The sequence below is a fragment of the Megascapheus bottae genome, chromosome 28, assembly GCF_031878675.1.
Source record: "Megascapheus bottae isolate mThoBot1 chromosome 28, mThoBot2.hap1, whole genome shotgun sequence".
Taxonomy (NCBI): Eukaryota; Metazoa; Chordata; class Mammalia; order Rodentia; family Geomyidae; genus Megascapheus; species Megascapheus bottae.
This window is the reverse complement of record NC_143536.1, coordinates 10,010,721-10,112,349: the sequence shown is the minus strand read 5'-3', so window position 1 is coordinate 10,112,349 and position 101,629 is coordinate 10,010,721. Positions and strand designations below refer to the sequence as shown.

General features: G+C 58.0%; 4 protein-coding genes across 4 annotated transcripts; all 4 read right to left on the bottom strand.

Annotated features, from left to right (window-relative positions):
• Nucleotides 1-2,662: 2,662 nt before the first annotated feature.
• On the bottom strand, nt 2,663-9,508 carry Crybb2 (crystallin beta B2). The gene is made up of 5 exons (XM_090319999.1): nt 9,455-9,508; nt 6,759-6,877; nt 4,539-4,671; nt 3,313-3,455; nt 2,663-2,831 (listed from the first exon to the last, which is right to left on the bottom strand). The coding sequence occupies exons 1-5, from the start codon at nt 9,506-9,508 to the stop codon at nt 2,663-2,665; spliced, it is 618 nt and encodes a 205-aa protein (XP_090176125.1).
• A 7,112-nt stretch (nt 9,509-16,620) lies between these two features.
• Nucleotides 16,621-20,017, bottom strand: Crybb3 (crystallin beta B3). The gene is made up of 6 exons (XM_090319998.1): nt 19,952-20,017; nt 19,747-19,828; nt 18,905-19,023; nt 18,399-18,531; nt 17,831-17,973; nt 16,621-16,786 (listed from the first exon to the last, which is right to left on the bottom strand). Exons 2-6 carry the CDS (start codon nt 19,807-19,809, stop codon nt 16,621-16,623), a joined length of 624 nt encoding a protein of 207 aa, XP_090176124.1. The 5' UTR covers nt 19,810-19,828; nt 19,952-20,017.
• A 2,936-nt stretch (nt 20,018-22,953) lies between these two features.
• Nucleotides 22,954-47,485, bottom strand: LOC150045154 (uncharacterized protein KIAA1671-like). Its single transcript, XM_090320352.1, has 8 exons — nt 46,759-47,485; nt 33,924-34,033; nt 31,475-31,736; nt 29,915-30,077; nt 28,959-29,083; nt 28,049-28,185; nt 27,382-27,464; nt 22,954-23,890 (listed from the first exon to the last, which is right to left on the bottom strand). The coding sequence occupies exons 1-7, from the start codon at nt 47,041-47,043 to the stop codon at nt 27,386-27,388; spliced, it is 1,161 nt and encodes a 386-aa protein (XP_090176478.1). The 5' UTR covers nt 47,044-47,485; the 3' UTR covers nt 22,954-23,890; nt 27,382-27,385.
• A 12,157-nt stretch (nt 47,486-59,642) lies between these two features.
• LOC150045153 (uncharacterized protein KIAA1671-like) lies at nt 59,643-76,842 on the bottom strand. The gene is made up of 6 exons (XM_090320069.1): nt 76,633-76,842; nt 70,303-71,822; nt 68,993-69,080; nt 64,315-66,912; nt 61,742-61,937; nt 59,643-59,767 (listed from the first exon to the last, which is right to left on the bottom strand). The coding sequence occupies exons 1-6, from the start codon at nt 76,840-76,842 to the stop codon at nt 59,643-59,645; spliced, it is 4,737 nt and encodes a 1,578-aa protein (XP_090176195.1).
• Between the last annotated feature and the right edge of the window lie 24,787 nt (nt 76,843-101,629).

The window sequence follows — 101,629 nt, the reverse complement described above, 5'->3', positions numbered from 1 at the left end:
CTGTGCTTGGAATGAGACAGAGGTAGACGGACAGGTTCTAGGGCTAGACCCAGGCAGGGCCTTCGCTTTGAGATCCTGAAGCGGGGAAGCCAGGGAGGTCAAGATCCATGACCAGGACAGTGAGACACAGGACCTGGATCCAGCCATATCTGCAAGTCTGCAGACAGAACAGGGGATGTGAATGCAGTTCCTGGGTGAGCGGGTGCCACCTGCCCAGCCGTCCAGCCCTCAGCCCATGAACTTGACTCTCTCTGGGCAGGCAGCCGCCATGTCCTTGAACTTTATTCCCATCCAGGCCTGAGCTTTCCTCACCCCAGACCAGCCAAACTCCCCACACCTCCCTGAGCTCTGTTTACACCAGGCCTTTGGAGGGGCCTCTATGCAGGAGAGGTGGCAGGACTTGTCCACAGGACAGTCCTCCCATCACAGCCCAGTCCTGGGCCATCCTGTCCCCCATTCCACCCCACAGTGACCCGCTGTGTGAGGGTAGCCTTTGTGACTCTTTTTCCTGCCACAAAATGAGGTGGCCCTAACATAGGCCAGGGCCTGGGCCTGAGGCCAAATGTGTGTAAAAAGTGGGTCAGTGGTGGAGAGAGCTGCAGGCTGCATTCCCCCCACACCCGAGGTGAGCCACCCCACGGAAGAGGGGGTGCTTCTCCGTGCTGGGGCCAGAGGGCATGGAGCCACAAGCTGGGCTGGAGAGACAGGGGGCCCACAGGTTACTCAGGAGGAAACTGAGGCCGGGCACTTCAGGACAGTTGGGCAAGCCTCCAGACTGGAGGCTTAGGCCATCTGGCAGCTGGATGCCTAGTCTGGTCCAGCCCAAATGGTAGCTTATGGACACAAACACACCTGCCATTTCCTTGGCCAATTTGTCAATGACTTTAAGGGGACGACAAGCAGCCACCAATCATTGCTTCAACTCAGATGGGTTTATGCCACATGGGGGAGAGTAGGTCTTGTTTCAGGCATAGCTGGATCCAGGCGCCACGTGCTGGAGTTGGATTCCCCTCTCTGTGCCGTTCTCTCTCTACAACACAAAGAACGACTGCCAACCAGCCGCTCCATGCTAGGGTGGTTCTAATCTCTCCCTCTCCCTCTTCGCATTCCTGTCTTTTCTGTCTGCCTCTCCCTTCTCTTTTTCTCTTGTCTCTGTCTCTTATACCTCAGATTGTGTGTGACACATACAACCCCCCCCCAAGAAGCCCCAGATTTGGACTGGTTAACTCTAGGTAGATGCTGTAAACATGGATTTTAATTTTCAGGGGGCCTGAGGGTTCTGGTGTGGGAACCTTCTCCCAAGGTCAAGAGTTATAGCACTATTCCTTTTTAGTATTATGAATGTATGTATGTTTATTGTCCTTCCCTCCAAATACCCTGGGGGCAGAGCTTTCCCATCCTTGGGATGGGGTGTGTGTGGGAGGGTCCCCACCTGGGTCTTTTGCAGAAGATGGGGCCCTAAGGTCCCCCCCTCACTCAGCCTCCTCAGTGACTGACAGTGCTCTGCTCCAAGCCGGGAACTTCAAACACAGCGCTTTGCTGACACCTGGTGGTCAAATTGGGAACCAGCCCCTTGAGGTTGAGGGGGAACAGAGGCAGTTTGTGGGGGGAGGGGGGAGCGTCCTCACAGCCCAGCCCCACCTGGCCACACCCTGCACAGCTCCTTTGGAAGCCCCACGCCCTGGCCCTGCTCAAATCACAGACTTGTCAGCAGAATAAATAACAGCCATCTTGTCCTACTAACAGTGGGGGAGGCCGTCACCGAAGTTTGGGGGCCACCACCTTCCCAGCCCTCCCTGCCTGCCAGACCCATTTAGGGACCAGGCCAGGTGGGAGCCCCTCCCTTCTCCGGTGTCTTCAGGGCCTTTCCCCTCGCCTTACACCATTGCCAGGTGGTGTAGGGGTGGCTGTGCCAACAAAAAGCCACACTTATGTTGCTCTGATTGAACTCGGGGCCTTGTCATGGCTAAGCAGGCACTCGGTCACTTGAGCTACGCCCCAGCCCAATTCTGCTCATGGCCCTGGAGGTCAGCCAAGCCATGGAGGCTTCAGAGGCGTGAGGAGTTGGGAGTCTGGTAAAAGAAAATGCAGGGTCAAGCTGGGCCCCGGTGGCTCACACCTGTGATCCTGGCTGCTCACACCTGTGATCCTGGCTGCTCGAGAGCATGAGATCTAGAGGACTGAGAATCAAAGCCGACGCAGGAAACACATGAAACTCCATCTCCAAAAGACACAAAAGAAAAGCCTGGTTGGAGGTGTGTGGCTGACGTGGTACAGCATTGACCAAGGGAGAGTGCCAGGCCCAGAGTTCAAGCCCTGGTACCGCCAGAAAACACAGACGCCCAGGGAGGTGCAGAATGTGGACAGCACCCCACAGCTAAGGAGCGGCAGAGCTGGAGGTTTGCTGGAGGCCCTGATGCCCTACTCTTGCCTGGTTCTCTCTGTCCCTGTCTCTCTCTCTGCGTCTCTGCGTCTCTGTCTCTGTCTCCCTCTGTCTCTGCCTCTTCCCACAACCGCAGTGAATGAAAGATCCAGAGCAGACACATTGCAAGGCACACTTTATTGCTGGCTGGGGTGTGCAGTGGCGGGACGTGGGGAGGAGGAGGAAGGGGGGAGAAGAAGAGAGGAAAGGGAGGAGGAGAAGGGGGCCCCCCCCCCGGCACTAGTTGGAGGGGTGGAAGGCGCCCCGCTGGTGCCACTGCATGTCCCGGATGCGGCGCACAGACTGCACCTGGGGGTGGGGCGCCCCGAAGTCACTGCTGTCCTTGTAGTCGCCCTTCTCCAGCAAGTACTGCAGCCCGCGGTAGCCGGGGAACTGGTAGCCCACCCACCTGTGGGTGGAGAGAAGCGGGGTGGGGTGGGGCCTCCGCCCTGGGCTTGCTTCCTTCTCCTGACAGGGAGGCAGACAGACAGAGACAGACAGACAGACAGACAGACAGACAGGCAGACAGACAGAGACAGACAGGCAGGCAGAGACAGACAGACAGACAGACAGACAGACAGGCAGACAGACAGAGACAGACAGGCAGGCAGAGACAGACAGGCAGGCAGACAGATAGACAGACAGACAGACAGACAGACAGGCAGGCAGGCAGACAGACAGAGACAAACAGGCAGGCAGAGACAGACAGACAGACACACAGGCAGGCAGGCAGGCAGGCAGGCAGACAGAGACAGACAGACAGACAGACAGACAGACAGACAGACAGGCAGGCAGACAGCGAGGGGCAATGCCCGTTAGTGAGAGCCAACTTGGGCTCGGCCAGGGGCAGAGGGGACACCCCCGGGGCCTCAGGGGGTGGGGGCACTCACGTGCCGCTCTGCACGCGCACCGACGACACCTTCTCCTGGTAGCCGTGCGCGTGGAAGCTGGGCACGTCGTCATCCACGATCTCCATCTTCTTCCCGGTGAAATTGGGGTTCTCGTACAGGGTGATCTTGTGCTCCTGGCTGTCCTGGGGGGGAGGGGGACAGGCGGGGAGGGAGGGGCTCCACTCCCTCTTTTCTACCTGGCGGCTGCCCCCCTCCCACCCTCCACTCCCCAGATAAGAGTTCTTCAGTCATTTCTGCCTCTAAGCCATTCTAGAGGAAGAGAAAACCGGGGCTCAGAGAGGTGAAGTGACATGGCCAGGGTCACACAGCTGGGAGCAGCAGAGTCAATACCACAGGATCCCTGCCCTGTGGGTGCCAAGGCCAATGTGTGCCAGCCTTCCACAGGCCTGGAGAGGAGCGAGCAGGGCTGAGAAGGATGCTTGGTAGGAATAACAGGCCTCTGCTGGGTCCTTGCACCAACCCAACCCTTCACACTCTAGTAAGAGTCAGGGCCTGGAATGGAGGGACAAACGCAGCAGTGGTACTCACTAAACAGGGCCGAAAATGAACTGTGCAACTTGTGGGTGGGGGTGGGGGAAAAATCTGGGAGAGAGTAAAGGAAGAGGGAATGTGCAAAAGGAAAGGTACTGTTTGTCTGACGAGGTAACTCTCACCCCTCTGTGCATAGCCTTTATAATAAGCATGCACGTGTTTCTAGTTCAAACACAAAAAGAATCAGGACACAGGAGGTTTTGGAAACTCCTACGTGAATGTTGAATAAGAGAAGAACCTTCTTTTCTTCACCCCTTGACCCAGATTACTGTGTGTGTGTGTGTGTGTGTGTGTGTGTGTGTGTGTGTGTGTGTGTGTGTTGTGGGGCTTCAACTCAGGGCCTGGGCGCTGTCCCTGAGCAATTTTACTCAAAACTAGCACTCTACCACTTGAGCCCCCGCTCTGTCTCCAGCGTTTCAACCGTTAATTAGAGCTAAGAGGCTCAGAGAGTTTCCTGCCGGAGCTGGCTTTGAACCCCGAGCCTCAGATCTCAGTCTCTTGCGTAGCCTCAGCCTATCTTTTGATATTGCTATGGTTGTTGATGGAGCAGCTGCTTTGTGACAGGATTCCCCCATGTCACATCCACTTCTTGTGAGGGGAGGCATAAGGGCACCCCTCCCCAGGCCTGGGTCCCGAGGTGGCACGGCAGGTGGTGGGTGGTGGGGGGAGCTCACCACTTTGATGGGCCTCAGTGAGCTGAGGGAGTCCGTCCTCCGGCTGCTGGTCCACGAGTCCCAGCGTGGGTACTCGCCCTTCTCAAACACGAACTGCTCGCCCTTGCAGTTGGCCTGCTCATAGCCCACCCAGCTGCACAGGGAAACGGGAGAGGGGGTGTGGATGGCACCATTCCCCAGCCTGGGCCCTCTGAGGAGGAACCCCGTTATTATTACCAGAACCCGGGGCCGGATGCCTTCAATCATGTGGAATCATGCAGGAAATAAAGCTGAGGGCCACCAGTGCCCCCCTGTCCCCACCTCTCCGAGCCAGGCTCAGCCCGGGTGCCTGCCAGACTAAGAGCCAGCCTCAGAACACAAGACAAGCAGCCTGAATCCGGTGGATTCGTGGCATTGGCAAGACCAGCCAAGGCTCCCAGCCACACCACAGCCCTCGCTGCCAAGTTCTCGAAACTTTCCATAAAGCCTCACACAGATCTGGATCTGCGGGTTGTTAGTGCTGGTCTCAGGGCTTGAACCCAGGGCCTGGGCACTGTCCCTGAGCTCTCTTGCTCAAGGCTAGTGCTCTATTGCTTGAGTCACAGAGCCAGTATCAGCTTTTTTTTTTTTTTTTTTGACACTTGGAGATAAGAGTGTCGCAGATTTTTCTTCCTCAGACTGGTTTTGAACTGTGATCCTCAGACCTCAGTCTCCTTAGTAGCCAGGACGACAGGTGTGAGCCATCAGCAAAAAGTTGACTTAAAAAAAAAAACTAAATATGTACATAGTGGAAAGTCTAAGTTGATCCCCAAAGCATCACAATGGTTACTTTTGAATGGTAACATTGGAGCTGTGGGGGTGGGGGGGGTGTCTGTCTGTCTGTCTGTCCACTCCAAATCCTTAACTTCAAACATCAATAAACAATGGTTTATCATGAGGCAGGAAGATCACATGTTCGAGGCCACTGTGGGCTACATGTACTTATTAACACTTATCAACAGTGCTTGCCTCACATGCACAAAGCCTTGGGCGATTCCTCAGTACCCACATATACAAAAAAAAGCTGGACGTGGCGCTGTGGCTCACGGGGTAGGGCGGTAGCTTTGAGTATCCAGGTCAGAGCATCCAGGTCAGAGTTGCAGTCCCATGATAGACAAAAAAATAGAAAGAAAGAAAGAAAGAAAGAAAGAAAGAAAGAGAGAGAGAGAGAGAGAGAGAGAGAGAGAGAGAGAGAGAGAGAGAAGGAAGGAAGGAAGGAAGGAAGGAAGGAAGGAAGGAAGGAAGGAAGGAAGGAAGGAAGGAAGGAAGGAAGGGAGGGAGGAAGGAAGGAAGGAAGGAAAAAAAGATAACTAAAGCAGATCGCAGGGTGCTGATAGCTCATTTCTATAGTCCTAGCTTCTCAGAAGGCTGAGATCTAAGGATTGTGGTTCAAAGCCAGCCCAGGCAAGGAAAATCTGCAAGACTCTTATCTCCTATTAACCATCAGAAAATGGGAAGTAGCACTGTGGCTCAAAATGGTGGAGCGCTAGCCTTGAGCTGAAGAGCTCAGGGACAGTGCCCAGGCCCAGAATTCAAGTCCTACAACCAACAAAACAAAAAATGTAACCACCAAAACTCAGATAACAGCATTCCAGTGATGAGAACTTCATTCATCCAGAAAGGTGGGTTCAGAGGTGCCCCCTACAGCTGGGCATTTCCTTTGAGGGGGGATCCCCACACCTCCCAGCTACCCCATGGGAACCTGTACTCAGCAAGTTCCCCTGGGCCTAGAGGTAGCCCCAGCATTCAACTGTTGGGGGTCACAGGCCCCCCCCATTCCCGAGGATCCCACAGAGAAGGGGCAGCGGGGATCCGCCAGGTCAGCCTGGCACCTGCCATCTCATCATACAGAACCGTGCCCAGCCACAAGGCAGGGGAGAGAAGGGGCTTTCTGTCTCTGTCTCTGTCTCTGTCTCTCTCCCTGTCTGTCTCTCTTCTTGCAGACCCCATGGTGGAAGGGAACAGCTTACCCACACCAAAAAAAAAGGACCTCACGACTCCCCTCCTCACAGGGACACTCCACCGCCCCCAAGTGTGGGACCGAGATTCGAACCCGAAGCTCCTTGCTCCCAAGGCATCAATTCTCTCCAAAGGCTGCCAGACCCTCAGGTCCTGACCCCCTAAGTTAGACAGTCTAGGGGCTCAGAGCAGGAAGACCCACCCCCAGCGCCCCAGCCACTGGCACCCCAACCCTATACGCACGGTCCAGCCTGCACCAGTATGGAGCCAGCCTTCTCCACGCCCGTGTCCTTCAGGTTGGGGCAGGGCCCACTGAGCTCGTGGGAATGGCCCTGGAAGTTCTCCTGCTCAAACACGATGATCTGCAATGGGAGGGGGGGCAACAAGGAGGGGAGGGGAGGAGGGAGAGAGAGGAGGAGGGGAAGTGGGGAGGGGAAGATAGGGGGAGATAGAGGGATAGAGGGGGCCAGGGCCCAGGCACCTGCTGGGAGGCCCAGCCTGAACCCCACAAACTCCTGGTTCTAAGGCAGAACACACAAGCTGCCTTGAGGTACATTTGTGGGGGTCCACCAAGCCCTGGGGCCTGGGGAAGACATTTACAGCCATCCTGCAGAGGCCAGTGAGTGGTCAGGGATGGCAGCGGTGCCAGTACAGCACCCAGCAGAGCTGGCCCAGGAGATCCATATGTATCACGCACAGCTGCTCACACCTGCGCACACCTGAGCTTTTCTGGAATATTCCTCCACTGCCTCCCCTCCCTCCTTCCCTCTTTCCTTCCTTCCTTCTCCCTCTCCTCCTCTTCTCCTTCTCTTCTCCTCCTCTTTCTCCTTCTTCCTCCCCTTCTTCTCACAGTACTAGGGACTAAACTTGTAGCAGGCGCTCCCCCTTTAAAGCCACATCTACAGCATTGGATATTTTCTAGCTAGGACTCATTTTATCTCAGGCCCAGGTGGCCTTGGGCTGCGATCCTCCTCCTTGTGCTTCTCATGCTGCTGGGGTGATAGATGCACAGCACCTGGCCAAGCCATTGGTTGAGATGGGGGCAGTGTGTGTGTGTGTGTGTGTGTGTGTGTGTGTGTGTGTGTGTGTGTCCTGGGGCTTAAACTCAGAACCTTGTCCTCTCGCTCGGCTCCTTTGTTCAAGGCTAGCATTCTACCACCACCCCCTTTGTCTCCTCACCATCACCTCTGGCTGAAGAAGTGAGCTCAGGGCTCCAGATGTGTGTGTGTGGGGTGGGGGGGAGCAGGGCACAACACAGAGCCGCTGTGTCAGCAGGGTTCACTGGTGCCCGCCCTCCAGGCGCCCACTGCAAAGCCCCAGATTAGCAGAACAAAAGAAGCAGAGGGAGCAGCCGGCATTCCAGGCTCTCTGTCCAGTGCTCATGCTCACTGACCTGGTGGTGGACAGGGTTAAGGAATGCCCTCCTCCTCCTCCCCCAGCCACTTTCTTCACACACTGTGCAACCCCAGGAAGACCTTGACTATCCGGGCCTCCCTTCTCCCATCTGCAAGGAGGAAAACGCAGCCCACCTTCGAGCACCGGGGAAGGATCTGGAGCAGGCGCCTTGGTGTGTCGCACTCCTGGCCTGGGAGACTGGTGCTGGCCTGGAGGAAGGCCAGCGAGCCTGCCATTTGTCTCTAAGTACCATGGTCACACACTCTCGAACCCCTCACATTGTCTGAGCATTTGGTGTTAGGTTTTGGTGCCACTGAGGCTTGAACTCACGGCCCTCGCATTTGCTCAAGCTTGCTCGTGGTTGATGGTGGGCACTCTACCACCGAGTCCCACCTTCAGTCCAGATTTCAGTGGACTGGTCTATGATCCTCCCATCTCAGCCCCCTGAGTGGCTGGGATTTCAGATGTAAGCCACCGCCCCTGGCCTCGGGGCCGAATCTTCTAAGCTTACACCTTTGAATCCAGCACAGCTGGTGGGCACGTGAAACCAGACCACGTTAAGATGTTCTGTAAGCAGAACATTTGTGTTGTATTTTTTTAGGTATTGTGTGAATTCAACAAAGGATTAGGTGAAAATTCATTTCACCTGTGTTTGTCTGACTTTTTGTTTTGGGTAATGTGACTTCGGGAAAGTTTTTATTTTTAATAGCATGGCTTTAAAGGAGTTTAGAGCATGTTCTCACTGTTCTTCAAATTCACCCATGCTTATTAGCAATCTCAGGGCCTTTGCACATGCTACTTCTCCTTACCCAGATACTCTCACTGATCCCTGCCTCTGATTCCCACATAACGGCTCCCTACTTCACCCAGACAGGTCTCTTTCATCTCCTTTGAGGGGCCTGGGACCCCCCACTCACCCCTACTCCACCCCCTCCTTGTTGGCTCTGGGGAGCCTCTTACCCTGTGAAGATGTCTCTCTCTTAGTATTTGTTTGCTTATTGTCTGTCTGTTCTCTGAGAACCCAGCTCCCAAAATATGCACAGAGCAGGTGGGGAGCTGGACCAGCTTTGCCCAGCCTAGACAGGTACCATGTCAGACACAGTGGGGCCCCAGTGGGACCCCCAGACTCTGGAGCAGAGGACAGGGAGGCAATGGGTGGGGGGCAGCTGACAGAGGCCTGAGGGTCCCTGGGGGTCTCGGCTGGCACTGGGTGATGGGTACCGCAGGTGAGCCAGGTGTAGGCTCAGCCTGATTTCTCTGCCTCTTCACAGCCACCCTGCCTGTCAATATAAGAGGAGGGAACCAGGTCCCAGAGAGGTCAAGTGACTGGCCCCGGACCCCTCAGCAAGAGCAGGTCTTAACAGGACACACGACCTCCCATTCACAACTCCATCTCCAACAAGGCCCTAGAACCAAGCCCAGTGTACACACCAGAGAGACTGAGTCCCCGGGAGGGACGGGGTGGGAGGGGGCACTGGCAGAAGGGAAACTGAGTCTGTAGGAGGATTGCTTGTCCCCCCCACATCCCCTGCCCACCATGGTACCTTGGGGTTGAGGGGCTGCGGCTTGCCTGCCTGGGTCTGGTGGTCTGAAGCCATGGTGGGGTGTCCGTGCAGGCGTCACCTGAAAAACACGAGATGTGAGGGACCCCGGGGAGGCCCCCTCCCAGCTCCAGCCCTCCATGCCCCCTCACTCCCAGCTTATTCTGGGACATGGCGTCTGGAGGTGGCTGCTACAGGCAAACCTTGGCTTCCCTGCTGACTGGCCAGGCCAGTGCCAGGCAGAGGGGAGAGTGGGGTCCCCCAATAATGCAGGGCTCAACTAGTGTGTGAGATCCAGGGACCCTGGCACTCTCCCAAGGTGGGCACTGCCAGAGGAGAGGCAGAGCTACCGAGGCAGGGCCCCGAGGGCCGCTGACCTGCATCCTGGCTGACCCGGCACTGTCGGGGGGGGGCACATCATGCACCCGTGTCATCCCCTGCGCCCCTGCTTCCTGTCCCTCACCTGCTCCTCCCTTGGCACCTTTGCCTGTCTCCTCATACCCAAGACAGGTTGACAGGCCAGCTTGGGCAGGTGGGGGCCCTGGGGACCCCGTGTCTCCCATCAATCCAGAGCTGCCCCCCCCCAGCCCACACCCAGGCCCCCTTCCCCATGACGTAGAAAATCAGTTAGACGGCTGGGGAATCCAATCTTCTGACACCATCACGGGGTGCTGGGCCACACACACTCACACACACACACACGCACACACACACGTGCACACATGGCACACACACTCACATGGCACACTCATGCACACACACGCACTCACACTCACACACACGCACATGCATGTACACTCACACACTCACGCATGCACACTCACACACGCACACACCCAGCACGCACACACACGCATACATGCACTCACACACACCACGCACTCACACACGCACACACACGCATGCATGCATGCACACTCACACACTCACACACATGCATGCATGCACACTCACACACTCACACGCATGCGCACACACACGTGCACACACACTCACATGCACGCACACACACACACACAGACGCACATGCACGCATGCTCGATCTATGGAGCAAGCTGGCAAGTTTGATTATCCAGTGCGGGCACTGATCCAGCCACCATGGGAGGCCACAGGCTCCCTCCCTCCCTCCTCGGGCCTCAGTATCCCCTCTGTAAACCGAGACTGCAGTGGCATCTAAGAAGATGGGTGAGCGGGGCAGAGGGGGCTGGGGCACACTGGAGGCTCGGCGCCTGAGACGTGTGGCAGCGCCCAGCCTGCTCGGTGCTTGGCACTGCTAGGTGGCAGTGGATTGGCACAGAATCACCTGTCATGGGAGCCCCCCACCAACAGCCATACTGTCCCCAAGACTGGCCACTGAGGGGGCATCCAGGGCACCGACAGAGCTGTCCCAGAGCTGACAACGCTGGATGGCAGGCTCACCAGATCTCTTACTTGAATTTGCCAGTGCACCCGCCGCGAGAATATGGTGCTGACCAAATGCTTCCTGTTTATAAAGGATGCTGTCCAGGTGTCCGGGTACCCACAGCCATTGTGTCCCCACAACCGAGGAGGAGTTCAGACAACACACAGAGAGAGTGGTCGCATCAGCCAGCACTGAGGGCAGCAGATGAGGAGGGGAAGAGGACAGAGGGATGCTTACCGCGTACCTGAACACCAGCGCGAGCGTGCCCTGGAGACCCGCGGCAGGAGGTGGCCTTTATACCTTCCCAGCAGTGCCCGTGCCAAGATGGTGATCGCTGGGTGCCTGCCGAGTGCAGGGCGAGAATGCGGGATTAACTCCACATGGAAGCGCGGTCAGCAAATGCCCACGGCCATTGTCTCCACACAATGAGGTCCTTAGCTGTCAGACTGGGTCGCGCCAGGGTGGTCAGGCGGACAGGCAAGGAGATGCCCGCTTTGCATGCATCAGCCTTCCGGCTGCCAGGAGAGGGCCGTGCCAGGTTCACAGGCTGGGTCACCACTCCCCGGGGGCATGAAACACAAAGGGCTCTGGGTAAAAACAACACCTGCCCATGCATGCATGCATATGCTCCCCCATCCATCCACCCCTAACCATCCATCCACCTATCTGTCGACCCACCCATCCATCCATCCATCCATCCACCAACTCATCCATCCATTCACTCCTGTCCACCCAGTTGTCCACCTTTCTGCCCATCTATTCACGTCCACCTATTCACCTGTCCATCCATTCATCACCCACCTGTCCATCCTTAGATCTGTCCATCCATCTATCCACCCACTTATTGCTGTTTCTCCATCCATCCATCCACCTATCCATCCATCTACCCATCTGCCCATCTGCTCACCTGTCCATCTATCCATCCATCCACCCATCCATCCATTCATCCACCATCCATCCATCCGATTGTCTCTCTGTCCATCCACCCACACATTCATCTGTTTGTCTGTCCATCCATCCATCTATCCACCCATCCAATAAACATCTCTTGAACTTCCAGTCCAGGTAGGCTGGACTAGGGTTTGGGGTTAGGCCTGGACAGTAGTTAGCCCATACACATAGCTTGGAGGAAAGTCTGGGATCTGGCTCGATGCATTCAGAGACTCCCCCAAGCAGGTCACATTGCTTAGATGTGCCTGTCATACACAGGCGCAGAGTAGGCAGGGGCCCGGGAATGCAGGCAGGGTCCCAGAGTCCAGCTTTCTCAAGGCCCCTGGGATTCTGGACCTGGAGATCCAGAGAAACTTCTTGGATCCCTTCCCACTGTGAAGCGCTGGTGGTCATTTACGGCTCCCCCAGCCCCACTGCATTGCTGCAAACTTCCTGTCCCCCCATTGCCCCATGCCTATGCCTCTACATACCAGGCCTTGGCTTCACCTTGAGGACAAGGTCAGAGGCTGGGCTGGGGTTTGGAGACTGGGCTTAGGATTGCAGACACCTGCTTTCCATCCACCTCCAGGCCCCCATCCACACAAATGCATGCACACAGCATGCACAGACATACCCGTGTGAGTTCACACTCACGAATGCACCTGTGCTGCTTCTCTCTGGGCCCCTGTCACCCCTCGTTTTCCTTTTTTCCATCAGAAGATGGGTGTTGGGAGGGCGGTGCCTGCTCTACTCTGGGGTCTGCAGATCTAAGTGCCGTGTCCCATTCTGGGCACCCATGACAACACACCACAGGCTGGGGAGAGGTAGGGGCAGGAAAACAACAAATCTGGGGGAAGGAAGGAGGGGGAAAAATATGGCAGCTGCTATGGAGAGCCAGGTTGGTACTCCCCACAACCCACATACAAAAAGACGGCAGGGTGCAGGAACCCTGCCCATGGTGGGGCGTGCACCCCAAAAAACAGAAGGTGTGCATGCCCACATTCAAGGAGCTCCAGTTACAAGAGTAGGCAGGAGGAGGGGGCCTGAATACCCCTTCCGGATGAATGCATACATTCATTTGGAGTGGAATATTACTCAGATGTTAAAAGGGAGGGAGTTCTGAGCCATATGGTCAGCTGGATACACCTCAACAAGGTTTTGTGGGACAATCACGTGAGCACCCGAGAGCAAAGGAAGATGCACTGCCTATTTATGGCAGCTAGAGGAGAAAAGCTCCTAGCCAGGGTGGGGTGTACGGCCACGGGCTGGCACCAGAGAGGACAGAGCTCTAGGGACCAATGGTGGGGATGGCTGCACAGTGTCACAGACACCTGAAAGGACACAGCTTGTATCTCTTTTTACTATGGACTCCCACCTATCCAATCCAGTGTCTCCAGTTTATGCCTCTGCACTACTTTCGGTTTTCTGGTGGTTAATTAAAGCTAAGAGTCTCATGGACTTTAGTGAACCAAGATCCTCAGATCTTAGCCTCCTGAGTAGCTAGGATGACAGGCGTGAGCCACCAGAGCCCGGCCTTCCAGTTTTTTTTTTTTTTTTTTGCCAGTCCTGGGCTTGAGCTCAGAGCCTGAGCACTGTCCTTGGACTTTCTCAAGGCTAGAGCTCTACCACATGAGCCTCACCACCACTTCTGGCTTTTTCCTATATATGTGGTACCGAGGAGTCAAACCCAGGCCTTCGTGCATGCTAGGCAAGCACTCTACCACTAGGCCACACTCCCGGCCTGGCGTTCCAGAACAGAAGTCTGCAGTGGTGGTGAAGCTGAGAGGTCTAGACTTGTCAACACAAAAAGCTTCAGTTTCACTGCAGTCCTTCTCCTCCTGCCTCAGTTTCCTTCCCCTCTCTCCCCACCCTGTCCCCTCTGCTTCACGATCGAAGACTATGCTTCCTTGAACATGGGAGGGTGGAAGTATTTCAGCATGTGCAGATCAGAACTCTCCACAAGAACTTTTTTGAAAACCAGCTGTTTGGGGCCCTGATGCAGGAACTCCAGGAACCCCACCCAGGGAGCTCCAGTGAATTCAAGGCTGGGCTTTTTCAAAGCCTCTTGTCTGTACTTCCTTCCCTCCCTCCCTCCTTCCCCTCTCCTCCTTCCTTCCTTCCTTCCTTCCTTCCTTCCTTCCTTCCTTCCTTCCTCCTTCCTTCTTTCCTTCCTTCCTTCCTGCTTCTTCTTTCTCTCCTCTGTGGGCAGGGCCGCTGCCCTGACTGCCTAGCCAGGCCTTTTCTGCTCACTGTGTTAAGTATGGTGTCACCATACCTGGCTGTAGCCTTTTGCTTTTAGTGTCACCGGAGTGGTGTGCTTATGTAAACAATGAGCTCGGTGAGAACAGAGCAGGGCTCAGGCCCCTCTGTAGCCCAGAGCCTGCCCAGGCTCAGTGCATAGTAGGTGTTAAGATGTGCATTGGTGGGCTGAGTTAACAAATAAAGAAGAGGCAAAACCTATAGTGCCTGCATCTGGGCTCTTCCAGAAGGAAGCTCCCCAGTACTGAAGATGTATTTCGAATTCTGGGAAAGAATGGGGAGTAGAGACAGGAAGACAGTCAGGGAAAGGGAGGCAGCAGATGCAAGCTGGATTGGTAGGTGGGTGAACAAGGGGTTTTTACTTGTACTTTGAATGGTAGGAGGTGTAGGTCCTATGACCCACAGCAGCCAATAAACGTGACTTGCGCAGTTTCCGGGTGACTGAGTTTCATGGTGGAAGGCAGAATCCAGTGTTCTCTATAAAACAGGGTGTCCCCTCCTGCCTGGGTCCTGGGGTGAGAGCGTGGAGAAGGGTGCCTGCTGGCCAGCATTCCACAGCACAGAGGGGACATGAGCCTGTGTTGTTTTAAGCCACCAGCCACAGGGCTGTTTGCTACAGCAGAGCAGAGCTTGGCTGATTTGGAGAGGCCTGGCCATCCCTCTCCCATGACAGAGGAGAATGCGCCTCCGGGTCCTGGTTGGACAAAGGCAATGCGGTCCTGCATGCAAAGGCCTCGCCAGGGGGCTTGGCTGGGGCAAAGTCAGGAGGAAACACTGCCATCCATGGATGCCCAGTGGCAGGCTCACAGCTCCAAGGCACCGCAAGAGAGGTGTCCGGGGAAGAGCTGGGGGAGGGGGAAGTGGCAGCAGGATGGCATCAAGACCCCCTGCCCTAGAAGAATCAGAGTCTGGGTGACCGTAGAGCCATCAGGGGACAGCTCCAGGGATCCTCTCTCTGAATTTGTGGGGGTCCTGCCCATGTCCTGGGCCTTGAGCCCCACATGCCTTGGCATGAATCCTGGGGGACCCAGGAGCAACACACACACACACGCACACAGCCTTGCCCAGTGCACCGAGCCTGCTCAGGACACAGACCATGGCGGCACTGTGCATGCTCCAGCCTTTTCCCCCATGATGTCACCCCCGCTCTGTGGGGTCAGGTGGCACATTAACACCCTGCTCTTTGGGCACCGCTGGCTCTGGGGAGGCACAGGGTCTGCTGGTGTGGGTCAAGGCCTTTGACCCCCCGGGTGGCACCAAGGCCTCTCCCCTCCCCAACGTCGCATTGGCTTTTGGACCCGTTGACTGTGGAACCCCAGCACCCAGGCCCGTGGTTCGCCTCCCCGAGCGAGGGCTGCGGCCCAAGCAGGGTCAGACACCGGAGCCTTGCTGCAGGTGGCCATGGTGGGAGACTGAGGCTTTGAGGTGTAGACACTTGTGCACCACGGGCCACCCGGGGCTGTCCTGGGTTTCGGGGTCCAGCTGAACCCCACCTCTAGAATCAACCCAGCTCCAGCCCTGACCCTGCACCTGGCCCCAGGGGAGGCCACCACCCTGCATCAGAGCCCCCCCCCCCCTCCAACTGCCTGGCCTGGACCATGGTGGTGAGTGGAGATCAGGTCCTCACAGCTGTGAGAACACAGGTTTGGCTGTCTACCAGAAAAAGGCAGAGTCAGGACCCTCACCCCACAAATAACAGCCCACCGTGTGCTAATGACAGGGATGCATGAGAGAAGAGGACAGATGTGGGGGGGGCAGGATTAATGGATGGGGGATGAAAGAGTGGAAAGATGGGAGGGTGGATGAATATGAGAGGATAGATGATGGATGAATGGATGGATGGATGGATGACTGAGTAGATGGATTGGTGGATAGAGAGATGGTAGATTATGGATTGATGTATGGATGGATGGATAAATGGATAGGTGAGAGAGTGAATAGGTGATGGTTAGACAGGTGGGTGGATGGATGATGAATGGATTGCCGGATGGATGGATGAATGGATGGATGGGTAAGTGGATGGATGGTACTTAGATGAGATGGATGGGTGGATGGATAGACAGATGGGTACATGGATGGCTAGTGGATGAATGGGTGGGTGAATGGATGATGGAGGGAGGGAGGGAGGAAAGGAGATATGGACGGATGGATGGATGGATGGATGGATGAGTGGATGGATGGGTGGATAAAAGGATGGAGGAGTGGATGGATGGATAGGTGAGTGGATGGATAGGTGGAGGAATGGAAGGATGGATGAACGGGTGGATGATAGATGATGGACAGATGGATGGATGATGGGCAGACCAGCATGTCAGGATTAGATACGCAGACCCTCAGATGGAAACACTCAATCATAGCAGGAGACACTTGGGCCTTGCTTAGGACTAGTCCAGGACACACATGCAGCCCTCAGCCTTTGTTGGGGAGGGAGGGTCTCAGGACCCCCCAGCCCGGCCCAGGAGAAAAGATAGAGCACCATAGCGGGTGGGGGTGGGACCCCAGGCTTTATTGAGCAGATTTGGGGCAGGGCAGATGGGCCTTGGCCCCCAGTCGGCGGCGGCCCCCCGGGGTAAAAGCCTCAGCTGCTGAGGAAACAGCCCCGCTTGTGCCACTTCTGGTCCCGGATGCGGCGCACAGACTGCAGCTGTGGCTGGCCGGCGTCCCACGCGTTCCAGTGGCCCAGCTCGCCCCGCTCAAACACGTACTGCCGCCCGCGGTAGCCGGGGAACTCGTAGCCAACCCACCTGCCAACGTAATGAGCAAGCAAGGGGGTTAGCTTGCCTTCCCCCGAGACACTGTGCCTCGGAACCCTGGAATTCTAGTCCCTCTGCCAAGGATGCTGGTCCTTCTTGTCTTTTTCTTTCCATCCCTCCTCCCACTCTTTTAATCAGTCCTGGGACTTGAACTCAGGGCTTGAGCCCGGTCTCTGAGATTCTTTTGCTCACGGCTAGCACTCTACCATTTGAGGCACAGCGCTACTTCTGACTTTTTCATTGGAGTCTCATGGACTTTTCTGCCCAGGCTGGCTTCGAACTGTGATCCTCAGATCTCAGCCTCCAGGGTAGCTAGGATGTCAGGCGTGAGACACCAGCGCCTGGCCTTCCCATCCTTTCTAGTGCACTTTCCTTGTCTCTTTCTTCACATGACTCCTCTGCTCTCCCCACTGCCACCCCCAGGCTGAATTGAGCTCCCCTTGGAGGTTCTCAGAACTCTGGGGTATCTGCACAACTACCCTGATCATCATAACCCAGGAATATATCAGCCTTTGTCCCCTTTGTCCCCAACACCAGGCACTCAGGAAAGAGTGGCTGAGTGAATGACCAGGGCCAGAGTCAGCTCCAAGAGGCAGGCTCAGGAACATGGCTAGGAAAGTGATCCTATGGTCACCTCACACCTAGAGGGAGGGAGGTGACAAGCCTGTCCTGTGTCCTGCCCAGGAGATTGACAGCTGTCAATCCCCACAGGACCGTGGGTCGTAGGTCCTGCCAGAATCCCAGGGCCTGCCACATGCAAAGCAAGCGTTCTACCACTGGGTTACAACCCCGAAAAGTTCTCAATATGTCATGTACACTGGCCTGGAACTTGTGATTTTTCCTGCCTCAGATTGCCAAGGGCAGGGATTACAGGCATGCATCACCGTGCTGTCTAAGCTGTGACCCGACATTCTGTTGAATGGACAGTATGGCTGGCTGGAGGCCCGGGCAAAGGCCTGCGTGAGGGAGGGAGGCTGGGGCGGGAGGCTGGGGCAGAAGGCTGGGGGGGGTGCTGTGTGAGGGTGGGGTCCTTACGTCCCCTTGATGACACGGATACTGGCCACTCGGTCCTGGAAGCCGTGTGCCCACAGGCTGGGCACGTCGTCATCCACGATCTCCATCTTGCGGCCACTGAAGGCTGGGTTCTCAAACAGGTGCAGCTTGTGGTCTGGGCTGTCCTGGAGGCGGGATCAGATCACGGGGAAGAATGGCCAGGTCACCCCCAAATCCACTGCAGGAGGAAAAGGGGACCCAGGGATACCCCCAGAGCCGGTGCACTGGGAATCTCAGAGCCATGATGAAGGCCAAGGGGCCTCTAGGCTCTCACTCAACCCCACCATCCAGCAGAAAGGGAAATGGAGGCCCAGAGCTGGTGGCAGAACAAAAATATAGTAGTGATTGGGTTTCCCAGCCTGTCTCACTGCCTTCTAAGAGGTCATGGAAAGAGGGCAGGCGAGGGGCTGGCGGTGTGGCTTCCAGCTCTAATAGGGCGCCTCCAGGCTCTGATGAGGCCCTGGGCTCTGGTCAGCTGCCCACCTGACCTGGGCCATCATGGAAGTAGGAGTCTTTCCATGCTGGATGAGCCCCATGGGATAGTGCTCACAATATTCAGTGGCCGGAGGGACAGCAGGCTGTCGCTGAGGTGGCTGTTGGACCAGGCGTCCCAGCGTGGATAGTCTCCCTTCTCCAGGACAAACTGCTCTCCACGAAAGGCTCTGCGCTCAAACGCCAGCCACCTGCCGGAGGGAGGGGGGAGAGGGGAGCCAGGACTAAGGGGAGACTTCCCAAAGAGCCCCAAGATCTGTGGACTTTTATTATTATTATTTATTATGATGATGATGATGATGCCAGTCTTGAGGCTTGACCTCAGAACCTGCGTGCTATCCCTGAGCCTCCAGCTGTGCTCAAGGCTCATTACCATTTGAGCCACAGGGCCACTTCCGTGAGTAGCTTATTGGAGAGAAGAGTCTCACGAGTTTTGCTGCGCAGGTTGACTTTGAACTGCGATCCTCAGATCTCAGTCTCCTGAGAAGCTAGGGTGACAGGCATGAGCCAGCTGAGCTCATGGATGGGGAAGCTGAGGCAGGGAGGGGGCTGTGAGGAACTCACGGGCCTGACTCCACCTGGATGGAGCCCACCTTCTCCAGCAGCCCGTCGGTCAGGTTGGGGCACTCGGCTGACAGCTCACACCGCCTGCCCTGGAAGTTCTCCAGCTCGTACAGGGTCACCTGAGGAGAAGAGCAGGGGGTTCATCTGGCCCTGGAGGGCACCCCCCCTCCTCCCCCTCCAGCTCCATGCTGCCCTCACACCGCCCCCTGGTGGCCACCGGGCACTAGGCAAGTAATGACCACCAGACTAGAAATTTTTCCCCAGCCACCCAGGCTGCAAGTGAACCAGTCGTGGCCAGGCAGCAAAAGACCCACGGTGGCCAGAGGAGTGGGGAGGAGCCCAGGTGACTGCTGACGTGTCCCCCCCCCTCGGAAAGAAGCTCTGCGTGTGCAGATTCTAGACCGGCTCTGCCACCCCTCAAGGCCCTGGGCTGGCCCAGTATCGCAGGAGAAATCAGGCGCCAGGCTCCCTTCCTCTTCTGTCACCCTGCTCCTGTGACAGCACTCCTGTCCCCACCCCATTCCTTCACCTCACCCCCCTCACAGAACTCCTAGGTGTCACCAGAGATGGCTTGGAGAGAGCCAAGCCACCAAAGGAAACAGAGACTGCAAGAAACTAGACTTGCATCACTCAGGACAGACAGAGCTCGAAGCTACACCTCCTGGAACTTGACGACTCCATTCTTGGTGGAGACAGGCAGGGCATTCCTGGCACACTCCATCCACTCCCCCCCCCCCAGGACACTACCAGGCCACTAAGGATGTGCGTGGCCACAGGCCGGCATGAGGGCTGGCAGGGAACCGCTTCCCTGGCAAGGCTCCTCTCCCAGTGGATGGCTTTACCTTGTAGCTGCCCCCCAGGCCTCCATGGCTCTTGCCAGCTGCCACCTGCTCCTGCTCTGCCATCTCCCCAGGAACTCTCGGCCTTCAAAGTAAAGGGAAACATGTGGGGACACGGGTCCCCCGTGTGTGATTTGCTGGAACTCAGGCAAGACGTAATCTACATTCATTCACTCAGTTATTCAACCAACACCCACAGAGACCCTACCATAGGCCCTGCAGACGAGGGGGCCTGGAGGAAGCAGAGACCCCATTTGATAGAGGAGAACCCTGAAGTCCCACCAAGTGAGGCCATGTCTCTGAGGCACAGGGAGGGCAAGGGAGGAAGGAACCAGAGCTCTGGCTCTCCATACCCCACTGCTCCCCAACACGGAGCCAGGGATTAGGTGGGGAGGGAGGGTCCTCTCCCCCCCACACCAGGGCTGTTCCCTGGACTCCCCCCTCCCCTCCCCTGCCGGTCCTGGGCCAGGGCCCACATCCAGGGATGGGGACAGGAAAGCAGACGGACATGCAGAGAAAGTGCGAGTCAGAGGCTCAGTCCTTGCACACCTGCCCTAGGCCACGTGACTGGTCCTTTGTTCCACAAGCAATTATGGAGTGCTTACTATGTACAGCCACACCCAGACAGACAGATTCCCTTCCCGAGTACTGTGACACGTGAGCCAGGCCCCTGCAGGTGTCATGTGGGGGGACTGGCCTGGTGGGTGCATGCACACACACACATGTACAGGCATGCTCACACACCCACACAGGTACATGCACACACATACACACATACTTACACACCCAGACCCACATCTACACACACACATCCCATCCCATGGATAGTAACATTCCATCCAAGGCATTGGTTTATCTGTCTGTCTATCACACACACACACACACACACACACACACACACACACACACACACACACACACACAGAGTGAAAGACAGGGCTATTGCAGCCATATCTCATTTGCTTCCTCAGCTGTTTGGTCCTTGAGCCCCCTCATCTGTGCCCAGGGGTTCAGACCCCAGCCCCTGCCCTCTGACATACAGGCAGTCCCCCCCATCCCCCAGCCGGTGTGCTGGCCATCTTAGGTCCTCTTTGCCAGCCCCAGCCATGAGTGAAGCCTGGGTCTGGGCCCAGGGCCAGTTTCCACCCCTTGTCCCCGAATGCACCTGTCGCTGGAGCCTCACACAGGACAGACGGAGGGGCCAAGCCACACGCAGGGCGGCCTCCAGCACTCAGCTATTTATGGCTGCATCCTGACAACCCAGCACATCGGGGCCTGCTGAGGCAGCATCCTGTCCGCCCCATTCCTCCCGGGCCATTGCACCCCAATAGCAAGCCCCGGGAGGCCCCAGAGGCTCTCTCCACCAGAGCTGCTGAGGATGTCAGGGGCAGGGGGCTTGGTGGGCTAAAGTCCTCCACTCCCCTTTCCCAGAGCCATCTCTCTTCGGTGCTACTAGGAGAGCTGGAACCCCTAGAAAGGAGTTATGAAATAAAGGGGACCCCAGATCTCCCATCTCCCATATGCCCCATGGCTTGCATTTTAAGTCAGGTCTCCCTAAAACTCACTGTCCAAATTGGGGGTAAATCCACTTCTACATGAGGCAGTAACAGGGAGCAATGCAGAGAACAGAAAGCCTTTCTCGAGACCTACTATGCGCAGGACACCAAGCTCATCTTGTTCACATAGTGTGTGCCTTGCCTTGACAGTTCTCAGGGAGGCATCGTGACCTCCACACTGTCTGTGAAGAAACTGGATGGAGGAGCAGGTGGAGGGAATCTGCTACAGGGTTCACACCCCCTCGCCACCACGAAAGGAACAAAGAACGGTGCTGCAGCTTATCTACGACAAAAATGAGAGCTGGCATTTTAGCATGCAATAAAGGATAGCTTTGCCTCCAGTGGATGCCTTATATGTGCATGTGTGTGCACACGTGTGTGTGTGTGTGTGTGTGTGTGTGTGTACACGGGTGCTGGTCCTAGGGTCTGAGCACTAGTGGTCCTTTAGGTTTTTTGCTCAAGGCTGGTACTCTACCACTTGAGCCACAGCTCCACTTCTGGCTTTTTGGTGATTAGAGTCTTACAGACTTTCTTACCCAGGCTGGCTTCGAACTGTGATCCTCAGATCTCAGAGCCTCCTAAGTAGCTAGGATGAGAGGTCTGAGTCGTTGGCCCCTGGCTTACACCGGGTACTTCACGTGCTTATTTAATTGTGGAGGAAGAAAGTTGTAAATTGCTAAACAACTCGGCTTCCTTCTGTAGGTTTCCTTTGCTCTGAGCTAACACTTGAGCCCCAGCCACTTTGTCCACTAGCAAGTGTCAGGATTCTTTTTGCACAGTTTTGATGGACAGCTGAGAGAAACAACTAGAATGAGGAAGAAATTTCCCCAGGAACGCGGACAGAACACCAGAGCAGGGCCCCAGCCTCCTCCCGCCTGCAATGGTGCAAAGCCAGGCTCCTGCTACCATCTGCTGGGCACACAGGGAGATGGCAGAGGTGGGGACCACGTGACCCCACTGTCAGGTCCCCTGAAGACCCCAGAACTAACATGTGCTTGGTATTATTTTTCCCGGTGGTGGGGCTTGAACTCAGGATCTGGAGTTGTCCCTGAGTTCTTCTGCTCAAAGCTAGTGCTCTACCACTTGAGCCACGGTGATACTTCCGATTTCTGAGTGGTAAACTGGAGATAAGAGTCTCATGGGGATTTTCCTGCCTAGGCTGGCTTCAAACCATGATCCTCAGAGTTCGGCCCCCCTGAGTAACTGGGATTACAGGCGTGAGCCACCAGGCTGTGCCGGGTACTTTGGTGACTGTCTGCAGGAGCCAGTCTGCAACCTGAGCAAAGCACTTCTGGGGGTGTGTATGAGGACAGGGGGCTGCCCAGTCCCACGATGGGCACCCTGGCACCTACCCCGTCCTGTGGTAACCAAGCCTTCCTTGCCTGGGGCTCTGACAGCATAGCCCACACTAAAAGGGGACTGGAGGCCAACACTCCACACAGCCTGGAGGTAACAATGAGGAGTCAAGCCTTGGTGGGGCTTGATCCTGGGATGCCCACTCCAGAATCCTGTGCCAACCAAGCTGGCTCCCTCCTGCTGCCTGGCCGCGGAAGAGCAGAGACAGACGTAGCAGGCAGCGGGCAGGCCCAGCCCAGCACGCTGGCGCACACTGGCTTTACCCAACAAAGTATGTAATGAATCTTTATTTGCAATTTTCAGAGTCAGATCGCAGCATCAAGATACACAGGGACTGAGGGAGGGGAGGCGGGAGCCCATCGCATTCGACTGCTCATCCAGTCAGTGAAGGAACTTCTTTATAGAGATGAAAGAGGAGGAAAAAAACAAACAAAAACCCCAAAGAAAACCTCTTGCACAATCAGTAGTACTCCAGGAGATCCAAGAAGCCACACTGTGGTTTTATTATTTTTTTCCCATTAAAAATATAAAGTTTTGTTTTGTTTTCCTAGAAGAATCGTCAGTGATGCAGGCAGGGTCGGGATAAAGAGTCTGTGGCCTCAGCTGCCTTCCATTCATGACCCCGGAGCATGGGCCACGGGTGGCTCAGAGTCAATGACAGGCGTGATCTTCTTCAGAAGAAATTAGGAAAATATAGACTATATTTATATCTCCTCCCCCACTACCCGGCTTAACAAAGCATGTGAGGCCCTCAGCCACTCAGGAAGCACTGGACTTCCAGGGCTGTGGTGTAAGTTAGGAAAGGACACGGCAACAGCTTCCATCTGTGGCGTGGCCCGTGGCAGTTCCATGGTTCTCTCCAGCAGGGTCTCTAAGGCGACGTGAAATAATACTCATCAACATCACAAGTTCTCCTCGGGGCAAGGGTCTGATTCTTAGGTGACAGGATGTCACCAGTGATTGTCACAGATCAGAGTCACAGAAAACACCACGGCTGGGGCCGGGGATGTCTCCATGCAGAGGTCTCCCAGTGGCTTTCCCAGCTTCAGTAGCTACAAGCAGCAGTGGTGGGAAGGAGCCCTCTGATTTTTAGTCACTCTGGGGATACAGTCTGGGGGCTTCAGAGTGAAAGAGTTCAAAAGCACAGGCTGAGAAGGCGGTGGTGGAGGCTGGCGTGAGAACCCTCCTGGCTCAGGCTGAGGCCTGGGTGTCCTTCCTGCTGTGGGTCTCACTTCCTGGACACATGAAGGAAAAGGCACCTGGTGTGAGCTGAGGGCGCAGCTGGCTCCCCTGAGGAAGTGCTCAGACCGGCTGTCTTCCCTTTGGGATCTACACCACCCCAGCTGTAACATTAGCACCCCACCCCATCCCCAATCCTTCTGGGACCCTGAGGCTCCCTCCCAGGGCTTCTGTGGACACAAACTCTGGGGGTTCATGTGCCAAAGGAGTCCCCCCTCCTCCATCTCTCTGAGCCAGGGATGGTGAAGGTAGCAGGGAGAAGACAGACTTATGGGAAGGGCTGCTATCATACTGGAAGTTGTGCAGAGGGAGGAGCACGGGAGGAGCCTGCAAGAGGAGAAGCCTGCAGAGGGAGCAGAGAGGAGGAGTCTGCAGGGGAAGCAGAGGGGAGGCAATGACATCCAGTCTGCCTTCTGCACCAGGCTCCCTTCAAGGACGACAGACAACTTGAGGAGTCTTACACAGAGGTGGGGTGACTTGATGGATCACAGGTGATTAAGGCATATTAAGGGGAGACAGATTTCCAATGGTGAAGGGAGGAAAACTCAACCCCAAGGAGCTGCCCCACTGAGAGGAGAACTTGACAGTCCACTTGTCTGTGTGCCACAGCTCCACACTGCCTGGGTCTCAGCAGGACCTTCAGATATCACTGTCACCCTGAACAGGGGGACGAAGTCACAGGGGGTCTCAGAGGCCACAAGGACCCTGGCTGGGTTCCAGGCAGATTGACAAAGCCAGTTCCCCTGGAATCAAATGTGTCTGCTGCCTGCTCAGCTGTGTGAGGATCTCCAAGGCCCATCTCACTTCCTGGTGTGTTTTTCCTCACGGCGGGCATACCTGGGACACAAATACGGCTTGCTCGACATGAAGCATCCTGTGGGGCACAGGGGATAATTTCCTGCCCCCCACGGGAAAGGGAGAATGTAGGGTTCAGACACCAGCCATGTGCTCTGAAGGGGACTTGGCTCAGAAAGCCACTCTATCAAAACCATGGCAGAATACAGGATGGAGCTTCAACACAAACAAGGCAACAAACCAATTCCAGCCCCGAGTAGCTACAGGGAATAGATGGGCCTTGAACTCAGGAAAGGAAGAAAATACAAGCTGGCACTGAGCTGGAACATCCCTCCCCTGCAATGCAGATCTGCCAGGCTGGGTGGGTGGCAGGGCCCCTAGGGGCAGCGGGTGGTGTGTGTGTGTGTGTGTGCGCACGCGTGCACTTGCATACATGGGCACATGCACCTGGCATCGCTGTCCTTGGTGCTGAAAACAGGTGTTTGTTGAGCCTGGAGAAAATCAGGATTTGCTATCACTGGCCATTCCATCCAAGTCCCTTTCATCTGGCGTCTCTGCTCAGAGTCCCTGGTCTAAGGAACCCCTTGTTCCCCCCAAAAAAGGCTTTGAGTAAGACAAGGGAATTACAATGTGGGGGCCTGCCATTCGTGAACCCAGATGCTCAGGGGCAAAGACCTCTGCCTAGAAATTAGAGCCCCAGTACAAAGAAGCTGGGGTCAGTAACCACTTTTCAACAGCTCGGAGAGGAGTAAAATAACCTTGACTGGACATCCCCAAACCCAGGGCTCGAACTCCCGTCTCCCCATCATCTAATACAGCTTGCGTCTGTGTCAAGTTTCAAAGAGGATTGGCTGAATTATTGCTTCATCACCCCCAAGCTGGGTACATGGGGCGCCCTGCTTGCTATTTACTGGAAAGAAAAATCTGGGAGGGCATTTTCAATTTTTCAAATGCTAAGAGAAAGGAAGAGCCTGTTAGGGAGATTGAAAAAAAAAAAAAAACCTCTTATCAAAAACCCAATGGCAGTGTCCTGGACCAAGATCCCAGCAGGAAGTGACAGCTCAAACTTCCTTAAAAATGTCTTTGGAAAAGTCCTTCTCCAGGGAGAAGCGATCCATCGTTTTCTGAACACAGATGTTCTCAGAGGAACAGAGGACACGGTCTAGCCTAGGACCATGTCCCCAGGGCCATAGAAGGTATCAAAACAGCATAAAAATGCAAACTTGTCCTTTTGAGATAGGGTCTCCATAGGTAAGCCCTGGTCTGGTTGGCATTGAATTTGAGATCCAGTCCTGCTTCAGTCTCCTGAGTGGCCGGGATGACATGTGTGTACAGCCCTGCTGGGCAGAAACTGCAAACTTCTAGAGGAAAGGTAAAATAAAAGCAAAAAAAAAAAAATCCATCGTCCAGATGCCTCTGGGGGGGGGGGGCAGCTGCTTTCCCTCATAGCCGACAGGAAGTGCTGTGGGCAGGGCTGACCCAGCAGGTGACTGCGGAGGCGGGCCTTCCTGTGGGAGGTGGTCTGCAGGGCCCAGCAGGTGACTGCGGAGGGCGGGCCTTCCTGTCGGGGGCAGTCTGCAGACCACAGGAAGGGCCCAGGCACATGAAGCTTGGCGCAGGAATGAACAGTGGCCAGGGCCTCCTTCGAGGGGTCTGATGGTCACAGTTAAGGCTTCTGTTGATTAGGTGCGGCGGTATCCAACGCCTGGAGATGAAAGAGCAATCAGGGTTCAGCAGGGGGAGCAGTCCCCCTACCCCCACTTCTTCCATCATCAGGCCTCCAATGGGCACATGTGCTGTGTGCAGGAGACCCCGGCCCCCCATTCCCAGCACTGTCATCAAAGTAACTAGGCCAGCGGTCGGCTGCACCTCATACCTGTAACCCCAGCTGCTCGGGAGGCTGAGGTCAAAGCCAGCCTGGGAAAACAAATCCGGGACTTCTAGCTCCAATGAATCCCTGAAAAGCTGGACATGGAGCTTTGGCTCAAGTGGTAGTGCACCTTCCTTGAGTGGGAAGGCCACGTAAGAGCCAGAGGCCCAATACTGACACAAAAGGAGATGCATATACGTATTGTTCTGGATTCTTCCTCCTCAAGAATGGTGTTCCTCACAATTCTCAAGTCAGGAGGAGATCTGGGCTGGGGTCAGGGGTGGAGGAGGATATGGAAGTGGGTAAAGTCTGATTTCAGCGCAAGAACTCTGAAATTGGAGGTTAGGTTGCAGGGGGTGACATTGTGTTCTGGATTTCAAAGCTACCACAAAGCAATATGCCTGGTGGAGGAGAGGGGTTTCCTGGCCGGCCTGGGGTGAGCACCACACTGCAGACCCGAGGGCTGCTCACAACGCTGTTGCACACTGCCTGCGGGTGCCAGAACCTGAACTCAGGGTGCGTGGTGCTCCCTCTTGGCTTTCAGCCAGTGCTCAACCACTCAAGCCACACTGCCAGCCCAAACTTTTGCTGGGGAAGCAGAGATGGGAGTCTCACAGACTGTTGTGCCCTATCTGGGTCTGGACTGCAATCCTCTGCAGCACAGCCTCCTGACAGGCTAAGGATTATCCTTGCCTGCCTGACTAAACTATTTTTTTTTTTACATTTTAATTGCAATTACACCATCTGCACATGAATAGGTCACGTGTGTCAAAACACACATCATTACAGATTCAGCCCCACGTCCCCTCTGCCTTTGCCCACCTGGTCAAGCTTGGTTCTCACACAGGCTCTGCCTCTTCTTGGACTTCAGCTCCCTCAGCCATTGGGGAGATGGCTCTTCAGACCTGCAACCACGAAACCATCAGGGGAAGCCGGGCCCCGAACCTGAAAGGGGTGAGGGCTACAGGGCTGGGGCTCTGGGGTGGCTGTCTCTGCGTCCCTCTACTGTGCCAGGGAGGGGCTGAGCCCAGCGCCCAGGCCCGGAGCACACAGCAGAACACAGTCCTGTGGTGTGGCTGTGAGGCTCCGGAGCCTTGGGTGAGGTGGGGGCCACCCTGAGCTGGGCTCTGCATGGTGGGAACCTGGCAGGGCACCGACAGGTGCCCCCCACAGCTGATTAATTCCCCCCAACTTACCCTGCAATGCCTCCTCCCCTCCCCTGTGCTGAGGGCTCCCGGACTCAATCCAGAGAGGGGGGAGAAGGTAGGGTGCCCCAGTGTCCTCTTAGGACTGCACTGTTCCGTGGTTCCAAGTAACAGAGATGGGTTTGGGGGTTAGGGTGGCAGAAATGGGGGGAAGAGAAGCAGGGCCCCAGAAATACAGCTGTTGTTGTCTGGTGGAAGATCAGCGAGCCCTGGCCAGTGCAGAGACTGACGTGCAGCCACAGGATCCTGAGCAGGGAGGCTCCCCGTCCCCCCAGGCTAATTACCTCTCATCCTTGTCCACGCTGGAGGGCAGCACACGGCCACCCAGCACCCGAGGCTGGAAGGGGGACTTTGGGGTCTTGGGGGTCCAGTTGGGCATCTCACCAGGACTGTCCATCTCTGGCCTTTTATGCAGCCGGGCCTGGGGAGAAGAGAGCTGGGGATGGAGCAGCCTTCTGTATGGAGAAGGTCTCACTCCTGAGGAGAGCAGCCTGGAAGGGCCCCCGGGGAAGGGTGCCCGCCAGGCAGGTCAGCGCAGAGGCCGAGAGGGAGTCCACGCAGAGGTCAGATGGTGAGACCCAAGGAGCACCGGCCAGCACCGAGACGCCTATGGCAGTGTCCTGCCTGGCCATCCATCTTCTCTGCCTTCTAGAGAGCTCCACACGCAGACAGCACGCATGCACTGGCACGCATTCTCACATGCACACACACTGCCCTCCGCTGCCCGCCGGCCTCCTCAGAGAATTGGCAGAGCCCTACTGTGGCCCAGGCACAGCTGTGGTCAGATTCTCAGTCCACACAAGCACAGCTGCAGCCCATGGGTCACAGCAGGAGCGGCTCCCTTGTTCCCCGCCCCGCAGCCAGCTTCTCCCTCCTGGTCCACCCGCTACGCCCAGGCCTCCTGCTCAATAAATAAGAGCAGAAATCAGCCATGTGTGAGGCAGCTGGGTGGAAGGCACAGAGATGGGGAGGGAGGGAGAGAGGGGAGAAGGGAGGGAGAACATAAGGAAGGAAATGAGGAAGGAACAATGAAAGGAAAGCAAGAAGGGAGGAGGAAAGGAAGGAAGGAAGGAAAGAAGGAGAGAGGGAAGGAGGAAGAAAGGAAGGAAAAGAAAAGGCAGGCAGGCACGTCCAGGAAGGGAGGACGGAGGAAGAAGGAGAGGGAGGAGGCCGCGACAGGGGCGAGTCCAGTACCTTAAGCACTGCTGGGTCCATGCCCGGGAAGGCAGGTGCTCTGTGCGGGTGACCAGTCGGTGTCCTCTCCACTCTGGACGGGTTCTCTTCCTCATCTGACTCCTCCTTCCGGGGCGACTTCTCCTCTGTGGCAAAGCAAGAGTGCCAGGTGACTGACGGCTACCATGCCATGCAGGGAGCTCCTGTGGACTGGACTCTCTGTGCCCCCCTCGTCATCATATTCTCTCCCTGGCACCCCGGCTCCTGTGTCTCCCTAACTCTACTTCCTGCCAGCTGACACTAAGAGCTATCAGAGCAGATTCTCTCCTAGGAAAGGACAGATAGACGGGGAGGTCACATCCAGGCCTGCACCTAACGCCTTAGCAGAGCATCGAGGGGCTCCCTGGCCCTGGACCACCTCTCCCTCTGCCAAGATTCCCAGTGCAAAGGAAACTAAGCCACTCCTGCCACACAGAAAGCTCTTCTCGTTCTGCTCCGGGCCACCCAGGGACACTGAGTCCAGTGTCCCTAGATTATTCTTATCCGCTTCTAGATTCGGCTCTGCTCTTAATATGGAATGCAGCAAAGCGGTGCCCAGAGGAACATGGATAGCCCTAAAAATATGTATTAGGGAAGTTAAACAACAACAAACAAACAAATGCAAAACCGAGTTTGTCCACACAAGAACCAAGGAAAAGATCAGCAAACCTACAGAACGAACACAGAAGCGGGGATTTAACAGAGATCCGAGGACAGATACAGACTCGAGTACTAGTTGTGTTTGTGCCCTGATTCATGGGTTATCTCTCGAAACACTTTTCTTATCAGCTCTGTAGAAGAAGAAAATTCCCCAGCCTAAGTCATCCTGTTCTGCTCATCCCCGGCCTCCTGGGCTTGCAAGTTCATCCCCGGGTTTAACCTAAATCCTGCCGGCTGCGCCCGTGGTGGGTGGGTGTGGAGAGGTATGGCCTGCGTACCTGTGGAGTCCTTGAACATCCACATGCTCTGGGCTTCCTCCTCCTCTTCCCCGGGGCCTGAGCGGCTGCGCAGGTTGTGGGAGAGGGTGGGTGCCCGCCGGCGGTTGCGCTTGCTCAGCTGTGCCCGCGTCTTCAGAGCGCTGGAGTCCAAGACTGAGGTTTGCTGTGGGGGTGTGAGGAGGAAAAGGAAGGAACATAAAGCATGGGGCCTTCAGAGGGGACTCAGACAGGGGCTCAGGGCTCCTGGACAGTACTGGGGGGTGAGGGAGGGGGCTGCACACAGGGCTCCACTGTGCGGATCTGGCTATGTCCTCCCCATCCCTTCCTCCCTAATCCTCCCTCCCCTCCCTCCCTTACCTCTCCACCCTCCTTTCCTTCCCCCACCCATCCTTTCCTTCTCTCCCCTCCCTCTTTTCTACCCTCCCCCCTTCTCTCCCCTCTCCTTCTCTCCCCCCCCTTTTTTTTGTTGTTGGTCTTGGGGCTTGAACTCTGGGCCTACCCTACCCGTGTAGCCACAGCCCCACTTCCGGTATTCTGGTGTTAACTGAAGGTAAGAGTCTCATGGACTTTGGTATCTGGGCTGGCTTTGAACCTAGATCCTCAGATCTCAGCCTCCTGAGTAGCTATGATTATAGGTGTGAGCCACCAGCACCTGGCCTCCTTCCCTCCTCTTGTCCTCTCCTTTCTCCTCTTCTCCCGTCCCTCCACTCCCCACCCTCCTCTCCCTCCTCAGACCCTGGGCTCTGCTTCTATTGTGTGGTGGCCCCCGAATGCTGCTGTCATCTTTGTGTGACTCAATTTTCTGCAGGTGTGGGCAGCGGGAGGCTAGGGCCAGCTGGGGGGACAGTGGACCCAGTGTGGGGACAGGAGGCCAGGCATAAAGCTCCTGACAGACTGGAGCTGTGGCCTGGGTGAGCCAAGCGTCCAGGTGGGGAGGGTGACAGTTCTGTCTCAAAGGGGCTGCAGGACAGTAGGACAGTGAGACCCCATGCATGACCACGGTGGGGGGCAGGGGGCCCCTTGTGTTACCAGGGCCAGGGACAGCAGAGCAATGCATGTGGTCAGGGGACAGCTGACTGACAGGGCTCTAGCTGTCTCGGGGAGTCCAAGCCAGAGGGCACCCACTCGTGTCACAGCGCAGGGTGCCGACACTGAGAGCTCCCAGCAGACCCCGAGGCTCTTCACCACCAGAACAAGGAGCCAGTTTGCAGATGGCACTCGGTGCCTGGCTCTGTGGCAGGTGAGGGCCTGGTCACAAGCCCGCAGGAGCTGAGGACCAGAGAGGTGCGGGGAGCTGCATGCGGCTGGCCCAGGAGGCTCTCCGCAGGCTGAACCTCCCAGAGGGACAATTCGGGAGTGGCCTGGCCTACATCTGTCTTTCTAGGTGCCTGGGGGGCTGAGGGTGGGAGGCTCACAGTCTAAGGTTGAAAGCCTCGGAAGGCGTGGCTCAGGTGGTCGAGCGCCCGCCCAGTAAGGACAAAGTGCAGAAGAGGAGGAGGAGGGGAGGGGGAGAGAGGGAGGGAGGAGGGAGGGGCCCTGGGCCTGGCTCCCGGGACTCACATGGATGAAGGGGAAGTGGTCCACTGGGTGGGCGTCTGGTGTGAGAGGCACCCCGGGGCTGTCCGTGGTCTCCATCTCAGAGCCCGAGCGATCGGTACTGGTGCTGCGCTGGCTGGCGGGTCGGCCGTGCTCCTCCATGGTAGGCCCAGGTGGGGAGGTCGGGGAGGACGGGGAGGACGGAGAGGAGAAGCGGCGGCGGCTGGAGGGCTGTCTCCGCCCCGCTGGGGCAGTGCCATCTGGAGACGGGGACTCCGGGGCCACGCTGCAAGAAGGGACAGAGAGGCTCCTGAGAACCGAAGGCAAGGACAGGAGCCGGGCGGGCCGGGCTCCGGGGGCTGTCCACACCGGGAAACCCCGGCGAAGCCTCCTGGCAGCACAGCCTGGTGGGGTGCAGGGCAGAAGGTGCCAGCCTCCATGGCCACTGCCCAGCCTCAGTGCCAGGGGGTCGTCGAGGGCCGGTGGGCTGAGCATAAGCAGACACTGGAGCTTCCACTGTCGGGGAGCAAAAAGGAATACATTCTACCATTTGAGCCACAGCCCCATGTCTGGCTTTTTGCTGGCTCACTGGAGGTAAGAGTCTCACGGGCTTTCTTGCCGAGGCTGGCTTCAAACCACGATTCTCAGATCTCAGCCTCCGGGGTAGCTGGGATTGCAGGCGTGAGCACCACCCTGGGATGAGGGTCAACCCGCAGCCCCCGTGCTGCCAGCCCACTGCTCACACGGCATGGCCACAGAGCCTCCCGGTTACCCTGCAAGGACTACGTCAGACCCCGGAGTCCTACAGTCTGAGGAGGTGAAGCCATTGCTGGCCTGGAGCCACCACTCTCCTCCTCCTACCTCCTACCCTCTCATAGCTGGACCCCCAAGGGCGTACCACCTCCCTCGGGCTGGGTGTTAGCGGGGGGCAGGGTTTCTCTAGAACCTTCTGCCTAGTTCCGATCTGGACTGTGATCCCCGATCTCCGTCTGTCTTCCAGGTAGCTAGGTTTACAGGCATGAGCCGCCATGCTCCGCTCATGAAATGAAACACGAACCTCACTGAAGACGAGGACACAGCGGCATGGAGATGGGATTTCATTTGCCCAAAAGGACAACAGAACTCGGGTGAAGCACAAGCAGCCTGACGGCAGGACTGGAATTTCTGGATCTCCCTCCTACCTCTCAAACCTCTGCCCACCAGAGCACAATCGAATCCCGATTGGGTCATCGGGGACCATGTAGGAAATGCATAAATAAACCATGGCACGACCGCCTCCGTCACAAGCACACGGAGAAGACGTGCGAGCGAGCACAGCGGAGCCTCTAAGGCAGGGCAGGTGAGAGGACCCGGAAACAGAACCATCAATCCTGGCATCGGGTTGTTGGCCATATCTCCGCCACAGCGGGGAGAGGGAGAAAGGAGGGTTGGGATTCCATGACAGGTGGCAGGTTGGTGGAAGGAGGGCAGGACTGAGACAAATGCCCAGGCTGAGAGGCGGCAGGTGGCAGTGCTGTCCACGGTTGTACCCACAGGGTTCCCAAAGTTGTGTGGGGCTGCAGTACCTTTCAGTGACAGCAGGGGCGCCAGTCTCTAGGAAAACCCAGGCCCTCATTCATGGCTGATCATAGCAGTCTGAGCTAAGAGCCAGGGCCCTGGGTCAAGTCTCTTCAGAGATATAAACTCTTTACTGTGTGCCAGCTTCCTCTCCTGCCAGACAGGGTGAGAGAGTGAGTGTTCGCATGTGTAACCAGCCTGAGATGGGCTCTGGTCCTGCGTAGCAAATACCCCGGCTGGTTCCGAAGCATCACTGTCATTCCTGGGGAAGGAAGTTGTCACTGGAACACAGTGACATAGGGCAGGTGATTCCCACCTCTCTGGCTCTGGAATCCAGGAGCACCATAACTCGTAGCCTTTGGCAAATAGCCAGGATATTTTCTCCTAGCCATGCTGGCACCTAAGGTCTTAATACACATGAACCATGGAGACAGTCCAGAAACAGCTTATGAAGAAATGGTGGTAGAGTGCTTGGGTTCAATTCCTCAGTACTGTGGCTCAAGTGGTAGAGTGCTAGACTTGAGAAAGTCCAAGGACAGTGCTCAGACCCAGAGTTCAAGACCCAGGATTGGCAAAAACCAACAAACCAAAAACCTTGTACAGGGTGTAGTTTACCATAGGTGACTGACTTCAGGCTGCCACCACTGATTTGCTACATTATTTTGTCACCCCTGAGGAAATGTGGGGCCCATGAGGCCTTCGCCTCCCCGGCCACATGCCCACCCACCCGGTCCCCCAGAGAGCCCCAATCTGTTCTCTGGGGATGTGTCTCCCTGCCCGATGACACGTTTCATTTGTTCTTTTGCACTTGCAAGAGAACAGCTGCTCTCTTTCCGTTACAGGGAAGTTTGCGAGAGCGCAGTCCTGGCCACACGGTGTCCCCTAAGGCCGGCCACCCCCCTCCATACCACCTTACCTGTCCCCACTGGACCTCGGCTCCACCCATGCGCCGTCCCCATCCTGCACCAGCGTGTCGGTGTCCTTGGCCTCGGGACTCCGCCGGGAGAAGCATTGCTTCAGCTGGTCCTGCGGGGACCATATGTGTTAGCGAGACACTCGGGCGTCCTGGACATGCAAGTCACCAGGCATTACCCGCCACTCACACTCCCAGTGCCTCTGCTCCCTGCCCCCCTCCTGGGTGGGTCCTGGATGCTGGGGATCTGGCGCCTGACTCTGAGGAGGCACTGCAAGGAGTAGGGCGCCTCAGCTGCCAGGTCACCCTGGCCCTCTTCAGTGCCTGCTCATGCCTCAGAGAGCAGCCTGGTTCTCACGTCCGTGTGTCACACACACCCCCACCAGTGTCACCTACAGCCCAGAGCCACTGGACAACGCGCCGGCCACCCTGGGATCCCTCACACAGCCCAAGATGCAAGGTTCACAAAGCGCCCCCCTCATCCATGAGGAGGGCAGCGGACTCACCCCACGCCAGCTCCCCAGCATTCAGGCCTTGCCCGGAGCCCCAAGTTCACACTGGGAACCCCAGGGTATGGCCCGGTGTCTAAGGCTGGGGCCACAGGGCAGAGGCATGGGTGCCATCTTCACAGAACCGGCCATGGGGCTACCACCGGCCTCCCAAGCTCACCCACTCAGCAAAACAAAAGCCCCTGCAGTTTGAAGCCAACCGGTGCAGAAAAGTCCATGAGACTCTGATTCCCAATTAACCAGCAAAGAGTCAAAAGTGGAGCTGTGGCTCCAGTGGTATAGCTCCAGCCTTGAGCAAAAATATCCAAGGATGGCGCCCAGGCCCTGAGTTCAAGCCCCAGGACCAGCACACCAGCATCATGCACATACACCCATGCATGAAGAACCAAGCAGCCTTTGAGAACATGAAGCCGGGCCTGGCCAGCTCGTTCCTGTAAAGGGGGACACGGTGCGTCAGTGCGCTGGGCCTGGTCAGCCACCGAGGTCTCTGTGCCAACCCCCACCTCCTCCACTGTCCACGGGACAGTGAAAACACATGCCCCTGGCTGGGAAGCAATACAAGTTTTTATGCAGCCAGCTGGATGCAGCCCTCGGGGCGGTGTCAGCTGATACCTGGCCTAGACAGCCTGGTCCACGGCCTTCACACTGAAGGCTGTGTAAAGGTAGGGGCAGGCCCACCGCGCCCAAGCCCCACCCTACAGTGCACTGCGTGGCCTCCTGTGGTTGTTGAAAACTGTGTGTGTATTTCTGCAATGTCTTTGCAGGCAGTGGGCAGGTAAGAACTTCTAAACCAAAAAAGGTGATGTGGGAAGGGAGAGGCAGGGAGAGAAAACACTGCACCCCGGAGACACATAGACGCAGGGGGGACCCTGAGTCAGGCAGCGGCCCACAGCCGACCGCGCAGACCCAAGTAACCCAAGATCCTGAGCCCGGCTCCCAGCAACTCTACACCCAGGCGGCTGGCCAGGGCGCTCTGTGGCCCCGGGCATGGCAGGCCAGTGCCGGGGACACCCACCTAGTGTCAGGGTGACAGGGCCTGCAGGGAGAAAAAGAGGGGGCGGAAGCAGATCTCACTTCCTAGGCCACTGTGCTCTCCTGGCTCTGGCCACCACGGAACCGCTTGTCAAATGGGAAACCGGAGGACCACGCAGAAAACAGGTAGATGCTGAATACAAAAGGCCAGTGGGAAAATGTTAACCAAAATGGGTGGAAGGGTGGCAGGGAGGGAGGGAGATAGGAGGAAGGGAGTGGAAAGGAGCAAGTGTGGGGGGGGGTCAAGGAGGGCAGCTGGATAAGAGGGAGTAGATGGATGGGTGAATGGAGAGACAGCCACAGACACTTACTTCCTGGGCCGTGGCCAGGGCCCCGCGTGGCTGTGGTTCACTGTCTTTCTCACAGTGGGCTCTGCCACTGCGCGTTTTGGCAGCTGAGGACCCTGAGCACCGACACAGGGTGACAAGACACAGGGACCATACTTCACCTCACACACTGGGGAAGAATCAAGCGCTGTTATCACCTCCCTTACTCCAGGAGGTGGAGGCGCAGAGAGGGAGGGGCCGACTCCCTCCACGCCTAGAAGGTGAACAAATGGGTGAATGAATGAATGAGCAGTGAGTAATGAGTCAGTGAATCAGTGAATGAACGGATGAGTAATGAATCAGCAAGGGAATCCGTGAGTGAACAAGTGTGCGAGTGGATGAGTGAATGAGTGAATGACCCCACATCTGCTCCTCTGCCTGTTCTCTTAGCATGTGAATGATGCTGTTGAAGATTCACCTACCGGAACCCTTCAACTTACAGCAGGCCTGGCTGCTCCCATAGATATCCTTAAGTGGAATCCCAGTTCAGTCTTAGAACAATAACGCTTCTTTCTATAAAATACTAAGTGCAGAACCCTGACAATCTAAGAACAGCAGAGCCAGCGTGAAATATTTTTTCAAAGGTGCCAAACAGACAAGATGGATCCTCAGGGACGTGGGGAGGGGGGCTCCCCAGACAATCAGGGTCCGTAGCGGGGGAGGAGAGGAGAACACACATCTCTTCCGTGGAAACAGAACCTATTTGGGTATTGAGTCTGAAGTTTTTTTAGTGAGCTCTGCTGTGAAGATCAGCCAACATGCGTGGCACGGGACAGGTGCAGAGACGCCACCCTGTCCCCAGGTTATAAAAAACTTCTTAGGGGACACTGGGCCCCCATTTGCCAGTGGAAGAAATGTAAGCAGACAGGTCGTACAGAGCACAGCAGGGAACAGAAAACTAGGGAGGTGAGGGTGGGCGGAGACAGGGCCGTTGATGGACAGGTCCCTCTCTACCTCCTTTTAATCATGCAGGGCTTGGGGCCTGGAAACCGGAGGTGAAACTTAAGAAGTGTGCAATTTCAGATAAGCCCACCATTGTTTCCTGTTCCAGCACCTCCTCTTTGTGGGACCCTGTAGCCTCTCCCTCTCCTCCTCTGCCCCTTCCCCTCCTCCCCTCCCCCTCCTTCGCCCTTGCCCAGCTACTTTCAAGTCCCCTTGGAGGGTTCTTAAAACAGCCTAGGCCATATTTGACTGCGTTTTGGTTTTTTTTTTGGAAGCCACATGCTGAAATATCTCTGTCCTACTTTATTTCAGGCAAGGGGTCAACTTGTCAGGCAACAGCATGGCAGGGTGTGGGCCCGAGTGTGAGGCAGGGGCCGGCAGCGTGCAGACACAAGTGTGAGGCGGGGCAGGCAGTGTGTGTGTGTGTGTGTACATGTGATGTAGCAGGCAGCACAAGCGTGAAGCGGGGACGGGCAGTGTGCATGGGTAAGTGTGAGGCAGCAGGTGGGCACATGTGTGAGTCAGGGGTGGGTAGTGTGCATGGGTAAGTGTGAGGCAGCCGGTGGCACAAGTGTGAGGTGGGGATGGACAGGAACCTGGGATGCTCTCGCTTACCAAACCCTCCATAGCCCGCTCCCTGGCAGCTGGGCCACTGTCCCTGGGACAGTCCCAGCGCAGTGTGTCCCCTGACGCCCTCTGCTCACTCAGCGTGGCACTAAAGCCAAGGCAGGAAGCTTCAAGGTGGGGGTTGAGCTCTAAGCACAGCGAGCCCTGCTTCTCTTGTCCCTCCCTGGCCATGCGAGCTCCTGGTTGCCCCCCCAAGAAGAGGGGTCAGGCATGGACAGTGTCATGACCAAGAGGTGCCAGCTAGTCAGGCAGGAAGAGCTGGCCGGGGGACAAGTGGGCACTGATGGCACCTCATTGGGCAGTGGGCAGAGGACAGGACACAGCCAGGTCCCGATGGATGGCAGCCCCCGGGGGATCCCACAGGGTGAGGACTGCCCCCCCCCCAGCAGGCTCAGGACCCATCACCCACTGGCATGGTCGCCTCTCAGAGGAGGAGGACAGTTAGGCTATCACTCCATAGCCTGAACCAGAGGCTCTGCTTCCCCTGGTGCCCAGCCTGGGGTCCTGCCCAGGCCCTGGGGCCATGGGGGCTAAGGCAGAGCCTTAGACCTCTGGCCAGCCACTCCGGGGCTCATGTGGGACAGAGGCCCCAGGATGCAGCTCCCAGGGCAGTCTCCACATATAAACAAACATGACAGACAGACAAGACTGCCGACTGGAGCTGGGCGCCCATGGCCCACGCCTGTCATTCTAGGTCCTCAGGAGGCTGAGATTTGAGGATGGCAGTACAAAGCCATTCCTGGGCACAAAAAGTACATGGTTATCTCCGATTAACCACCAGAAACCCGAGTTTACCCAGGGCAGGTGGGCAGGTTGGTCGTGGACCTGTGATGTTCAGGAACACACTGGGGCACGTGGACAGAGCGGAGGCTCGCGTACCCTCAGGCAAGTACGCCTGTATTTCCGGCAGGGCTACAGGTGGCTGTGGGGCCACTGGGTGAAGTGACGTCTTTAACAATCTCCTCACACACACATCAGAACAGGAGAGAGAGAAAACTGGGCTTCCATTTACACACGAGGAAATCGAGGCTCCAAGAAGTCAAGCAGCTCACCCGTGTGCTGCTGGGGTACACACGCGGGGGCACATGTGTGAGGGGGCTTTGTGTGCATGCACACATGTGGGTGCCTGCGTGCATGTGTTCAAATGTGCCCGGTGCATGGACATGCATCCTGCACGCAGATATGCACATTGTGTGTCCACACACACGTACATGTGCATGGCATGTGTGTGTGCAAACACTTGTGTGCATTTGTGCACCAGGGGCATGCTCATGTGTAAAGGCGTGTCTGTGTCTGCATGCACACCCTGTGCCTATGTGTGCCTGTGTTTTCTGTGGTCCCGCCTGACATCAGAGGATTTAGTCACCGCCCAGCCAGCATCCGTGAGCACAACTCAAGCCCAGGCCCCCCACCCACCACGGGCTGGACTAGGGACACACTCCCTGAAGCCAACCCGGCTGATCCCTCAGGCGCCCGAGGAGGAGTGGTCTCTGGCATCTACAGCCCCGTCATTCGTGAGAGACACCAGAAAGGACCTTCCTGTCCCAAACCCGGCGGGGCCCTGCTCACATAAAGAGCGCTGACTGACTCGGGGGCCCAGGCAGCCTCAGAACAGGATCACAGACGCAGCTCAGCTGGTCTGAGATCAGATGGCTCTGAGCCCACAGACCTTCCTCCCCCACCTTCCGCCTAGTCACGATTACACGCGAGCATCACCTGGCCTGGCCAGTGAGGTTGATGGTGCTGAGATCCCTGAGCTTAGAGCCAACCCTGCACCTGCTGGAGTAGCCCGGACCGAGGGGTAGGAACACAGCCCGGCAGAGCAGGGGTGAGAGAAGCTGCAGTGGGCTGAGCAGAGGATGGGGGTGGCCGCAGCCATGGCGGGGAGTAGGGGGGGTGTATGACGCCATGGGAGGATCAGATGACCTGATTTCCAGGTAGGTTCCCCAGCCCTGCTGGAGGAAGTGTGGGGGCTCCAGGGTCCAGTCCGGAGAGGGCAAGATGAAGGATATTGGGAAGTGGGGAGGCCGGGGCACCAGGGGTGAGGCAGGAAAGGGAGAAAGTGACCAGCATCCCCGAAAGTCAGCACCCCATGAAAGTCAGCACCCCATCTTCTCAGCCCTCAATGCTCCCTTTGGAGCCAGGATTTCTAGGAACGAGACAGTCATGGCACCAGCCCGGAAACAAACCTGCAGCAGAAAGTGGGAGGGCAAAAGGGAGCCAAGGTGGGAGGGAGGAGGAGAAAATAGGCCATCTTCTGAGCATCCAGGACTGCAGGCTTCCTGTTGCTAGGCAACAGAGAATGCCCTGCTGAGGTGCAGGTGACCAGGCCTGGCTCCCAGAGCGGTGCCAGTGCCCGGCCCCGCCCCCAGGGTGGGACAAGTGACCAGGACACAGGGAAAGCGGATTCCATAATGTCCCGCGCCAACTTCCTTCCCCCTCTGTGGAGTCAGGATCCTAAACGCCAAATCTGACTCAGAATGGCAAACACGCGTGGGTTCCATCAGCCACAGCCAGGCTGGAAGTGTAGCAGGCCTGGCTGTGTGACCTGGCCAAGTCAACTGATGTCTCAGAGATTTCATTTCTTCGTGGAGAAAACAGGAGGTGGAATTTGGAGGGACGGAGTGTAAGCCAGAGGGGGAGGGGGGGGCATGCAGTCCAGGCCATGCAGTGCCCTCTTTCCCACCCCCTGCATGCCCACAGGAGACCAGTCCCCTTCTTCCACTAACTCTCGCAGGGCCCTTTCCACGGGGGCCTGGGTCAGCTTTGCACTTCTGCTCAGGGGCCCAGGTTCAAGGCCCATGTCAGGTACGGGCCCTGCTGTATGCCCCTGCACAGGTCATCTCTCCCTGAGCCCCTGCCCCACGCCCATCCAGTACAGTGACCACACCGGTCTCATCAGTGGGTATCAGGCCCCAAAGCTGGGCACAGCGCTGGGCCCAGAGCAGGCGCTCGATGTACAGGGCGACAGTGGTTTCTGCCACGCCATCCTTCTGTGGCTGCTGCTCAGCCCTCTCCAGTGAACTGGGGGTGTAGACTGAGGATGCCACCGGAAGAAAGAGCTCGCTGTCATTTTGGGGAGCCAACATCCCCAGACATATGGCTGTGTGGAGGGGAGGCAGAGTCTCCTCCTCCCGTGGGCTGTCACTTTAATGACATGGAAAAGGTCATATTTCTCCAGTTGTAGGCGCTAATTACTCACGTCTGACTTGGATTCTTTAGACTAAAGAGTGGGAAAGAAACCTAGAACGTGTGAGCAGGGGTGACATGGGGAGGGCGGTCACCAGCAAGACAACCCCACTGCTGGACAGATCCCCGGGCTCACAGACTGCATGTGTGCCGCAGCACGATGCCGTCACCCCGCCAGCTGGCGTTCACAGGACGGAATCCCCCAGCCTGCATTTCTCTGAATGTGGATCTGTCAATCAGTGAGGGCCACATGGGTGAGGTGCGCAGGCCAACAGAGGGGCCAGGCTGGGGTGCAGGGGTGGGGGTGGGGGGGAACACACAGCAGGCAGTGCCCGGCTCTGAGCAGAGCCTGGAGCCTGGACACCTGGGATTCAGAGCACCCGGCCCACGCCCATGTGCCAGCCTCAGGCAGCTGACAGCGCACTACCAGCCTCCACACCCCAGCAGGACAGGCGTCTTCCCCGGCAATTTGCCTTCTGGAATCTTCTGTAGGGTTTACTAAAGTGCTCACAGTGTGACACTGCATGTGCCCCCACTCAACTCGTGCTCACGTAACAGCCGGTGCACCAGGATATGCCACAATCCCACGCGGGGACTCAGCACACGCTCAGGCATGTGTGTATTCATTCATTCCCTCATTCAGGATCATGGGACTGTCCATTCGTTCATTCACCATTCACTCATTCATTATCATTCATTCACTCATCCCCTCACTCCTCAAGCATATTTACCAAGTGCGGGCCAGGGAGCCTGAGGCTGGAAGGACCAAAGGAGCTCTGTGGGATGGTGGGAGGGTTCTGGGTCCTCACAGAGGTGACGCCTTCATGAGGCGGACATGGAAGGTCTGTGTGTCCCACTCGCTGAGCCGGGCCCTGGACAGTTCGCTGGTGAAGACCGAACCAGGCCCGCCACCTCTCTGGGCCTCGCTCCTGGCCCGGCGGCACACTTAGCAAGCACCCGGCAGGGCACAGGCGCCATGCTGGGCTCTTGCAAGGGCCACGGAGCTGCCTGGCACTCCAGGAAGACCTGGGAAGAAGATGAAGGTGCACGCCCGTGGCCCAGTCACAGCCGCCACACACCTGGGACAGAACTAGGGGTTCCTGGGGCCGGGAGTCCAGCCTCATGGTAGAGTGCTTGCACAAAGACCCAGGTTCGAAACCTCAGTACCACATACAGGGAGAAGGCAGAACCGGTGCTGTGGCGCAAGCCTTGAGGAAAGAAGCCCATGGACAGTGCTCAGGCCCGGAGTTCAAGTCCCAGGGACTGGCAAAAAAAAAAAAAAGAATTAGAGGTTCCTGCCATCGTTCACTCACCACTTCCCTGGCTATCTGTGATCTGCCAGCTCAGATCCCACGCCCCGCCCGCCCCGGGCGGCCAGCCCACCCCGCCCGTGACTCGTCCTGGAGTCCTCTGGGTGGTGTCTCTGTTTACCCTCCCAGGCAGCTGCTTTTGTCCATGCTTCAAACCCAATGCCAGAAGTTCTAGAACCTTCCAGGCTCTTCCTGCCAAAACGTCCCCGGAGGGTGGAGAAGGCAGCTGCCTGGACATGACCCTCACATCCACCCAGCAGAAGGAAAATGCCAGAAACACAAGAAGAGGCTCTTCACTCACCGACTCGAAGCCACTCGATGAGGGACAGCAGCGTGAGCTGCCGGAGGCTTCCTGGCTTTAGCTCAAGGCAAATATTGGGGCTCCCAAGCCCTGGGGGGGGGGGGGAAGGGCTGGGAATCCGGCGAACCGGGGAAAGCATTTCCAACCGCTGAAACATACTCGCACACCGCACCCCTCCCCAGCCCTCCTCACAGCTGGCGGCCCACCTGCAGTCGGGAGGCTCCAGGGAGCCAGGCCGGGAAGACGGCTCAGGGACTATTCCCATCAACCCTGATCGTCCAGGTCTCAGCCTCCGAGTAGCTGAGATGGCAGGGGAGACACCAGGGCCGGCTATATTGTCCCCATCACCGTCTCAGTGATGGGGAGGCAGGCCTGGAATCCTCTAATGATTGCCCTGGGGAACAGTCCGCTGCAGCTCAGGGCTCGATGGATGAGTTTAATGGGCTAGCGAGCACTGAGGACCCAAGAAATGGATTCCATGCTGTGCAGGGCCATCTTAAGTGGCTCCAAAGCCCCTCAGGTGCTCAGCTCACAGACAGGCGTGGAGCCACAGGGAAGATGGGTGCCAGCCCGCCAGCCCAGGGCAGCCCCTGGGGAGGGGGGTCGACTTCCAGATAAGGCTGCCCTGCCCACCCTCAGATCACTGCCACCCACAGCTGCGTAACCAACAACCCCACAACAAATGATCTCACAAGAGGGCGGAGCTTACGCCCGTCATCCTAGCTCCTAGGGAAGCTGAGAATGGAAGGATCCTGGTTCAAAGCGGCCCCCCCCCCCCCGCCCCTCAGGCAGAAAAGTCTGCAGGATACCATGGGCAGAAATCCAGACCCCATCTCAAAACTAAGCAGTGGAAAACAGAGCCAGCGGCGTGGCTGAAGTGGCAGAGTGCCTGCCTGACAAGTGCAAGGCCATGAGCTCAAATCCCTAGTGCCACACAACTCAACCACAGCCTGGTAACCTGCTCCCACCATGTATCAGACCCCACAGCCCTCTCCCTCCCCAGTGCCAGGGGGCAGGCTGGCCCCAGGGGCAGCTGAGGGACTGTCGTGGAGCCAGATGTGAAGCACACTAACCAGTTACAAGTCTCCAGGGAAATCTAGCAGAGAGGACATAAAGGTAACAAGTAAATTTTCACTTTAGTTCAGGGGTCTCAGCCTCCTGAGTGCTGGGATTACAGAAATGAACTCCCATGCTAGTCCTGGGCTTGAGCTCAGGGCCTGAACACTGTCCTTGGGCTTTCTCAAGGCTAGAGCTCTACCACTTGAGCCTCAGCACCACTTCCAGCTTTTTTCTATGTACGTGGTACCAAGGAATTGAACCCAAATTTTCGTGCATGCTAGGCAAGCACTCTACCACTAGGCTAAACTCCAGGCCCTATTATTATTATTATTTTTTCCCCAGTCCTGAGGCCTGGGCGCTACCCCTGAGTCCTTTTGCTCAAGGTCTAGTGCTCTACACTTGAGCCGGGCACATCTGGCCATCTGAAGGCCAGGAAATCACCCGGCACGTGGCAGGACAGACGGTCACGCCCTCTCCTCTGTGCTTCCCGCTCGCTCGCTGCCCCTGGCCGTGCCCATTATTTTATACGGCCATGATGATTCTTTATAAACATCCAAATGACCCTTGGCAGAAAAACCAAACAAAGCCCTCCCCACCCTGGAGGGGCCAGACTCCACGGAGTCAGAGAACAAGAGACCGTGGTCCTCCCTTCCCCGGCACAGCGACGGCCTCACAAGCTCACCATGCCCAGGCTCCTCTCTGTACGAAATCCTCATGGCCGCTCCAGGCTGCGGACCCCAGCCCCCCACCCTTCTTCATCAAATCCCCACATACAGCTTTCTCCGGGTCCAGCGGCAGCCCACACTTCCTTCCCGTCTTGTCCCATTTCCTGCCCAGGAAGTCCCCCATCTGTCCCAACAAAACATCTGAGGTTTGGAGCCGCTGAAAGAGACAAGTGACACAAGAGCAACAAAGGTCCTGGGGTCACTAAAGGGGAGACGGACCAACATGGCAGAGACCCATACGCAGACCCTGCCCTGGTGGGCTGACCCAAGTCTGGACAGGAAAAGACTGGAATGTCCAAGAGATACGGAACCCACCAACACAGCTCAGCTACACACCACCGGAGACTAAAAAACCATCCTTTTAGGTGTGCTTCTTTTGTGATGCCAGCATTTGAACCCAGGGCCTCACACTCTATTGTGACTGGTACTTTTCCACTTGAGCCATGTCTTTGTTGGCAAACTGGAGACAAGCCATAAGTATCTCACAGGCTGGTTTTGAGCCTCGGGATCTCTGTCTCCTGAGCTTCTAGGTTGTTTTTTTTTTCAAGGATCAAAGGGAGCAGAAGGTGAGCAAGTTTGTTCGGGAGAGGAAGGGAAGGACAGGAAGGAAATCAGCCAGGTGCCAAAAGGCAAGACTTCCCCCACGGAGGAATGGGTGGATTTTGTTTTCTATTTTTCCTGTGTTCTCTAAGGGCAAAATGAACACATGTTACTTTCCCCACTGGGGTTGAGGAGGAGTGGCACTGGTGTTATGTCACATTTGTCTGCCCTGAGTCCTGCCTGGCCTGGGTGGCCCCGGTCTCCTGCAGTGGCACCGGCACTGGGGCCCAGGCCTTGGCCCTCAGGGTCCACAAAGAGCCGTTTGTTCTATGCTGACATCATGCAGAAGGGTGAAAGGAGGCTTGAAATGGGGTGAGGCCAGGCCCCAAAGGAGGCCACCTGCCCAGCCTGCCCTGCACGAGGACACGGTGACATCATGCTGGCATCTGGGACTCCAAGCTAAGTCCAACACCCCAGTTCCACAATCCCAAAGTATGGGCAGAGATCAGGACACCTGGCTGGACCCCAGATGGCTCTGGACGAGCAGCACGGAACTGTAACAGGCAAACCCATCCACGGTGACTTTGCCACTGGCCTCACGGTGTATATAAGGCTGGGCTCCGGCCACAGGGGCCCCGGGTGGAGGGATTACAGGCGTGAGCCGTAGCAGGGTGCTTGTGACCGGAAGGTGAGGTTAGAGTAGAGAATATCTGAGAAGCAAGCTCAGACCCTCTCCTGGGTCCCAGCGGAACTATTTCCATGTGACTGTGTGCTCGTGGGGCAGGCGGAGGGGGCGGGGGACCCGGAAAATCTCAGCCGCGCTCCAGCGGCAGAGGAGCAAAACCACACCAGTAAGGCCCCTCAAACCGAGGGCAAATAGGGAGACTGAGGCTGGTGATTTCACCTAGCCAGGCTCACCCCTCTGAGGGTCTCAGTCTGAATCCAACATTCTCTTTGGGGGACCCAGGGGTTCCCCAGATCCCAGCTTCCTGCTGGGCTCTGATTGGAGCCCGCCCCACCCAGACACCCAGACCTCTTCCTAACTCTCTTCCTTTCCAGCCTCTGGGGGGCTGGCAGGAAAGACATCTGGGGATGCACCTGGGAGGGTGTCCCTGCAGAGATGAATCACAAGTCCAGGGGGGGCCTGAAGCCCCCCCAGTCAATCCCACAGGTGTGGCTACTGTCTATGCTTCAACACTCACCCTGCCACCCCGAAGACAAATACTGAACAGGAAGCTGGGTGCACTCTCTGCTTCCACTGGAAAACTTGGAAGAAATTAGCTGGCTGTCCCAAGAACTGGTGTGCAGAGCTGGGAAATGGAGCACAGGGAGGGCAGGTGTCCGCGGATGGTCACCCAGCCCAGCCAAAGTGGACTGCGGCTCAGGGAGGCCTTGAAGTCCTTTAGCCAGGACGCGTGGCCTGTGCCCCCCCACCTGCGCACATGCCTGAACCCCACAGGCACCCGAGCTGTGTTTGCAGGGCCGAAGGCTTCACAGTACAGCATGGAAAGTCTACATGCTAACTTCATCCACTTGTTTATTGGCGGGGGGGATAATCGGGTGTTCCACAGGGCCGTGAAGCCTGGAGCCCCAGGCTGGGGGCACTCGAGGTCACCTGGGGTGGGAATAGTAGAAGCTGGGGATCACCCACCCCTTGCCGTAGGAACAGAGGACTAGAGAGATGGGCAGAGGCAGAGATAAGAAACTTCCCCCCCAACTCACACCCTCAAACCCATCCACATGGGGCCTTAGAGAAGCATGGACTTGCAAGACCAGCGTCCTGATAGGACCTGGTGCCCCACTGACCTGTGGGTGCTCGGCTTGGCCGTATACCCGCTGGCCTGGCTAGCTGTGCGACACGGGATGAGCAGACCCCACCTCAGCCCACCTCTTTGACAGGCTGACTGCCAAGCCAGGGCCCCCCCACATCCTCCAGTCATCAGCGACAGCAAATGGCGTCTCGGTGGCCCTTGGCCCCGGGCTCCGGGGAGGGAGAGGCCAGCAGGAGCAGGTGTCTGCTAAGCTGCCCTAAAAATAGGGACCGGCGGGGAGTGTGTGGGCCTGGGGCTGGGGGGGGCGCGGAGTGGCTGGGCTTAAACCCAGCGCACAGCCACCTCGTCTCGGCTCTCAGCTGCCCCCCAAGTCTGCGTCTCCCCCAGTTCGGGAGGAGAGGCAGTGACTCACGAGCCTTCCCCAGCCCTGGGCTGGAACTCAGCTCCGCAGCCAGGGCCAAGGGGTGGGGGACCGCGGGGAACTTATGAGAACAGCATCAGCTTACACGGTCCGGGGCCTCTGCATCCGGGTGCCGCCTCCTGAGGGAGGAGAGCCGCTGCTGGCTTCGGGCAGAGAAGCGGCGGAAAGACTCCCGGCCCCGAGAGGCCAAGTGTCGGAAGGACGAGGCGCGTTTGAAGGGGGTGCGTCCGGTGGGCTCCCCGCTTGTCCGCTCGTGGCCCACTGTGGCGGTCACCAGGTTGAGGGCGTCCTGGAAGGACCTGCGCACAGTGCCCACCCACTGAGTCATATGCGACTGGGCCACGGTGAGTCTGTCCCCCAGGTAATCCATGAGGCCAGCCTGGAGGAGGCGGCGTCCAGATGGAGAGCGATGATTGAAATGCCCGTGGCCTGGCTTGGGCAGGGCACTGCCCTGCCGTGAGTTTCGGGGCACAGACAAGAAACCCAGCAATGCTCTTTAGCCAGAGCAAGAGGAGGTGACCATTGCTGAGCTGCAGGGCCGGGGTCCGGGTCTGGAGTCCAGGGAGGGCTGGTCCAAACTGGATGAGCTCAGAGCCAGGGAGCCGTAGCCGCTCACTCCAAGGTATGACAGTCCCCACAAGCTGGGGGCGGGGCAGGGGGCACCCGTGGCAGCGGCTCCTCACTGCTCTCCCCGGCCCGCCTGCCCGGCTGCCCACTGGCCTCTGCTCCGGGCCAGGGTCCACTCACCTGACCCGGGCAGGTTCTCCGTCCTGAGCTGGAGTCTCCAAACCTGGCAGCCAGCAGGCAGCCAGCTCACTCACTTCCGGAGCCAGCCGCCCCCCCCCCCCAGGGCCCCAGGGGCCCCTGGTGGAGCAGCGATGACATCAGCCCCCCCACCCCCGCCCGCTGGGCTGGGCAGGCGGGCGAGGGGCTGACAGCCCTGGAATGCAGGAGGGGCCTGGGAAGGAGGCGCAGGCAGCCACCGGGGAGCCGGGAAGCCGGGAAGCTGGGGAGCCAGAGAGCAGGCGCAGGACCGTCCTTCTGTCCCGTCCACTGGCTTCTCCCCCTTAACCCCCCCCCCCCAAAGTCCCAATCTCTGGATGTCTCTAGGGACCGCTGGGACCTCACATGCTGCCCATCTCCTGCAGCGTCCTGTGTGGGGGAGACAGGGGACCCCAAGAGGCCTGGAAGGGCTGGCAGCCGGCTCCAGGAGGCATCTTGGGATGTGGCATGGCTGTCTGTCTGTCTAGTCTAGTCTGTCTCCCTCTCCCGTCTCTACGGGTGGATGTCTCAGGCTCTCTCCTCCTGCTGGGCTCTGGATTTAAATGTCTCTCTCTCTCTCTCTCTCTCTCTCTCTCTCTCTCTCTCTCTCTCTCTCTCTCTGTCTCCTCCCCCTGTCTCTCCCTGGAAGGCAGCCTAGAGTCAGGAGCCAGGTGAGCCACCCCGGAAGCCCCCCACCCCCACCCCAGGAGGCTCTGGGCCCAGTCTGTGTATTTTGGTATGGGGCAGGGTTGCCATGGCAACTGGGCCCAGCACCAGCCCATCCCGTGCCACGGCCCACCCAGCTCCGCCCTGAGCTTGGGAGGGGAGGAGAGGCGGTGTGGGAAGATTCAGCTTGGTCACGTGAGCTCACTGGGCTTTAACCCTAAAGAAGCTGGAGGACTGCAGTAGGCTCGGGGCTCGGGAATCCACCTCCCCAGCTTCGGAACAAACACTGGCTGGTCAGAGGGGCCTAGCTCGCTGGACAGATGCTCAGAAAGCCACCTCTGGCCGGGGGTGGGACAGAGGGACAGGGACGGGATGCCTCGTGGTGGCCCGTGGGGACAGTGACCTGGTTGACAGTGACCATGGCAAAGCTCTCAAAGGCCCTGCGAGCCCGTTTGATGGAACCCAGAGCACTGCCGTCACCTCCCCGGGCCAAGTGACCCGATAATGGGTCTCCAACCAGGCCCTGAGGACGGACCCTCACCCCCTTCATTTGTGCCCTGGTGTGGGGTGAACCAGGGTGACCGTAGGCCTGACACAGTGAGGCAGGGGGACAGCGAGGGGGGATCTAGATGTCCTTGTCACCGTGTCCTGGGACCAGCTGCCATGCTTCCAGGAAGCTCCAGCTGTGTCCTGCAGACCCACCACAGCTAAGAGGAGGATGGCAGTCCTGGCTGGCAGCCAGCACCATGGTCCTGAGCAAGCCCTGAACCCTGGGTCCCCAGCCACGGTCTCGCGGAAACCTAATCAAAGCCACCCCCACCCCCACCCCAATCACTAACCGGCTCCCAACTTCCTGGCCCACACAAATCACAGGAAACGCTAGCGTCCAGATGCAGCGTGGGCTGTGGCGGGGAGGAAGCTGGGGGTGGAGCTGGGGTGAGGCAGGGTGGGCAGCTCACCACGGGGCCCAGGACAGCCGCCATCTCCAGGGGACAGGACCTGCGTTCCCCCCGCCCCCCATCCCCAGAGAGCAGGAAGGGGTACAGAGGCGGGGGAGGGCCCTGTGTGCTCGCAGCCGTGGTTCTCCCTGAGGACGACTTAACAGTGACAGGGCTCGCCAGGTCACGTGTAAGGACAGGTGAGCCCAAGTGGGGGCCACTGAGCCGGGGTCTGTCATCCACCATGAAAAAAAACACTGCTTCAAAACCCACTGTGCTACAGGTGGCAAGGACCGGGTGAAGCAGAGGGTGGGACCACGCTGGCGGCGTGGAGTGGGCACACCGTGGACACTGGCGTGGGTCTCAGCCCAATATGGGGCACATTTGAAAAATCTGTAAAAGAGGTGGGTGTGCTGCCCTCCCTGAATGACCCAGGTCCAAGCCTGCGGCCTGCACTGGGGCTGGGCGTGGCGGGCATGGGAGGGCACGGACGGCATTATTGGCACTGGTGGGCACAGATGCTTAGATGTGCTGGTCTTTGTCCCAGGAGCCACGGGGCTGGGAGCTATCCATCGGAACCCTAACTGTTGGGAAAAGAGAGACTTTGCTCTTTGGAGCGGGGTCTGCTGGGCAGGGTGCCTGTGGGGTTTTTTTGTAGAATCCATTCTCTCTTCCTCATGCACTTTTGCAATCATTTTATTTATGTATGTGTTTATTTTTCTCATCCTGGGACTTGGACTCTGGGCCCTGCTGCTTACTTTCTGTCTCTGGGCTCCTTTTGCTCAAGGCTAGCACTCTACCACTTCAGCCACGGCGTCACTTTCCGATTTGGGGTGATTAATTGGGGATAAGAGTCTCATGGACTTTTCCTGCCTGGGCTGGCTTTGAACCAGCCTCCTGAGTAGCTAGGATGATAGGCGTGAGCCACCAGCACCCGACCACTTTTATTTTTAAAAACTAGACAGAGTAGGAGTGTGGCCTAGTGGTAGAGTACTTGCCTAGCATGCATGAAGCCCTGGGTTTGATTCCTCAGTACCACATACATAGAGAAAGCCAGAAGTGGTGCTGAGGCTCAAGTGGTAGAGCTCTAGCCTTGAGAAAGTCCAAGGACAGTGCTCAGGCCCTGAGCTCAAGCCCAGGACTGGCAAAAAAATAAATAATTCATTTGGACATGCACACACACACACACACACACACACACACACACACACACACACACCATTATCTGTGTGACCCCAAGCAAATTACTCAACCTCTCTGACTGTTCTCAGTCATGAGCTCAGCGAGCACGCGATATCTGTGCTGACATCACTGGTGATGTCTTGGCAGTGGGGACACCACAAGGACACGGCCCTGAGGGTGAAGGACACAAGCCCCAGGGCATGTCCAGGCCTGGCCTTGCTGGCTGCGCCTGCTTTCCTCCCCGATCTCACAGCCCAGTGCCCCTCGCTCACGTCACCGTCACCGCATGACAGCACTGTACCCGTGACGTTATGCCACACCCTACGATGTCACCGCACCCAAGTGACGTCACCTGGTCACCCAATGCCGCGTGCCCAGTTCTACAGGTGGAGATGGGGAGCCCAGAGAAGTGAAGCCACTCGCCCAGGGCGGCACAGCAGCTGGACGGTGGAGGCCCTCACCCCGTCTCCCGGGCAACAGTGCGCTCCGGCTGAGGCTATAAACAGTGGCTGGCCTGCAAACTGGGGCAGTGCGGGGCCCTGGGGCTTTGACGTGAGCACTGTGCTTCCTAGAAAACTGGAGAGGAGACAGAGAGAATGAAGAAGACTTGAGAGAAATGGGGGGACATCCATCCCCCCCTTATAGGAGCAATGGGGGAACCCAGACTGGCTGGGAGGGCGGCGGAAGTCCAGGAACAGCCACCTGTCCCCACAGCACATGGCAGCAGCACCCCAAATCAGAATGTGTCAGTTGCATAGCCACTCAACAAACACCTGGCCAGCTGTGTGCTGACCTGCACTGACCTTCATCCTGGCCCGGCCCCCCTCAACCTTGTTCCACAGCCCTGAGGCCTGGCTGCCAGACCCCGTGGGGCCCAGACCCACAGCCCACCTCAGCAGGCATCCCGGCTCTCCTTCCCACTTGTGTTTCTGCTTCTCGTGGTTGGGAGGTGGAGGCGCTGGGTCTGAACTCCCCGACATGGCCCGTGGGCCTCTAAGCTTTAGTCATTGCTCAGCTACGGCGTCTTGCATATGTGTCAGCGCTGGGGCTTGAACTCAGGGCCTCACGCTCCTGCTTGGCTTTTCTGTCCAAGGACGGGACCCCACCACCTGAGCCCCACCTCCTCTCCTGAGCCTTGCGTTTTGGTTTTTTGCTCAAGGCGGGCCTCTGGCCTCCATCCTCCAATCTTGGCCTCCAGAGTAGCTAAGAGAGGGCTGTCATAGTGCGGCTGGCTGGCTGAGATGAGGCCTCACTGATGTTCTACCTACGGTGGTCTCCTGACCTCCCGAGGACAGGTGGGAGCGGCCTGGCTCTGCTCCGTCCTGGGCGCTCCTCATTATGCCCCTGGGTGAGACCCCGTCCACTGCAGGCCAACTGGCCAGCTTGCACCTCCTGCAGGCAGAGTGCCTCACCTTCTCATGTTTGCACGACACCACCCCAAGGCTGGACCTGGACACACACCCCCACCCCCGCCACCATCCTACATTCATTTGCTGTGAACAGGCTCACGCCTGTCATCCTAGCAACTCAGAAGGCGGAGATCCCAGGATCATGGTTCAAAACCAGCCCAGACACTAAAGACTGTGAGACCCTTAGCTCCAATTAACCACCAGAAAACCAGAAGTGGCGCGGTAGCTCAAGGTGGAAGAGCGCTAGCCTTGAACGGAAGAGCTCAGGGACTGCGCCCAGCCCAGAGTTCAAGCACCACGACCAACCAAACACAGGGGGTGGGGAGATAGTACCATTCTTTCAGTCCATCACCCCAGCAAATGAGGAAACTGAGGCCCCAAAGGTGGAAGGTCACTAAGTCCACCCAGCCAGGGGCAGTGGATGAAGCCTGGAATCCCAGCAAGTTGGGCAGCAGAGATGGGGGTAGGAGCGGCAGCTCAAGACTAGCCTGGGCTCAGTTCAGGAGTTGGTGTGACCCCATCCCAACCAGTGGCAAGGCGTGGTGGTTGAGTGTCTTATCCCAGCCACCGTGGGAATACAGCAGGAAGGTCATAGCCTAGGCCAAGGTGAGACCCTACCTCAACAATACCCAGCTAAACAATGGGGGGGCTGCAGGCATGGCTCAGGGGGCAGAGCACCGGCCCGGCCTAGCACGCATGAGGCCAAAATAAATAAGTAAAAGTAGTCTGAGTGGAAGGCCTGCCTACAGAAAAACAAGAAGACTGCTGCTGGGCCTGCCCTCTGAGGTGAGGCCCTGGGTCGGGTCAGAGGGCACGAGGTCCCCCAGGGCTTCCCATCCCGTGGGAGATGCACGTGGCTGTGCCAGCCTACCTGCACAGCAAAGGCGGAGCCAGCAGGGGCAACCTAACAAACCAGAATGTTCTGTGCACGTGGGCCCCTGCCCCTCCTCACTGTGACCGGGAGCCATGCAGCCTCCGGGCGGCTGGGCCGGCAGTCGGTGGAGGGGCTCACCTGAGGCTCCCGGGTCTCGGCCCAGCCTCAGGTCAGCTGTGGGAGAGGGGAGAAAGGACAGGGGACAAAGGCCGCTTTCTCTGTGTGTGGGTGCCGCACACAAACACCCAGGGCAGGGCAGGAGAGAGGGGGGAGAGGAAGGGAAGGAGGGGGGCGGGCTGCCCCCTCCCATGTCCCTGGGATGGTCGCCAACCAGGCCAGGCTGGCCCAGGCAAGCTGAGGCAGTGGGGGGGGGGGCCCTCCCCTCCCTTCCCACGGGGGCCCTAACAGGGCGAGGGTGTGGTCCAGGCACAATCAGAGGAAATGCCTGTGAATTCAACAGTGCAAGGTATACACACACACACACACAGGCACGCACGCACATGCACATGCACACATGCAAGCACACGCATGCCCAGCTGGGCTCAGTGGCGCATGCCTGTGATGGGGCATCCATGGGATGCACGCCTAAAGGAGGCAGGGGTGTGGTTCAAGTGGTAGAGCACCTGTCCCGCATGTGTGAGACTCTGAGTTAAGCCCTGGGGTGAGGGCTGGACTGGGGGTGCGGGAAGGACAGGGCACAGGGTCACACTGCAGGGGGCCCCCAGCAGCGGGGACCTGCAATGGCGGCCGGGGACCACAAGGGGGCGCCAAGTACAGACTCCATGTCCACTGGCTGTGGCCGTGTGTCCACAGACACGGGTGGACCTCGGGCCTCTGTGCTCCTAGTGTCCCTCCTGAGGCCTGAACTGCACCCCAAGAAGATGCCTTTGGGCGACAGGACAGAAAGCCACGCAAGTCCACGCTCACACGCCCGGAGGAGGGGCAGCCTGGGAGAGAGAGGAGGGGTGGGTGCTCTGCCCCCCAAACAATCTGAAGACATTGGGCACCCTGCCTTAGCTGACTCTCAGCACAGTCCTGGGCAAAAGCCATAGAAGAGTCAGGAAGAGGCTGAGCAGGGCTGAGCCGGATGCCCTCCTTCCTGCCTGCTGCACAGGATAAACCTCCCTAAAGGCCAGGAGGCCCCGGCCCTGCCCGTGAGCCTCAGTTTCCCCACTGAGCAGCCAGGCATTTGCCCTCCACGAGAGAATGGCAGCGACAGCGCAGAAGACCAGGGCCTGGAGGCAGGTTGGGAGTGGGGGGTCATGTCAGGACCCACCCGTGCCTCAGTTTCCCTGAGTGCACAGTGGTCTTGGGAGGAGAGGAGGGGATGCCGTGGAGAGCGTGGGATCACACTAGGACAGGAGGGGGCTGGCGCCATTGCTATTTTTTACCCAGTTGCCAAGGCAACCACCGCAAGCGGCTGGGGGCCGGCGGGGGCGCAGGCCAGGCTGTCTGCCCACCTTATCTCATCGCCGAGGGGATTAAGTGACTCCCGGGGAAGGGCTGAGGCGGCGGCAACGTCAAGCTAGGGTTACCTATGGATGATCCAGGAACCCCAGCAGCGAGGCAGCCCCCCACGTCAGCTCACAGCCAGGCTCCGACCCCACCGGCTCTGCCTCCACACCTGCCGCACACCCGGAGTGCAGGGTGCGGTGTGAAGCCAGGCCGGAGGCGGAGTCCGCTGGACGCAGCGGCTGTCCAGCACGACCATGGCCCTGAGGTCCTGTTTCAGAATCAGCACAAAGTGAGGGACACAAGGTGGGCCTGGCCTGGGATCCAGCTGTAGGAATTTGGACCAGAGCCGGGAACTGAAGAGCTGCACAGAGCTCCCCCCCCCCCCCCGCCAGCTCACCACCCCCATATGGCTCTGGGGTGCTGGGGCAGGGAAGGAGGGAGATGCTCTCTGGGCTTCTAGGCTTCGGTGTCCCCTAAACCACCAGCAGCCACCCACTTCCTTTCTTTTCTGGATTTGAACTCAGGGCCTCATGCTTCTGGGCAGGGACTCTACCGCTTGAGTCACTCTTCCAGCTCTTTCTCATCCTGGCTCTTTTGGGGACAGGGTCTCATGTCATGGGCTGGGCCGGCCTGGACTACAATTTTCCTATTTGTGTTCCCCTGTGTCACTGGGACACCAGGTGTAGCCCATGCTACCACAGAGTCCCCAGAGGCGGGGGTCACAGGAGCCGGCCCCACGGAACCCAGCCACGGGCGAGATGGAGCCTCAAGAACTTTAAACTGCAGTCCTCCCTCTCCGTCCCCCAAGGAGCTGGGATGGCAGGCTGGAGCCATGATAGCCTTTTGCTATACTTTCTATGATGGCACTGAACAGGATGCACTCTCTCTCCCTCTCTCTCTCTCTCTCTCTCTCTCTCTCTCTCTCTCTCTCTCTCTCTCTCTCTCTCTCTCTCTCTCTCTCTCTCCCTCTGTCTCCCTCTGTCTATCTCTTTCTCTCTCTCTGCTACCTCTGTAACTTTCCCACAAACCAGAGGGAGTCCAGTCCAAGCCATTATAAAAATAGAAATGAGATCCTTGCAAAAACCAAACCTGAAAATAGTCGGGGCAGCCCCTCTGCTGCGGTTTATCTAAAAGCAATGCCATCAATGCTCCACAGCTCGCTGTGGTCCCAGGAGTACAGGTGTGGGGAGACTGAGTGCCAGCCATGTGAAAAAGGAGTAAGGAAACTGGTCCTACAGGTAGGCAGGCAGGCAGACAGACAGACAGACAGCCAGACCAGTGGACGTACAGCCCAGCCTTCAAAGAAGAAGAAAATATCCCTGCTTCCTGGGTAAGGTTGGGTGACATGAGACACCCACACAGGGGGGCCTGGTTCGCAGGCGGAGCCCAGTGCCAGCCTCACAGCCATTGAGGGGCTGAACTTGCATAGCTGGGCCCCCTGGAGTAGGGGCCCAACAGGGGCAGGGCCAGGCCTTCTCCCTAGGTGCCTGGTAAAATCATCTCAGTCATGTGTGTCGAAACCCCACACGCTTACAACACATTCCTTAAAGCTGATTATACAACTTAGGCTTACTGGGCCAGCAGGGGTCCCCTGGACTGGTCAGCAAGTCTCAGGGCCCGGCGACTCTGCAGTGGGGGGTGCAGGCCCCTCAACTCAGGGCTATGAAACCTCTGAGGGCTTCCTTCCAGGGAAACGTGACACCCAGCCTTCCAGGAGCTCCCAGGAGTCAGAGCTAAGCTCACCACTTGGTGCCCTGGTGAGGAGACTTGGGGGGGGGGGCACTGTGCCCCAGCTCTGCACATGGGGAAGCCAAGGTTGAGGGTGAGAGCCAGCTGGGACCACAGGGCTTGGTCACACTGGGCATGCTGCCTGAGGAGCTGGTGCAGCCCAAGCCTCCTGGAAGCTTCTAGATGAACGCTGCAGGGCGCAGAAGAAACAGTGGGTGGTTCACAAAATCAGTGCCAGGCCTGGTGCCTTAGCACCTCGCACCCGCCACCCACAGACACGGGTGACGGCAGAAATCCCTCCACACGTCACACCCAGGAGAGGCCTTCAAAACACACCCCCTCCCTTTGTGGTCCAGATGAGGAAACTGAGGCTAGGGAAGGGAAAGGCCACATGAAGAATGGGGCAGAGGTCTGTCCACCCGTCCCACACCGGAGAGGCTCGGACCAGACCCAGTCCTGCAACCCGCCAAGGGTGGCACTGGCTCCTCTGTGCATACCCAGGCCCTCTGCACATGTATAGAAGTTTTCCAGGATCCATCACCCTCGGGGCACCAAGGCACCTCCTGTCTAACATGCTCCGATTCCTTGTGCCAATCTAAACCTGCCACCGTAAGCACCTCTCCTTTCCTGAGGAGACCCCACGATGAGGGAAGACCCCCACGGTCGGGGACAAGGCCTGTCTTGTTCCCACGATGTGCCGAGCATTTGACCTGGGCTCCACGCTGCCACAGGTCCACAGATTTCAGAACCACCAACCGTGGCACCTCTAGATCCTCCCGTGAGCTCCCTGGGGCTGCTAGCCTATGGGTTGACTGTTCAGGTTTTAACCATCACTGAGGGACCTGGGCCAACACCCAGGGCTGGGAGAGGGGTGGGGGAGGGGGCACTCAGTCCCAGATTTGTACTTTTAGGAATTCCAGAAAGTTCTCTGTGTGTGAAGGCATCTGAAGTATCTGCACATATTCAGAATGGAGTGGGGGGGGAGAGATAATATTTTCCAAGCCTTTCCTTTCTGGGCATTCTCAAGGCAGTAGCAAATGTTCTAGAAAAGTCCTAAACTGAGCTACAACAAAAGCCCCCACTGTAGGTCCGGCCAGGTACCCCCATACAAAGCACTTCTACAGGGGTCCCCCCAGATTCTGGCATTTCAGCAGAGAAAGCAAGTCAGCTCCCCCCCATCCCCATCCTCCCCCTACCCCATCTGCTACAGTGAGGAGAAAACTCAATGTACTAGGAGAGGGGCCTTTTTCACCGGGCTCAGTCAACCTTGGGGACCCCGGTTCCTACACCCACGGCGCCAGTGGGACCCCATTTCAAAGCCACAGAATAATCCCGGAAATCCAGGACACACGGCTCTTGGAAGTGAGCACTGACAATGCGACCCCCCCGCCGGAGTCTATGACCCAGGCCCCCCGTGGGGCGTCTGGGGGGACACGGGTCCCCACTCCTGGATTCACCTCCCTGCAAGTCCTCCCCCACTCCCTGCACCCCAACCCCGGCAGGCACTGCAGGGCCCCACCTCGGGGAGCCTGGCGGGGTGGAGGGGGAGTCGGGGTCCGGGCCGGGGCCCACTCACCCACAGGGCACGCAGCAGCTTCAGCAGGCTGGGGCAGTAGTAATATTCCATGGCCGCCCGCTCCTCCACACCGCCGGCTCTGCGCTGCTCCCAGGCTCCGGGCTGCGCCTCCGCCCGCCCCCCGGCCGCCCCCAGAGTCAAGTTCAACGCATGAATCATTCAGCAGCGGTTAGGCTCCGGGCCAGGCCACAGCCACAGCCACGCGGCCACCAGCCCTGCGGCCACCGCCCCCGCTCACCACCTCCCACCTCCTGCGAGAAGCTGGGCTGCAGCCCCGGGTGGGGTGTCCTCCCGCGCTCAGACCCCAGACCCAGCCAGCAACCCAGCACTTAGTAGGTCTCTGTCACTGGTCCACGCTCCCACTCCTCTCGGTACCAGCCCCTCTGAGGACGCAGTGATCTGGGGGCGATGCCGTGCGTCACAGGAAGGGGTGGGTGCTAGGGTCAGCATGCTGAGTGGTGCAATGGTTTGCTGTGTGGCCCTGGGCTGGTGACTCAACCTCTCTGTGTCCCAGGCCACTGACCAAACCAAGGAGGAGAAGAACAGCAAGAGGAAGACCTAAGTGGATATGAACAGTGCAGGGGGAGAGAGCTAAAACAAGCTGGCAGGCCTCCACCCTCAAAGGGCTTCAGGGAGGGGCAGAGGGGGCCCCCCCAGGCCTCAATCTGTGAGAGCTGGGGGCCCAGGTGTGGAAGGCTGCTCCTTCAAGTCCACAGGGAGAAGCTCTTCAGAATGGGGCCTGGAATGGCTGAGCGCAGAAGAAAAGATGCAATCCCAGGGGGGCTTCTTAGAGGAGGTGGCTTGAAGCAGAGGCTTCAAAGAAAGTTTTAGTCTTTAATATTTCTCTTCCCAAGGGACCCTCCACTCAAGTAGAAGATTCGCTATCTCTGTGAAGCCATAAGTGACATTTCTATTCCCCCGTTGTCCTGGGATACCCATTCCCCCCATAGGCTAAAGACAAGGTCTCTTAGAAAATCACTTCTTCATCACGAAGGTAATAAGTGAGTCGCCAGGGCTGTAGGCACTGCCAAGGTCTTGGGGCCTCTGGGGCTGCCGTGGGCGGAGCCTTGCACACACCGAAATTCATTCCCGAGTCACATGATCAGGGGACCTAAATGGCCCCCTGGAAACGGAGGCCGGTCATGTTCCAAGGAAAAGCTCTGATGTAACACAGAAGGAATTCAAAGCTGATAATAGCCAGGGGGCTGCGGGCTCACGTCTGTAATCCCAGCTACTGGGGAAGCTGCAATCTGAAGACGGGGGGTTCAAAGCCAGCCCTAGCAGCCACCCAGCTAGCCAAGTTAGTGGCAGAACACCAGCCAAGTGAGCAAAACAGGTAACTTGGGAGGCCCTAACTTCTAACTCAGTACCTGCAAAGCAAAACCAAACAATAACAACAACAAAACCTAGTAATAAACACAGAATGCTGGAACGAGGTCTCCTCCCTGCCCCCTGGTGGTCATTTCTGGTCAGTGCACAGGAAATGTGGGGGGCCTGGAAGACACCCGAGAGCTACAAGAGGCTGGCAGCGGTGCACTGAGCCCCATCAGAGGCTGGTGCCCTGGATCAGAGTCCCAGTTGCTTGTCTCCCCCCACCCCCTGTATCCCTAGCATGTCACCTCCCAGATCTGTGAAGCCCCCACCCCCCAGGGCCTGCTGAGCTTCTGACAATGGCTGGGTGGCTCACCTAGGCTGTCCCTCCAGTGTCTGCCTGCTTATTAGTCATCTGTCTCCTGTCTATCTGTCACCTCTCTATTCTATCTACTCTATCACCTGTCTGTTCTATGATCTATCCCATCATCTGTCTACTCTGTTCTATTGTCAATTCTATTCTATCATCTACATTATCTACCTCTTCTATTTTCTATCTATTCTATCATCTATCTATTCTACCCTATCATGTCTGCTCCAACCCATTACCTATCTGTTCTATCATTTGTGTCTTCTAGTCTATCATCTCTCTGTCTTTATTTGCTCCAGCACATAACAATAATAATGTCCCGTTCAAACCCACATCTTCAGTTCTGCTTGGCAAATGGGACCCCTAGGCCCTCACTTTGGACAAGGAATGGAAGTGATGGTGACGTCTTCTTGCCACCCCAGGGCTCCCTTCCTGCCTGCCCTCTCAGGCAGCTCCAGATACAGGGTCTGCACAGTCCCAGGTGATTGGATGCCATTGGACTGGGATTCAGCACAGTGGCCTCTCTCCCTGTGCCCCCCCCAAACCTGAATTCTCCAGTTGAAATATGAGTTGTTTTATGTCTTATTTTATGTCTTATCTCTCATGAACTTTCTTGCCTGGGCTGGCTTTGAACCCTGATCCTGGGATCGCAGCCTGCTAAGTAGCTACAGTTACAGGCACGAGTCACCAGTGCCCAGCTAGCTCAGAAGTTTTGTTGGGAGTTTGGAGTTGGGCTCTGTGTTGGGGACCCCCACCTCCGGCACAGATGACGGTAGGGGGATAAGGAGAGCTGCAGTGGGGCCGGCCCTGGCTGCCTGCAGTTCTGAAATGAGGGGAGAAGGTGGAGCTGACAGAGGGGAACTTTTGCAAACAAGCACACAAAGGAGTCAAGCAAGGGACAGATGGACACGGGGGCATGGATGGGACCATGGATGGGATGCAGACCAGAACCCTAAAGTGGAAAGCACCCTAATCTCCATCAGCCACCCCACGTTCACCTCGGTAAGGTGTTTATGTGGTAGAATATTACTCATCCAGGAACAGGAACAGAGTGTCGGGAGTAGGGCTCAGGGATGGAGCGCTTGCCTAGCAAGAACCAAATGGTCCTGAGTTCAAACCCCAGTGCTGACAATAGGAAGGTGGAGCAGGAGGTGAGCGGAAGCAGGGTTCTTTGGGAGGTGGTAAGAAGTTCTGAAATTGGTGGTGGTGATAGGTTTACAACTCTGAACACCACAAACAGAAAGGGAGGAGGAGAGGGAGGGAGGAAGAGAGGAAGGGAAGGCGGGAAGGTAATGGATGGCAGGTGATGGGTGGACCGTTGAGTGAGTATTCAGAGACAGCTTTGTACATGGCTAACCACAAAGTTCTCCGAACACAAACACCCCAGGCACCACTGGACACCGCTGAGCACCTGCCTCAGGGCCCAGAAGCACCATCTCTTTGGCCTGGCTGGTTTTCATCTAGAGAAGTAAATCTCCAGGCACCAAGCTCTCAGGGATCCCAGCCAGCAGGAGAAATGACGCACACAACTTTCTCTGTATCAGACAACCTGGGCCTATGTTTCCCTATTACACCGAGAGTTGGACATCTAAAAAAAGGGAGAGGAGGAGAGGGGGTAGAGGAACAGGAGGAGAAGAGAAGGAGGAGGAGAGGGGGGAGGAGGAGGAGGAGGGAGGGGGAGGGGAAGCAGATGCACTCAGTGAAGCTGCAGTACTGAGAATACCAGCCACCAGAGACCTCATTCAGCACCCACAAACACTGTCGCCACCGTACAGAAGGAGAAACTGTCTCCGGGAGACCCACTAAGTCCCGTGCTCACCCCGTGGCACAGGTGGGATTCCAGCCTACCTCTTTGAGTCCCTGGAGTGTTAGAGGCTCGGGGAAGGGGACCTCTCATGGCCACCCTCCCCCGCCCCCCAGGACTGCAGGCAGGAGCCCCGAGCTTCCCAGCAGGTTAGGAAGGGGTGGGGCTCTGTGGACCTGGGGGAGGAGCCAAGTCAAATCTCGCCTCCCCAGACCTCTGAGTGTCAGGGGGAGGAGCTTGGGTTGGAGGACTCAGGGAGGCAAGAAGTACTCTCCCCTGCCCCCCCCCCCATCTTCATCTTCAGAGGCTCTAAAGCTCAAGCACTATCAGATAAGGTTGGGCCTGGTGGGGAGGACTGCAGCCTACAGGAGGAGGAAACTGAGGCAGTAGAGCTGGAAGGGAGCAGGATGGAAGGCTCCATCCAACATCACCCAGAGGTCACAGAGGTCACAGAGGCCAGCCTGGCCTCACCTCTGGGACCCTCACTTCTGGGTCCTTCTAGAAGCCAGCCAGCAAGCTCGGCCCAGCCCACAGAGAATGACCCAAAGCCAGGGCCAGGGAGGACCAACCAAGCAATGAGCACAACTTCGGGAGGAGCAGCCCCAGCCCGTGGGTGCCAGGGGCCACCCCGAGCCCACGGGGGTCACACGATGGACACAAGGCCGCCTGAGCCTCCGTGGATAAACTGGGCTCTCTGTGTCCTTTACCACCATGACTGCCGGTGCCAGGGTGTACCGGCCTGTGCCAGGCCCACGGCACAGCCCAAGAACCTGGGAGCCGCGCCCCGGGCCCCAGCGAGAGAAGCCACAGGGTAGAGAAGTTCAGTGCAGTCCAAGATACCGAAACAACCAGGCCAGGGATTCGAACTCAGAACCTTCCGACAGCGGAGCTGCAGCTCCTCACAACCACCACGACGCCTGCGGTTGGGGTGGCGTCCCCCCGAGGGCCTGCCCTCCCTCCACCACTCAGGCCATGCACAGTCCCCACCCTCACCCCAGCCCCAGGAGACCAGGACCACCAAGCCCAGGGCCACGGGCCCGTGGGCACCACTCACCATACACGGCCCGGCCCTCTGGTCCTTGCAGAGGCTCTGCGTCCTCCGGGGTCCGCCAGCCTCGGGCGACAGCGTGCAGATGGGCTTCTCACTGCCCCGGGGGACACCACTGTGGTTCACGTCCCACGGGGGCACCTGAGAACACAGGAAAGGGTACTGTGGGTGCTCGCGAGCGTGGGCAAGCGCTGCCACCCAGTGTTCATCCTAGCAAAGAAGAACTTGTAGCAGTGTGTCCAGGACCCAGGTGGTCTGGGCCCTGTGTGGCCTTGGGGCGGCGTCAGCCACAGAGGAAGCCATTGCCAGCCAGAGGCCGGGAGGGAAGGGCGGGTGGTTCTACTGTCTGTCCACAAGGGGGCAGGTTCTGCTCATCCTGGCCCTGGCCACCCCTGGCACAGTGGGGAGGGGCATCCACAAATGCCAGCCGGCCTCCTGACCAGGAGACTCACCACTGGAAACTGGATGTGGAGCAGTGGCTCATAGGGTAGAGTGCCAGGCTTGCGTGGAAAGGCTACTCACGGGCATGAAGCCCTGAGTTCAAGTCACAGGACTGGGACAGAGAGAGGGAGAGGAGACAGACCGACAGACAGACAGACAGACTACACAGAGGCTTTCTGAGGGCTGAATCCAACACTGTAAAATGTGTCATCATTTGAAAACTTAAAATAAATAAATAAGGGAGGTGGCAAATCTGTGGACTGCAGAGATGTCCAGCTCAGGAATCACACAGGGGCAGATTCCAGCCAGCGGCGCAGGGTGAGGCCTGGCTGGGGGATCCCTCCCACCCCCCCTCGTCTCCCCTTCACCTGCCTCTCAGATCACACCATCTTTGTGGGGAGGAGGGGGATAAAATGGATCCATATCTGCTGTGATGAAAGAAAGAGCCAGGCACCAGTGGCTCACGCCTGTCGTCCTAGCTACTCAGGAGGCGGAGATCTGAGGATCAGGGTTCAAAGCCCGCCCAGGCAGGAAAGCCTGTGAGACTCTTATCTCCCATGAACCACCAGAAATCCAAAGGTGGCGCTGTGGCTCCAAGTGGCAGAGCCCTAACCTTGAGCTGAAGAGCTGAGAGACAGTGCCCAGGCCCAGAGTTCAAGTCCCCTGACTGACAACAAAACATGGCATAAAGAAAGGGAGGGAGGGAATGAGAGGGAGAAAGAGAGAAAAAGGAAAGAAGGAAGGAACAGGGAGGGGGAGGGAGGGGCAGAGCAAAACTGGGAGTGGAGAGGAGTGCAAGAACAGGAAGGGAGGGTATTCGGGAAAGTTTTCTTTCAACCCTTTAAATATTTTTGGAACAATAGGAAAATATTTTCACTTCTAAAATAAATCATTGCAGTAAACGGAAAAAAAAAAAAAACAAACATGCCTGGGATAGAGTTTCAGTAAATGTTTGTTCAGTGAAAAACCAAGAAGGGTGGAGAGGGGAAGGGAGTCACTGGTTATAACGATGTCTTTGGGGGGGGGCACATTAGAACAGACTATGACTTAAGAGACCCTCCCCCAAGAAGAGGGATGATGGGCCGGACACAGCAACTCACACCTGCAAGTCCCAGCAACCCAAGAGGCAGAGAGTGGTAGACTCGCAGTCAGAGCCAGCCTGAAATGCCAGCCGGACCCCTGTTCCATCAGCATGCCAGGCAGGGTGGCTCACGACCTGCACGAGGTCCCCGGGAACACCTCCCGGGGAGCTCAAGGAGGAGGGAGACAGGATGGAATGGCGTCTATTCCAGTCCTATCCTGAACACTCTCGGTCAGATCAGGCCACGCCCCCTCCAGGAGGACCAGGGCGGGGCATTTGGGTTCACTTACATAGGAAGGCACTTAATAATAATAATAATAATAGATTCTGTAGACACAGTAACTGTGCAGGCATTTCCCACTGTGGACGTGACATGGACAGAATCCACCGCTGCCTGTCAGGTGATCCCACCCCACCAGGCCAGCCTTCCATGAGGCTGTTTCACAGGTCGGGCAGGCACACGGGGCCCGTCTGATGGCCTGTTTCCAGGTTCTTGCCCCCTCTCCTGTGCTCCCAGAACAGCAGCCCAGAGCAGGGTGAGACACAGTGCATGAGATCAGAGGCCCGACCTCCTCCCTCAGAGTCAAGAGGGCAGAATCTGGGGTTGCCTGGGAGATGTGGGTTCGAATCCCGAACACCCCTGCAACCCTCTCCCTCCACCTTCAACTTTAGAGGAGCCTCCATCTTGAGCTCACTGCTATGCCCAGCATACTCGGTCTGCAGGGTGCCCCTTTCTGACGCCTGGGACCACGTCCTCCCCATCTCTGCCTCCTGAGTAGCTGGGATTATAGGAATGAGACATTGTGCCCGGCTACTAATCAATGAGCCCCCGCTCTCCCCCACCCCCGCTCAGGGACTCGTAGAAACCTGTAGAGAACTGGCCAGAATGAAGCAGCAGGTTCTACATCAGGTCTAATGGGACCTGAACCCTCCGTCTGCCAACCCCCTGCCCCCACCAGGCCCACGCCACCCACTTTACAGTTTGAGGACACTCACCTGCTGGCTGTGGGCAGTCTGTGGCTCTGCTCGGCAGGCTGCCCCCTTGGCCTGGACCCTCTCCGAGGGATAGCCCGGCCTCCCTCTCAGCTGTTCTTGCTGTCTGTGCATGGCCTGCATGGCCTCCAGGCCCTCACGGATCCGGGAAGGGGGCCCCTTCTCAGAGCAGGCCCTCTTTACATCCAACGGCCTCCTGTGGCCACAAAAGGGGTTGTCCCGTGGGGTGACACTGTCCCCCTGGCTCCACTTAGTGGGAGTCCTTGGGGTGCTCTTTTTCGGCTCAGCAGGGGGTGACTTGGGGGACAAAGGGACCCTGCTGCCAGGATCTTCCTGGCCACAGGGTCTAGTCCCAGCCGGCTGGCTCTGGGTCTTCATCCCCACAGCGCCGTGTCCTTCCTCAGTGATGGCCCAGACTCTCTTCCAGGAGCTGGAGCCCATGGGGGCCTGAGCTGACTGGGGAGGGCCCCACATGGGAGAGCCGGTCTTGGGGGTTGTGGGGGTCCCTGAATCCCCCATCTGCAGCTTGCTCAGGCCAGAGGTGGGGCTGTCCATTGTCTCGGCCACGCTGGCTTGTTTCCAGGGACCCTGGGCTTCGGGAGCCACCGCACTGGGTCGGCCTGGCCTCTCCCGGGGCGAGGTGCCAGCCTCTGTGGTGGGGCTAGACGGCACAGCCTGGGCCTGGCCAACGGCTCCAGTGAACTTGGCCTTGTACTCCTCCATCAGGGCATCGAGGTCAAGGACACTGGACCTGTAGGTGTCTTTCATTTTTCCGGGAAAAGTTTCACTGATCACTTCCGTCTTCCTCCTTTCCAGCTGACCACTGGCTTTCGGGGCTGGAGGAACTTGGGGAGCATTGGGAGTGTTTGGGGTCACCTGACTCCAGCCGTTTTTCTTGGTGTTCTGGGAAGCAGAGTCATCTTGTGAGCTAGGCGGAATCCACAGAGCGCCCACACTCAGTGGCCTGTCACTGGGGCGGTCCCGAACCCTGTCTCCCACCGGACAGGAGTGCTCCGTGGCCTTAGGAGACCTGGACGCTGTCACGATGTGGTCACCTCCACTGCCCCCAGCCCAGGGTTTGGTGCCCGAAGGACCCGATGGCTCTTCCTGTTTCGGAGAAACCAAACCAGATGGTAAAGCACAAGGGGATGGTGCCAGGGCTGTTTTTCTAGAATGTTCCAGCAAGTTCTCAAGCCCCAACTTCACCATGCTCTTTACCTTCTGAATATCAGGAATCTGGCAGGTTACAGCAAAGAATGTGGCCTGGGGCTCCCCGGGTGAGCCCGGGGCCTGCATGGCGCCTGCAGTCACGCCCCGCGTCTCCTGGGGTCTCTGGAAGGCACTGGCTGGAGGAGACAGGGGCCCCGTTCGTTTCTGCTCCCCCTTGTAAGCGTTCTCTGGGGGGACAAAGTGGGAGACATCGAACTTTGTGTGATGGGGCAAAGTCCGCCGCCTCCGCCTGTCCAGTCTGTGGTCCCCAGGGAGGGGTCTCCGCAGCCTGACCCCAGGCTCTGCTCCCCGGGCCATCTGGGGGTCGCCCTCCCTGGCGGCCGGCAGGGGCTCTTTGGCCTCTGGATGTCCTCGAGCGTGGAGGTCACAGGCCTTGTCCTTGACCCGGGACAGAGGTCCTGGGGGAGAGCCCTGGGCTGGTGCCCTGTCGGCTGTGGAAATGCTACCCGCTGGCTTGTGCCCAACCCTGTCAGGGCCCTGGCGCTGGGTCTCCCAAGGGACAGCTTGGACCACCTTGGTGGAGGCGTCTCGGGGAGCACAAGGTTCCTGGCTGCCGGTCACCGCAGCAGAGTGCCAGTGTGTCGTCCCCCTGCCGGTCCACCTGGATGCTGAGCAGCTGTTCTCCGGGGTGTCCCCCGGCTCCGGGGAGCCAAGCTTTGGCCCACTGTTCTCTTGTCCTCGAGCCTCCCAAATCAAACTGGCTCTGTGCACGGCGCCCACCGGTGCTTCAGGCTTGCCCTCGAGGTCAGCAGAGATGACCTCCTGGGTCAGCCACCGGCCCTGTAGCAAGCGCCGGGACCTGGCACTGTGCAGGGTCATCGCCTTGTTCCCCACGACCGTGGGGACGGCCTCACTGTGAGCCCTGTCCCCGACGGCGTGCACGATGTCCAACCGAGGCTCCACCCTCTGCCCCCAGGGGAGCTGGGTCAGGTGCTTGGGGAGGGTGGTCTGGCTGCAATTGTCCCTCATAGCCGGCTTCTCAGGTGCCTGGGCAGGACACTGTCCAGACACACAGTCAGAGGGCACGGCCTGGCCCACCGGCAAGTCCTTGCCCGGCCAAGGGCCCCTCGAGGGCCTGGCTCTGGGCCCCGAGACGCAGGCATCGGCCCCACTCCGAGGGCCCGAGCCTGAGAGATGGGAGCCCTGCTCGGCCACCGAGTGTCTCTCCACGTGGTGCTCAAACATGGTGGCCCACACGGTCTGGAAGCTCCCCTCGCCTTCCGGGGAGGCCCGAGGCACCTGCCCCAGGCTGTCGGGGTCCTGTCTGGAGCTGGCTTGGTGCTCTGTCTGTCCAGACGCCTTCTGGGGGCTCCCATGCTTCCAGGGGCTTTGTGGGCTGGGAACACTGTGCAAGCTGCACCCGTGCTGCTGCTGGAAAACATCACATGGCATAACAGAGTTAGAGGACCAGCACCCAGGAAGCAGCCCAGGGCCGGCCGGGCACCACTGCCTTTCCTGCAAACGTGGGAGACCCTAACACACCGAACGCTCCGTGCATGGGGATAAGTTCAGGTAACAGGCAAGGCCAGGAGACAATGCCACAGGCCTAGAGCGACTTCATTTTACTTATATTTACCTATATAACTTATTTGGTTATTTATTTGGGGGATTTAGTTTTGGGGTTTTTTTGTTTGTTTACTTTCAAGTTTTGCTTTGTGCTGGCCCTGAGGTTTGAACTCAGGGCCTGGACATTGTCCCTGAACTTGACTCAAGGATACCACTTGAACCACAGCACCACTTCTGCTTTTCTGAATAGTTTATTGGAAATTAGAGTCCCAGGGACTTTTCTACCCAAGTTGGCTCTGAACCTCGATCCTCAGATCTCAGCCTCCTGAGTAGCTAGGATTATAGGCACGAGTCACCAGTGCCCAGCAGATCTAGGTTTTGAATTCAGGGCCTTGCATTTGCTAGACAGGTACTCTACCACTTGGGCCATGCCAGCTACTTTCATAGCCACCCTCCTGGCTGGGGCAACTCCCTCTGTATGGCCATAGCCTGGTAGAGCCATGCCCTACCACAAAGCCACGCCCCCACAGAGAAGCCAGGCCCCATGTGCATGGCCACACCCCTGCTGGAGCCACACCCTACAATAAAGCTACACCCCTATAAAGAAGCCATGCTCAGAATGGAGCCACATCCCCCCCAGGTGGAGGAGACCACCCCTATCTCTAGGCCCTGCTCCCTATTAGAAAGCAAAGTCCCTCATCAAAGCCACGCCCCTCCTGGAAAGCCGGGGCCCTTTTCTGCCAAGCCATGCCACCAGTCCTTTTTTTTCCTGCCATATTATTATTATTATTATTATTTTCTCAAATGCCACTCTATGTAGATGCCTGAATCACAATCTGCCTAGTTATTCTTCCCACATCACTCGGGTGACGTGCCAAAAAGCCCAAGCTGTTAGATTGGGATCTCTCATTTATGCTTTACCTGGCCTAGAACTGCAAACCCTCCCAAGCTCCACCTCCCTGGTAGCTAGGATTAAAGGTGTGAGCCATATGCTCCCAGCTAATAAAGCTGTCACACATAGAACAAATGAAAACCACCAAAGCATCAACCACAAACCAGCTATCCCTAGCAGTTATTTTGCAAGTTCTTTCTTATTAAACAGGCAAGAGAAAAATATTTTTAACTTCCTTTTGGATGGCAAACCGAAGTAAGGATTAAGCATGAGAGAACATTCTAAAGCTAAGGTTTAGTGGTTTATAAAGCAGGAGCTCAGCTGGGCGAGGTAGCTGAAGCCTATAATTGCATCTGCTTGGGGGCTGGAGACCAGAGAACCTGGTTTCAAGGCCATCTGGTGGACACCAATTCGAGAGACTTCACCTCAACCAATGACTGAGTGTGGTGGCGCCTGCCTCTGTGCTCAGCTCTGAGGGAAGCACGGTGGCTGGGCCCTAGGGCAAAAGCCTGTCATCCCCAGAGACACAGGGGAATCACAGCCCAGGCTGGCCCAAGGGTAAGGCAGGACTGTACCTTGAAAATAACCAGTGCAAAAGAAAAAAGGGGGGGGGGGTCAGGCTGGGAGTGTGGCCTAATGGTAGAGTGCTTGCCTAGCATGCACGAAGACCTGGGTTCGATTCCTCGGTACCACATGCATAGAAAAAAGCCAGAAGTGGTGCTGTGGCTCAAGTAGTAGAGCTCTAACCTTGCGAAAGTCCAAGGACATTGCTCAGTCCCTGAGCTCAAAAGCCCAGGACTGGCACAAAAAAGGGTGGCGTGGCTCAAATGGGAGAGCACCTGTTTTGAGAGTGTAAGGCCTAGAGTTCAATGGCAAAACAAGAAGAAAGAGAAGGAGAAGAAGAACCAGACCTAACAAGACCACACCCCTCTTCTTTGCACACAGAAAAGAGAAATACATGATGGTTTCATTTGCAAAGAGAATTTGACACCAGGAGGGAGAATGCCTCAACTTTAAAGGAAAAAAAAAGTATCTTCTCATTCATGTTCTTACCTTTTCTCTCCGCTCGCCAGGAAGCTCCCCACCCAGCACCGCACATTTCTCATAAGCGATCTCACTGCTTGAAGCTGAACTCGAAAACCTGAGACAGAAATGAAGCTGTGAGGCTTTGCCATGCGCTCAGGAGTCCAAGGGAGAAAGAAATAAACGTGGACATCCATAAGCCACACTGTCCCCATTTCCTTGTGGAGAAAAAGGACCTGTCCTTGGCGCCCCCCTGGAGAAGGGCCTACCGTAAGCAGAGCATCTCTGGTCAAGACAGCTTGAGATGCAGTGGAGCTGGTCCCAGCTGCAGCTGCTTCTCGCTGTGGGCGCTCGGCGGGGCGTGTGACCTCACCTGAGGTCTTCATCTATAAACTGGGGTAATTTGCACCTCCCACTCTCCTCGACAGGGCAGATACGAGGCTACCCGTGACCCTAATAGCTACGTGGAGGCGTCCGGGGAAGACTAAAGATGCCTGGGGAGGAGATAATTAATGGTTCTCCTTGGCAACCCTGGGCAAGGCCAGACGCCCACTCTTCCTGCTCTGCAGACTGGCCAGAGACGGGGGCAGCGGACTGTCATACACCAGGGAATGCTGTGGGAACACTGTCCCTGACACTGTGGGTGAGCAGGGCCAAGACAGCGTCTGTCTCTGGGCCTTATCGACCCAGTTATAAATGGAGCGGGGGAGGGGGTGTCTAGAAACTCTGGGACAGAAGGCTGAAGAAACTTTCTGAGGTGTAGGGCTGGGAGATTGGGGCTAACTCTGAAGCCTCAGTTTCTCCATCTGTCATGCAATCACACACACACCCTCTCCCACACAAGGCACAGTGGCCCCCAACACAGGTGTTCTGAGGCTTCACTGAGCTCAGCAGTGCTTCTAAAAACTCATCGGAACATTAAGCCCTCCCTGGAGAAACTGAGGCAGTGACCCCAGAAACTGGGGCCCAGTGGGGGTGGTGGGGCACTTCTTCTGTGTGATTCTAACAGGGTTGACTGGAGCCCTGCTGGCTGCCCTGGTTCCCAGGGCACACCACCCACTCAGGTTCTGCCCCTGCTGCCCCTCCCCGCACAAAGCATGTGATGGTGTTACACCTGGAACACCCCGGAAGACAGCCAGGCCTGGGGAGGCGGCAGAGGCCGGCCAGCATTAGAAACAGGCTGCATTTTAACCCTGGACAGTTTGGGAGGCCTCAGCCTATTCCAAGATGAAGCCCCCAAACTGGAGAGGGACCAGGGGTGGGGACCGCCCAGGCTAGCCTTACTCGGCCTATCTTTGGTTTCCAGAACACCCAGGGAGGGTGTGGGACGTGCCACTTACACTTTGGTCCAATCGGCTGACTTGGGCCGTGCCTGGAGCGCCTTCTTCCTGACCTCCACCTTCTCCTCCGTACCCTCAGCAGCCCAGCCTTTGATCCTCGCCTGGACACTCACGCCTGTCTTCTTCAACTCCAGCGCTGCCGGAGGAGTCTCGGGGGTGGCCACGGTGCCTTCTGAACCTACTGCTGGCGCCTCTTCCCCAAACAGGCTCAGACGTTTCTTGACACTACTGGTGGATATCCACACTGCCCCCAGGGCGGCCTCCCCATCAGCCCGCCCGCTCTTGGCATCAGTGGGTCCCAGGCCTCTTCCTGCCCAGGGAGGGGACTGAGGCACCTTCTGGGGCTCGGGGTCCCGCCAGTCTTTCTCTTCCTCAGGACTCTGGTCCCCTCCTAAGATGGCCCTGGCAGAGCCCCCTGGGGTTCTGAGGGCGCCCGCCTCTGCCCGCTTCCACAGTGTCTTCTCCTTCCGGTCTTGGATTTTCGTGGCCATTTCCTGGAAATCTGCATCGAGGTGGAGCCGGGAAGACGGTGCCTGGATGGCGCAGTCCGCTGCTGGCTCAGGACTGGCCCCTTCCTCGCCCCGAGGCTCCGCTCCAGCCCCCTCCATGGCCACCTTCCTCAGCAGGCCTTCCTTGCTCTCGAAGCGGGCGGTGAGGTCCACCGACAGGGGCCGGGGCTTCCTGACCCACGTCTTCTCGGGAGGGGCCGGGGCTGGCTTCCTTCCCAGGCCTAGCTCGCCCATGCCCAGCTCTGGAGGCGGCAAGAACTCAGTAAAAATGGCAGACACTGGCCTCCTCTTGAGGCGCAGCCGGGGCCCGGGCGCAAGGCCCGCTGGGTCCTCCACACTGCTGGCCTTGGGCAGTGGCCGGGCCTGGCCAGCCTCCTGGTCCTTCTGCAGGGCTGCAGCGGATCTGGCCTCCTGGGGCTGGGAGGCTGGCCAGGGGAGGGTCCCCGGGGGCTTTCTGGTGGGCAAGGCCGGCTTGGCAGCCACCTGGGGCCTGGACCTAAAGGGAGGGTCGCGGGGTGAACCTGTGCTGGTCGCTGGGCACCGCTCTCCGGTGGCCGTCCCCACCGGGGGCCCGGTGATATGGGTCTCAAAGATGGCCACTGCATGCCGCAGACTTGAGGCCTTGTGGGGTGGGGATTGGGCGCCTTCCCCGTCGCCTGTGTCCTGCCCTGCCAGGCTGGGCATTCTGCCGTCCAGGCCCCGTGATGCCGCCCAGGGGATTACAGCAGGCCCGGACCTGGGCAGGCCGGGGTCTCCCCTGTGGAGGCCCTGCTCCTTGGAGAAGGGTTTGGGAGCCAGCTGGGGCAGCGGGAAGCAGCGGGCCGAGCTCCTGACGACACAGGCCGAGGTGGGCACGGTGGGGTCCCGGGCTTGGTAGAAGTAAGTCCGCTTCAGGGCGTCATCCTTGGCGAGGTCAGCAAGGCCCGGCACTGCCGTGAAGAGAGAACCCACCTCCACCATAGCTACAGCGGGAGACCCATGGGCCCGAGAACACCGCACGTGGACAAGCGACTGTTCACAGAACAAGAGAGAAAAGGGGAGTTTAGCAGGCGGCTACGATGCAGGCTTAGGGGGAGTCCCTTGGCCTGCAGGGTGTGGGTGGGGGGGACCCCCTCCCCATGTACCCAAGTTCTCTAGGTCAGCAGAGCAGTGGGCTCGAGCGTGTTGCCAGCAGGGGTGACCCCAGGACCACACATTCCTCACCTAAAGGAGTAGGCGGGGCGGGGGGGGGGACACATCCATTCTTTCTTCCACTCCAAAGCCACATCCCAAATCCCTGCTGGTCCTTATCCCCACCTGGAGCGCCAGCACCAAGGTAAGTGCCCAGGCTCAGCTCACATGCAACCAAAGCAGGCTTTTCTGGAATCTTGGGGTGTCTGGTAGTCCACATATAGGCTCCCCCACCCCACCCCATCCCACACTGCCCTCCAGCCTCCCATCTTCCCTCTGGCATCCTTCCCAACATCACACCACAAAAGCTGGCACTTTTCAGGGTTTTGTTTTGTTTTTTGTTTGGGGGGGCTTGAACTTGGGGTGTGGGCGTTGCTCCTGAGCTCTTTCACTCCAGCTAGCGCTCTACCACTCTGAGCCACAGCTCCACTTTCGGTTCTCTGGTGGTTCATTGGAGAAAAGAGTTTCCTGGATTTTCCTGCCCGGGCTGGCTTTGAACTGTGATCCTCAGACCGCAGCCTCCAGAGTCATTAGGGTTACAGGTGGGAGCCACCATGGCCGGTAGGCTCTGACTTTCCTACATCTGCAGGTGTTGAACCCTTATCCCAGGTTGGCTGTTCTGCTTTCTCAGCTCCCAGTTGTACAGGGCAGACTTGGGGAGGGGGATGAAGCCCAGAGAGGTCGCCCGGCTGGTCCATAATCATATAGCAGAAGCCTGACCTCCGGCCCTGACCCACTTGGTTCTGCCATTTCAAACAGGATTTCTAAGTCTTTTCTGATCCTAGAATGTGACAGACAACTGAGCATACCCCCCACACACACACCTCTGTCTGCCAGCACAGTCCTCCCTGAAAGCTGCCCCTCCCTGGCCCCCCATCTTTGGAGCCCAGGAAAGGAGAGGGGTTTCAGCTGAGTGCCAGCCTCTGGCTCTGACTCATCGGCCTGCAGGAGGCGAGGCAGACAGATTCAGATATTTTTGTTTTGTTCTGATAACGGATTACAACTCCCTCAACCCAGACACAGCCAGAGGGGGCAGAATCGGAGGTGCTGAGAACAGAGGGGTGCATCTACAGAGCCCCTGGCCAGTGCCCACAGCACCTGAGGTGCCAGCCAGCACTGGCCCAGGCGTGGCCAGAGCCCTGCCCAGGTCTCCCAGCCTCTGGACCACAGCCGACTCTGAAGACAGAGGGGAAACGGCTGGCAGCGCCCAGGCACTGTGTCCCCTGCACCCAGCTGGGCGAGCACCCCACTTACCAGCGCAGCAGGAACCCAGGGTTAAGGTCAGCGCTGCTGGCATCTCACCGTGGCACAGCAGGACCAGGGGAGCCGAGGCAGTGCTGTCCCCCAAGCGTGTGCTGGCAGCGCGGGCACAGACAGCGAGGGCACTCGAGCTCCCATCTCATCCACTGGCACCGACTCCAGCTCCGATTCACATTCCTTCCGCTCTGCAGCCGCGCGCGCACGCGCACGCACACACACACACGGCTGCCACGCTGAACACACTGACGATTGGGGGATGGCGGTCCTGCACCCATGGACCACTCAAGGGGGCACCCTGTCCTGTCCAGCAGAGTTTACACGCTGCTCTGGAAGGTCCTTGCACACTTCCCAGGGCCTCTGCACCTGCTCGGCCGCTTGTCTGGGCCACGCAGATGCAGACTCGCCCCGAAGACCACAGCTCGGACCTCTCTGCCCTCCCTCCCCTAACCCCCCCACGTGGCCCTCAGCCATCTCATCAACACCACGAATGCCAGACTCTTGGAGGGACTCAGGCTCAGGCACACAGGGATGTGTTCCCCAGGATATGGTTCCTTAGTCACCATCCAGTGCTAAGCCCCCAGATGCCCAGCAGGTGGCAGGAGAGCGTTGGTCCCTACCATGACCAAATGCACTACCAAGGAGTGGGTGAATGAACGCATGAGTGAATGAGTGAATGAACAAATGGAGTGCCCCCAAACACCAATCCCGTAAAGTACAAAGTCCTATCCAGTGGCCCCAGGCAGGCCAGGCCGCCGGCTCCCACTCTGGCCACTGGGTGGCACCGGCTGGCAATCCCCACGCAGGCACGGGTTCAGAACCTGCACACAGTAAGGTCCGTGGGCTCAGACATCACCCTCCAGGACCCCCAGACCAACGAAGGGAAGGGTGGGAGCAGAGATGGCACAGCTCTCAGGGCTGACCCTCCCTCTGCCCCAGTGCCCACACTAGGCCTGTGGGGTCCGCAGAGAAGCCCGGAATCTGCCAACCCCGGCCCACGGGGCTGTCGTGTCTCTGGGGCGGGGTCTCGGGGGGGTCTGACACCCCTCTCCTCACACCTGTTGTGCCTGTGAGCTCTCAGCTCCTGTGGGCTCCGCCACCCTCCTTCGAGACTGTGGCATATGTTCGTGCCCAACACCAGAGGCCCACGCACGACGCGGCCAGCTGCTGCCGGTTCCGGGCTGGCCTCGCTCCTCCTTCCAAATACATCCATGACGCACGGGGACGAGAGTGCCACGCAGGCAGATGGGAGGCCCGGGCTGGCAGGCAGGCCCGGCCCCGTGTGTGCAGGGCCAGACACTCAACGGCAGGAGCCATGCCTTCAGCCCTCGGATGGCTTCATTCTTCTGTGGTCTTGGGGGATGGCCTCCGACAGCCATCCATGCCTCCAGGGAGGCTTGGCGGGAGGGAAGGATCTGGGACTACAGGAAGTACCTCCCAGCCTAGCCTGGGCCCTCACAGGCATTTGGGCTTGCACAAAGGTGAACCCAGGACTTCCTGCAGCGTGTCTTTGAGACCAGCCCCCATCCCCCCCCCAAAAAAAGCAGGATCCAAACTGCTACCCCTAACGCCCAGGCGCTGTTTGTTTTCTCCCTCCCTTCCTCGCTCCTCCTCCTTGCTTTTGTCTGAGGCTCTCCTAGCCCCAGACCCCAGACCCAACCTCTATCTCCACGCAGCTGGGATTGCTGGTGTGCTCAACACCCGGCTTGTGTATTGGGATGGGGTCTGGCCTAGACTGGCCTGTAAGTGTGATTCTCCTCTGGATGCACCTTCCAAGGCTCTGGGCCGCGGGGCCCAGCGGGAAGTCCACATTCATCTGCAGGCCCCGTTGGGGAAGGCGGGGGCTCCATGTGGAAAGTCAGAGGCCAGCCAACTCCCACCTGAACAACCCTAAATCTCAGCAGCCACCAGCGAGTCCTGGGGCACGCCGGTGTGAACCAGACGACCAGGGGTGCAGTCTCAGCACTTGGGGCCAGGGTTTTTAACTTCTGAGAACTGCATAAATTTCCTCAGCACAGCCATGCCTTTACCCAGCAGCTTCTGGGTCTCCAGTGTCCTGGGGTTTAGAGGAGGCTGGTTCCCCCTCCCTCTCCCCCTCCATCCAGGTCAGGAGCAATAACCCGGAAGGCAGGAAAACCCACGGGGCAGAGGAGAGGAAGCAAGCCCCGCTCAACCCAGACATGGGGGCAAGATACGCAAAGCCTCCTTTAAAAGCAGCCAGACAACTGCAGGTCCTGGCCACACCCCGACTTCCAAGTGGGCCTCAAAATGTCAGCTGCTGCCCCCATGGTGGCATGGGGATGGATGGTCCTCCATGTCCCTGGAGAGCGGTGGAGCTCAAGGACGCCTCTTCTAGGAAGCCCGCTCTGATTTCCTAGAGGCCACCATTTCCCATCCCTTCCCTCTGTCCTGTCTGGCCCAGGTGGAGGGAGTCCAGCAGCGTCCAGCGGGGGACATGGGTGTCAGGGTGGGAGGCAGCCCACTGGGGCACAAGGTGGTGCCAGAATGACTCTGAAGGGCAGCTGGCCCCTTTCTGGTTCTGCGTCAAGAAGACCACCCAAGCTCTGCAGGAGGCCTCTGTGGCTTCTCTGCTCACGTCTCTAAAATCTGCTCACCTCACACATCACAGGAGTGCAGACCAGCAGCAGGCACAGATGCAGGCTTCTCACGGGGCGGGGAGGGCTGGCACACACCTGTAACCCCAGCCACTCAGAAGCAGAGGTGAGCAGACCACACTCGAGACTGGACCAGCAAAACCCCAAGACCCTGTCTGAAAATCTAAGAGCAGCGGTGCTGGGGACGTGGCTCCTGTGGTAGATGGTTGGCCTAGACATGGCAGGGTCCAGGGTTCAAATCCCACTGCCCTTGATGTTTTAAAAAGAAGAAAAAAACAATCCTTGGCATCTCATGGTTTATAACTGCATTGTTATGATCCGTTTACAAGCGATTTCCCCCACCCCGCACCCAAGCATCCTTTATGTAAATAATTTTAACTTTTGGAAGTGAAACGTTTTGGAAAATAAAGTAATGGCTCAAGGGTTAAAGTTCATGCATTCTCTGAGGAACTGGATCCGGGAACATGGAGGCCAGGGAGTTGATGAGGTGGGCTGGAAGCCACCCGGCCCCTCAGACACGCCGGCCTTCCTCCGCTTCCTTTACAGCTGCAAGTGTCTGTGTGACCCTGTTTTGACCCAATACAACACACACACACACAAGGAGTCTTGCCTTGCTGCAGTTGCAGCTCCTGGTGTGATGCCTAGAGTCTTGGCAGCCATCTTGGGGGCATGAGAACCACAAGTCACCACTTTAAGGGCAGCACCATAAAGAGGAGCCAGTACACTGACTCCAATCTGCTCCCCAGGAAGGGCTTTTTTTTTTTTTTTTTTTTTGCCACTGTCGGGGTCTCCGTCCCACTGGAATCAGAGCGGAAGTGAGCTGTAGCAGCTTCGGGCCTCGGAAGCCCGGGGAGGATCCTAGGAAAGCGGGTGATTGGCTGCTCCCCTCCTCCAGAGCCCACACCCCAGGGCTCTGGATACCTGCCAGGGCCCATCTGCACCATGGCTGCCTGCGCTTTGTCCAGGGCAGTCAGGCTTCTCTGCCCCATCTCAGCGGTGGGGCCCCCTTTTCCCACCACGGGGATGACTCCTTCTTCTTTCTTGTTTTTTGGTTGGCCGTATTAAGTTTGAACTGACGCCCCTCATTTGCTAGGCAGGTGCTCTACCACTTGAACCATGCCTCCAGTTCCTCTTCCTTTTCTTTAGATAAGCTCTCAGGTTTTTGCCCAGGCTGGGTTTGGACCTTGATCCTCCAACCCATAACTGGAATGCCAGGCCCGGGTCACCGTGCCCAGCTTGTCAGTTCAGATGGGGTCTCATTAACTTTACGGCCTGGGCGGGGCTCAGACCTTCTGGGTCCTTGTCCCAGGTCACTGGGATTAAGGCGGGTACCACGGGTCCCACCACTGTTCAGCCACCAGCAGACCAGACGCCAGGCCAGAGCGTGTTCTGTCCATCATTCTGCCAGCTCACCAGCTCAGGGCATAGGACAGTGATGGGGGGAGAGCCGAGAACCCCACATTACCCCGGAGGGGCCAGTCAAGAGTCCCAGACAGAAAGGGGGACCGGGGACCCAGAGAAGTCTCTAGAGGCTGGACAATCTATGGCCTGTGGGCGGCCATGACGAATTGCACCCAGGACAGCCCAGCGCTGCCCTCTGACCCCCAGACGTGTGAGGGAAGAAATGGGGTGTTTTCCCACTGTGCCGTGGGGAATCGGCACAGGGTGCCACCAGCAGGAACAGCCTGCCGGGAGGGGGCAGCACTGAGCTGAGGGGGTCCTGCCCAGGCCCAACAGAAGGCTGGACCCCACATGGCAGCACCTCCGATCTAGCACCTCTAAAGCGCCAGGCTGGAATTCGTAGTGCACTTCCCAGGCGGACACTGAAATTCAAACGTGTCATTGAAGATCAACTCCCACTTCAGATTCCACCCCTGCCTCCATCTTCCACTGCCATCTGAAGACACGGCGCCCAGGAATCCTACCGGACAGCACAGAGGTTTGTTGGATGAAGGCCGGTGTGGCAGTGCAACCCCTCCCCAGTCCCCACTCCCAGGTACTTGGGAGGCAGAGGCAGGAGGACCTGGGTCTGAGGCTGGCCCAGGCAAGAGCTGGAAACCGAATCAAAGTACAAATGAAAAGGGGGAGAGGACATGGCTCATGTAGTACAGCGATTGCTTGTGAGCAAGATCAAGGCCCTGGGTTCAATCCCCAGTTATCCTACACACACATACATGTGCGCGTGCACACACACACACACATAGATGTGCTCTATTGAAGGGCACTGAACAACTCCCATCTACATGACAAATGTGGAAACTGAGTCACACGGTCACCAGTCAGCCTGAAACCGGGGCGTCTTAACCTCTCCAGGTTTAACGTAACTGCCTCTGGCCTGGCGTTGGCATCTTGCAGAAGGGGGTAGTTGGTGCTAAGTGCGGGGGAGGGCCACGTGGGGGAAGTGGGGTGATAAGGGGGCTGCGGAATGAGACCTACACATCCCAGCCAGGCATCCGCAATTCAACTCCCCGCAGCCCCAGCCCGCCGGCCCCAGCCTGCTCCCAGGCGGCTGGCAGTTCTGCACACCCCACCCTGACTGCCCAGAGAGGGGACAGATTGGAAGGAGGGGCGGTTCGGATGGGAGAATGGAGGGTGCCGGCCAAGGGAAAATCAAGAGGTTCAGGGACTGGGGAGAACTAGAAAGTTCTCTCTGGCGACCGAGGGAAGCAAGGGGAAGGGTCCGGGGCTGGTCACAGGGGGCAGTGGGGCCTTGGAGGAGGAGGGGGTCGGAGGCTCGGCCCCCATCTCCGATCTGCTCTCTGGGGTAGGCTGCCAGGAGCCTGCTCTCCAGGGACTCGGCTCACATGTCACCTCCTCCATCCCACCGGGGCCTGGGGAGCCAGACAAGGACCGCTGGCTCTCAGAGGCTGGCGGGAGGGAAGGCAGCCTCTGAGAGGGAGGGCTGGCACGGGCCCGGGCACCTGGACAGCTTCCAGGAGCATGGCAGAGTGCACAGCCTCGCACCACCCCAGGCATGCCTGAAGCCTCGGCCTAGCTGCGTGCTGGTGGCTCACATCCAAAATCCTAGATGGACGACAGAAAGACAGATAGAAAAGACTGCACGACTCCACCTCCAATTAACTAGCAAAAAAAAAAAGCCAGGCTGGAGGACCGGTTCAAATGGTAGAGTGCCAGCCAAGTGAGTTCAAACCCCAGTACCACCACAAGAAGGAACAAAAGAAAAGGAAAGAAACCTCTAGCCACTTAACAAGGCTGGAGGCCTGCTAGGAAGACACATAAAAAGGCTCGTGGATTTTTTTTCTGTGTGCCAGGCACTGCCCTAGGCACTGGTTCGCAGCTGTGAGAAGGCAGCTGGTGAGGGGACACGGCCGCTAGCTGGCCAAGGACAACCAAAGCTCTACCGGCACCAGCACACAATCACAGACTGTGTCCTTCAAGAAATAAAGCCTGCAGCCTGCAGGCCGCCATGCAGCCTCTGAACCCGCCCCACCCCCCCAGCCCCGAAGGCGAGGCCACTGTCCCTGAGCTAAGCCCAGGGGACAATCTCCCACGCTTCTGCTTCTGGGTGGGGCCAGCTGTGCCAGGGTGGGTCACCGATGAATCACAGTCCATGATCCTTAAATCAGGGAAGGTTAGACACAGATTCACACCCAAACTGCTGCCAGCTGTGCCCCGGCGGGCACTGGGGACCAGGGCACTTCCTGATCGAGCCATGCCGGGGTGAAGTACCCTAGCCACCCAGCTGGCCATAGCCACCACCCTGGCTCTACAATAAACCCAGCAGGGCTTAGCACCGTGATGACACAGCCTCCGGCTTGGATCCCCTGCTGGGAGGGGAGCCAAGGCACAGGGCTGCCCACCATGGCTAGAGCCACCGCAGGGCCCAGACGGCATGGGGCGGGGAATGGGCCGGGGCGAGGCCAGCACCTGCAGCGTCACCCATGGCATGGCTCCCGTGGTGGCCGCTTAGACAAGGCCAGGGAAGTGCCGGGTGATCCCACAGCCAGACATGACACCAGAGCGGGGTGGACCCCAACCGTGCATCCATCCACCCCGGGAACACGGGGGTCCCACAGCAGGAAGTGGCCCCCGGAATAGCCAGGAGGCTGGCGGGGAGGAGAAGGTGTGAATTCTCCTCCATGTGACTGGCAGAGTACCACGTGCCTCTGAGCCTCAGTTTCCTCAGCATGGAAGCCTCCCCTGGGGATTCTGGGGGACTGGAGGAAGAAGTGCATGCCAAGCCCTCAAGTGCTGCCAGCACAGCATCCCTCCTTTACCAAGCCATCAACAAAGAGCAACCGGCCATTACTGCCCCCACGCTGGCTTCGAGTCTCCACCACCAGCACCCTGCATTCCAGGGGTTAAAACTGGTTTACCCCACACCCATCATCAGACCCAGACACCCGTCAAGCAGCACAGGCTCTGCCTGGCAGGTGCAAGGCCCTGAGTTCAAATCACACACACACACACACACACACACACACACACACACACACACAGCATGGAAGCAGAAGCACTGTAGGCACACTCTGAGGAGAATGGTGTGGGACTTGAACCCCCAGAGGCCCTGTGCCCCATGCAGAGGCTGCACATGTGACTGTGGCACAGGTAGGCAGGTGCCAGGCGAAGAGCTGGGTGGACCCCGGGGTGGCTGGGAGCTCTGAGGCCAGGAAAGGAGCCCCTTGGGCAGAGGGCTGGCTCCTCTGGCTCAGCCTGGACTGGCTGGGCGGGGCCCGGACCCCCTAAGTTTCCAGACTCATCCAAATACTTTCCTTCCCTACCCAGGCCCTCCCTTTCCCGTGGCTGGGGTTGGCCTTCCTCCCACACCCTCGCCTGCAGCTGGGGCTTCCCCCCAGAGTCGGGCCGGCCCTCAATTCTGGAATGTTCAGTGTGAGAAACTATGGACCGTGCTGTGTGGTCCCAGCGCGGGGTAGTGGGGGGGACTCTGAGGGTGGGAGGCAGATCGGAGGCCACCCCCAAACCCTGCGGGTTCCACCACTCTGCCAAGATGTATTCACAAAGCACCTACTGTGTACCAGGGACAGTATCATGACAGCCTGTTTCCAATTCCGCAGGCTGAAGCCCTAAAGGCCTGGGAAAGAACCTTCTGGAAAAGAAGTACCAGGAGTCAGGGCCTGGAGGAGAAAGTGAGACCAGAGAAGCTGGATGGGAGCTGGAGACCTGAGGAGCCTTCAAGGTGGCTTCAGGAGGACTATGGCACGTACAGACCCTGGGCGCTTGGTAGGGGATAAACTGAGGCAAGAGAGCCAGTGCTCCCCAAAGTTCACAGCATACACTGTTTGACCCTCCCCAGAAAAAGATGGGCACTCTCAGCACGGCCTCTGCACTCAAGTCTGGTAGTCGAGGTCCCGCAGTTACTGGGCAATGATCGGTGGGTAGTGAACATAGGTTTCGAGGAGCACCGGTCAGACTGCCAATGGGCAGATGGGGTTGAGATGGATGGATGGATGGATGGATGGATGGATGGATGGATGGATGGATGGATGGAAGTGTGTTTGGAAGGTAGATGGATGAATAGATGGATGGATGGATGGATGGTTGGATGGATGTGAGGTTGGATGGGTAGATGGCTAGGTATATGGATGATGGGTAAATGGATGGAAGGATGGCTGGATGCTGGATTAGAAGATGGAGAGGTGACTGGGAGTCTGGCCTAGTAGTAGAGTGCTTGCCTAGCATGCACAAAGACCAGGGTTTGATTCCTTAGTACCACATACATAGGGAAAAAAAGCGGGAAGTGGTACTGTGGCTCAAGTGGTAGAGCTCTGGATTTGAGAAAACCCAAGGGCAGTGCTCAGGCCCTGAGTTCAAGCCCCAGGACTGGCAAAAAGATGGATGAGTGGATAGATGGATGGGTGGATTGGGGTGGGTGGATGGATGATGGGTAAATGAATGGGTAGATGGATGGATGAGGATGGAGGATAGATGGGGCTGGATGGGTGGATGGGTATATGGATGATGGATAGGTGGGTGGGAGGACAGCGGGGTGGATGAATAGATGTTGGGCAAATGAGTGGACAGATGAATGGATGAGGACAGGATGACGGACTGGGGGTTGGATGGGTGGATGGAACGGGTATGACAGTCCCCTAAAAGCCCCAGGCAAGCCCCAAGGGTGACCCCCATTCCCTCCACAACGCAAGAGAGCCTGACACCTCCAGGGTGTTGACATTTTGTAGGCGCGCACGCTGCAACACAGGATGTGATTCATCCCATCCCAGGCCTTCCACCAGGAGGAAGGAAACCGGCATTCAGATCCGGGACCAAATTTAACTCCATCCTCCACGCCATCCCCGCTCCCCAGCAGTCCCTCACAGACATGAGCTGTGGGGCAGCTGCCTCCTTCACCTGGGGTCCAACAGGCCAGGGTGGGCTGGCATCAGGGCCGCCCAGCCTTCTCCACTCCACAGCCCCTCTAAACACAGCCGGGGGAGCGGGGGCCTCAAGGGAGTGGCGCGCCTGCAGAGACTGTTGTCCTGGCCATTGCCCCCCACAGCTATGGGCCGGGTTCCTCTCCTAGCCACTGACCCAGGCCTAGAGCCCCCTGAATGCAGGGTGGCGGGGGGTTCCCAGTCCAGCCCCCTTCTTTCTCCTGGGGACTGAGTACCATGATGGGGGTACAGGAATGAACCTCACAAGAGGCTGCAGTGGCCTCTGGGAGCTGGCCTGGGGGGGGGAGGGTAGAGGCCTGCCCTGCCCTGCCTGGGGCGGGGGCCCCCTCATGTGTGGACTTGGCCCTGAATTCTCTGCACCCTGGCTGTTCTGGGAAGATCCTGCAGCCTCTCTGGGCCTCCAGTCCCTTGAGGAGTGACCTTGCTCCCCAATGTGAATGGGGGGGGAGTCTCCACAGCCTGAGCCCCCCAGGTTGCCTCCACCCCACACAGCTCCTCCTGCCCAGCCCTGGGCCTCAGAAAAGGGCTCTTGCCCATAACGGAGGGGCAGCGGGGTCTTACATAGACGGCACTGGATCCGAGGCCCTCACTCCACGGCCACCGTCCACGCAAGGAAAAGAGGGGTCTAATGCTCAGCCACACGCCAGGAGTGGGCAAGCATCGCGGGAAGTGCAGGAAGCCGGAAGAAGAAAGGTCATTCTCCAGCCAGGACCAGGCCCCTCACATGGGACCCATAAATAATTCTGGGGAGGAGCCCAGCAGGGTGACTCACATTTACCATCTCAGCTACTCAGGAGCAGATATTGGGAGGATCAAAGTTCCAGGTCAGCCAGGAGGAAAATCTGGCAAGGCCTCATGTCAACCCTCAAGCCTGGCGTGCTGACTCACGCTCACAATCCAGCTCTGCAGAGGGAGAGCAGCGATCGGGGTCTAAGGCTGACAGGGACAAAAAGCCGAAAACTAACCTGAAAGCAAAAGGATTGGGGCGCCGCTCAAGTAGTAGAGCAGCTCCCTAGCAAGGGGGAGGCGCTGAGTTCAATCCCCAACACTGCCCAGAAAAGGTAAAAATAAATGTGTTAAGAGGCCCCGGGAGGCCCAGCCATAGGGACGGCACTGCTGTCACACAGGGAAACTGAGGCTGGCCACTGAAGGTTCCCAGCCACCCAGGGATCCACGACACAGCCACTGGATCAGGGGTTCCTCTGTGCAACACAGGTCACCATCTGAGCATCAGCACAACTGCCAGGAGCCCGGGCCATGCCCACCATGAACATCCACATTTTGTCGATGTGGAAACAGCAGGAGGAGGTGAAGGGATTCGAACCCAGGTCCAGCTTCCACTACGGCTGGACCCACCCAGACACCCCGAGCTCTGCTGCCCAATACAAACCGGGCTCCAGGAATTCAGGCACCTTCTTTTCTGCTGTCATCAGCTCCCCCTTCCTAGGCTGGGCTGTGGGACTGAATAAGGGGACCCCCACCCCGCACCGATCTTTTGTTCCTTTTCCAAATGGAGCCAAGACCCAGACAGCCGGTGAGGGCCTCCATCCAATGCCAGGGCCTGGAATTCTGCCACCGTCTGGCCTGGCCGTGGGATCGGGGGACTGATTCCTATGTGGGGCACAGGGGCCCCCAGGGGATGGGCCAGCCGCCCGTCCCCACCACAGCAGGAACAAGAGCTGGGAGCTGCAGCCTCAGGGTGCAGAGGGAAAGGACAGCCTTGGAGACCAAGGGTCAGACCCATGGGCCAGCCATGCACCTCACCAGCTGCCTGCTAACACAGCTCCGGCCCTCTGCACTAACCCCGGGGGGAGTACAGGGAAACGGGAGACTCGTCCCAACCACCAGACACCACCTCCACTCTTGGGGCTCAGACTTTGCCCCAGCCAGTCTGGATCACGATCCTCCTGTGTACTCTCCCCACCACCGCTGGGATACAAGCATGCCCCACCATACCCGACCATTTCTGTGAAGACGGGGTCTTGAGAACGCTGTTTCTGGGGCTAGCCTTGAACCAGGACATTCTTGATCTCAGGTCGCTAAGGGTTACAGGCATAAGCCACTGGGCCCAGGAGGAGGAGGAGGAGGAGGAGGAGGAGGAGGAGGAGGAGGAAGAGTGGTGGTGGGGGGCAGACCGCAGATTTATCTCAGTGGTAGAACTCTTCACTTAGCATACTAAGACTGTGAGTTCGAGTCCCAGTGATGCAATAAATAACAAATATGTGTGTGGGGGGGTAGGGGGTGTGCATGAAACTTGATATGTGATAGACTACAAAGAAGTAGCCCTCAGGCATAATAAAGGAATGAAAACTTGGTCTATGTCACACCATACTGAACCCTGAATTCCTGCTTCCCAGTCAAAGAACTCGGTCACAAAAGACCAAGGCCATACAAATCCATTCAGACGAAATGTCCACAACAGACTAGTCCACAGAGGGCAGTTCCACGTGGCCCAGGGCTGGCACTGTGGGCAGAGGGGATAGAAGTGCATTCTGTGAACTTGGGAATGTTCTAGAAATTGATCACAGTGTTTCAGTGTATATGAAAACCACCACTCTGAATCAACCATTATCTCATGAGCTACTCAGGAGGCTGCAGGAAAGTCCAAGAGAACCTTATCACCAATGAACCACCAGAAAACCGGAAGTGGCACTGTGGCTCAAAGTGGTAGAATGCTAGCCTTGAGTCCAGAACCTCAGGGACAGGGCCCAGGCCCTGAGTTTAAGCTCCATGATCAACAGAGAAAAGAAAAACACTAAGAGTGGGCCAGGAGTTTGGCCTAGTGATAGAGTGCTTGCCTAGCATGCACAAAGACCAGGGTTCAATTCCTCAGTAGCACATACAAAGAAAAAAGCTAGAAGTGATGCTGTGGCTCAAGTGGGAGAGCTCTAGCCTTGAGAAAAGTCCAAGAACAGTGCTCAGGCCCTGAGCTCAAGCCCCAGGACTGGCAAATTAAAAAAAAAAGAAAAAACACTAAGAGCAGTCCAGATGATAATAAACATAATTTTTTTTTTCCAAAGCGGACCAGGCGTGGTGGCACACAACTGCAATATCAGCAATTCAGGAGAGAGAGATGGGAGGATCGAGGTCAGAGGTCAGTCTGGGCAAAGGCGCAGATGAACATGAAAATCTAGAAGAGAGGGGCGGAGTCTGCACGGCAAGTGGGCGGCCCTGAGTTCAAGTCTCCAACAGAGCAAGTGGTGTATGAGACACCGAGCTCAGGGATCCACCTGCACAAGTTCAAATCCCAGCTCTGCCATCTCCCCGCTGTTGGTTGGTAGATGCATTGCCGGGACCCCCTCTGTCCATCTGGTACAAATCTCACCACAAATCTGAGCAAGTCTATGGGTGCAGCATGCACTGGGGGCCCAAGGACTCCCAAAGATCTGGCCTGGGACTCTGCCAAAGCCAGGGTGCCGGGGAGCTAACTGCCACGGCACTGGGGCATCGCGGACAGGGGAAAGCTGCAAGGTCAGCCCAGGAGGAGGCTCAGAGGCGCCTGCCTTACCTCGCCCAGGCGGAGCCGGCCTAGAGCGGCCACGCACACCTACAGCTGCGGACCACACAGCTGTAATTGCTAGGATGGCAGGCATGGCTGACCTCGCACAGGCCAGGCGTGGATCCCACATGCCACAATCCCACACACAGCCTACAGGAACAGACTACACTGTGGTAGTACTAGCACTGATTGTGAGGCCCGAGGCAGACTCCCTGGATTTACTGAGATGCTGCATATGGTGGGCTCAGATTCAGTCAGGCCGGCCATTAATGGACTCGGGCTCAGCCTGCCACCACTGCCATGGGTAAACTCCGGCCCAGTCAGCATTGCCTTTAGTAAACTTAGTCTCAGTCAACATTACCATCAGTGGACTCAGGCTTAGTCAGCACTGCTAAAAGTGGACTCAGGCTCAGTCGACACTGCTAAAAGTGGACTCAGGCTCAGTCAACACTGCTAGTAATAGACTCAGGCTCAGTCAGCACTGCCATCATCACTGTAGATGTGCTGGGTGAGAAGGAAGGGGAGGCAGTGGGTGCACACCTGCTCATGAGAGCAGCCTGTCCACAGTATGGCTGGCCACCCTGTTGGCTGAGCCTCCATCACTCCATTTCACACTTCACAGTGCATTCAGTCGTGCAAGATCACAGAGCTAGTGATGCTGAGTGATATCCCAGCCCCCCCCTCACCTGTGAGGGCATGCCATCACCTCCCAGCCCTGTGGCTCCCCAGACTCTTTCCTCTCTGGCCTTCCGGTCCCCTTGGTTGTCAGACCTCAAGGCAGTGCGGCCTTGTCCCTCTTTCCCGTGGCAAAGAGCTGGTTCTCCGGAAGCGGCGGTAGCTCCAGGCTGGTGAGCTCAGCTTACTCGGCCACCTCCGGTCCACTGGGACGGGCCCGAGGCTCTGCCTTGGCAAGGGGCCAGGCCTGGGCAGAGACAGGAAGCCTGGGGTGATAGTTATCGGGGGGGGGGCGTCTCTTCTCCACAGCTGCAGGAGCCCTGGCCTGCGGCGTGGCACACAACCCATGTCCACACCATTCTCGGAGGTGACAGGAAGGAACCAGCTCCCAAGTCACTCAGGACTGCAATCCACGCCACCGGAGAGCCACGCACACGGCCCGTGCCCTGCAACACGGCACTGGCCCCACGCGCTCACAGACCCCCAGCGCACCAGCTGCCCTGATCCACACGCCAGCTCCCTGCTCACCCCTCACTGCTGGGGCCCCTGAGAGTCTGCACATTCCGAAAGTTCTTCCCCGTGTCCGGCTGCTCTGCCTCCCTCACCCACTCTGCTTGTGAGATGAATGGAAGGTGGAAGGGCTGGGTGAGGACGGGCTGGGAGCGAGGCCTGGGGCCCTGCAGCCTTCACCAGACCTGTCTCCACGTCCTCCTTACCCAGGCCCTGTAAGCTGGGAGCCGCAGCTCACGCCCGGAATCCCAGCTACTGGGAGGCTGAGACCTGGAGGATTGGGGCTCCAGGCCAGTTCAAGCTCCACTCAGTGGGGAGCCTAGGCTGAGTCTGGGGACCCCTCTTGGCAGAATGCTGGCCAGGCTTCCCTGGGCCTCCTCAGCCTTCCCCATCCTCCATCAGTGCCAAGATGAAAAGGACAGACTGACCGGCGGGAAGAAGGGGGGGGGTGTTTCTTCTGAGGGGACCAGGACTTCCCAGGTTAGCACATGGTGGATTCAGCTCTGTCTGTCCCCCCCAGTTCCCAGACTACAGGGGACCTTGTGATACCAGCCACCTGAGACATTGTGAGGATACGGTGAGAAGACGCACCACCCCGCACCCAGCACCCTGCACCTGCCCAGCCAGGAAGCCAGCACGCATACCCGCACAGCCTCAGCAAGCACCCATCTTCTACACCTGGCCTTTGAAAGGGCTGGCGTGGATTCTTCCAGAAGGCATAGCAGCACAAGATCTGCAATCCACTATCCTGTTGCCATTTTATTAAAAAGAGGCAGAGGGAGGGAGGGAGGGAGAAAGAGAGGGAGGGCAGCTCAGGGAGAGAAGAGGCTCTTCCAAGGACACACAGCAATGAGGCAGGCAGGTCCTGGACCTCAGGTACATTCTATGTGCCCCATCCAAGCCCAATTCCAGGGGGCATGCATACAACCAGTTCTAGAAATGGAGACGAGAGACTGCTTGGTGGCTGCGGGCAGGCCAAGTGGCGGGAATCTCTGGGGTGGTGCTGGCAGGATGGCACCCACCTCGGTAAACATCACAGAAGCTGACCTCACAGGAAGCAGGGCGAAAGAAAAGGAGCCAGCGTGCCAGGCAGAGCCACCACCCCCATCTCAGGCTTTGAAAACACAGCTGTGGCCGGGCCCTGGTGCCTCACTCTTGTGATCCTGGCTATCAGGAGGCTAAGAACTGAGGATCACGGTTCAAAGCCAACTCAGGCAGCCAAGTCCGTGAGACTCTTATCCTTTGTGCTGGCCAGAGCCAGCCTTGAGCAAACCAAAACAAGGGACAGCGCCCAGGCCGTGAGTTCGAGAACCAGGACTGTCCTAACACAAACAGATGCAGCTGCTTGTCTAGTGGCCCGTCCTGAGCCCGTGTGGGCTCCGATTAACGTATTTATTTTATTATTAACGTATTGTTTTCCGGTTGGCATCGCTTATCAGGGTCTCCTGCCATTCCTCTGTAAAACCAGAGTGGCACTGACACCTTTCCTCTCTTCTGTTCTGCCAGGGCTGGCGTTTGAATTCAGGGCCTTGTACCTGCTCAGCAGGTGCTCTACCACTTGAGCCACAGCCCCACCAAGCCCTTCTGTTTTCATTTTGGTTTTGTTTTGAGACAGGCTGTCATGCCACCTTTTTTCCAGGCTGGCCTCTGTCTCAAGAACTTTCTGTCTCTGCCTCCAGAAGAGCTGGGATTGCAGGTGTGTGCTACCATGCCTGGATCCCCACCACACTGGAGGCCGGGAGCCAGCCAGCCTTCTCACCTGGCTGTTCTCACCTCCTCCTACATGAGGAACCACACAGAGAGGTGGAACAAGCCGCCGCCGGGGTCTCGAAGGAGGCCACGCCAGAGCCACCCTGACTGTACCACCCCATCCAGCCCCACCGCAAACCAACCCTGGACACCTCCCATCCCCACCTCTCCCATAGACTTCACTGCCCCCCAAGCTGGCACAAGTCCCCAGGTTTCCACCAACTCCCTGGCTGAGTCAAGTCAGGGTTGCTCCAGAATCAGGGAGGTAGGAGAGGACGGCAGGTCAGCTCAGAAGCAGCAACTTGAGCTTCACCCCTGCTGTGCAGGCGCTGTGCCTCTCAGGAAGGGACACAAGTTCTCTGAGTCGCCACAGACAAGAAACAACCAGTCACCCCTTGCAAGCCACTGCTTGCTTGACTGGTGCTCTACAGCTTGAGCCAGGCTTCTCTCCTAGATTTTGGCCAGTTAATTGGAAATGAGAATCTCACTGACTTTGCTGCTGGGGTTAGATTGGAGGATCAAGACCCTCCAGATCGCAGCCTGCTGAGTCGCGAGGGTTATATGCACGAGCCATGGGCACCCAGCTGGACCTGGGATTTGAGTCCAGATAGTCTAGGTCCAAGCTCCTCACCTGTTCCCAGCTGGTGCCAACCATTCAGAACATTCTGCCCTGCACCAGCCATTCCCATGGCTGCAGGCTGAGACATGTTTGTTACACAGAAAACAAAGTTTCTAGTACTCAATGTGTGGCTGACCAATGGCCTTCCCTCAGGATGGGTTAAAGGTGATGTCAAGAGCTCTGGGCTACTCACTGGAGCGGACTTGGCCCTGAGCAGGCTGGAGAAACACTAAACACACAACGCTCTTTATCCCAACCTCAGGAGCCCGCCTTCCCATCCCATCCAGAAAACGCATGAACAGGGGTGCTTTCCACAGTCCTAAAGGCCACAGAAAAACACTCAAAGAGCCACGAACACTGGAGGATCTCACCTGTCACCCTAGCTACTCAGGAGGCTGAGATGTGAGGCGTGCAGGCTGCCGAGGGGTGTGGGCACTGGGTGACTGGGTGTGGCTCTGGGTGTGTCCCCTGCCCCTGACTGGGACTGATGTGAACAGCAAAAGTCAGAGATCAGATATGCTTTGGCCATGGAACTTCTGCACTCAGGAAGACAGGCCCTGCTATAAAACATTGCAAAGGTCACTTGATCCAGCAATGCCAAGCCCAGCTGCTGGGACTCCCTGACTCCTGCCCCAAAGTCCAGGCCCCCATCCACCCGCGAGCCCGACTCTCACACACCCGCCAGGGGATTCCTGGGGACAGGGGAGCCTCTGAATTTTTCACAAGCCCAGAGCCTGCCTGCATAAGGAGCTCCATAAAACATTCATGGCATCCAAGGGGAATAATTACAGAGGGGCGGCCATGCCCGCTGCTCCTTCCTCTCCACCTGTTAGAGGACTGCCACGCCCAGGTGGATTCTATGGGGCAAGTGGCTCAGTGTTCAAATCCCAGCACCTCCACTCCCAGCTAGGTAAGTGTATGTGCGTGTGTGTGCACACGCGTGCACGCTTGCATGTGTATGCCTTTCCTAAGGCTTGAACTCAGGGCCCGAGCTCTGTCCCCGAGCTTCTCTCCTCAAGCCTGGTGCTCTACCACTTGAGCCACAGCTCCACAACCTGCTTTGGGCTGGTTAATTAGACATAAAAGTCTCATGGACTTTCCTTCCTTCCTGTCTGGGCTTCAAACTTCAATCCTTGGCTCTCAGCCTCCTGAGTGACTGGGATTGCAGGTGTGAGCCACCAGCACCCCGTTGCATCAGCTCCCCCGCCCCACATCCCTTTTATGAGGCAGAAGTTAAGGCTCATCTGGACTCACACGCCTCATGGTGGGGGGGGGTAGGATGGGCTCCCAGGCATTTCCTGCCCTCTGCACCCAAGAACTACAGCACACCTGCGGTCCCTGGGGCCTGGGTCAGGCTCCCCAATGACCGCGTGTCCTTTCCAAACCACCCTGTTCCCTCTCTTCCCACTTGTCCTTAATCAGCCCAAGTGTCACCTTTGGTCCCCACATGTGCACGTGTACACACACAACAGGCTGGGCCAGGTGCTGCCTGCCTGGAACACACCCTACGATACGCTGTGGTATGGAGAGTCACACACACACACACACACCCAACACATACTGTGACCCCACAGTGTGGACTTTCCTTCTGGCAGTACCTCCACCTGCCTCACTGAACCCAGCTCCTCGCCCTGCCTGCCCGCACTGTATATTTGGGAGCAGAATCTGAAATGCAAGCACCAATGCCCAGAGCCACTATCGGGGAGGCTGGCCTCCTCCAGGAAGCCTCCCGGGGTTTGCTCCAGCTCCACTGCACCAGCTTATCTCTCCTACCTTCCACCAGTGTGTCTCCAAAGAGCCAGCAAGTGCATGCTGGGAATGAGTCTCTGACCACCCTGTCCCCTCCCAGCAAGGGGCCTGGCAGAGACTGGGCTGTGTGAGCGGAAACAGAAGTACTCCATCACTCTCCAAGGACTTTCTTGGCCCCGGGTGGGCACTGTGGGTGTGCAGACAAGGGGTGCCAGGGTGGCTCTCCCAACTGAATGACATACCAGCTTCTGAATGAACCGGATCGAGATCAGCGTGGCCAGCCCTGCTCCCAGTCCAATCCACGGGATTCTTCCAGCGCCCTCCTTAGCCTCCACCCTCTGCACCAGCCCTCCAGCAGAGTCCTCTACAGTGCCTTAGTGCCCGAGAATAAAGTCCAGATTGCTAAGCACAGCCCGGCCCAGCCAGCGCCCCATGTCTCTACAGCCCACCACCCAGCGTGTACCCAGCATATGCCCAAGCTCTTGCGTCTTTAGGTTCCATGATGCCCACCTCTGCCCACCCCCAGCCACCAAACTGTCCAGGAAACCCAGCTCCCTGGTCTCTGAGCCCCTCCTGCCACAGAAACGGGATCCCCACCACACCTGCCCTGTTTTCACAAACACCATGCCTCCCTCCAGACTGGTCGCCAGCCTCTTCCTTGACCCACCATCTAGGCAGGAAGGCAACCCAGGCTCTCGATCTGAGTTAGCTGGAGACAGGATGACAAATGGTCACCAGTACCCACCCCCCACTCCTGCACCCCCAAGGGAGGGGGAAGAGGCACCCCTTAAATCCCTAGGGGAGGTGCCAGCCTAGGGCCGGCCAGCAGGAGAGAGTGGGGCCAGGGGCCCTGACTGCTCCTGAGCTGGACCCCAGCAGATCCTGGAGAGCCACAGCACATCTGCCCGCGGAGTAGCTGCTCAGCCAACTCCAGCTGGGGAGCGGCCGGCCTGGGCGGCGCCGGTGGGCGGAACCCCGGGCGCGGAAGCACGAGGATCCTTTCTACTCCCTTCAAGGATGTCAGAAACATGGAGACCATGGCTGTGTCTACCCCGCTATGGGGAGGCAGGAAGAGAGGGAGGGAGGGTCCCGTGCCGGGGTCCTGCGGAAATCCTAGTGTGCAGAGGGAAGCTGGCCCAGCGAGAGAGGAGCCTCCGGGTTACTGATTATCCAGCCCCGGGGCTTCTCCCCGCCAGAGGAGGGGCCTGGCCGGGCAGCTCGCTCTGGTGGAGGAGAAGCCAAGGCACACACCAAATCCTCCCTGTGAGGACGGCAGTGGGCCCGAGGCCCTGGGGTTCTCCTTCCCTCGACCTGGCGCAGGGCCGGGAGGGGGACCCCGGGCTTCGCCCTGCCTGCACCCCGAGCTGGGGTCCCCCGCTCCCCACCCCACCGGGTCCAGCAGAGACGGTCAAGGTCACAGAGAAACTTCCAAGAAAACCTTTTCTTTGCAACAGGTTCAGTGCGTTGCGTGCAAGGCTGGGGCCGGGGTCGGGGTCCGGGGACCCCGGGCAGCGCGGGCCGCGGACATCCCGCCCCGCGCCCGCCCCGGCGCAGGGCAGAGATTGAGGGCGCGGCGCCCGGCTCCGAGACGGCGAGGGCCGGGAGGGCGGGCGAGGTCAGGCCGGGGTCCCCGGGCGGAGCAGGGCGCGGGGCCGGGAGGGCGGGCGAGGTCAGGCCCGGGTCCCCGGGCGGGGCGGGCCGGGGAGGGCGACACCCCCGGCCGCCCCCCTCCGCCAGCCGGACGCCCCTCGCCCGCGCCCGCCTGCCAGGCGCCCGCGCCCCGGTCCGCTCGGCCTCTCCGGCCCTCCCGGACGTCCGGATCCCAGCAGCCCCAGCAAGGGATCGCCGGACGTTCCCCGGCCTCCAGGACACCAGACCCCATCCCGGGACCGACCCCACTGCCCGGCCGGAGGGGGAGCGGAGGGAGAGAGGGGAGGGAGGGCGAGGAGGGCGGGAGAGGAGCCACCTCGCCCCGGGCCGGGGATCCCGGGGATCCAGGCCGCCGCCCCCGGCGCCCTCCCGGAATCGACTCCAGGGCACCCGCCAGCGGGCGCGGGATCCACCGGCGTCCGGCGGGATCCGGCCGGGCTCCCCGGGCGGGGATCGGCGCCCCGCACACCCGGAGCCCCGGGATCCACTGGGTCCCCGCCTCTTCCTCCGCCAACTTTGCCAACTTTTCTCTCCCGGGCCTGGCCGGGCAGGAACTTGGCGGCCCCGGCCCGCCGCGTCCCCCGCGCTGCTGCAGCCAGGGATCCTGGGTCCCCGGGACCCCAGGGCGCGACCCCCCCCCGGCCCCCGGCGCCGCCACCTACCCGGAGCCGCGCGTGCCCGCGCCGCGCCGCCACCTGCCCGCCGCCGCCGCACCTGCCCGCCGCGGCGCGCGCAGCCGGGCCTGCCGGGGGCGGGGCCTCGCGCGGGAAGCGCCCCGTCGCCAAGGCAACCGCGGCGGGCGGCGCCTGCGCGCAGAGGTCCGGGGCGGAGCGCCGCCCGGGATCCCGGCCTGCCCGCGGGCCCCGACGCGGGGGGCCGCCCTGCGGGTCGGAGGTCGCGGGCCGGGCGGGGAGGGGGGCGTGGCGCCGTGCACGGGGCTCCGGGTCCCCGCGCGCACCCCCGGCCGGTCCCCAGGCACCCACCCCGCGGGCGCCACCCGGGACCCGGGGAGGCTGCGGCTGCGGGTGCAGGCGGGCGCCCGCCCCCGGCCACCGCGGCCCCGCACGCCCTGCGCTCGCGGCCCGGCCCCGGGCGCTCGTGGAGCTCGGGGGTGACCGGGGAACCCATCGCACAGGCCGGCTGGAGCGCAGCTGCGACAGCCGCCGGCGGGGATGCCCGGGGAACCCTCGGCCAGCCGCCGCACGCGCGGACGCGGCCTCGCGGCGTTCGTGTGGGCGACCCCCCCCCACGCCGGCCCGCCGGTCCCCGGCATCTCGTGTCACCCGCACAGCCACCGTCAGGACCCCTCAGGGCTCTCAGAGAGGTCTAAGAGACCTGGAAGTTGAGATGCTGAAGTCAACCCGAAAGCGGGGCTTTGACAGGCGTCCGCGTGTCTCACGCGTGCAAAAATAAAAGGGGGACTCCGGGAAGGGGCTCGGGCTCGCGGCCGGTTCCCAGTGCCTGGGACGGGGCCAGGCACATAGTAGGTGCTCAAGGAACAGATGCCGATTGCGTGCCGGGTCAGCTCTTGATAAGAACCGTCTGCCTCTTCTTCTCCACCTTGTGGGAACTCCGGGTCTGTCCTGGGCAACTGTCCTTGAACCAGGGGTGCAGGAGCCCAGGGTTCTGAATGTTCCAGATTCCCGGTTCCCCACCCACCCCCTGCACCGAGGCAGCTCCTGAGCCAGCTTCTCCTCCTCCCCCTCCCCTACCTCCTCCGTCCCTGCACACAGGGAGAAGACTGCTTCTGAAGCCCACCCCAGAGCCTGCAGCCCGGATGTGCCCCACGTCCGGACCACCACATCCATCCGCCTTCTGCAAGCACCATTCCTCCTTGGGGGTGGGGAGGGGGAGAAGGTAAACTACAACTCCCAGACTCCTCCTGACCACGGGGGCGGGACTTCCTGGCAGGAGAGGGATTCCCCCCACCCCCCCCAGAACACACACACACACACACACACACACACACACACACACACACACACACACACACAGAGACCTCCCTCCCTCCCTCCCTCCCTCCCCCCCTATTGGCCTCCCCTTGCATTCCTGGTCCTCCAGGCCAGGGATTATGCTCTCTGAGTAAGGAGGCATCAGGTTCTTCCTTGTTCAAGAGCCAGACCTGGCTTTTCTGATCTGGAAGCTGGAGTGCAGCCCTTCCCTCAGAATCTCAGGTTCCTGTCCCTGCCACCTCCCACCTCCTCCAGGCAGCCAAGCAGGCCTTGGTGAGGTCCGGGCCTTTCTGCAGTGCTGGACGTCTGCCGGGCTCTCTGCTTATGCTCTAGTGAGACGGGGGACTGGATTTTAAATCGCATCATTTCCACTCGTGTAACTTTGCCCCACCCTCTGAAGCCCATGGTCGGTGGGGTGAGAGGAGGCCCCAGGTGGGGTGGGTGCTCAGTTACCCGTTTAGTGCTGCTGGCATTTCACCTGCCTCTCGGAGGTGAGACTGGTATCATCTCCGTAAAGCTTTCCATCAGCACCAGGACTCTGCCTGGGCCACGTCCCCTGGGGGACACTTTGGCTCTCTGCTGCCTGTCATTAGCTTAATGATGGCCTGTCCCTTAGGTCCTAATTCTAGCCTCTGGTCTGCCCAGACACACTCCCTGATGACAAACTCCCTGATGACCCAGGGAAGCCACGTAACAGGAAGCTTCTGATCACACTGCAGGTCACTTGCCCGCTGCTTTTCTGGTCTCACCTGCTAGATCCTAAGTTCCCTACCACAAACCAGCTCAGCATCTGAGCCAGAGCTGGCATGCCACATATTTGTCCAATTCAATGTAGAATAAATATTTCCCTGTGCTTTTATCCCCAGGAGTCTGGGACTCTAATGCAAACAAAGATTTCTAGGCCTGTGCTGTCTCTTTAAACAAGGCTGCAATCCTAAAACACTTGATCTATTATCTCCCTTTAATGCCTGAGGGATCTAAGGCTCAGAGAGGTTAGGTAAATTGCTCAAGGGCACAAGGTTAGAATCTCAGTCTGTCTGGCCGGGGCAAAAACAGAGCCTGAGGCAAGTCTTACTTTCACCTGCTTTGTTGCGGATGGGATCTCAGTCTAGCAAGGGTGAAAGGAAAGGGACTTAGAGGTGGAGAAAGAGGCAGGGAAAAGACAATCCTTAGAGGAAGCCACTGCAGTGGCACCACACCTGTAATCCGCCACTTGGAAAGTTTATGCAGGACTGTGGGTTCAAGGAACACACGGGGAGCCTGAGTTAGGGAGGGAGGGAGACTGTGCCTGAAAATCACATGATTCTTTATGTAAATGAAACAAACAACCAGATGCTGCTGGTGTTTCACAATTGTAATCTTAGCTACTCAGAGGATCTGAGATGCTTCAGAGATCTGAGGATCCTGGTTCAAAGCCAGCTCAAGCAGGAAAGTCCCACTGACTTTTACCTCTAACCAACAAAAACTAGATGGGGAGGTGGGGGTCAACTGGTTAGAGCACCAGCCTTGAATAGAAAAGCTCAGGGACAGCAACCAGAGTTCTAGGCTGATTTCGGGGAATTCATGGCCTCCAGGACAGAACTGCAGAAAAATATATAAGCCAATGCTGTGCACTTGAAGTGTGGGGGCAAAGGAGACAGCCGTAACAAGACTTCCTGTGCCTGGTGCTCAGTCCCAGGTCAGTTTAGCCCTTGTGCTGTCCTCTACTGAGGAAACCCCATATCTTTACCCCTCCTCCACTGAGCACCCCCACCTCCCGCTACTCCCTCTTTGCCAACAGCCTGAGTGAAACTGATCTTGGGACCTGGGAAGGAAAACTCTCTCTCTCTCTCTCTCTCTCTCTCTCTCTCTCTCTCTCTCTCTCTCTCTCTCTCTCTCTCTCCCTCTCTCTCTCTCTCTCTCACACACACACACACACACTCACACCTGCTGTCCCGTGTCCTGGCTTTGTTTGCATACCTGAATCTTTCCCTCAAAAGAAAGAGGCTTGAATTTATGTCCAAAGCTGGAGGAGGGGAGAAGCAGCTAATCAGGGGGAAGGTGAGAAGGTGGGGGAATCAGGGCTGGACCCGAGCCCCGTCCACAGGTCATCATGAGCAGTGGTGGTTTTGGGAGCCCCTAAAATCACACAGCAGTGGCGAGAACAAAATAGAGTCTGCACTGGGGGTTCATGTATGATTTCTAAATCCTATTTACAGTGTTTACTGGGTTTGAACTGCAGGCTTTGCACCCGCCAGGTAAGTGCTACCATTTGAACCACACACTCAGCCCCTAAATCTCATATTTGCACGTTCTTCTGTTCTTTCCCAACATTAAGTCTTGCTGGTCTAGGACAAAGCTGATGTTTTGTAGGTGGGGAAACTGAGGCTCAGAACCCCTGCATAATTTGTCCCTCAAGGCACAGCCAGTGTGCTTGGACATACCAGGCTGAGCATTAAACAAAGGGATGAAAGGAAAAGTGACTCACTATCCCCATCCAGCCACAGGCAGACCTCTTGGGTGGGTGGGAAGATGGATGGATGGATGGATGCACAGCTGGATAGAAGGGCAGGGAGATGGCTGGCAGGATGGATGGAAGAATGGATGAGTAGATGGATAGAAGGGTAGACAGGTCGATGGATGGAAGGATGGATAGGAGGGGGAACAGAAGGGTGGATGAGTGGATGGATGGTGGATTAAATGAATGGATAGTGGATTGAGTGGGGAAGTAGATGAATGGTGGATGGGTGGGTAGATAGAAGTGTGGGTGGATGAACAGCCCATATTTTCTGTCCTGCTTATCTATCTTGTCCACAAGTTCTAGGTTTGAAAAAAGAGACTTGATGCCCCCAAGTGTGTTCTGGAACCGTGAAGTAGTCCCTGAGGGCTGGGCGCAGGGGAGCCGACAGCGTCTGCTTAGCCATGGCCAACTGGGCATCAGGGGAAGAAGAGTTCACAGACGCCAAACCCCAGCTCTCCAGAGACTCTTGAGTCCCAGCACCACCCTGCAGTCCTGAGCCTGGTGTGTCTTCTGGAAAGCCTCTGTGTGTGTGTGTGTGTGTGTGTGTGTGTGTGTGTGTGTGTGTGTGTAAATGTGTGTGTGTGCACACACCTGCCCGCACCCTCTCAGCGCAGCAGCTCCAGGCCAGGCCCCAGGGCTGGCTGGGGTGCAGACTCAGGTGGGGTGCAGAGGAGATGGCACCCAGACCCCCCCGTGGCTCCCTTGAGGGTGAGGGACAGGCGGGGGAGGGCACCCCAGGGCTTGGCAGGGCCGTGGCTTCAGGCCTCATTCGGGTTTGGTGGCTTGGCTCTCTGGGGTGACTGCGCATTATCTGGAGAAAACGTGCTTCAGAGGTTACAAACACCTGCGTGTGACCAGACAGAAGTAGTCACTGGCTGGATGCCCTCAGCCGCCCCCTTTTACCTGCTGGAACTGCACCCCGGGAGCTGCCTCACCCACAGGAAAAGCTAACCTGGGAGGGATGAGGAGACTGCCTTCTCCTTGGGCCTCATCTCACCAGCGGGCAAGCAGCCAGGCAGGTGCTCCTCACCCCACAGTGGAAGGCCAGCACAACTTGACCCTGGCCCCTCCCTCACCACGGCCCCACCCCCACCGTGCGCATGCGCAGTCTGACCTGAGGAGCCCCGCCCCCATCTCTCCATTACCTGAGGCCCATCCTAAGGCTAATGTAGGAAAAGGGACTGTCCCGCCCTCTCCCCCCCTCCTTCCTACCAAGCGGCCCCTGTCGGTCACATCCCAATCCCCCCCCACGTGCTCCTGATTTTAAGCTGGAGAAACTGAGACCTGAACTACTGAGCCGCTTAGCTCAGGTCTCACCGCAGGGAAAAGGTGAGGGGCTGCCCGAGGCAGGAGTCCTGTCACATGTAGGGGGCTGGCCGGAGTGACAGCCCAGGCCACAGGTGACCTCGGGAGGACTCTGCCTGTCCCAGGCCCCCCAGCGTCCTCAGCCGGGCCCTCACCCCTGCTGTCAGCACTAAGGAAAGACCAGACAATTTTAGTACGTTTTATTCTTCATTTCGAAAATCAGTCACACCCTCTATGATTTGAGAGAGTCCCCCAGAAGTTCCTGTGCTGTAAACCTACGCCACAAACTCCTAGGATGGTGGGATTTGGAGCTGCACATAGATGAGGAGTGGATGGTGGATGGGTGGATGGATGGATGGTGGATGATGGATGGTAGATGGTGGATGGTGGATGGATGGATGGTGGATGGATGATGGATGATGGACGGTGGATGGATGGCTGGTGGATGATGGATGATGGATGGTGGATGGATGGTGGATGGTGGATGATGGATGGATGGTGGATGGTGGGTGGTGGGTGGTGGATGGTGGATGGATGGATGGCTGGTGGATGATGGATGATGGATGGTGGATGGATGGTGGATGGTGGATGGATGGTGGATGGTGGATGATGGATGATGGATGGATGGTGGATGGTGGGTGGTGGGTGGTGGATGGTGGATGGATGGATGGCTGGTGGATGATGGATGATGGATGGATGGTGGATGGTGGATGATGGATGGTGGATGGTGGGTGGATGGTGGATGGTGGATGGTGGATGATGGATGGTGGATAATGGATGGTAGATGGTGGATGGTGGATGGATGGAGAACCAGATGGGTACATGAAGGGATGTGGGAACAATGCGGGGCACTGCAGAGGTGGAGGGTCACTGTGTATTCTTGGGACCATCTTCCCGACTCTGTACCATCACCCCTGCTATTGTTGCTTCCCCCACTGAGGCCAGCGCCAGCACCAGCCAGTCGAGGGTGTGAGAGAATGACCTGGCGCTGGTCACTGCCTGGGTCCCTGGCTGGGGGTATCGTGGACCCCAGTGGCCACACTAACCTGCCCTTTGACCTCGAGGTCATCCCACACTTCCTGATAGCGGGCAGCGTGTGGGCAGCACTGGGCCTGTCTGTCACCGGCATCTCGGCCCGGCCTTCTCCTTTGGCATCCTCACCTACGGCTCCTGGCCCAGGGGGACAGCCAAAACCAGAGCTGTGCAGCCTTCAGGTCCCTGAACAACATTCCTGACTTCGCCTAGAAGGTCAGACCTGCTCTTTGCAAATCTCTGGGCTCCTGGGGACCTGGTGAAACCCTCCAGCCCTTTCCTCACTGTGCCTCAGTGCCTTTGAACATCTACTAAAGCCTCCTTACAACTGAGCACACAACTTCTTAACCCCAGGAGCCTTTCAAAAACATTCATAAAGCTTTGGGAAAATGCCAAGTCTGGTCTCCACTCGAGGCTCTGAAGGTGTGGGATGTGCCCACCTGGGTTTCAGGATGATCCTGAAAGCAGCTGCCAGCTCTCTCAGCACCACAAATTAAAAGGAAACGGTGCCCGTTCATTGGAACTCTATACTGCCACCTGCTGGAAAACCACAGGCCTCAATATGAAAATCTATGATGGCCAGTGAAGGCTCTGAATTGTGCAGTGCACACACCCTGCACCACCCTGCTGGCAGCCTGCCAAGCACTGCTGAGTGTGAAAAGGAAAGTCAAGCTATCTATGAGAGTACTAGTTGTGTTGCACGATGCCAAAATCAATAGCAGGGAGGGCATTCAGTCACTTTTGAGGGTGATTTGGTGCCAGCCCCTGCCAGGTGCTTTCCTGGCGCATAATAAAGACAGGGCAAGGTGGGCACTGGGTCTGGATTTCCCATCTGGGTGGCTGTTTACCAGTAGCTGAGGAAAGAGGGCAGCTCAGAGCTCTTGTGGTGCTCTGGGGGCTCAGTAGTTGCTCATGAGGCAATAGAGCCCCCACACCAGCCCCTCTCAGTCTCCCACTCCCCATCTCCCATCCAGGTCTTGGCTGTGCTGCTCCTGGACTGCTGGCTCCTGCTGGCCTGCAGTTCCAGCCACCAAGGAGAGGCACAGGGACTCCAGGTAAACCCACCACACATACATTAGTAAGGTGGAATGAATGACTGAGTGGCTGAATGAATAAATGAATGAGCCTGTGGACACAGTCTGTTTCTGCCATCAGAGCTCAGAGATTCCTCCTTGTTTAATAATTAAGAAATGGGGAGGAGGGCCAGGAGCATGGCCTCGGGGTAGAGTGCTTACCTAGCATGCACAGAGCCCTGGGTTCAATTCCTCGGTCCCACATACACAGAAAAAGCTGGAAGAGATGCTCAAGGACAGCACCCAGGCCCTGAGTTCAAGCCTTGGCAAAAAAAAAAAAAGGGTGGGGGATTACCAGGAAGGGGAAAGAAAGACATCCTCCATGCTGCCCACTCCTGTCCAGGGCCCACCTGGTTCTAATAACCGGTCCCCCGAAGGTTCTCCTCCCTCTGCCCACTCAGTATCATCTTTACCAGAGCCATGGTACTGTACAGCTGGGTACGCTGTGCACTGCGCTGTGATGACCAGTTGAGAAAACCCAGAGATCCAGCCTCCGCTCTACTGCTGAGCTGGGAGCCCATCAGGGACCGAAGGTCCCCCATAGAACCTCAGGCTGCTGCAGCCTGCATCCCCACCTGCCGCCTGGACTCTGAGCCTCCCCTCCCCCTCCCCCCAGCTCCCTGAAATTACAAATGAACAAGTCTTGCTGAAGATGAAGTCAGATCATGCCAGGCCACCTGGTTGCCCTGTCCCCGTGAACCCAAACAGCTCCTCTCCTTACCCACCCCTTCCCTCCCCAGCTTCGTCTCTTCCCCTGCTTCAGGTTGGCAGCTGGGGTCTTGGAGAGGGTGACATTGAGCTGCCCTCCCCTGCCCCCAGACTCTGCACCTGGGCCCAGCCACTCAGAAGCCAGAGGACAGAGACCTGAGCCTCTCCCTGAACAAAACAGCCAAACCAAAGGCAGAGGGCAGAGTCAGCGCCATGGTGCTTACACCAGGCCTGCTAGCCTCCTTGCCAGCCTCCCTGCCTCCACACAAAAGCTGCTTTTGCTGAGAAACTGCCTCCTTCCTTGGACCCAGGGTCTCTGGGCCAGCTGGAGAAAAGCTGCCTGTGTGTGTGGCTTGTATGACCTGATACAATGTCCATTCT

Bases quoted from the DNA above. Each gene is read 5' to 3' on its own strand.
- LOC150045153 (XM_090320069.1), bottom strand. From the start codon at position 76,842: ATGGGGCAGAGAAGCCTGACTGCCCTGGACAAAGCGCAGGCAGCCATG. The intron at 71,823-76,632 runs GTGGCAAAAAAA...TTCTGTGAACAG, and splicing joins GTGGGACGGAGACCCCGACA to TCGCTTGTCCACGTGCGGTG. The intron at 66,913-68,992 runs GTAAGAACATGA...GATGTTTTCCAG, and splicing joins CTGGCGAGCGGAGAGAAAAG to CAGCAGCACGGGTGCAGCTT.
- Crybb2 (XM_090319999.1), bottom strand. From the start codon at position 9,508: ATGGCTTCAGACCACCAGACCCAGGCAGGCAAGCCGCAGCCCCTCAAC. The intron at 6,878-9,454 runs GTACCATGGTGG...CTCCCATTGCAG, and splicing joins CGCAGCCCCTCAACCCCAAG to ATCATCGTGTTTGAGCAGGA. The intron at 4,672-6,758 runs GTGCGTATAGGG...TTCCCTGTGCAG, and splicing joins ATACTGGTGCAGGCTGGACC to CTGGGTGGGCTATGAGCAGG.
- Crybb3 (XM_090319998.1), bottom strand. From the start codon at position 19,809: ATGGCAGAGCAGGAGCAGGTGGCAGCTGGCAAGAGCCATGGAGGCCTG. The intron at 19,024-19,746 runs GTAAAGCCATCC...TCTTCTCCTCAG, and splicing joins GCCTGGGGGGCAGCTACAAG to GTGACCCTGTACGAGCTGGA. The intron at 16,787-17,830 runs GTAAGGACCCCA...TTACGTTGGCAG, and splicing joins ATCCGTGTCATCAAGGGGAC to GTGGGTTGGCTACGAGTTCC.
- LOC150045154 (XM_090320352.1), bottom strand. From the start codon at position 47,043: ATGGATTACCTGGGGGACAGACTCACCGTGGCCCAGTCGCATATGACT. The intron at 30,078-31,474 runs GTGAGTCCCGGG...ACACCCCCACAG, and splicing joins ACCACTTCCCCTTCATCCAT to CAAACCTCAGTCTTGGACTC. The intron at 29,084-29,914 runs GTACGCAGGCCA...GCTTTGCCACAG, and splicing joins GATGTTCAAGGACTCCACAG to AGGAGAAGTCGCCCCGGAAG.